The sequence below is a fragment of the Crinia signifera genome, chromosome 11 (assembly GCF_055691185.1).
Source record: "Crinia signifera chromosome 11, ASM5569118v1, whole genome shotgun sequence".
NCBI lineage: Eukaryota > Metazoa > Chordata > Amphibia > Anura > Myobatrachidae > Crinia > Crinia signifera.
In genome coordinates this window covers 58,375,293-58,519,471 of record NC_139227.1, presented here as the reverse complement: position 1 = coordinate 58,519,471, position 144,179 = coordinate 58,375,293, and the positions used below count along the sequence as shown (strand labels likewise).

Below are 144,179 nucleotides of genomic sequence, written 5' to 3'. Positions count from 1 at the left end.
AAATGCTGTATTGGTGCGTATGGTATGCTGTATTCCCTTTCTCTTGTTCGCTGCATATGCCCTCGCTACATGTGGCATGTGACAGATTTGAAATCTCCCCATTATGAATCTCTGGCACAAATCTCTGCGTATGTAGGGCCCTTAAGTAACATTAGCAACATGCTTCTATATTTGAAATGTATTTCTAAGGTTAATACATTTGTGGAGCTGCTCCAAGATTTAAAAAAAATGAAGTTCCACTGTTACATAGTTACATAGTAGGTAAGGCTGAATAAAGACTTGCGTCCATCTAGTTCAACCTGGTATAGATATCCATTGCTGATTTGGTAGGTTCTGATATTTTACAGACAAATTATATTTCTTATTTGTACCCATGGATGTTTTTCTCCAGTAAATGTTTGTCCAACTTTGCCTTGAACGCATTTAATGAGCCAGCCATTACCACCTCTCTGGGAAGAGAGTTCCAGAGTTTGACTGTTCTGACCGTAAAGAAATTCTTTCTACTAGCTGAATGAAATCTTTTTTTCTTCTAATCTATACTCATGCCCTCGTGCCCTAGATTCCTTTCTAGTAGAAAAGAGGCTGTGTGACAGTTCCTTATATTTGCCCTTGATATACTTGTACATGTTGAGCATGTCCCCCCTCAAGCGTCTCTTTTGTAATGTAAATAGTCCCAAATTGCTTAATCTCTCCCCGTAGCTTAAATTCTCCATTCTCCTAATAAGCTTTGTTGCTCGCCTTTGGACTTTTTCTAATTCTATGATGTCCTTTTTATAGTGTGGGGCCCAGAACTGCACTTCGTACTCGAGGTGAGGTCTCACCAATGCTTTATACAGTGGCATAATTACCCTTGAGTCCCTAGTTTCCATTCCCCTCTTAATACATGCCAGAATTTTGTTGGCCTTTTTTGTAGCTACATTACAATGGGCACTACATCCCAGTTTGCTGTCTATTTGGACTCCTAGATCCTTTTCAAATATGGAATTACCCAGTTCCTCTCCACTACGGTTGTAACTTGCACACTGGTTGTGTCTCCCAAGGTGCATAACCTTACATTTATCTACATTGAACCTCATCTTCCATTTTTTTGCCCACTCATCTAGAATTGCAAGATCGTTTTGAAGCATGGTGACATCTTCTGATGATTTGATGACTTTGCTAAGTTTTGTATCGTCCGCAAAGATGGATACATTGCTGAGTAACCCTATCCCAATATCGTTAATAAAAATGTTAAACAGAATGGGCCCCAAAACCGAACCCTGGGGCACTCCACTTAGTACCGGTATCATATCTGATACGGCACCATTCACAACCACTCTTTGTTCTCTATTACATAGCCAATTCCCTACCCATCTGCAGATATTTTCACCCAATCCTAGGTTCTCCATTTTATTAATCAATCTCTTGTGTGGGACAGTATCAAATGCTTTAGCGAAATCTAGGAAAATCACATCTCCAGCATTTCCATTATCGAGGTTTTTGCTAACCTCTTCATAGAACCCTAGTAGATTAGTTTGGCATGAACGATTTTTCACGAACCCATGTTGGTTAGTACTGAGTAGACGGTAATGGTCTAAATATTCGTGGATACCATCCCTTAAAAATCCTTCTAATAGTTTACCCACAATTGATGTTAAACTAACCGGTCTGTAATTAGCGGGATCTTCCTTTTTTTCCTTTTTTGAATATTGGCACTACCTCTGCTATTCTCCAATCTTTTGGTACTATACCTGACAATAGTGACTTGCTAAAGATATAATGTAGGGGGGTAGCTAGTTCATCCCTTAATTCCATTAATACCCTCGGATGAATCCCATCTGGCCCTGGTGATTTATTTGTTTTGAGTTTGCTTAGCCTCAGTATTATTTCCTTCAGCGTGAAATCCACAATGAGATCTGGCTTATTTGTCCCGTTTGTGGTAAATGTTCGTTCCACAGTCTGCTCTCCCTTAGTAAATACTGATGAGAAGAACTCATTTAACAGTTTTGCTTTTCCCTTGTCCTCAGTAACACTTTTTCCACTAGTATCAGTTAGTGGGCCTATGTTTTCCTTAATTAAACGTTTACTATTTCTGTATTTAAAAAACTTCTTTGGGTTGGTTTTGCTTTCAGTGACTATGCACTCTTCAAATAATATTTTAGCTGCTTTGATTACCCCTTTACAAGTTTTGTTTGATTCTTTGTATTTTGCGAACGCCTCCTCATTCAAGTTATTTTTATAGAATATAAAGGCTCTGGTTTTATTGTTGATGGCTGACCTTAACGGTTTCCCACCCAATTCCTGTTAGGGCTTCCCTGAATAATTCAAAGTTCGCTTTTCTGAAGTTTAGTGTTTTTGCAGATCCTTTTTGATGTAATTTACTGAAGTTGATTTCCAGTGAAACCATATTGTGATCACTGTTCCCTAATTGTTCAATTACTTTTGTGTTTGAAACTAAGTCTGTGTTATTTGTTAATACTAAGTCCAAGAGTGCCTCATCACGAGTTGAAGTTTCTACAGTTTGTGTAATAAACTGGTCTTTAAGTAAGCTTAAGAACCCATTGCTTCTTGCTGATTTACCTGTTTCGTTTTCCCAATCAATGTCGGGTAAATTAAAATCCCCCATAATTAATACCTGACCCTGATTTGATGCTTGTTTGATTTGGTTTAAAAGAAGAGACTCTTCCCTTTTGTTTGGTATACCCCTATTATAATTTTGTTTTTTGTTTTTTTATTATTGTCGGTTATCTCTGCCCACACTGTCTCCGAGTTGTCTTCTTCCAGGTCTGTGCTCATATTTTTCTCACATGATGTTAAGTTATTATTTACATATAGGCACACACCCCCGCCCCTTCTATTTTCCCTGTCTTTCCTGTAGAGCATGTGTCCTCAAACTGCGGCCCTCCAGATGTTGTGAAACTACAATTTCCAGCATGCCTTGCCACAGTTTTAACACTCCCTTATAGGAAACCTGTGACAAGGAATGCTGGATTTGTAGTTTCACCACATCTGGAGGGCCGCAGTTTGAGGACCCATGCTGTAGAGTATATATCCCTCCATGTTTAATGCTCAGTCATGCGACTCAATACACCATGTTTCTGTAATACCAATGATGTTGTAGTCGTCCCTACTGATCACCGTTTCTAGCTCCCTGATTTTACTCACGAAGCTTCTTGCATTAGCCACTGTGTCTCGCCAATTGTCATATTTAGGTTAGTCTCCCAGTTTGTGGTAAATTTCGGAAGAGTGGGGAAGTCCTTTTCAATCAAATATTTGTATTCATTCTTCGGGACAAGTCAGGGGCCACAGGGCTAACGCTGAGTAGTGGAGTGGTGAGAGAGCATTCCAGCACCAGAAAGCTTAAACTTCTTCCTGCCTCCCAGGCAGCCAGGTTTTTCCCCTCCTCTATCCCACCTCCTGCCAGGAAGATCAGTTTTTTCGGTGCTGGCAGGAGCCAACATGCACCTTACAGAGGGGCTACATTATGCAGCCTTACTACTTTTGAAATCTTTATTTTTTTTCATTCTATTTTTATGCTGACTGTGTATCAGTGAAAGAGCAGCAGCACAGGGGGGGTCTATTAGACCCTCGCGCTGCTGCTCCGTCACCCGGGCCCGGCAGTTGCAGCAACACACGTCGGTGAGTGGCACCGAGGACTCTGGAGACCACAGCCGAGACAGGGCACCGTGGACACCGATTGAGGTAATGCATTAAGTGGTTGTAGAAGCTCAGTAGGGGGGACCGCCGGGCTGAGCTAGCAAGCTGACGGCAGGTATGCCACCCGCTCCTGCTGGACTTCCAGGGATAAAATGTATGGGCGTATGGTCCCCGCCATTTTACCAGTGCTGTGTGAGGTAATCTTTCCTGGCAGCCATTTGTTAGCCCGGGGACAGTAGGAATGCATGCCCAGACAGGTTCCAGCCACTAATACTGACTGCTGCATGTGCAGAGGGAAAAGGAGAGCACTAAGCCACCAGATGACATGGGGGCTCCTGCATTGGAGTTTTGTACATCATGTAATACAGGCCTATCCCCACTTGACTATGTACACAAGGGTTTATGCGCAAGCTGCTACAATACACTGGCGCAGCCTACAGATATGGCCTCTTCTCAGGAGCCTGCTTGGGCCGCGTCCCTTATTCAGGTGATGGTTCAGCTAGTATACCTCTCACCTGCAACGTCCCTGCAGCCTGCAAGGCCATCCAGGTCTCCTGCATTTTCCTCCCCCTGTGGTGAAGCCCTGTTGGTCCATAATCTATCTGGGGGCCCAGTTGGATACTGTTCGTCATTGGATCTATCTGCCAGAAGAATGTCGCAGAACTCTTCAGTCCTGTGTCCGGCGTCTCCTCTCCCTCAGGTTGGTATGCATTCATGCCTGCATGAGGGTCTTGGGCTCGATGATATCGGCATTTAACATGGTGGAGTATGCAGCATTCCACTTGTGCTCTCTACAATGATATATCCTCACCAAGTAGTCAGGATCTTACTCCAATATTCAGTCCCACCTGATTGTCTTGTCACCGGCCACACGGATCTCCCTGTCCTGGTTTCTTCTAGACCAGAACCTCACAGCAGAGAGACCGTTTTGGGTTCACCAGTGGACTTTTCTCACCACAGATATCAGCCTCTGTGGTTGGGAAGCGGTGACTTGCCAACTATCTTTTCCAGGGATTATCGAATGCACAAGAATCCCAGCTATCATTCATCAATGTCCTTGAACTGAGGGCAGTTTTGCGGGTCCTCGGCCTGGCGCAACCTTGGCTCCAAGGTCGCCCAGTTCAGGTCCAGTGGGACAATGCTACGAGGGTTGCCTATATCAACCACCAGGGCAGCTATGGCAGAGACCTCCCGCATCTTTCAATGGTCAGAGGGGAAGATCCCTGCTCTCAGCGATCTCTATCCCAGGGGTCCTAAATTGGGAAGTGGACTTTCTGAGTCGTCACTCTGGATGCCGGCAAATGGGCCATCCATCCGGACTTGTTCCAGATGCTGGTTCACCCTTGCGGCACACCCAAGGTGGACTTGATGGCATTATGCCACAGCCACATGGTCACCCTATGCATGTCCAGGACTCGGGGGCTTGCATGGTAGACTGTGTCAGCCTTGTGCCAATTTGCTCTGATGTACACCTTTCCCCCGATCTCGCTTCTCCGTAATCCACAAGTTGAAGGTGGAAGGGGGAATTGGTGGCTCCACATTGGCCTAGACCAGGGCTGGGCAACACCGGCCCTCCAGATGTTAATGAACTACACATCCCAGGATGCTTTGCATTAGTTTTGCTATGTGGCCATGCTGAAACTGATGCAAGGCATGCTGGGATATGTAGTTCATCAACATCTGGAGGGCCAGTGTTGCCCAGCCCTGGCCTAGACGGATCTGGTTCTTGGATATGCAGGCACTATCAGTGGCCCCTCTGCCTCTATGTCCAGACCTGCTCACTTAAGGTCCGTGTCTACATCCGAAACTGCAGCACCTGGCTTTTAAAGGGGTGGCTGAGACCTCCTTCTTAAGAGCCAAAGGCTTTAACTCAAGGGTTATCTCCACTATGCTCAAGGCCCGCAAGCCTTATTCGGCTGGTGCTTACCATTGCATCTGGCAGGCTTACTTTTCCTGGTGTCACACTCGCCGTTTCAATCTCTGAATTTACCATTTGTCCAGGATTCTGTCGTTTTTGCAGAAGGGGTTGGAGGCTAGATTGTGCTGGTCTTTAAAAGTAAGTTTCAGCTCTGTCCATCCTGTTTCACAGGAAGTTGGCATTATTGCAGCATGTCCACACTTTCATGCATGTTCTGCGTATCCACCCTCTTTGTTCCCCCAGTCGCTCCCTGGGATCTTTCCCTGGTACTTGCAGCTCTTCAGGCCCCCCCGTTTGAACCATTGATGTCAGTGGACCTTTGTTGGCTTACCTGGAAATCGTTTTCCTGTTGGTGATTGCTTTGGGCCAGAGAGTGTCTAACCCATGGGTCCTCAAACTGCGGCCCTCCAGATGTTGTGAAACTACAAATCTCAGCATGCCTTGCCACAGTTTTGCTATAAGGGAGTGTTAAAACTGTGGCAAGGCATGCTGGGATTTGTAGTTTCACAACATCTGGAGGGCCGCAGTTTGAGGACCCATGGTCTAACCTATCGACCCTGTTCTGTCAGTCACCTTATCTTATCTTTCATCCTGACAGGGCAGTTCTTCGAACCGTTCCTTCACACCTCCCCAAGGTGGTGTCTAAATTTCATGTCAACCAGGAGATTGTAGTCCCTGCCTTTCAGCAACCGGATGCCTTTCCTGAATCGTGTTCCATGAATGTGATCCGTGCTTTGCGCATCTATGTGTACGCACTAAGGTTTTTCGGAAATCTGACTTTCTCTTTGTATTCTACGGTTTTCAGAAGACAGGTTGACCTGCTAATAAGCGGACAATTGCCCGATCTGTCATCAAGCGCCACTTAGGTGGCTGCTTTAGGACGTCCCAGCGTTAGCCGTATGGCCCCTGATGTTTAAAGTTAATAGTTCCTCCTTTGAGTGAACTCGCATAAGTTCAGAATATGTTTCTGTATAGTGTTTCTCTTCCTTCTCTCCTTGTCTCTTGCCTTGTTGAAAACTGAGCTTCCTGGCCTGGAGGCATGGTAGAGGAGAGGAGGAGCTTGGCTGTCTGGGAGGCAGCAAGAAGTTTAACCTTTTGGGTGCTGTAATGCTCTCCACTCCACTACCCAGCAATAGCCCTTTCGCCCCTCACGTCCTCGAAGAAAGAGATTTAACAGGTAAGACATAAATCTCGTTGTGTTTGATACCAAATGTGACTACAAACTCTGTGAAGATACCAATTGTTCAAATAGTATTAAGTCTCTAGAGTCTGCTGAACGCCCAGATCTTGACTGAAGGAAATGTTTAATTTGAAGATCCCTCCACATTTCCTTATTGTGGAGAGGCCATTTGGATTGAACATCTGGGAATGGCAACACACCAGAAGGGTTAGATAATTGACCTATTCTCAAAATACCTGCTTTGTACCATGACTTAAAAGCCAATTTAGAGTCTCTCTGGATAAAATCTGGGTAATCAAATAATGGAGTCATAAGGGATTATCTTGAGGAGATGTACTTCTTAATTCTTTTACATTTCCATACCCGAAGAGTTGAACCTATAGTTGTGTGTGAAATAATAGGGACGTAAGGTAACCTGGGCAAAATTCCTAGGGGGATAATCGTGAAAGAGTTTTCAATATGTACCCATTGTTTTATTGGAGAAGGATTTGCCCATTCATAAATTCTGCCAAGCATATTGGCTTCATAATAAATTTCAAAGTGAGGAAGTGGGAAGCCTCCTAAATCTTTCCTTCTATACAAATACTCATGTCTAAATCGAGGGGACCTGCCACTCCACACAATTTCTCACCATCCGGGGGAAGCTTCGCAAAGCAAACTTTAGGGATTGAAACAGGTAGTGCCAAAAGCATATAGAGGATGTGCAGTAAGACATTAATTTGTACTATGTTTATCTTCCCTATCTGTGATAAGCCCTTGGAGGACCATGAGGATAGGTCTTTTCAGATTTTAGTAACTACAGTACCTCTTGATCTCTCGCAACTTCAACCTGCTGGCCATTATAGAAACCTGTTACAAAAGGGGAGGTGGGGGGAAGGGACTTGCAATCGCACAGGAAATAGAGTTTTATTCAACAAATGACCCCTCAAAGGTTATAGTGTGTATAATTCACATGTATGGATGAGGGTGTGCTACCACGGGACATCAATTTTTACTAGACATGGAGGACAGAAAGATGTGTCACTGTGCGGTGCACCAAAGAGAATTGGTATTAAAATGTAACCTTTATTATGATTGGTTAAAATATAGCGAAATAAGACACAAAACATGAAAATACACATAGACGTTAGTTTAAAAAAGGGTATTAGATTACCCTTACGACGTGGGACCCCTAACTCCTTATATAATTAATTGCGGTATTGTGTTCTTATGATCAGTCTAGTGATAGAATAATTGAAACAGATAATCTGATATGCGGCGGTACAGTGAGCAGTCACTTAAATATCTTTCACATGTAGGGTGAATCTTGCGGGTGCTGGTGCGGCCCTTATTGATGGACCAGTGTACTGGGCTCACTGAGGGTGCGTTTAGGTAGCATGCGGTTAAGGAGGATAGATAAATGATTGATTTCACCACTATGGGTGGTGTTTGCACTAGAGATTGCTGTGTTGAATTGACAGCAATTCTCCGTGCAGTACTCTCACTCACGGACCGACGTGCCACTGCTGCCGCTCACCTCCAAGTGTCCCGGAGCACGGTGCGCCTGATATGACGCGCCGTCTCACAGTGTAGGGCACGGGTGCAGCGGTCTCGCACTGTCGGCTGGCAGGGTGTACAACACAGCCAACGGGCTGCGAGCTACACCGGCGTACCAAGTTGGCCGCTTGCCTCCGAGTGTCCCGGAGCACGGAGCGCCTGATAATGACGCGCCGTCTCACAGTGCCGGACACGGGTGCAGCGGTCGCACTGTCGAGTGACCAGGTGCACAGCACAGCCAACGGGCTGCGAGCTACACGCGCCGCTCGGTGCTTTTAAGTTTAAACTAGACAGATCAAAATCAATTACATTTCAATGGGGGTAGGAAGTAGGGGTAGCCCACGAAGTGTACGGTCAGCGTACACTTCGCTAATGAGCTTCGTCAGGACCAACCTGAGTGGAACCTGGAAGCTCATTAAGTACCTGTAGGTTCATGAATATGGTAATCGCCGTCACCATTCATTGGCTGTCTCAGCTGTCACTCAGACCTGGAAAAAGTCCTGAGTAATAAAATTGACATCAGCTGGAGACGCAGCAAGAACCTAAAGGACATTCTGGTCCACAGTCACATGGAAAAAGGACCCACAGTGAGAATTAAGAGAAAGAGCACCTTAAGTGTGGTACCTGTAAAGTGTGCATGTACATAACACCTCGTGACACATATACAGACAAATTTGGCAAAACTTGGCGGATCAATTAGTACATCACCTGCGACACCGCAGGGATCATATACAATCTTGAATGTCCCTGCGGGAAACATTATATCGGAAAGACCCGCAGACCATTCAAAAAGAGGCTCTCTGAACATCTGTTAAACATCAAAAACGCCACAAGGGATAAAGCTAATTTCAAGACCCTAACCCCAGTGGCGAGGCATTTCCTAAAGTTCCATCATGGTGTCCCTAATGGCCTGAAGGCATTTGGAATGACCAAAATCACCATGAATATAAGAAGAGGGGATTGGGACAGGGAACTTCTTAAACAAGAAACCCGGCTGATTTTTCCTGATGGGTTCCATGGTCCCATCAGGACTCAATGAAGAAAATAATTACACCATTTTCTTGTAACAGACCTCCCCAATTCATTTCTGCCTGAAGCGTCCACCCTTTATGAGAAAATCGTCTCCTCTCTTGTTCACAACGACACCATCCTTACTGACATCTAATGTTCAAACTGAGAAATACCTGACACATGTCATGATTGCATTGTCGGATCAATCTGGATATGCTATGACAATATAATAGGAGCATGTTATGATCTAATTGGTAAATGTACAGAACCATAACATTATACTTAGGATGAACTTACCGGTATAACTTAAGACCTCAATGAACCTAATGAGATAGTCGATTTTAGCTAATCATAACAGACATTGAGGTTTATTTATTTTCTATATTGTGAAGAAGATTATTATATTATACTATATTTTATAGTGGATATCATCATTGCCTCATATGGCTGATAATATACCAAAAGGTAGCAGACATGAAGGGACCCATCACAGACTTCTGACCACTTGCCTAAGGTGTCGATTACACCTCATTACCACCAATATAACTATGTTTCTATCTACTTTATGACAATACAAATCACATTACAAGAATCTTTATTGTCACTCCCCGAATGACTTACACTTTACACCGAATATATATTCACTTACCATAACCGTAATTTTTCCTCATTATGAGTCTTTATGACCCGCCTAATCTTTTTTTATACAACACATGAAATTTCTTTCACTACCCTCGATCCCATTTTTATTAATAATACCGAAGAACATGCCCTCTGGAGGTCGCATGCTGCTCCCGACCCCTGTACGTAGGGTGCGTGTGTCTAAATGTATCACACGTATCCCCGGACTGGGGGACAAGGGGTAGCAATACGCACCGATGGCCGGGCAGCATCCTGGGTCACAATATCACAGTTTTATTTCTACACCTCTTTATATAGAAACACGCACGGCTTTTACCCATACCATATTAACAACACTTGTGCACATTCTTGCACATACACGCACTACCCAATTATGGCATCACAATGCATATTATCCTAATAAAACTCAAAGTTTAATTTCTCCATTTTCCCCACTTCCCCCCCCCCCCCTTTTTTTGCACACCACTCTGTTATTTTGCGTTTGTTTTGAATTATCACTCGTTTTGCCCTTACTATCACTGATCCCAACAGTCATGTAACTATAATCATATCCCATACATGTTCAGACCATATCCCTAATAATCATACGCATATATGAAATCCTTTCAGATTTTTGTCCGGGAATTGATGTTCTCTTCCCCTATCACTGAATTACATCACTGCGATGTATAAACACCAATCTTCGACAACAATCAATTTTTGTATTATAAATCGAAATATATATATATATATATATATATACCGATATAGTTCATTTGTTGTTATTCATTGGGCACGTTCATGTTTACTAAATTATTAACCTCCATACTCTCATATCAAACAGAAACATAGTCACAATCCAGGCAACGGATACCTGTCACAGCAAGACAGCAAGTCTGAGTGACAGCTGAGACAGCCAATGAATGGTGACGGTGATTACCATATTCATGAACCTACAGGTACTTAATGAGCTTCCAGGTACCACTCAGGTTGGTCCTGACGAAGCTCATTAGCGAAGCGTACGCCGACCGTACACTTCGTGGGCTACCCCTACCCCCATTGAAATGTAATTGATTTTGATCTGTCTAGTTTAAACTTAAAAGCACCGAGCGGCGCGTGTAGCTCGCAGCCCGTTGGCTGTGCTGTGCACCCGGTCACTCGACAGTGCGAGACCGCTGCACCCGTGTCCGGCACTGTGAGACGGCGCGTCATTATCAGGCGCTCCGTGCTCCGGGACACTCGGAGGCAAGCGGCCAACTTGGTACGCCGGTGTAGTTGGCTGTTGTACACCCTGCCAGCCGACAGTGCGAGACCGCTGCACCCGTGCCCTACACTAAAAGAAGGCGCGTCATATCAGGCGCACCGTGCTCCGGGACACTTGGAGGTGAGCGGCAGCAGTGGCACGTCGGTCCGTGAGTGAGAGTACTGCACGGAGAATTGCTGTCAATTCAACACAGCAATCTCTAGTGCAAACACCACCCATAGGGGTGAAATCAATCATTTATCTATCCTCCTTAACCGCATGCTACCTAAACGCACCCTCAGTGAGCCCAGTACACTGGTCCATCAATAAGGGCCGCACCAGCACCCGCAAGATTCACCCTACATGTGAAAGATATTTAAGTGACTGGTGTGAGACTATCAGCTCACTGTACCGCCGCATATCAGATTATCTGTTTCAATTATTCTATCACTAGACTGATCATAAGAACACAATACCGCAATTAATTATATAAGGAGTTAGGGGTCCCACGTCGTAAGGGTAATCTAATATCCTTTTTTAAACTAACGTCTATGTGTATTTTCATGTTTTGTGTCTTATTTCGCTATATTTTAACCAATCATAATAAAGGTTACATTTTAATACCAATTCTCTTTGGTGCACCGCACAGTGACACATCTTTCTGTCCTCCATGTCCATTATAGAAACCTGGCTCACACAATCAGACACAGCCTCGCCTGCAGCACTGTCACATGGTGGTTTCCACTTCACTCACACCTCCAGGCCTGGTAACTGTAAAGGAGGTGGGGTAGGTATATTACTGTCACAAGCCTTCACATACTCAGTTCTACCACCAGTTCCTTCACTCACATTTACATAATTTGAAGTTCACTCTATTAGGGTTTTTTCCCCTTTCTCTCTGCGTGTTGCTACTATCTATCGCCCACCTGGGCTTCCCAAAACTCAATTTCTAAAAGATTTCTCTGCCTGGCTCCCCCATTTCATCTCCACTATCATCTTGGGTGACTTCAATATTGCTATTGACAGTCCACCATCTTTGCATGCTTCCAAACTCCTCTCTCTAACCTCCTCTCTCTGCCTCTCCCAGTGGTCTGACTCCTCTACTCATGAGGAAGGCCACTGCCTTGACCTTGTTTTCACCGTGCTGTGCTCAGTCTCTGATTTTACTAACACTCCCTTCCCTCTCTCTGATCACAATCTCATTACCCTCTCACTCTCCTCCATTACCCCAAGCACATTGACACTGAAATCATGCAAGCCTACCCTAACCTGCAGAAATACTAATGGTATTAATTTTCCACAATTTTCCACCTCCCTGCAACAACCGCTCTCACTAATTTCTACATTTACCTCTCCTGACTCTGCTGTTTCCCACCTCTACCAGACACTAGAAACAACCCTTGATGAAGTGGCTCCCCATTACACCCCACGTAGGCTTAGATGCCAACCGTGGCACTCCAAAACAACAAGGCAACTACGAAATCAGTCACATAAAGTAGAACCCCAATGGCGTAAATCTTGTAATATGACTGACTTCCTCACATATAAGATTAGCTACCACTCCTACAGCAATGATTTGAACACTGCCAAACAAACATACTACCAATCTCTCATCTCTTCTCATGCCACCAACCCTAATCGACTTTTTAACACATTTAAGTCCCTTCTGTACCCTCCCCCACCGGCTACCATCCGTGCACAAGAACTTGCCTCCTACTTTAAGGACAAGATTGATAATATCCGAGATGAAATGGTATGCTTTTCCTCATCCTCTAACCCCCCCCCCTGCTGAGCTCTCTGGCACTTTCTCTTCATTTGAGCCCGCAAATGAAAAGGAAGTATCCACACTCTTCTTATCCTCCTACTCTACTACCTCTCCTCTCGACCCTATACCTGCGCAAGTCATTAAAAATCTATCTCCTGTGATTATTCCAACCTTAACTAAAATCTGCAATCTCTCTTGCTACTGGTACTTTTCCTTCTCTGCTCAAACATGCAGTGATTACTCCCATTCTGAAAAAAACACAATTCTGACCCTAACGCTCTCTCTAACGATCTCTCAGATCCCATGCCTCTCCAAACTACTGGAGAGTCTGGTCTACTCTCACCTCACACACTTTTCTTAACTCTCATGCCCTATTAGACCCGCTTCAGTCAGGCTTTCGCTCTCAACACTCCACTGAGACAGCACTGACTAAAGTGGTGAATGATCTGGTAACTGCCAAGTCTAAAGGCCATTACTCACTACTTATTCTTCTAGATCTTTCTGCTGCGTTTGACACTGTGGATCACACTCTTCTCTTACAAACACTACACTCCCTAGGTCTTAATGATACTGCCCTTTCCTGGTTCTCATCTTACCTATCTGATCGCTCTTTCAGTGTTCGCTTCTCTGACTCTACCTCCTCTTCACTACCTCTGACAGTCGGAGTTCCGCAAGGCTCAGTCTTAGGTCCTCTGCTTTTCTCAATCTATACTTCCTCGCTTGGCAAACTAATCCGCTCTTTCGGATTTCGGTATCACTTATATACGGATGATACTCAAATCTATCTATCAACCCCAGAGTTGTCACCAGTGGTTTTGGGCCGAGTATCTGAATGTCTCTCTGCCATCTCATCTTGGATGTCTTCTCGCCAACTCAAACTCAATATTTCCAAAACCAGCCAAGAACAGTTACCATCCTGATATCTCCATCACTGTTGACAACTCGACAATCTACCCTACCCCACAAGCTCGTTGCCTAGGGGTCATCCTCGACTCTGAACTGTCCTTTTTTCCCCCACATTCAATCTGTCTCCAAATCATGTTACATGCATCTAAAAAACATATCCAAAATACGACCCTATCTCACACAAGACACTACTAAATTTCTTATCCATGCACTCATTACATCGGCATTGATTATTGCAATAGTCTCCTAACTGGTCTTCCCAAGAACAGTCTCTCACCACTACAATCCATTTTAAATGCTGCTGCTAGGCTGCTCTTCCTTGCTCATCGTCTGCTGTTCTGCTCTGCCAGTCCCTCCATTGGTTGCCTGTATCTTACCGTATTCAATGTAAAACACTTCTACTCGCATATAAAGCTATTAACCATACTGCACCAGCATATATCTCTGCACTTATCACAAAAGATCTCCATCTCTCTTCTGCACGGATCACTAGCTCCCATTCACTATTACAGGACTTTCATCGGGCTGCTCTCATCCTATGGAATGCCCTTCCACGCACAATAAGACTCTCCACTAGCCTCCAAACTTTCAAGCGTTCCCTGAAAACTCACCTCTTCAGGCAAGCCTATCATATTTAAGTACCACAAGCATAACCTAACCCTCTGAGGCACTTACGTATTATATAGCTTTTCTTCTGGACTTGCAACTTGGTGGGACTGCTATGCTATTACTGGTGCCTGTCCTTGTGTTTGTCCCTAAAGATTGTAAGCTTGCAGCAGGGCCCTCCTACCTCTAAGGGCGGTATTCAATGAGCCTGATTCGCCATGTTTTTATGGCGAATTTGTGCTGTTTGGCGAATTTTTGACAAAAACGGTGAATCGCCCTATTCAATGACCACATGGCGAATACATTTGAAGGTTTTTGTCGCCATGATTCACCGAGTAGCATTTGCTATCTTTTTATGGTGAAGTGGAATGTGAACTTTTAAAATAAAGTGTTTTGTTTTTTACATTTGGTGTCAAAAAATCAGGAATTTTATTCTGAGGAGGGGCATGCTATTTTTATTCATGTGCTGTAAGCACATGAATATATATTTAATTTTAAAAATATTTTTTTTTTTTTTTTTTTTTTACACAGCAGCCAGCAGGGGGCGCCGGAGCCGAGCCGCTCATTACATATTCATATATTCACTGCACGATCATTACGATTGTGTGTAGTGAATATACGCCCCCCTGCTGGCACCCCCGGGGGGGCAGCCTGTGCTGCCTGGCACCCGGGGAGCCCACCTAACCCCCCACAAAGGTCTGGGCTAGGCAGAGAGACTACCATCTCTCTGCCTGGCACCGTCCTCAGGCTCCCTGCGGCAATCGCCGCAGGAGCTCATATTCGCCAGTCAGGGGCTCGCTGCCCCTGACTCGTTGAATACCGGAGCCTGTGCTGCCTGGCATCCGGGGAGCCCACCTAACCCCCCACAAAGGTCTGAGCTAGGCAGAGAGACTACCATCTCTCTGCCTGGCACCGTCCTCAGGCTCCCTGCGGCAATCGCCGCAGGAGCTCATATTCGCCAGTCAGGGGCTCGCTGCCCCTGACTCGTTGAATACCGGAGCCCGCCGGCTCCGGAACGTGGCGAATGTGCAGCGAATCCAAAAAAGGATTCGCTGCACCTCGCAGGTATTCACATTGAATACCGCCCTTGGTCTGCCTGCTGTTACCCAGTTTGTTTTATCACTGTTTACTATTGTAAAGCGCAACGGAATCTGATGCGCTATATAAGAAACTGTAAATAAATAAAACTACCGGGGTAAAATGTAATGAGCAGATTGGAGAAATGGGTTTCAGGAGGAAAACCCCAAGATATATTATGTGTTTGGTGACATTTGTATGTCTGTTGCAAGTGAATGTGGGTATCCGGGGGAGAGGTGAGGTTAAAGCCCTGTATGCACACATCGATTTTTCCCGATTTTCAATTCGATTTTGCTTAGAAGCAAAATCAAATTCTAAACAAAATTGAATGGTTTTTGTGTCACTTTCGATCTACATTCGATTCGATGTGCGCTCCCGTTATCACAAAATCGAACAGAAAAATCTACTGTGCAGCCAAGGAAATATCGAATTCGATCTAGTAAATCAAATGTACAAAATGTACCATGAATGTATATCGAATTTGATATCGAATTCGATATCTAATGCAAAAGTACAGATCTAATGCCAAATCGAATGGAAAGATCGGTACTTATGTATTATCTGGGCTCCCATGTTAAATGCACCCCATTTTTTCATACCCCTACTATCCAACTACGCATGGAGTTGATTTTATATAGTGTGGCGAGCCACCGTGCCTCAAGCGTGGCGACCCCCGCGGTCTCATAAGAAAAACGGGAGCCCAGATATCACATAAGTACCCAAAGATCTAATGCCCGCTCTAATAGAAAATCGTATCTAACATAGAATCAAAAGCAAATCGATGTGTGTGTGTGTATAGGCCTTCAGAGCAATTGACTTGACTGGCTGTAATTTATTTTAAAATAGGATAGGCCTCCAAAGATTGGAACTCATAAAATTTGGGAGGAAAGTTTTTGGGTTAGTAATAATTGCTAAAAGATCGCCAGAAAACAGTGCTAGCTTGTATGTCGTTTCTGCAACCCGTAGTCTTAATATGTCTGAGTTGGAACGGATGGCTCTCGATAGAGCTTCAATGCATAGAACAAAAATCAAGGGGGGGGCAGTGGGCATGCTTGTCCTGTCCCATTTGAGATAATAAATAGTTCTGACAGACTTCAATTGACCTTAACTCTATAAAGCACCAAAATCCTGTGTAGGGAGTGGGCTTTAGACCTATATATTCTAGTAAACTTCTCATAAATCCCCAGTTAATCCGATCGAAAGCCCTCTTGGTGTCGCTTGATAACCACATCATATGTGCTTTAGACTTCTTTGCCTGATGGATTTAGGCCCTTATTCAGATCTGATCGCAGTACAAGTTTGTTCTCAAAATGGGCAAAACCGTGTGCACTGCAGATTTAACCTGTATGGAGAGAGTTAGATTTGGGTGAGTTATTTTGTTTCTGTGCAGGGTAAATACTGGCTGCATTATTTTTACACTGCAATTTAGATTTCAGTTTCAACACACCCCACCCAAATTTTACTCTCTGCACATGTTAAATCTGCCCCACCTGCAGTGCACATGGTTTTGCCTATTTTGAGAACAAATGTGTACTGCTATCAGATCTGAATAAGGGCCTAAGTTCAACATTTTGGTGGTATTGTCACGAGCTTCCCGGCCCAGCACAAATCCCACTTGGTCATTGTGGATTAAGTTTGGTAGCAATAGCTTTATCCTATTAGATATTCATTTTGCGTATCATTTTAAAGATACTTAAGATGTTTAAGAGTTAAATGGGTCTATAGCTCAGGCATTGGGAAATATCTTTGTTTTCCTTAGGGATAAAGGTAATGTGTGCCAACAAGGATTGAGCTGAAAAAGAAAGTCAGTTACAGCATTAAAAGCAAAGAGCTTTATAGGCGATAGAGATTCGGTAAAAGTTTTATAATAAGAGATTGGGAGACCAGACCTTTCCTGATGGAGTGAGTTTAATCGCCTCATTTAGTAGTTCTTGTGTAAAGGGTCTATCTTCGGGAAGTCCATACCCCTAAAGTGACCATCCGCCAGGTTATAAAGGCTGGAATAATAAGTCTGAAAAGCCTTTGCAATGGAATTTATGCCCGCATTACATTACTCTGAGTGGTACTCTTTACCTAGCACGGCGCCCACGATGTCCATCGCGGTCATCGGGGGTAAAAAATCGCGGCCATCGCATGCACTAAAAAAACAGGTGCGACGCGATGCCCGCGATTTCCCATAGGGATCAATGTTAAAAGTGTGATTGGATGCGATTTTACTGTTCAATGCCTCAATGCCCACGATTTTTCCATAGGAAACAATGTTAAATGGGCCACAGAGCCCTAATAGTCCCCCTGAAGTCTTAAATGGCCCCCACAATTGTTAACGACACCCCACGATCAACGTGAACCCGAAGCGTGGCGAGCGCAGCGGTACGCGTCCTCCGACCTTTTCATACCCCCACTATCCACGTCGGCGTGGAGTTGAGAATAGAATAGTGTGGCGAGCGCAGCGAGCCACCGAGCCCGAAGCGTGGCGAGAGGACGCGGATACCTGTGAAGCCTGCGAAGGGACGCGTTTACCTGTGAAGGTATCCCCACGCTTCGGGCTCGCTGCGCTCGCCACACTATTCTATTCTCAACTCCACGCCGACGTGGATAGTGGGGGTATGAAAAGGTCGGAGGACGCGTACCGCCGCCCCTCGCGGGCTCGCTGCGCTCGCCACGCTTCGGGGTTACGTTGATCGTGGGGTGGCGTTAACAATTGTGGGGGCCATTTCAGACTTCAGGGGGACTATTTGGGCTCTGTGGCCCATTTAACATTGTTTCCTATGGAAAAATCGCGGGCATTGAACACTAAAATCGCGTCCAATCACACTTTTAACATTGTTCCCTATGGGAAATCGCGGGCGTCGCACCCGTTTTTTAGTGCATTTGATGGCCGCGATGGGCGCCGTGCTAGGTAAAGAGTACCCTCTGAGTTTATATCAGAATTGTTAAACCGGTGTCTGTGAAGCCCCATCGCCCCCCCCAACTGGTGTCTGTGACGCCCCCATTCTAACCTTTCAGCACCATGTACCTGTGTTTTATGTTCTATATTTCCCTGCTACTTGTACTTAGATCCCATATTAATAAATAATACCACATAGTGCACCCTTCCTATACGCCCTTTTTTCTCTTTGTATCCCTGAATCTTCCAGACTGTTGGTGGCAGCTCCCCCTGTGCAAGTATAATAGTATATAGTGGGGCTGATTCCACAGTATGTGCCAGTCTCCAGGACTCTGCATGGACACTACAATGTGATGAGGGTGTGATTCTCTGTTTCCTGTGTTCTAGGAGGATCTCCAGCTGTGGATGTCCCATGTGGCCTTCTGTAAGAAATGGGTACGCTATTGCTTTATCACAAGCTAGGGACACACATAGCATTTTAGGGCCCGCTTAACAGGTAGGATCCTGCACATGTTATTCAATGCAACCTACACATATGCGGCAGTGCTGGATCCAACCGCAGCATGACAGGATGGCCAGATAGAATGTTTTTGTTCCCACCGTGCACCTCTCCCGCCACGTGATCTACTTATAATCCAGTTGTGACACTGGATGGATCCTGTGCTGCCGAATAACTGTGAATCCAAAAGGCTCTTTCCTGCTAAGTGGGACTCACTGAAGCACTGTGAGGCCTTATCCTAATTATATCTAACCCCTCCCAGAGCGCATGCAGTGACTTGTTACCCATCTTCTCCTTCAGAACTGCAAACTCCAGCTCAGCAAATGCTTCTCCTCGCTGCTGGCCGTCCACCCTGATAAGCCAGGTAACTGTCCTCCACCCGGATAAGTCAGGTATCTGTACCTCTCTGACGTTACTATTCACGCTGAGCCCCTCTGTCCTGTGTGACGGTACGGCATCTGTCCTGCCCCCGGATAAGCTGGGCATTTGTCCTGCCCCCGGATAAGCTGGGCATCTGTCATGCCCCCGGATAAGCCGGGCAACTGTCCCCCACCCGGATATGCCAAATGCCTGTCCTGTTCCTCCAGAATTGTGGATCGTGGCAGCAAAGTGGGAATTTGAGGATCAGCTGTCAGCAGAAAGCGCAAGACACATTTTCCTGCGATCCCTCCGCTTCCACCCAGACTGCTCCAAATTGTACCAAGAAGTAAGTCTGGGCCCCATAGTGCGTTTAGGGTTTGGGCAGATGTACTGTTGCTGCTGTAACCTGATGCATAAATCTATTTCCTTTCCTGAAGTATTTCCGGATGGAGCTGATGAATGCTGAGAAACAGAGAAAGGAGAAGGAGGAGCTGGATCAAGCGCAGATGGATATTGTAAGAAACCTCATAGAGGGGGTAGCCCTGATACCATAGGATAGTATACCTGGGGGAGGAGCCCTGATAGGACAGGCCAACCTGTGGCTCTCCAGATGTTTTGAAACTACAAATCCCAGCATGCCTTGACACAGTTTTAACACTCACTTATACCAAAACTGTGGCAAGGCATCATGGGATTTGTAGTATCACAACATCTGGAGAGCCACAGGATATTACACCTGGGGGAGGAGGCCTGATACTATAGGATATTATACCTGGGGGGGGGGCTCTGATACTGTGTATAGTCGTCTATAATGCTCCTGTGTCCGGTATGTTTTAGAACGAGGGGCCTCTGGGGGGGGGGGATGGAATGGTTGGCTCTGGAATATTACGCTGTGGGACCCAAGTTGTCCAGAACAATTTGGCTCAGACTTTTTCGTTGCATAGGGTTCACATACTGAGCCTATACACCGGGACCCTTATGTATTTCTGTGGCTGGCTGACATGCCTGCATTCCCCTGGGTTTAGTCGGTACCTGCATAACCCTGTATAAAGGAAAGCCATACATTGCGTGTTGTATTGTCTTGTCTTTCCCGCCAGGGAGAAAATGGGTACTCTGAGGACATTCTAAATGGGACACTGGCCCGGGTGGTGTATAAAGCTGCTGTACAAAAGATACAAGGTGAGAGATTGATGACTGGAGAGGAAGGTGTTTATATAGTGGAAGGTGGTTGTAGTGTAAGGTGGAAATGGGAGAGGAAGGTGGTTATAGTGTAAGGTTGAGACTGTAGAGGAAGGCGGTTATAGTGTAAGGTGGAGCCGGGAGGGAACATAATTGGTATAGACCTGGTCCAAGAGAGCTGATGGGCCTGGTAGATGTAGAAGAGGAGACGGTCGATGCCACAGAGAGGGGGGGGGGGGAGGGATTGATACAGCCACAGAGAGTGGAGGAGGTGTGACGCCAGGAGTATGGGGATGTCCCTAGCAGTGAGCCAGGCAATGGAGGACCGGTATAATGGTATTAGGCTGGCGAGCTGTGATGGGTGATGTGTAGATATACTCAATCTATAATGTCCATATTTTGCCTGTCATGCATGCCAGGATTAGCTATAGGAAGCAGCAATACCCTACACTGTGCCACTCGGTGACTGACTCTTCCCTCCTCCCTGCAGGCGCTGGCTTCCACATTTCTCTCCTCTCCATCTCTAAAAAGTTTAGTTTCACTGAGGATCTACAGAGAGAAATTTATACAGAGTAAGTGAATGTGTGAGGTGAGCGTGCTGGACAGGCTGGTGGCGAGGCCCACGTGCTCCAGCTCTAGGGTCTGCCACAGTAACGGTGATGCCCTGATGTGAGAGTAACCCGCCCCGTTCAGCTTGCAGGCTCTCCATGCAGATGATCCTCTGACTTGGGACTTTGTGGCACGTCAGGAGCTGAGCAGTAAACGATTACCATCGGCAGAGTATACGTCCAAGCAGACGAAGGCGCAGGATGTGACACAGCAGGAGAAGCGATGCAGCCAGGTTTATGAGATTGCACTGAGATCTCTGCAGACAGGTCTGACACCCTGCCTATATATATATATATATATATATATATATATATATATATATATATATATATATAATATTATATATATATATTTTCTATATCCAGGTTCTACTATGGTCCCTGCTTCCACTGATTACATGATGCTTTTTCACAGAGTCCATGTGGAGCATGTTCATCACCTTCTGCCTGGAGAGGTGCAAGCGGCAAACGAACAGCAAGGAGCTGAGGCAGGAGGTAACTGCCATCATTACTCCGTACAGCGACCGGGGAGATTTGGTGCCCATTATGTGGCTGGACAGATCATGGGTGTTATGATGAAGGAACATGCATGAGGCAATTTTTACTATAAGCAAAAATAAGTACTCGGTGCTTGTTTATATGAGAAGGGACAAAACGAAGATGAGGGACCTACAGGGTCTCCTCCCTCAGCCAATCACATTGCAGCGTTTGTGGTCCTTGTTGCACACTTGCACTTCTTTGCTGGTAGGAGACTGTAAGCTCTGTGGGTGACTACTCTGTCTTCTCCTTTCAGAGGCAGGAGCGGCTGCTGTCGGCTTTCTGTAAAGCACATGAGGCTGGTTTGTTGGCACAAGCTCTGTACAGCGATTGGGTGAGGATATTCATCTCCTAGGCCGGGGTGGATGATGCCGCAGTCAGTACTGTTCTATACTTTGCTTTTCATGATTAAATGTCTTTCAGATGTCACACCTGGTAGCGCTCGGGCAGGTGGAGAGTGCCATGGAAATATCTGGTGCAGCCACAGAGAAGTTCAGTGCATCTGTAGACATGTGGAGGAGGAGGCTGGAGCTCTTGAGAGCGTTGAAGGCTGAAGACCTGGAGCAGGTGTTTGAAAGGGCATTTAAAGCTGTAAAGCCCCAAGTAAGTGCCTTCCTCCTAGGACAATAGCATGTAGCCATAAATAGTTCACATTATTGCTTGGGAGCCCAATGTCCCTGGATTTAATTGGATAGCTTCTCCTTAGTACCGTGGAGATGTCTGGAAGCTGCCACTAGGGGGAGTATGCTCAGGAACAGGGGCTAAGATGCTCAGTAGTAATGTCCCCATATGAGCCCAAACTTATTCCCCTAAGGTGAGGCCATTGTCAGCCTGCTTAGTGACCTCTGCAGAGGTCATAGCTCAAAGAAAGAGGCACTCTCAGAGTAAAAGTAACCTAGAACTGGGCCCACATCTAAGGACTGGTTGGTGGTTGTCTTTATCTTAGGTGGCATCTAGAAGGAAGTCCTACAGCCACTGTTCCTGTGTCACCACAGCAGCTAAAGCCAGCAAGACCAGCGTTTCGACCCTTTCTATTGCTGGTGTACCAGGATCTGGTCATTGCAGGTGCTTCTATTGCCGGTGCTCTGGTGTTCCAGGCAATTCTATTGCCGGGGTTCTGGGTGCTTCGATTGCCGGTGCTCTGGGCGTTCCGGGCGCGCTCTGGGCGTTCCGGGCGCTTTTATCGCCAATGTTCTCTGATCTCAGATATTTCATCTTTCTGGTTTGGTTTGATAAATTAAATCAATGTGTACCATGACGTTGCTGTGTCCTTCTGTCTCCAGACTGTTTTCCCTTGTGGACCCTAATGGTGGAGTGGAGTGAGAACGAGAGGAGCCCAGAGAGCACAGAGTCTCTCTACCAGGTACACTTACCAATACAGTGCTGAGGCATTTTACCTCATGTCACATAGTAACATACATAGTAACATACTAATTAAGGCTGAAAAAAGACATTAGTCCATCGAGTTCAACCTATCTAACTTGTAACTACTGACTTGAGTAAGTCATATCTATAGGATTCCCTTAGTGCAGTGGTTCCCAACCCTGGTCCTTAAGTACTCCCAACAGTGCACATTTTCCAGGTCACCCAGCAGGTGCGCTCATTATTCAGACACATTTTAAAAGATCCACAGGTGGAGCTAATTATGTCACTTGTGATTCTGTGTGGAGACCTGGAAAATGTGCACTATTGGGGGTACTTGAGGATCAGGGTTGGGAACCACTGCCTTAGTGGCCAAAAATGCATCCAGTTTTGATTTAAATTCATTAACAGTAATTGCTGTAATCACCCCCACTGGCAATGAGTTCCAGAATTTTACTGCTCTAATGGTGAAGAATACTCTTAATTCAGTACGGAATTTATTTTCCTCGAGCCCCAGTACATGCCTGCGTGTCCTAAGTATAGGCCTGTTAGTGAACAAATCATCTCCCAGTTCCATATGATTCCCAATCCTGTATTTGAACATACTAATCATGTCCTTTTTAACCTGTTCCACCTATGTGGCGTAGCCAAAATAGTCTCTTTAGCTGGGGTAAGCATTAAATGTGAGACGTCTATGGATATTTCCAGTAATGTTCTAGGTGTTTCTGTAGTGTGGAGATTGCTTATACCAAACAATGGCATTGGGCAGTAATCAATGAGAAATATTCTCCGTGCATGGCGAGAGATTTTTTCTCTCGCCATGCACTCGCCCTGTTCCGGAGGGCTCGCTGCCACTCCTGCTCCCACTATTCAATGTGGTTAAGACTCGCCGCCACTCGCGGCGAGTCTTAACCCCTGCAGCGGACGAGCGTCCGCGGCAGGGAGCTGGGGACGGTGGCAGCCAGGGAGATTAAAGTCTCCCTGGCTGCCCCAGAACATATGTGGAGGCTCCCCTGGACCCAGCCCCCCCCCCCCCCCCCCCCCCCCCATAGCCAGCGGGGGACCCAGTATTCACTGCACTCGATCGTGCATATGTAATGATCGGGTGCAGTGAATATATGAATATCTAATGAGCGGCTCGAGAGCTCCGGCCCCCTGCTGGCTGCTCTGTGTAAAAAAAAATTAATAATTAAAGATATATATATATTTTTTTTTATTAAATATACATTCATGTGCTATAAGCACATGAATAAAAATAACATGCCCTTCACAGAAAAAAATCCTGATTTTTTTTTTTTTTTTTTTGACACCAAAATGAAAAAAAAAAGCCTTTTAGTTTAAAAGTTCACATTCCAGTTCTCCATGAAAAGATGGAGAATTGCTACACAGAGAGACACGGCGAAAATCACTTAAAGACGGCGAAAATATCACATTGAATAGGGTGGCTCATTTTGGATATTGAATACTGGCCATTAACCTTTATCTTCCCATAGAAACTGGTCCTAAATCCTGTGGTCGCCAAGATAATGAAGGTCCGCTACCTGGACTGGGTGTACAGGAGCCAGGGCTACAAGCAAGCCGGAAGTGTTTAGCAGGTGAATGTTGTACATTAAAATTGCGCCTTCCTAGATCTGGGCACCTTCATGCTGGTAAGGTGTAAGGTATGAAGGATAGGCTTGGAGTGGTGCCTCTCTGTGATGGATAATACAAGTGTGGGCAGCCTCAGGTCCGTACTGTGTGAGGTATGGAGCATGGGCTTGGAGTAGTGCCTCTCTGTGATTGATGATACAAGATATAGGCACCGCAGGCTGGTACTATGTGAGGTATGGAGGTTAGGTATACAATAAGAGGGTACTGCTTTCTCTCTGTGTAGAATGTATTTTGCCTCTGCCCTATGAGTGACATTTCTGAAGCAGCCATTTCATTTCATACATAAGGCTCATGGTGTGTGATTCCACTCTCTACAGGTTGCACTATAAGAGGGATCTGCCTCTGCTGATAGACGGGTATAGTCCAGTGGTTCCCAATCTATGTGCTGTGGCACCTTTGGGTTCCTCAGGACACTTGCAGGGGTGTCTTCGGTTTGTGGTCCAGGAACAAATCAAATTATTATCACTTTAACAGGCAAAACCACTAGTTGTTGCTTTTAATCCTATGTAGACAAACAGAAGCAAACCATCTCAATCACTACATATGGCATGGCATGTCAACACAATTTACTTTATTTTTTACTTGTATTTCTCAATAAAAAACTTTTGGCCTAGGGGAGCCATGAAAAAAATACTGATAATCGAGGATGCAGTGATTCAAAAAGTTTGGGAACCACCGGTATAATCTGTACTGTGTAATACTCTGTAGTTCTCACTACAATGACCATCCTTGGAACACAATTTACACCCAGTCTCTCTCTTGTAGTTTACTTGAGAATCGTCCCTTTTCTGAGGATTTCTTCCAGAAGATGATAGAAATTGAGAAAGCTCAGGTAAGTGAGTCCAGTAATCTGTGCAGCGGCGCTGACAGCTGGTGTCTGCATACGGCTTGGGTCAGCCAACACACCAGTCTGCTGCGTTTATTGTAATTATTTGCTGCATCTTCATTTTCTTCTGATGGATAAATGCACATTAATCTAATCTCCCAAATGTAACGCAGGCGCCAAGCAAGATGGACTGTCTCAGAGAGTATTACGAGCGAGCACTGCGGGAATTTGGTGCTGTGAACCCTGGTACGTTCTCCACATGCACGGTTATTGTGTGTGTCTGTGTCTTGCCATTCACATGTCTGATAAATGACATTGGGCTGTAGTCAGAAATTTAGCATCTACCCCTCTGTCCCCAAAACCTGCCAGAGACCCTCCTATGTTGTAACCAGGTCCACAGGATAAGATTGTGAATAACAAACAAGAATTAGCGGGATGCAGTTAAAATCCCGGCGGTCGGGATCCCGGCGTTCAGAATCCCGATGCCGAAATCCCGACACATTCTCCCTCCGTGGGTGTCCACGACACCCCTGGAGGGAGAATAAATTAGTGTGCAGAGCGTAGCGAGCCTGCAAGGGGGGGGCGATCCACGTGTCGTGTCCCCCCCCGTCGGCATTTCGGCTGTCGGGATTCCGGTGTCGCAATTCTGAACCCTGGGACCCTGACTGCCGGGATTCAGTACTGAATCCGAATTTGCAACTGATCCACACAAACATGTAAAGGAGAATGAGGGTGCAAAGTGCGGTTACTAAATCCCCAAATAGGGTGTAATACAAGTGCAACACCTGATCTTATACCTCCTACTGGTGCTTCTACAGGTGGGCATTTGTAGACACTAGTGAATATATGAACAGGTGCCAAGGTTCAGTGTGGTTCCCCTCCTTCTCACCCGAAGTCAGCGTGGTTACCCTTCCTTCCCACCCGTGGACAGCCTGGGGCTGCCGGTCTACCTTCCTAACGCTCATCTGGCTTGCGCGGTGGTGCCGGGGACCCTCTACAGTCACTGCATGTGAGCCCCTAGAAGGTGGTCCTGCTGTTCTCCATATTCATGCCTTGTGCAGCGCTCCAATATACTAGGTGATTTCATGCTGGCTGGCAGCACTGCCAGGACGTTTCCCATAAGCACAAGCTCATTCAGGTGTGTGATATAGAGGGGAGGAGCTTTAACCCTGACGGATTGCTATCGATTATATAATATTGGCCTTATTACCTCACAGTATGTTAGAATGACAGATGAGGTAGACATTGACCAAACATTTTGCCTTTGGACTTTTGCATACTTTAACATCCACGTGGTCTCCGATTTGGAAATTGCCTGATGCAGGATGAGTGGAGAGTTCCACTAATTGGGAGGCCATGTGTGTAGTTGTCAACCTGGACATTGTCTATTGTTTCATTCAAGCCTGTCGCCAGTCCTCTCTATGGTTCGGTTCTAGAACAGATACTGACTGTTGTCTTCCCATCCCTAGATCTCTGGCTGTGTTACATCCAGGAAGAGCTGAGCCATGCAGAGGGGAAGCCAGAGAACTGTGGCATTATCCACTGGCGAGCCATGAAAATGCTGCAGGGGGAAGATGTGGAACATTTTGTGAACAAATACACATTGTTGCAGACAGGGCACCTATAGTGTGCACCTGCCTTGTGCTGTATTGTGCCCCTGCCGTGTGCTGTACTGTTGTGGTAATAAATGTGGTTGCTTGGTGGCTGTTCCCTATAATGATTGTGTCTATGATGCTATGGCCGCTGCCAGAGCTGGGCTGGATAATAGATGAGGACTCTTCTGTCACATCCTCACCTTGGGGCATGGTAGTGATGTTCTCACCCCAATCCCACCCAGCAGAAGATAACGACAATGAATAAGGCTTCAAGGGGAGACTCCACACAACTGCTGCTAGCTATTGGCCAGAAGCTCACATGGAGCAAGGGGAGGGCAGACTCCACAGAACTGCCGTTCACTATGGGTCAGAAGCTCTCAACAAGATTCCAATCGAATCGATTTTGCTTATATAATTAAAATCGGATTGAAAAATAGAGGAAATAGAACAGTGCGTATGGGGCATTCGGTGTGAAACCCACTGTTGCTAGTTTAGTATGGCAGGTAACTTAGGAGTATTTTCTCCCAGACTCAGCTCTCCTGTCTGACATAACCGAGCCCCAGGATAATAGTAGTGCAACCCTCCCCCTTCCCAGCCTCAGCTCTCCTGTCTGACATAATTGAGCCCCAGGATAATAGCAGTGCAACCCTCCCCTCTCCTGTCTGATATAACCAAGCCCCAGGATAATTGTAGTGCAACCCTCCCCCTTCCCAGCCTCAGCTCTCCTGTATGACATAATTGAGCCCCAGGATAATAGCAGGAAGGGGGGGGGGGGGGGGGGGGGGGGGGGTTGTCATCTTACTATTATCCTGGGGCTTGATTATGTCAGACAGGAAAGCTGGGGAAGGGTCCTGTCTAATATATAATCCAAGCCCTAGGATGATAGCAGGGTGCCCCTTTCCCCCAGCCTCAGCTCTCCTGTCTGACATAACCAAACCCCAGGATATTAGTAAGATGACCCCTTCCCCCTCAGCTCTCCTGTCTGATATAACTGAGCCCAAGGAACCTGCTCCTAGACTCCGCTTTCCTGTCTGACCTAACCGAGCCCCAGGATAATATAAGGGCACTCACTCCCAGCCTCAGCTCTCCCGTTTGACATAACCGAGCCCCAGGATAATTTATTCTTTTGGACACGTCAGGGACCACAGGCTTAATGCTGGGTAGTGGAGTGGGAGAGTGCATACCAACACCCAAAAGGTTAAACTATATCTGCCTCCCAGGCGGACAGGGCTCCTCTAAACCGCCTCCAGGCAAGGAAGCTCAGTTTTTTTGGGTGCTGGCAGGAGCCAACATGCACCCTACAGAAGGGATACAAGTCAGCACCCTTACTTTTTTGAGTACGCATAGGTGAGTGACCGCAGATGTCCTCATGCACTCGGGAGACCATAGCCGGGACACAAACTCCAAGGTAACGTGCCTCTCGCTGCCCAGAGCGCACCGGATCCCTGTTATTTTACCGGTGCTGCATGAGGTCACTTCTCTGGTGGCCATTTGTTAGCAGGGGGAATGGGCTCTCCCCACACAGCCACATCCTCGGGGACAGTAGATGGCACACCCTAATGCTGATTCCTGTCACTGATCCTGCCCACAGCATATGCAGCAGGGACATGAAGAGCTCTACAGCAGCCACCCGATGCTTCACTGCCAGAGAGCCTGGGACAGTCCTCCCTGTACCTCTCCTCCAAGGACACAGGCTACAGAGTTTATGCTCCAGTCAGCCATAGCTGCTTAAGGAGCTTAGTGCCATTTTTCATTGCATTGTATACTTGCTGTGTACTACATTAACACTATATTGCCTGTCAGCAATATACTGTATTAGCTGTATCTTAATAGCTGCCTGTCTTTCTTCTTCGAGGTCCATGGTTCCCACAGGGTGAACGGGGTTGTAGGTGGATCCAGAGGACTGTGGCACCAATCAGCAAAGTTTTTAGTTTCCCAGCATACCTGGTTCCTCTCCCCCCTATAACCCCTCCTCCATGCTCTGCGCCTCAGTTTTTGTTTGGTGCCAGCAGGAAGCTGGAGCACAGTTATTAAGCAGGGATTACCTCTCTGAGGTAAACCCATAAAAAGCTTATTTTTTCTTTCTCCTTCATCCACTAGGTGTCACTGGAGTTACACTGGGGAATAGAAGGCGACCACAGGGAGCATGGGCACTTTAAATAAAAGATAAGAGTGGCTAACTCCTCCCCTTCTACTTCCCCTCCAGGTCAGTCTTCGTTTGTGCCCGAAAGGGAGCGGACACACACTAGTGTGCTCTCAGAGCACATAAGAGATTTTTAATAGCATGGGGGTTTTTTTACACTGCGCAGAGGACAGGCAGATAGTGATACACTATCTGCCTGCTACGTGGGAGCCTGCCGGAGGGAGCCGGGCGCTGCCCACCAAAGCTCGCCGCGGTCCTCCTCCAGCCTCACCACCGATGGCAGGCGAGTTGTGAGTATTCCCTGCCACCGCTGTTAGCGGCGGTGGTCTGGGTCTTGTAGGAAAATGGCGGCTAGCAGAGGGTTTGAACCTGGCGCCGGAGAAGCGAGAGCTGCCGGGCGGGGGGCCATCTTTTTTATACTGGCGCCGCTGCTACTACTGCTGGAGGCTCTCTGTACCGCTGCAGCCCCACCAAAGGCTTCAAGTACATCGCTGATCCTGGTGACCGTCCTGCTATAAGCTCTCCCGGTACTGTGAGTTACAGTGGGGGGTTGAGAGCTTAGAGAGAGATAGTTGGGCTGTGTTTAAAACTAGGGCTATAGCGCTCCCTGATTACATACCATAGTGCTGTTTAAACCCTGTGGCAGCTCCTTTCCATCACTGTCTCTCCTATCCAGTCCTTCTACCTGGACTAATCTATACCTACTCTTCCTTGGGTGTGTGGTAGTGTGTGGATTTTCTGTGACTTTTTACAATGGCAGGGGGAAGCTCCAAGAGAATTGCTTGTAAAACTTAGAAATGCTAAGTTTACCCCTTCAGCCCCTGGGGATCTTTACTGTGAAAAATGCACTGTAAATCCCTCTGTCGCAAACCCCAGTGTCCTTTGAGTTATCACAATCTCAGAGAGATAGAGAGACCTCTAGAAGCCAGCAGAGTGATTTAGCCTCTGCAGTTCAGAGCCTCACTAAAGTCCTAGCTCCAGGTAGGCTGCGCCGTGCCCTTCCTCCTCAAGACAGCCCCCACCTTTGCAGAGGCGAAGGGCTTCTCCATTACAGCACTTCCCTGACTCTGACGATATGCCAGACCTGGAGGAGGGCGAATTTGCGCCCCCTGGGGATGACATGCAGGATGTGCAAGATGTTAGCATATGACACACAGGACTCTGCTCAACCCTCTGAAGGGATTGAAGACCTTATACAAATGGTCAAGGTTGCTTGTAATGTGACAGAGGGGGTTGACACCCCTTCCCGTCCGTCCCTTTTCGGGAAAAAGCAAAAACTGTCTTCTAATTTCCCAGTAGCTGAGGAATTGGATGAGCATGTAACCGAGGCCTGGAAAAATCCAGACAAGTGGTTTCAAGCCCCAAAGAGGTTCTTTCAGAATTATCCACTACTGCCAGAAGGCCGTAAGAAAGTGGAAATTCCACCGGGGGTAAATTAATCTGTTTCACGACTGTCGAAAAAGACTGTCCTCCCAGTCCCTGGGGCTACCACCCTCAAGGATGTCTCTGACCGTAGGTTGGAGATAACCTTGAAAAGCATCTTTTCAGCAGTTGGCGTGTTACAGCATCCGGCGCAGATTGGTTGTTGGGTGAACAAGGCCATAGGCGTCACAAATTTTGGCTGAGGTGAGTGACGGATCAGACCCAGCTACTATTATGCAGTTGTCTGAACAGATCCAGGATGCTTCAACTTTCCTAATAGAGGCGTCTTCAGATGTATGTGTAGTGGCGGCTAGAATTTCTGCACTGTCCATTTCAGCCCGTAGAGGCCTCTGGCTGCGACAGTGGCAGGCTGATGCGGAATCAAAGAGGGCGGTGGAATCCATGGCCTTTAACGGCGAGCTCCTTTTCGGTCCAGAACTGGATAGATGGATATCCCAGGCCACAGGCGGGAAGTCAAACTTCCTCCCGTCGGCAGCTCCACCCCCATCTCGCAGAACCGCTCACATGCTTCCACAACCACACTGGACCCCAAGGCAACCAAGCCTACTGCATGACGGTCCACCATCCCACTTGGGGGATCCCAGGGTGGGAGCTAGTCTACGGAACTTCGGTACCGTTTGGCTCCAGTTCTGTCAGGACGCCTGGGTAAGAGAGCTTGTGACCCTAGGGTACAAGATTCGCTTCAGCATGACTCCCCCAAACAGGTTTTTCAAGATCAGGCTTCCTCTTCCTCCACAGAAAGGACAACAGCTATTGGCAGCCATCGCCAAGCTTCAGGACATGGGAGTAGTGGTTCCGGTTCCTGTAGAACAGCGAACCCAGGGCTACTACTCCAGTCTGTTCCTCGTACCAAAGCCGGACGGCTCAGAATGTCCTATTCTCAATCTAAAGGATCTGAACCCGTACTTGGTCAAATTCAAGATGGAGTCTCTCCAATCCGTGATCCAGGGTTTGAAAGAAGGAGAGTTCTTGGTATCCATCGATATCAAAGACGCCTACTTGCACATTCCCATTTGGCCCCCGCACCAAGCATATCTTGAACGACACTGGCAATTTCAGGCCCTCCCGTTTGGCCTCTTGTCCGCACCTCGGATTTTCACCAAGGTGATGGCGGTCATGATGGAGGTCCTTCGCAGGCATTGAGTTACTATCATCCCCTACTTGGACGACCTTCTACTGAAGAGTCGTTCCCGGGACACCCTGCTGGAGCAGATTCTTCTCACACAGAAGATCCTCACATCCCACGGGTGGATCCTCAACTTCGCCAAGTCGCAGCTTCACCCCACTCAAAGTCTCTTGTTTCTAGGGATGATCCTGGACACCAGTCAGATGCGGGTGTTTTTGCCAGCGGACAAGATCCAGTCCTTACAGGCCTTGGTCAGGCTTGTCCTACGCCGCAGACAGGTGTCAGTGCACCAGACTGCTGGGAAGGATGATATCCACCTTCGAGGCGATACAATACGCCCGGTTTCACTCTCGCCCCTTCCAGCTATCGCTCCTCCATCAATGGTCAGGCTCTCACCTGCATCTGCAGCAGAGGGTGACCCTGTCCCCTCGGGCTTGCTTTTCCCTGCTCTGGTTGCTCAACACCGCCAACCTACCAACAGGGAAGGAGGATTGGGATTGGACCCTCATCACCACGGACGCCAGCCTCCGTGGTTGGGGTGCTGTCTATTACGCTCTTCTCCAGGCCAGACCCCGCCTCCAGGGCAAGGCCGTTCGTGTCCAGTCCGACAACTCAACGACGGTGGCGTATATCAACAAGCAGGGAGGCACCCGCAGTTGCGCAGCCATGAAGGAGGTCCGCAGGATCCTGACTTGGGCGCAGGCCCATGCACTGGCCCTGTCAGCCGTGTTCATTCCCGGAGTGGAGAACTGGGAGGCCGACTTTCTCAGTCGGCGGGACATACATCAGGGAGAGTGGTGCTTGCACTCTCAAGTCTTTCAGAAGCTGGTCCATCGCTGGGGCTGCCCCCAAGTGGACCTGATGGCGTCCCGCCACAACTTTCAGCTTCCCCGGTTCTTCGCAAGAATGCGAGATCCTCAAGCAGAAGGGGTAGACGCGCTGGTGGCTCCTTGGCCCTTCCAGTATGTGTACCTCTTTCCACCATTTCCGTTGATACCCCGAGGGGGTCACGGCTCTGTTGGTGGCACCAGACTGGCCACGTCGGTCTTGGTATACCAATCTGACAGCTCTGCTAATAGACGAGCCATGGCCTCTGCAGGACGACTTTCTCAGCCAGGGACCCTTCATCTACCCAGATTTAGGTAGTCTTAATTTGACGGCGTGGCTGCTGAAAGGTCCATCCTGAGGAGGGCCGGCATACCTCGTGCGGTTATACCCACCATGCTGCGTGCCAGGAACGAGGTCACTTCAGCACACTACCACCGTATATGGCGTTCATATGTGGTATGGTGCGAGAGGCGTGGGGTTTCCACGTGCCTGTTCAAGAAGGCGAGGCTCCTCCTTTTTTCTGCAGGAAGGTTTGACTGCGGGCTGAGGCTGAATACCTTAAAGCATGGGTCCTCAAACTGCGGCCCTCCAGATGTTGTGAAACTACAAATCCCAGCATGCCTTGCCACAGTTTTGCTATAAGGGAGTGTTAAAACTGTGGCAAGGCATGCTGGGATTTGTAGTTTCACAACATCTGGAGGGCTGCAGTCTGAGGACCCATGCCATAAAGGTTCAGGTCTCAGCTCTCCATCTTTTTTTCAGAAGAAGTTAGCATTTCTTCCAGAGGTGCAAACCTTTTTCCAGGGGGTGCTTCGTTTGCAGCCACCCATTCGCCCTCCAACGGCTCCCTGGGACCTGGACTTGGTGCTGCAGAACCTTCAGTCCTCTGTATTTGAGCCCTTGGAGGAGGTGACCTTCGCTACCTCACGTGGAAGGTCGTACTGTTGCTGGCTCTGACATCTGCCAGACGGGTATCGGAACTGTGGGCTCTTTCTTGTCGCTCCCCTTTTCTTCAGTTCCATTCTGACAGAGCGGAGCTCCGTACTAGTCTGGCCTTCCTTCCTAAGGTAGTATCGGGCTTTCATTTGAACCAGCCCATTGTTTATTCCTGCTTTTCCAGAGGACTCGCCTGAAGCGAGATCCTTGGATGTGGTTAGGGCTCTGCGGATTTATGTAGCTCGCACAGCCTCCATCAGGAAGTCTGATTCGCTTTTTGTTACCTACGACCCTTTGCGTCGTGGATGGCCAGCTTCTAAACAAACGCTGTCCAGGTGGATTCGGTTGACTATCCGTCAGGCCTATGTCACCTCTTCTCGGACCCCTCCTGCTTGCATAACGGCGCATTCAACCAGGTCGGTGGGGTCCTCTTGGGCGGCTGCCCGAGGAGTTTTTCTCCAGCAGCTCTGCCGAGCGGCTACCTGGTCTGGCTGTAGAAGTTAAGTTCTACAGGTTTGATACCTTTGCGGCTCCTGCTTCAGTGTTTGGCCGCAGGGTGTTAAGGGGTTCTCAGCACTCACCCACCTGGGATTGAAGGCTCTGGGATGTCCCCAGTGTAACTTCAGTGACACCTAGTGGACAAAGGAGAAAGAGGGATTTTGTACTTACCGTAAATCCTTTTCTCCGAGTCCACAGGTGTCACTGGACGCCCACCTCAGCGCTGTTCTTTTATTGCCTTCGGGCTTATATCCTACAAGGACCATTACCTTGGAATTTCCCTGCTGGGTTACGTTGGTTATGTTAATATGTTACATTGTCTGTTGACTATGTATATTTGAACTTTCAGTGTTTTCTCACTTTCTTTCTTCTTTACTTCTTGTATTGAATGATGTATGTGGTATTAACCTCCTCTTCGGAAGTGTGTTTTATCTTCCTGCTCCCTTCCGGGCACAACCTTTAAGACTGACCTGGAGGGGAAGTAGAAGTGGAGGAGTTAGCCACTCTAATCTTTTATTTAAAGTGCCCATGCTCCCTGTGGTCGCCTTCTATTCCCCAGTGTAACTCCAGTGACATCTGTGGACTCTGAGAAAAGGATTTACGGTAAGTACAAAATCCCTCTATTTTTACACTGAGCCGCAGCGGCTGGGCTTTCTTTGCTGTCAGTCATGCTGACTGTGGTGCAGCAGCTCCCTCATTCCTGCCGACGCCGGACCTCCCATAATATACTTTTCATCTACGGCAGACGTCAGGGGCCACAGGGATAACAGTGGGTAGAGAGTGAGGTTACGACCTTTCCAGCACCAGAAAGTATAAAACTTCTGACTGCCTAGAGACAGCCCTGGCTCCTCCCCTCCTCTACCCCACCTCCTAGGCTAGCTACTTTCAGTTTTAATTGTGCTGGCAGGAGCCAACACGCATTTTCAAAGGGGCTGCTTTACGCAGCCTAAACTTCGTTTTTACTTTTTTTTTTTCTTATTTTCACTGACACCGGAATCAGTGACAGAGCAGCAGCGTTAGACCCCGGCACTGCGCTCCATGACCCGGAAGCCGCACATCTCCCACGTGGCTCCCACAGTGGGGGTGTCGGCTGACTCCAAAGCACTGGGAGAGGCAGCCGAGACATCAGCGGTGAGCACTGCTTAAAGGTAACGTGCTCCCCGCCTGTTATTGCGGCTGAGCAGCCCGGCGAGGGGGATTGCCGGGCTGCACTAGCAAGCGGCAGAACTGCCGCCTTCTAATAGTGTTGTGCACTCTGTCCCACTGGACCACCAGGGAGACTTTGAGTGTGGGCAGCGGCGTCGGTATGCGGGGCCGCCCCGGAAAGTGCCGGATCTCCGCCATTTTACCGGCACCGCATGAGTCATAAAATCCCAGGTGGCCATTTGCTAGTAGGGGGAGGGAGCCTCTCCTCACACAGCCCCTCCCCTGGAGACAGGAGCTAGGATATACCCACATGCGTTTCCAGCCCTGGTCTCTTCCTGCCTGCCTGCTGCATAGTGATAGAGGGACACGGAGAGCACTTTGCCAGTCCGGGGTCCACCTCTTCACAGCCAGGCCATTTGGGCAAATTCCCCCTGTACCTCTCCTACTGGAGCACAGGTTACAGCAATTTATGCTCCTGCCGGCCATAGTGCTTTGCGGAGCTCAGTGCCACTTTATTATTTGCATTATATGTGTGCTATGTCTCATACTGTGTTAACACCATCACTGCATGTCAGAAGTATAGTGTGTTAACTGTAACAGTTTAGCTGCCTCTTGTACAATGTCAGAGGATAGTGATAGTGACACAGGGGCTCCTATATTGGTGTCCTGCACACATTGCAAGGCTGCAGTGGCGTAACTACTGTAAGGCAGCCCCAGCAGCCGCTTGGGGGAGCAAGCAGCAGCAGGGTCTGTGTGGGAGCCGGCACCAGCTCGACGCACTGTCATGCTGCTGCCTGCCGCTGCCCACTGGACGCGAGTCAGCCGCAGTTAGGGTGGGGCCATGGCAGAGATGACAAATCACCCCACTGATTCAATTCACTGTACACAGAGCCGGCTATTGGCAACTGTGTACAGGATGGACAGGTGGATGGGCCTACTAGGGCGGCCTGGTATGCGTCGGAGCCAAGGGAAGCAGCAGTGTATGCTGGCCTCCGTTATGGCCATACTGGGAAAACATGCTGGAGAGGAGCCTGTGGGGGGACCACACTTCTTGGCAGGGGGGAGCAAAATTTATAATTACGCCACTGCAAGGCTGGCCCGAGTACCACCGGCCAGCCTGGGCAGTTGTGAGTATAGCCTGATGGTGGTCCGAGGCTACCCTTTCAAAAAGGGGTGCCATTGTAAGAGGACAGAGCTGGCCATGAGGGGAGCTTACCGCAGGGTTTTCTCCCAGAGGCCATGACACTTCCCCAGCTATCACGCGGCTCTAGAGGTCATTTGGTACTTATGTAATATCTGGGCTCCCGTTTTTCTTATGAGACCGCGTCCCCTCGCGGGGCTCACTGCGCTCGCCACGCTTCGGGCACGGTGGCTCGCTGCGCTCGCCACACTATATAAAATCAACTCCATGCGTAGTTGGATAGTAGGGGTATGAAAAAATGGGGTGCATTTAACATGGGAGCCCAGATAATACATAAGTACCCATTTTAACATACTTGACACCCCTGCATGCTGCTGGAGGCTCCGGACTGATGCTGCCAGGGCTGTGCTCCAACATGTCCCTGTCTCCCAGCTGCATCTATGACTGCAGCTGCTCCCCCAGGTTCTGTGATCAGACGCTGGGGTTTAGAGCATAGTGGGACAGTATTGGGCTGTATGTAAATTAGGTCATAGCACTCCTGTGTTATATACCATGGTGTTGTTGATGGCCTGTGGCAGCTCATCTCCTTATACTGTCTCTCTTATCCAGTGATTCTATCTCTGGTTACCTATACCTACTCTCTCTCTATGTGTGTGTGTAGTGTAGTATATAAGTGTATATATTGGCAGGTGGAAAGTGTATAACTCCGTTTACACTGTCATCAGCCTCCTGTGTTCCATCCCAAAGGGAAGTGCCTGGTGACTTTTTTTTTTCTCTATTACTGCTACCACAGAGTGACAGAGAGATCGTTAGATCTATGCAATAATCCAGGGCTGCCGACTCTCCCGGAATGTCCGTGAGACTCCCGGAATCCTGGGTCATCTCTTGGACTCCCGGAAGAGGGCCCCTTTCTCCCGCAGCTGCCCCTTCGCATATGCGATGTGTACTGCGCACACACGATGATGACGCGGCATCATAGAGTTGCCGGCGTCCTCGAGAATGTATCCGCGATGTGTACTGGGCGCGATGACGCGGCCAACGCGATGACGCCGCTTGCGCGGAAGCAAAGAGGTAGCTAGCTAGATGCAGAGAGAAAGGGTGCACCCGCACCGGGAACCCTTTCAACCTGTCTAAGCCTCACTCAGCCGCTTCTTGCCTGCTGTGGAACCAGCTTACATCGTACAGCAGCTGCTTCACAGACACACAAGGTAGATGGTCCTCTTTACAATCTACCTCAGGCACCAGACTGACCTGAGCTGAGGATAGTGTGCATGGAGTGTGTACTCCCAGGCTGTTGAAGGTGGCTGGTACCACTGACACAATGGTGGCTGTTACTGCGAGATATTCAGAGTGGCTGACAGGAAGTCTGGGAGGGTGGTGAGAAGGGGGGTAAAAACCATGCATTTGTGGGCTGTCACAGTGATAATGGCCATACTGCTGTAGGTAGAGGGGGTTGGCTACAGCATGTGCATTCCCTGGCTCAATGGGCTGTGTAATAAATCCCTGTAATAAACTTATATAGGATTCAAGGGCAAGGGCTCTGGAACCATTGATGGTTTTATATCATTTTGCTCAGTGTGTTGTTATCATGTATACTGTGTCATTTATGGCCTGTCAAAATATAAAAAAACTGTATGGGCCCCGTGGCGATGTAAGGCCCGCCCCCTGGCTTTACTTTTCTCCCTGAAATCATTTTTAAAAAGTAGGCAACCCTGCAATATTCTGCTTGTGCAATGTGTGTATCTGCTGGCAGGCAGGCACCCCCTTTCTATGTTACAGAGAAAGATACTGTGTTCTCAGATTACAGTTTGTGGGGGACAATTTGCAGTCAGCTAGGTCATACAGAGGACAGCAGGAAGTCTTATATCCTGCTATCAGGGTGACACAGAGGTCACTCCCTAAAGGCCCCCATACACTATGCGATTTTGGGACGATTTCATCCGATTTCGGCACTTTGTGCCGATAATCGGGTGAAATCGGCCCAAAATCGTAGGTGTGTGATATCTGATCCGATGCGCGGTCCCGTGCGCATCGGACCGGATCAGGGAGGTCGGACGGTCTGTACATACGATCACGTCCGACCTCCCTGTATGCATATGCCTGCCACCTGACAGGCATATGCATACAGACACCGGGGGAGCAGTGGGGCGGACAGCGGCGGCCAGCGGTGGTGGCGGCGGGTGCGGTGAGCGCTGCTGACCTGGCCGGGCAGTGTACTTACACATAGCAGCAGCGGGGACGGGACGCGTAGTGGCGGCTATTATATTTTTAAAATACTTGTCAAATGACCGGCCTCTCTCTGATTGGCTGAGAGCTCTCCGGCCAATCAGAGAGCGGCCGGTCATTTGACAAGTATTTTAAAAATATAATAGCCGCCACTACGCGTCCCGTCCCCGCTGCTGCTATGTGTAAGTACACTGCCCGGCCAGGTCAGCAGCGCTCACCGCACCCGCCCCCACCACCGCTGGCCGCCGCTGCTCGCCCCCACTACTGCCGCTGCCCGCCCCCACTACTCCTCACCGCCCTGCAGCTCCCCGGGTTTTTTTTGACATGGGATAAATCGCATGCGATTTATCCCATGTAAAAAATGGCACATCAAGTGCCAAATTGTATGTGAGCCTCCCGGGGAGCTGCCGGGCGGCTCGCAGGTAAATTGGGTCCGACTTGTCCCTAGGACAAGTCGGCCTAATGTATGGGGGCCTTTATTAAGGGCTTGTAACATTGCACTATCACATACAGAGCTGGTTGTGGTGTGTACTCACAATACAATCCAGTGTGGGATCTGACTATGTAGTTGGAATCAGTGGTCGAAGTGGAAATTTTGAAGTGGGGGTATGAAAAAGTAAAGAGTGAATATAGTGCGCACCTTCGGACACCCCCCTGTCCATCAACGTCCCCTGCCAGACTGCCCCGTTGTACAGGGGTATTACAAAAGCACAATATGTGCTGCTGAGTGATCAGAGAGCATCCTGAGGGGGGAAAAAAAAACTTTTTTTTTTATCTTCAGATTAAAGTGTGGGTATGCCATACCCCCGTATACCGCCCCACTTCGACCACTGGTTGGAATTACATTAGGATCACATGCAGGTAGCATGCAGATCGCACATTTGAGATCATGATGCACCCTTTTGGCAGGGCACAAATGTCTATAGGAAGTCTAATGCAGATAGCATGACTTGTATGTAACTAACTCATGAGTAAGCAAAGTTTTCTATAGCAAGTCAAATAGCAAAGGAATCTCAAAGTGTGTGCACGCCATTACAGTTCTGGTCCAGACACTTGTAAAGTATAAAAGACCACTGCAAACTTTCAAACCCTGTCGGCCATAGTCCAGGTCTGTTTAAACCTAATAAATAGCTCAACCAGCAGCGCTCCCGTCTCTTCAGCAGATGAGGCGCACAGCTATGAGGATTGAGTCCCCACAATGCCACTGTTTATTTCATGCACTGACAGGGCACAATGGTAAACGTCACCAACGGTGGACTCTGAAGTGTAATTTCTCCACAGGATAACCTTCGGTATTCCTGCTCAATGGTAGTTGGAAAATAATTTGACTTAGTATTCCTCCAGGCCTCTAGTAGCCTTGCACCCCAGCGGGGTAGCATTTTCGGGGGATGCAGCTGTGGAGGTGAAGTACGAATTGGGTAATGGTTAACATTACTACCTCACGGCACTGATGTCATGGGTTCCATTCAAACAACGCCCTTACCCTAACTCTGTGGAGTTTATGTATATTCTCCCCGTACTTGCGTGGGATTACTCCAGGTACTCCCGATTTCTCCCACAAACAATTCGGTTTGTCAATTCCTACGGTTCTACACTAAATTATGTTAGCGGAGTAATACTGGCTGCAGCTTTTATAATTAATAGTGAATATGGCCTTGACTACACATCCCTTTGGGGACGCATTCTCACTTTGGTACAAGTTTGACTGGTTACCAATGTTGACGGCCGTGTTCACTTCAGCGCCACCATAGGCTATATACCAATATGCTGCCTCTTATCTGTACAAACTATTATATGAAGGTACATGTATACATAGATTTATGTTTATATGCATTTGTGTGTGTGTATATATATGTATGTATGTATGTATGTATGTATGTATGTATGTATGTATGTATGCATGCATGCATGCATATATATATATATATATATATATATATATATATATATATATATATATATATATATATATATATATATATATTCTTCCTGACGGCGGCACTCAATAGAATAAACACACCATAGGCAATATTGGTAAGAAACCGACGTTTCAAGGCCGTCTGGCCTTTTTATCAAGGTGCAAAGAGATACAGACAACAAACAATAAAAACACTTAAACACCTTACGAGATCAGTTTGTGTCTCCTGCCAGCTCCTCCCCGGGCGTCGAACATGACGTCACCACGTCGGAGCGTCATAGGAGACGCGAAGTAAACCTGAAACATGTGATACAATACACCAATAAGAAACAAGTATGAAGTAACCATAGTGACAAAATATAAACACCAATACATATATAGTAAACACATAACCAGCGTCTTGGCAGCAAACACAAATTATCGTATATGCACAGGACTGTTATACAGCCCAATTAACTGAAGGCTTTATGATTAACTGCCCGTAATTACTTTGCTTGTACGGGACAAATGTGAAAGAACAATATACACATAATGAGATGAACAGTCGACATGACATGCATGTCGATATGTTAATACGTCGTGGTCATAAATGAGCAGATTACATGAAACACGATAGACCAAGGTATTCGTTTAGACCCCTGGGAGCCAGGGTGTCCAAACGATATATCCAGTGGCTTTCAGCTCTTAGTAACTTTAAAGACCTATCACCCCCACGTTTGAGCGGGGGGATATGGTCTATGATACGATGCCTTAGTGATGACAGCGTATGTCGAGCCTGAGCAAAATGCCGGGCTACCGGCTGTTCACTGGTACCAGAGAGAATAGCTGCCTTGATAGCCGACCTATGCGCTGCTGCCCTATCCTTAAAGGCGCAGTCAGTTTTGCCGACATAGTGTCGACCACAAGGACAGCTAATAAGGTACACCACGAATCGTGTTGAACATGTGACACGATGCTTAATAAAAAACTTTTTTCCAGAGTAAGGATGATGGAACGTGTCACCTACTGTCATAAAGCTACACGTGGTACATCCACAACACCTGTAACAACCAAGTTTGGGGGTGCCTAAAAAGGTAGTCAACACAGGAGGATAAGACACATCATTTTTGACCAAGTGATCACGTAAATTCCGACCTCTAGAGTAAGCACACATCACAGATTTGGAACGCAGGGAAGGCAAGGCAGGGTCAGAGTTCACTATGGGCCAATGTTGTCTGACCTTTCTATTGATGTCAGAACTTTTGTTGTGAAATTGATTCACCCAGATAAGTTTATCATGAGTTTTAGCATTCATGGTTGACACACTGAGATCAGGACGGGGCAAAGCCATGATTTTGTTTTTACATAATTCGAGATCTTTAAAGGGATAACCGCGTTCGCTAAATTTAGAACACATGGAATCCAATGCCTCCTCTAATTTAGCTCCATCACTAGTAATCCTGTACACACGAAGCATTTGGGAGTACGGCAACCCCTTCTTTAGTGCCACGGGATGGTTACTAGTGGCCAGCAGCATGTTGTTACGGTCGGTGGGTTTGCTATATAAAGAAGTTTGGAAACACCCGCCCACGATCTCAATTTGAACATCCAGATACTGGACCCTAGTTGGATGTATGACAAAAGTAAATTTGACCGGTGATGGAGTCATGTTGTGATTCTCTAACAGCTCTCGTAGTTTCTCCGCCCCTCCTGACCAACCAATCAGGAGGTCGTCTATATATCTTGTATATAGAAAAAGCGACCCAGTAATGAATGGATTGGAAAAAAATAATTATTTTTCAATGGTAAACATATAGGCGTTGGCCAGCGATGGGGCCACTGAGGACCCCATCGCACAGCCACGCAACTGTAAGTAATATCCACCATTAAACAAAAAGTAATTGCGTTTCAAAGTGAGTAGTAACAGACCTAGAAAAAATGACACCTCAGGACCTGTGTATAGTGGGTTACCTGAGATGAGCTTCTCAACAGCCCCTATACCTGCATCATGTGGGATGCAGGTATATAGGCTGGTAACATCTACAGTACTCAAAACTGCCTCATTAGGAATGGCTGGAATGGAAGACAACTTGGCAAGCAATGTATTAGTGTCTTTTAAATAGGTAGCTTCAGCTTGCACACAGGGCTGCAAGAAATAATCTAGATAGATAGATATATTCTGGTATAAGGACCCTCGGGCCGATATAATTGGCCGTCCTGGTGGACTAACCGGGTTTTTATGCAGCTTTGGAAGAGAGTATAACAATGGGGTTATCGGGAAAGAGGTAGTCAACGCTTCCTTAGTAGCAGTACTGATAACACCATTAGTACAAGCATTTTGAAGAACAGCATCCAATTCAACTTTATATTGACCCGTAGGGTCCTTAGAAAGCAATGCATATGTCTCATGGTCACCTAGCTGCCGATCAAGTTCGGCGACATAGTCACCCGTATTTGAATGTGTTGGCTAAGGGCCTCAATTTCGTGCCAACCAATAAACCTGACCCTTTCACCATTAAAGTTGAACAACTTAAACTTATTCGCCAATTGAAGTTAAGGGAATTTTTTCAGGACAAACAAGTTGTACCAGTGCCCACAGTGGTTCCTGCTTTTCCCAGTTGTTTAAAACCTAAATCGAAATTCGATCCGGTGTCTTTAAACCCTTCAATAAAGACTTTTGGTCGTCTTTTGGAACGTGACATTAACAATATTGTGTCCCAACCAGCATCTGGACATTCTAACTTTTCCAGAGCTGATTGGAAAGCCCTCAAATCTTTAAGTGATGACCATAGTGTGGTCATACGGCCAGCTGACAAGGGAGGCGGCATAGTCATACAAAATACGGGTGACTATGTCGCCGAACTTGATCGGCAGCTAGGTGACCATGAGACATATGCATTGCTTTCTAAGGACCCTACGGGTCAATATAAAGTTGAATTGGATGCTGTTCTTCAAAATGCTTGTACTAATGGTGTTATCAGTACTGCTACTAAGGAAGCGTTGACCACCTCTTTCCCGATAACCCCATTGTTATACTCTCTTCCAAAGCTGCATAAAAACCCGGTTAGTCCCCCAGGACGGCCAATTATATCGGCCCGAGGGTCCTTATACCAGAATATATCTATCTATCTAGATTATTTCTTGCAGCCCTGTGTGCAAGCTGAAGCTACCTATTTAAAAGACACTAATACATTGCTTGCCAAGTTGTCTTCCATTCCAGCCATTCCTAATGAGGCAGTTTTGAGTACTGTAGATGTTACCAGCCTATATACCTGCATCCCACATGATGCAGGTATAGGGGCTGTTGAGAAGCTCATCTCAGGTAACCCACTATACACAGGTCCTGAGGTGTCATTTTTTCTAGGTCTGTTACTACTCACTTTGAAACGCAATTACTTTTTGTTTAATGGTAGATATTACTTACAGTTGCGTGGCTGTGCGATGGGGTCCTCAGTGGCCCCATCGCTGGCCAACGCCTATATGTTTACCATTGAAAAAGAATTATTTTTTTCCAATCCATTCATTACTGGGTCGCTTTTTCTATATACAAGATATATAGACGACCTCCTGATTGGTTGGTCAGGAGGGGCGGAGAAACTACGAGAGCTGTTAGAGAATCACAACATGACTCCATCACCGGTCAAATTTACTTTTGTCATACATCCAACTAGGGTCCAGTATCTGGATGTTCAAATTGAGATCGTGGGCGGGTGTTTCCAAACTTCTTTATATAGCAAACCCACCGACCGTAACAACATGCTGCTGGCCACTAGTAACCATCCCGTGGCACTAAAGAAGGGGTTGCCGTACTCCCAAATGCTTCGTGTGTACAGGATTACTAGTGATGGAGCTAAATTAGAGGAGGCATTGGATTCGATGTGTTCTAAATTTAGCGAACGTGGTTATCCCTTTAAAGATCTCGAATTCTGTAAAAACAAAATCATGGCTTTGCCCCGTCCTGATCTCAGTGTGTCAACCATGAATGCTAAAACTCATGATAAACTTAATCTGGGTGAATCAATTTCACAACAAAAGTTCTGACATCAATAGAAAGGTCAGACAACATTGGCCCATAGTGAACTCTGACCCTGCCTTGCCTTCCCTGCGTTCCAAATCTGTGATGTGTGCTTACTCTAGAGGTCGGAATTTACGTGATCACTTGGTCAAAAATGATGTGTCTTATCCTCCTGTGTCGACTACCTTTTTAGGCACCCCCAAACTTGGTTGTTACAGGTGTTGTGGATGTACCACGTGTAGCTTTATGACAGTAGGTGACACGTTCCATCATCCTTACTCTGGAAAAAAGTTTTTTATTAAGCATTGTGTCACATGTTCAACACGATTCGTGGTGTACCTTATTAGCTGTCCTTGTGGTCGACACTATGTCGGCAAAACTGACTGCGCCTTTAAGGATAGGGCAGCAGCGCATAGGTCGGCTATCAAGGCAGCTATTCATGTAATCTGCTCATTTATGACCACGACGTATTAACATATCGACATGCATGTCATGTCGACTGTTCATCTCATTATGTGTATATTGTTCTTTCACATTTGTCCCGTACAAGCAAAGTAATTACGGGCAGTTAATCATAAAGCCTTCAGTTAATTGGGCTGTATAACAGTCCTGTGCATATACGATAATTTGTGTTTGCTGCCAAGACGCTGGTTATGTGTTTACTATATATGTATTGGTGTTTATATTTTGTCACTATGGTTACTTCATACTTGTTTCTTATTGGTGTATTGTATCACATGTTTCAGGTTTACTTCGCGTCTCCTATGACGCTCCGACGTGGTGACGTCATGTTCGACGCCCGGGGAGGAGCTGGCGGGAGACACGAACTGATCTCGTAAGGTATTTAAGTGTTTTTATTGTTTGTTGTCTGTATCTCTTTGCACCTTGATAAAAAGGCCAGACGGCCTTGAAACGTCGGTTTCTTACCAATATCGCCTATGGTGTGTTTATTCTATTGAGTGCCGCCGTCAGGAAGAATATATGACTGGCGTATACCAATACGCTACTATACGGAAGGCACCAGCTTTATGTGCTTACCTATTTGATTGCTGTAGCCTACAGTGAGAGTGCCTCCTCAAGGAAGGATATATATATATATATATATATATATATATATATGTGTGTGTGTGTGTGTGTGTATATATGTATATATATGTGTGTATATATGTATATATATGTGTGTATATATAGCAAGGTGTGTGTTGACCTGGCACTCCCCCAGCTGGTCAGGGACCCAGGTGCCTTCCGAAACAGTTGTGCAGGAGTAGGCAAAGAAGCAGACAGCGGCACTCTGGGAATTTTCAAAAACGTATATTAGTGCATAAATAGCATACCAACGTTTCGGGGCATAAGGTACCCCTTTGTCAAGGTGAACAGTGCAGTGTGCTTACCTAAATACAAAGTGTAACTGAAGAGGACGAATCACGCCGTTTGGCATGCTGGAGCCATGAACCTGGGAGTGAGCTCTGGCAGGAAGTGCCTGTCTGCGGATATCCTGTCCGGGAGGTGTGGGCTGGAGTGCAAGCGTCTCCATGGAGACCGGCTTTCACAGGGGTCTGGGGGTGGCTTAGAGGAACGCCCGGCGTGATTGGTCCATTTAACAATACAAACAGTAACAGACCTGTTGAATGCTGAAGTGACAAAAATGCATTACTGAAAGCATATGTGAGCAGCAGTGGTAATAATAAAGCATGAGTGTTGACAGTGATAGTGGTCAGATACTCAGTCCATATGAGAGTGACATTAAAATTACACTTCTAAAAACAAACACAGGTGACATGTAAAGAAGAATTCTGTCGGTTAAAACATCCAGTGATATCTCCAGACCGTGGGGGGGTTAATTGTATCTGTGTCATATGGGTGGACGCATAGTATCGTCTCGCTCAGTCAATACTTGTAATAGGATTCCTATTTAATTAATTTATGGTGCTGCTGACACCTGTCAACAATAAGGGTGTCGACCTTAGATTGTATGTCACTGGCTCAAGCAGGAACGTCTGTCTGTATTAAAACCCATACTTGGCAAATTACTTAGTCACTGCTAGTACATGTATAACTAAACAATAGGGTATAATAAATGCGGGACAACTGAGTATAATTGAAAAGGGGGGCAGGGATAGCGAGATAAGCAGAGAAGAAGAAAAAGCACACCAGAAAATCTCTGTGAGGGTGGTTGGTCTACCTGTCGGCACACTGTATGCGTGTGTCGACTGTCTGGCTGAGAGCCTCAAGTAAGATCCGGGCTTGCATATTAAGTTGTACGTATTAGCACAATATCAGTAGGGTCAACTAAGCATAGCTAACGTGGGACAACCAAATATACCTGGAAAGGGGAACAGGGACAGAGAGTTAAGCGGAGAGGAAGAAAAAGCACACCTGTGATGTCTACCTAGAAACTGGTCGACATGGATGTGTTGTCCTAGGTAACATGGATCTAATGAGAGCTCACTTGCTCATAGGTGTAACAATGACCATTTTGTCTGTTCCAGATGGTTGACCATCAGGGGACAACATAATATCGCTAAAGTGGGACAACTAAACTGAATTGGAAAAGGGTGCAGGGACAGTAAGTTAAGCAGAGAAGAAAGAAAAGCACTCAGTTGGTTGCATATGTCAACCCTGTCGGCTCCCAGTATTTTATGGGTTGGGAAGCCTATTGTGTCAGAAGAGGCCTAATAGCTCAGATGGCCTCATATTATAGGTTGGTTAGCCTGATTCGGGATGAACTTAATTTTAAGGTTGGGGATTAACTGAGATGCAAAGAGAATGGGTAAAGGGACAGTAAGAATAGCAGAGAGGAAGAAAAAGCACACAAGTATCGGTATATTCATAAAAATATGGAGTAACTGAATTTATCTTTAAGTCCATGCGGTTTGACAGAGTTCAATTTGTGAATCCAGGTAGCCTCTCTTCTGAGTAACGCTTTGTCCCTGTCGCCACGGCGTAGAGATTCAGGGATGTGATCGACAATGATGTGCTTGAGGTCACTCAGGGCATGGCCCATTGCTGCAAAATGTTTTGCCACAGGTTGTTCATTTTCTTTGCCACTGAGTGCCTTGCTGATGGAAGATCTATGTAGGGCCATCCTTGTACGTAGAGATCTGATCATCTTCCCTACATACAACAATTTGCAGGGGCATTGGATGACGTAGATAAGGTGTGTTGTGGTACAGGTAACCACATGCCTGATGGGGAAGGATCTACCGTCAATTGGATGGACGAACTCTGTGCCCGTCAACATATGCTGACATGTTGTACACTGGATACATTTGTAGCAGCCGTTCGGCCGTCGTAGGAAGCTACTGGCACCCTCGGAGATTGTTTTGGAGAAGCCAGTGATCCTGTCACATATGTTTTTGCCCCTTGTGTGGCATATCAGTGGAGTTTTCTCCTTTAGCCCACTAAGTGTGGTATCACTCTTAACAATCGGCCACAATGCCCTGGACGCCCTAGGTAGTACATATGATGCTGTGTTGAACCTGGACACAAACGGCAAAGCATGTTTAGAATCCTTGCGGGTGTTGGTAGAGAGCAGAGAGTCCCTGGTCATCCTAAGTACTTCTTGCTTCTGTGACTGTAACAGGTCACTTTTGTAGCCCCTTGCCTCAAATTTAAGGACCATATCATCTAGGACTTGAGGTAACTCGGTAGGGTTACTGACGATCCTGGCCGCCCTCATCATTTGGGACCTCGGGAGTGCTTTCTTCAATGAGGCAGGATGGAAGCTGTTGCCCTTCAGCACATTGTTTTTGTCCGTGGGCTTGATGTAGAGGCTTGTGGAAATGTGTCCCTCTGATATCTTAATTAAGACATCCAGATAGTTGATACTGGTGTTGGATGTCTGATATGTAAATTTGATTGGTGAATTCCTTTTATTGATGTTACTCATCAGTTGGCCAAATTCGTCACTGCTGCCCTTCCATAGCATGAAGAGGTCATCTATGTACCGGGTTAGTAGGATGATCTTTCCAGCTGCCTCGGGATTGTCAGAGAACATGGATTGTGTCTCCTTGAACATGAAGATGTTCGCGAAGGACGGGGAGACATTACTCCCCATCGAACACCCGGATACCTGTTTGAAGAACTTCCCATTAAAAAGAAAATAGTTCTTGGTAAGGGTGAGTCTGAGTAGATTCAAGAAGAACGGATGATCAAGAGAATGCATCCCGGTAGATCTCAGGAATGCCCCCATGGCAGACAGCCCGTCCTTATGGGGGATGCAGGTGTACAAACTGCTGACGTCCGTGATACACAGCAGGGTTTCTTGAGATACTGACTCAAACTTTTTTAATAGGTTAAGGAAGTCTGTGGTGTCCTTGATATAGGTTGGTTGCTCTCTGATCAAGGGCTGTAGAATACCGTCTAGGAATTGGGAGACGGGTTGGAAGATGGACCCTTGGGCGGATATAATCGGACGCCCCGGAGGGTCCTGGAGGCTCTTGTGTATTTTGGCAAGGTGAAGAAAATGGGAACTGCAGGGGTGAGGTTGTTCCAGGGCTTTCTGTAATTTGGTGGTAATCAGTCCAGAGGCGACTCACAATACAATCCAGTGTGGGATCTGACTATGTAGTTGGAATTACATTAGGATCACATGCAGGTAGCATGCAGATTGCACATTTGAGATCATGATGCACCCTTTTGGCAGGGCACAAATGTCTATATGAAGTCTAATGCAGATAGCATGACTTGTATGTAACTAACTCATGAGTTAGCAAAGTTTTCTATAGCAAGTCAAAGAGCAAAGGAATCTCAAAGTGTGTGCACGCCATTACAGTTCTGGTCCAGACACTTGTAAAGTATAAAAGACCACTGCAAACTTTCAAACCCTGTTGGCCATAGTCCAGGTCTGTTTAAACCTAATAAATAGCTCAACCAGCAGCGCTCCCGTCTCTTCAGCAGATGAGGCGCACAGCTATGAGGATTGAGTCCCCACAATGCCACTGTTTATTTCATGCACTGACAGGGCACTATGGCAAACGTCACCAACGGTGGACTCTGAAGTGTAATTTCTCCACAGGATAACCTTCGGTATTTCTGCTCAATGGAAGTTGGAAAATAATTTGACTTAGTATTCCTCCAGGCCTCTAGTAGCCTTGCACCCCAGCGGGGTAGCAATTTCGGGGGATGCAGCTGTGGAGGTGAAGTACGAATTGGGTAATGGTTAACATTACTACCTCACGGCACTGATGTCATGGGTTCCATTCAAACAACGCCATTACCCTAATTTATGTATATTCTCCCCGTACTTGCGTGGGATTACGCCAGGTACTCCCGATTTCTCCCACAAACAATTCGGTTTGTCAATTCTTACGGTTCTCCACTAAATTATGTTAGCGGAGTAATACTGGCTGCAGCTTTTATAATTAATAGTGAATATGGCCTTGACTACACATCCCTTCGGGGACGCATTCTCACTTTGGTACAAGTTTGACTGGTTACCAATGTTGACGGCCGTGTTCACTTCAGCGCCACCATAGGCTATATACCAATATGCTGCCTTTTATCTGTACAAACTATTATATGAAGGTACATGTATACATAGATTTATGTTTATATGCATTTGTGTGTGTATGTGTGCATATGTATGTATATATATGTGTATATATATATATATATATATATATACATACAGATGGATGCGGCCGGGCACTCGCCGCTGTGGGTCAGCTGCCCTGGTGCCTGTCTATACGTAAATATGCAGAATCAAAGAAAAGGCTGGCACTCCGGGGTCTTGTGGAAAACGTGCTGTATTGAGTGGCAAACAAGCGACCAACGTTTCGGGGGTAATCCCCCTTTGTCAAGGTGCGTGGTGATAACAAAAGAATACATGGAGGGTGCTTACCTTATAAAGGGTGAGTGTAGGAGACGTGTCCCGCCGTTTGCCGCGCGCCTGCCGCCGCCTGGTGTGTCTGCCGGAAGTGACTGGGTGAGAAGCCCGTCTGCTTCCGGTCTATGGAACGCTGTGAAGCGCAAGCGATGCGGTCGTCATGGTTACCGCAATGTAATTGGGTGTTCTGTTCCCGGCGGCTGGTGATTGGCTACGGCACGTCACAGCACCTATTACAAACGAACAGAATATAATGAAATATAAACAGTTCTAATCCTTGCGTGAGACATAAAAGTATAACTTGGGAAAAGTTCATGGTTAGAAGTGATAAAGATTGTTGCAAAATAGCCGAGGTCGGCGTGTGTATAAAAGTTTTAAGATGCGCTATCTCCTGTCTGCGCAATATGCGTGTCTCAGTGCCTGTGTGTTATGTGACAGGTCTGTGAGATTGTGACACTTCGCAAGGGTGGATTTAATGTGATGTGAGATCCTATTTTCTCAGGTCCATGCAGGTGGAGATGTGTGTATGTCTTTATGTCCTCCATATGTGTCTAGGTTGAATGGTGTCCTAGGAATATGATTACCGGATGATTGTATATTAAGTAGCCGGTGTCATGTGTTACCTGTGTCTCATCTGGGAACAGTATTATTTGTGTTCAGGGATATCACATCTTATATGGGTACTGGATATGCAATATACCCTCTGTACGGCTTTCTATGTCTCTTAAAGAAGTGTTTTATAGGAAGGAAGCCCATATCCAGGTTCCCTGGGGCTATATTGTTGTGCTTATCCTGTTTATAGAACGTGACTGCTAGTACATACTTGGGTATATGTACCCTCCTGTGTATGCCTTGTCAGGGACTTTCTTAAACATTTGTCAGTGGTAGCACACCCCTATAGTACATCTTCCTTATAAAGGTCTGCACACTAAGATATAAGGGGGCCGCTCAGATAAAAACTTTCTTATCACAATCCATAAGTCTTGTGCGATTGCACCCAACCTGTACGTCTCTACTGGTGCAAGGTAAGGTTAAAGATACGTGTTTGTGTACATGTTAGTAAATAAACGGATATACATAAATGCATACAGTAAATAATGCAATGCGATGCGATGGTGTAGCCGAAAGACTTTTCTCACACATACATACTGTTATTTCAAATATTGTAAATAAAGTTAATACCAAAAAAATGTTAACAACCAATCAGAGATAAGCAGTATTATAATATGTGACTGCATAGGTTTACTGCGCCATTACAGATATGTATTCCTTTAGGGCAGCACCGTTCTATAACAGGGAGCTTACTGGCCCTTGTCCAAGTTATGGAGCGGAGGCTGGGGCGGGCTGGGCCCTACATTTCCAATGCCGATAAGTGCCGGGCGTACCTTGCAGCCCGGCGCTGCATAATTAATTAAACTGGCGTACGGAGGACAGTGGCTCAGTTGGAGCGTCGCTAATCGGATTTAAGGCGACGCCAGCCCGAACTCCTGCAGCGCCTCAGGCGCAGGTTAGAACGCTGTAAGTATTTTTGCATTAAACACATGATCGCATGCGTCTGTTCTTATTTGCCAATGATAACCAGAATGAGGGTGGCATTGGTACAGTGAAAGTGTGAGTGGTTGTGACTTTTTTTTTTGATGACGTCAAATATACTTCACCTACCTATGCATGCTAGTTTAAAAAGAGAAATGTGTATTGATTAAAAACTACATTATTGAGACTAATTTTTGTTTCAAATTTTTTCCCAAAAACCATATTGAAGTTGCTTACAACTACAATACCACTTCTTCTATTGGATCTAATATACAGAGCACGTCAAAAAGCAGCAGAGGAGCAACAAGAGGCCGAGGAAGCCAGGGCCGAACATGAGGCGCACTTCCAATCCCCTACCCACTCCCAATACCAAACCCATACCCACTCCCAACCCCATACCCACTCCCAATCCCCTACATTCACCCTGCCTTCACCAGCCACCTACCCTCCCCCAAGCCAATCACCTCTAACAACACCCACCTACCCTCCCCCCAGCCCATCCACTCTGCCAACAACAAATGACCCTCCACCCATCAGCCAGCCAGCAGTAATGGGTGCTGAAGATGCTGAGAGTGGTAAGTACACATAATGCATCATGTGCTAGAAATGCTGTATTTGATCTGATTAGAAATGTAAATTATGGACAGTGGAGTATGGTGGCCATTGAACACACAATATTTGTGTGTTTAACCCATTAAACACCAGGGTTTTTGTGTAAGGCACAAATATAATGCAAGGCCATAATGTATTCACAAGACACAAGCCTAGGGCACATTTTATAACAAAGTTTATTTTTTATTTTTACTAAGACATGCAATTAATAGATTTGAAAACTGTGTTTCCCACCATCAATTCAGTTAGTTACTGTTGTTTAAAATTGTAGGTAAAGTGCAAAGTCTTATATGCAAACTATTAATACATATGTCAAGCAATACCAACATTAATGTGGAAAACCATTTGCCATCAAAACAGATTACCAGAGTCAAGTCTATGAAGCAGTGCAAGGCACGCTGGGACGTATGAGGGATCATCTATTCAACATGGCCCAATAATTGGCAAACCTGGCCGACCTTTTAAAATAATTATTTTTTTCATATGTTAAAATAATAAAGTTTGAATATAAGTTAGAAGTTGTCTGTGTTTTAATTACTTATAATTGTGTAGTGCTTTATGGTAATTTTCATTGGTACAGATGGGGCTGGCTTCATCTTTGCAGGGTTGGCGTTTCTAACACCAGCCCCGTCAGGGGGCGCACACGCACGAGACGCTCTCGCGCCCCCTGGGCAACGGAGCCTGCCTACAGTCCCCGCCGCCTCGAGCACCCCCCTAACCCTGCCCATCTCCCTGAAATGGAGACGGGCAGGGAAACGCAGCGTCCCCGCCTAGAGACTGGGACGCACGCTTGTCCCAGTTCAGTGCAGCCCCTGCCGCCGGCGCTCGCCAGCGGGGCGATTTTTGATCATCACTATTCACAGGCCCAAATATTTTTGGAAATATATTTTTAATGAAGTTACAGCATTGAATGGCACAATATTCAAGTAGTACGTTCAAATATTATTTATAGTACTATGCATATTTGTATTACACAATATTACATAATGTGTACACAAATGTAGAATTTATGATAACAATATGGGTGGTTTTGTTTGCTAAATTTGTAGTGTTTAAAATGCAAAAAATATAAAGCTATGTAAGGCACACATCAACACAGGTACAGATTTAAAGATTACATATTTTAATGCAGCGGTTCTCAAACTGTGGGTCCTGACCCCAAAGTGGGTCCCGATTACCTCATCATGGGGTCACGACTATGTTGCTGACCATCAGGCAAATGTGTCTGTTGAAGGGGGGCAGGGTATAACTCCTTAAGTAAACACCCACTGCTTCCCTCTTCTATCCCAGTCACCCTTTTCCATTACCCACTGCCTCCCTGTCACAATAGCGGTCACTTCACTTCACTGATTGCACATATGGCAGCCATCCAGGACTTGCTGGGGTCCTGTAATAACTTTTATTGTCTGATGGGGTCCCAGAGCAAAGTAGTTTGAGCACCCCTGTTTTAATGAATACACTGTAATGGTTATGGTCAATTGCTATTACTTTTCACAATCATTAAATTGCATGTAATATAAACTAATAAGATCACAATGAGTGTGAGTAATTGTTTAATTGTTTCATGTGAATGAAGCATGACTTCCGGATGGATATGTACTGTACTCTTAAAAACACCAACTATAGGCTTTACATGTCGCATGGCTGACCGTTCGCACAATGCAAGACCGAGAGAAGTACTAGAGTTCCGACCGCACACGGTCTTGTGGATGCAGTCTGAAGACACTCCCTCTTCTGTGGAAGTCCGTCCGAACATACGTGGACGACATGTAGGCGTGTGTTCTCTGCCTTTCCGATGTGCGTTGCGTTCGGTCATTTCCGAACAAATGCACATCCGAAAGAGTCAACTAGAATAAGGGCCTGAGTGCCGACTGCTCCAGCACAACTGGGGCCCCGTCCCCACTTACATTTCCTTTCAGCAGCCTGACCAGTGACTTCACACCTGCTTCCTCTCATTGGCTGGGCCCAGTGCATGTGACTGACTTCTGCTGCTGCATTCTACTGTGAAGGGGCAGGGCTGTAACTCTGCACGTGCAGTAGGAGGCAAGCAAACGAAGGTCCTGGTAAGTGTCAGTTGTCCACCTCTCCTCCCAGCCCAGACACACATGCTGCAAACTGCATTGCACCCCACACCTGACTCCATCTCTACAAGCGTGTTGTGCCTATTTCCCCCAACCCCACCTTTTGTCCATCTGCCCAACATGATTCTTACTGCCCCTCTCCTGTGTGACAGTGCACCCCTCCCTGTTTGACACTGCAGCCCCCCTCTTGTGTGACCCTGCAGCCCCCCCTCCTGTGTGACCCTGCAGGCCCCTTCTCCCATGTGACAGTGCACCCCTCTGTGTGATAGTGCGCCCCCCTCCTGTGTGACAGTACACCCCCCTTTCTCCTGTGTGACAGTGTGCCCCCCCTCTCCTGTGTGACAGTGCGCCCCCCTCTTCTGTGTGACAGTGCGCCCCCCTCTCCTGTGTGACAGTGCGCCCCCCTCTCCTGTGTGAGTCCGCCCCCCTCTCCTGTGTGACAATGTGCCCTCCCCTTCCTGTGTGGCACTGCGCCCCCCTCCTGTGTGCCAGTGCACAACCCTCTCCTGTGTGACTGTATGTGTGTCTTCACCTGTGACTGTGTGCCTCTTTCCTCTGCCCATGCCTCCAACACTTATGTGCATGTCAATTGCCTTTTCTGTGTGTGTGTGTGTCAACTGTGTGTCCCCTCCTCCTCTGTGCATATCCCATCCTGTGTGTGTGTGTCAGTGTCCCTTTCATTTATACTGTATGTGTGTCTCTTTTTGTGTCTATTTCACCTCCTGCGTGTGCGCTACCAGTGTGAGAGGAGAGCGTCACTGTACAGATCACCTGCGTATATGTTACTGGTGTGTCAGAGAGTAGCGCATCACTGTGGAAATCACAGTGGGTTAGGCTGTAAGGTGAGGCGAGTTAGGTTTAGCCAGCAGGGTCCAGGGTTAGGCACTATTGAGGAGGGTTAGGCTGTGGAGGGGGAAGATACTGTCATCCACTACAAGCCCCAGCATGGACACTGCCAACCACTACAATCTTTAATGTGCCCAATGTCACCCACTACAAGCCCCAGCATGCCAACTGCCATCAACTACAAGCCCTGCCATGCCCACTGACAAGCACTACAAGAAAAAGCATGGCCACTGCCCACCACTACAAGCCTTAATGTACCCAATGCTAACCACTGCAACCCCCAGCATGCCCCCCAGGCCCATTAACAGCTACTATAAGCTGCAGCATATTCTGACAGCCACTACAAACCCCATCATGCCCACCACACACACCCATCACCCCCCAACAACCCACACCTCCCCCACAACACCACTATCTGTCCACACCCACAGCACCCCCACAACTGCCACTCAACCACTACACCCCACCAACCTACACCACCCAGACAGGGCACCCCCGCACCTGAAACTCCCATACCACACCCAATCAAACTCCCCCACACCAACACACCCGCAACTCCACCAACCCCACATCGGTAAACAACACACCTCACGCACCCCCAGTATTTCCCCACCCGCCACTATTGCACAAACTGTATTTCACGCAATAAAGGCTGTAACAGTTAAAGGGGGTGGAGCTCCTTACGACGGTGTGAAGAGCGCCCGTAGTGCGCGATGAATCACTATTATACTGGTACTAAGTATTACAGAACAGTAATCAGACGAAAAGATACTTATCTGTCCTGCAGTCGGTCTGACTCTCCTCATTGTTCAGCCACGCACTCTAGTGCAAGACTGCGTAGCCGTCTTTATGTGAAGATTGCTATTGTGCACTGTGTGGACCCTTTAACAGGTCATGTACCTGGGCCTCTTGCAAATAGAAAAGAACAACAAACAACAAGACGCAGGGACCCATGCCTCTTGCAACCTGGTTTAACCTCTTCCTGGATTTAACTCCTTCTTGGATATCACTCCACACTCCAATGGCAGATGAATTCACAAGCTCAGTACATTCGTTCAGCACCTGCAGTAATATACTGCTCAGCCTTTCTTCAGCTTCACACCTGAACCTCCAGATGTGGTTTCTCTGCAGTGGGAGCATCCCTCTCCCTAGTGGATTTTACTGACTGTCCCAACGTAATGGACACAGACCAGGGGGTTACTGTGACAGATCCTGGAACATGCAATCATCTCCAGCACCGGTCCTGCTCTTCTGCTGGCTACTTACATGCAATACCCACCATTCTGCTTACCATGCCTCCACCTGTGGTGTTAGTGTAAATCTGCAGCAATGAGGCAAAGCCAGGACTTCCCAGGTGCTATAGGTGATGAGCATCACTGGCAGTGCCCACACTCCTCCAGGCACCAGTACACCCCAATTGCAGCAATAATCTGGCACTAAATGTAGGGGTAGTATACACAGCTGCCTCTCTGTGTTACACATTACACACCCGAACATATCTGTATGTGTACTCCAGACACCACTGAGGCAGGGTGACCTCACATGTAAACCACCATGGTTCGTAAAAATTCGCTATAGCGCATATTTTACGCTAAAACTGTCACCGGGGACTTCATTTTTCAAACTGAAGGGATACCCGAGGACGCGCTGTGCTGCACATGTTTCTGTGAGCCAATCACTGCAGCGGCCGCCGGGACCCAATCATTGTGCAGTAGCTGCCAGTCAGCCAATCACTGCAGGTTTTACAGGAAGCTGCCGCTGCGTACCCTAAAGCCTTTTGAGAGCAGGTTTCACGGTCAGTCTCAGTCACTGTGCGTCCTTCGGCCACCCCCCACCATGTAAGTTAATTCTGCTGTTGAGAGCGGGGGGACGGGATGCAATGCGGCTGTGACAGACACTCTCAGCAGAAGAGGTGAGCGGACTGGAAGAGCTGACATGCTGCTCAACTCAGAGCAGCGTGTCAGCTCTTACAGCCACAACCAGACTCTCGCCGCTCACCTACTTTGCTGAGTGGCATGTCCGCTTTCCAGCCCCTGGGCAACAAGCATAAAATGCCACCCCCCCAACCAATATTTAGAAGTGAAGGGTCCCCGGAACCCACCTTTTTTTTTTTTTCGGAGCTACTCTGTACACTGCAGCACATGGCAATGCATTACAATCCTTGTGAAATAGATTGTTCGGTACTTGTGTAGTTTCACGGCGTCAAACAATATCGCATGCGATCCAATCGCACCCGATTTTCATGGAAAAAGGGACTTTTTCATACCCCCACTATCCAACTACGCATGGAGTTGATTCTATATAGTGTGGCGAGTGCAGCGAGCCCGAAGTGTGGCAAGCCCCGCCAGGGGACGCGGATGACGTTACATGTATTGTGCGCCACAAGGGACGCGCAATACATGTAAACTAATCCGCGTCCACTCGCCATGCTTCGGGCTCGGTGGCTCGCTGCGCTCACCACACTATATACAATCAACTCCATGCGTAGTTGGATAGTGGGGATATGAAAAGGTCCCTTTTTCCATGAAAATCGGGTGCGATCGGATCGCATGCAGCGCATGCAATATTTTATCTGGCGCCGTGAAACTACACAAGTACTGTAAGTTCTTTAGGAGAGTGGTCTAATTCTTGCTACATGTAGAGTGTGAGGGAGAGAGGTCAGATAAACACACTGCGGACAGCAGGCACTATACAAATAGATTTATTACACAAAAAAGGGTGCAGGCAGAACTCGGGGGTGCCATGGCTATATTCAGCGGCGCTGGTTTAGTCCTGACAGGTTCTTCAACTGGAAAAAAGAAAACAAAGACATCAGAAACCGTGACCATTATTGCACACTAAATAAGGGGGGGATGACACTAGTCCTACACACACCAGACTTCCTGATAGTAACCCCACACTGCTCCTGTCAGCTCTGCCGTGACCCCCCTTTATTACACACTATATAATGGGGGACACACTTGTCCTACACACACCAGACTTACTGATAGTGACCCCACACTGCACCTGTCAGCTCTGCTGTAACCCCCCCCCCCTTTATTACACACTATATAAAGGGGACACACTAGTCCTAAACACACCAGACTTCCTGATTGAACCCCACACTGCACCTGTCAGCTCTGCCGTGACCACCCCATTATTACACACTATATACTGGGGGACACTAGTCCTACGCACACCGGACTTCCTGATAGTAACCCCACACTGCACCTGTCAGCTCTGCCATGACCACCCTATTATTACACACTATATAATGGAGACACACTTGTCCTACACACACCGGACTTCCTGATAGTAACCCCACACTGCACCTGTCAGCTCTGCCATGACCACCCCATTATTAGAAAAGTTTTATTGTTCCTCAGTGAGAAAAACAAAATAGCAATCTAGCAATTATGATACCTTTTAATGGCTAACAAAAATAAATGTTGTTAAAATGCAAGCTTTCGAGACTTCTTAGGTCTCTTCCTCAGGCATGGTATAACAAGGTGTGTGAAGAACCACATATATATACACAGCAGAGTAGGAACAAGATGTGATAGATGGACATTCTTAAGATCAAAACAAAACAAAATAACAGAATGAGCTTGTAAATTGAGTCCTTAATTAGTTTGTAGATAAGTAGTGTGAAAGTTTTATTGTCTCTAAGTTGATGACAGGCCAGAGTTAGAGCTCCGATGCCCTCACTCTCTCTGGGCCAGATTCCTCAGATGTTGTAGTGGGCCATAAATCCCTCAGATAGATTCAGTCCTGTGTTAAGGGTGTCAAACGTTGTCATTAATTTGTATTCCCAGACCCTCCTGTCTCTTTGTGATTTGAAATTTCCTTTTAGTATAATCACTTTCATATGATCCTGATTGTGTCCTGGGCTGCAGAAATGTTTGGCCACAGGAAAGTGTGTCTTTTTTTCCTTTATTGTGTGGCGATGGGACCTCATCCTTGCCTTAAGTTTTTGTCCTGTTTCTCCAACATACAGACCCCCAATAGGACATTTGGTGCACAGAATCAGGTACACTACATTGGTAGTAGAACATGTGAATGTAGTGTACCTGATTCTGTGCACCAAATGTCCTATTGGGGGTCTGTATGTTGGAGAAACAGGACAAAAACTTAAGGCAAGGATGAGGTCCCATCGCCACACAATAAAGGAAAAAAAGACACACTTTCCTGTGGCCAAACATTTCTGCAGCCCAGGACACAATCAGGATCATATGAAAGTGATTATACTAAAAGGAAATTTCAAATCACAAAGAGACAGGAGGGTCTGGGAATACAAATTAATGACAACGTTTGACACCCTCAACACAGGACTGAATCTATCCGAGGGATTTATGGCCCACTACAACATCTGAGGAATCTGGCCCAGAGAGAGTGAGGGCATCGGAGCTCTAACTCTGGCCTGTCATCAACTTAGAGACAATAAAACTTTCACACTACTTATCTACAAACTAATTAAGGACTCAATTTACAAGCTCATTCTGTTATTTTGTTTTGTTTTGATCTTAAGAATGTCCATCTATCACATCTTGTTCCTACTCTGCTGTGTATATATATGTGGTTCTTCACACACCTTGTTATACCATGCCTGAGGAAGAGACCTAAGAAGTCTCGAAAGCTTGCATTTTAACAACATTTATTTTTGTTAGCCATTAAAAGGTATCATAATTGCTAGATTGCTATTTTGTTTTTCTCACTGAGGAACAATAAAACTTTTCTTATCAACTGGCTAACACGGTACCAAACTTTTTTCTTTTCACCCCATTATTACACACTATATAATGGAGACACACTTGTCCTACACACACCAGACTTCCTGATAGTAACCCCACACTGCACCTGTCAGCTCTGCCGTGTTCCCCCATTATTACATACTATATAAATGGGGGACACCCTAGTCCTATACACACCAGACTTCCTGATAGTAACCCCACCACACTGCTCCTGTCAGCTCTGCCGTGTTCCCCCATTATTACACACTATACAATGGGGAGTCCTACGCAGAGCAGCTGTGAATATTGTAGTGTAATTGGTGGTGAGTACTCACAGTAACCGCAGCTCCCATCAGCCCCTGAATAACAGCTTCTCCCGTAGAGGTCACCTATAGATGGGGGGGAACAGACATGTCACATACACTTAATACACCCTACGGTGCTCCCTGTAACCACTGCCATATACCAGCCCACTTCTGGCACACAGGTTATACTCCGCACATTCACCATAGCACCAGCACGGTGACTAAATATACCGTATTTATCGGCGTATAACACGCACTTTTTTCCCCCTGAAAACAGGGGGAAAAGATGGGTGCGTGTTATACGCCGATATGCGTGCTATACGGCGGTAAATACACCCGACGGTACCTGTATTATATAATAGGTGCGCGCCAGTGGTGTCCAGGTGTGCACCACTGGCGCAGCACCTCTACCCCATACCTCCGATCAGCTCCAGCCCAGTCCCCCAGTCCCCCCCTGTCCCTGTGCTCCGGCGATCGGAGCTTCCCCGATCCCCCCGGCCCGCCTGTCACTTTACAGTGACGTCGGCGGCAGGCTCGGGTAATGTCGGCCAGGCTCGGGGGGACTCGGAAGCGCTCAGGCACCCGAGTCCTCCCGAGCCGCGAACATCCCCCAGCCTGCCGCCGACGTCACTGCTAAATGTGACAGGCGGCTAGGAAGGGGGAGAGAGGCAGCAGGTGCTGGTGCTGGCTGAAGACCACCGGGGGGCATATGGCAGTTGGCATCCACCTATGTACTGGTGTTGGGTCTTGTTGAGTTATGTCATCCTGCGATAGTCCTAGGACAGTGCAACTCACTCTGCACAGTCATAAAGCTAAGACCAAGCCAAAAGGAATCTTCAGGCTAGACATACATTATGCTCTTACAGGTAGAGAAAGATAATTGAGCAAGCTCAGTACCATGGGAGCGGAGGCGAGGGAGGGGCGGGCTGCTTCTAACCTTTGAGTTACCCTGAGTTACCCTTAATTTGCTTCAAAGTTTTTATTTAGAAATTTAACTTTTTTTCCTGAGATTTCCCTTTTAAAATGAAGGTGCGTGTTATACGCCTGTGCGTGTTATACGCCGATAAATACGGTATGTTCAATAACATTCTTGTAAGAGCCTCTACTCCTCAATATGGAAAATGCTTATGGGATTTCTGTTCCCTATGTCACTCCCAACGGAGGTGCTACCACTACTCTGAATGAGGCCTGCAACACCGACAACCCATTGGTACCATGGAAATATGCTGTGCAGTGGTCATTTATCAGACATTCTGTTAAATAACAATATAGCATCTAATTTCCTCATCACAGGGATTCCTTCCTTCAGTCATTTTCACATTTAAAATAAATTCAAATTACACTTTCACATTTAAAATAAATTCAAATTACACTTTATACATTATACGAGGCATGTTTAGCACAGGTTTAAGACACCACAGAACACTGCAGCTGCGGAACTTCAGTCCCAGCTCAGTGCTTCACATATATTAATACATTTAAAATATCTTTATTTAGAGTGAACGGCCAGTGATTAAAAAAGTAACAGACTTCTGGTTCCGGCTATGTAGGAGCAAGCCTACATAATAATTGCAGCTCCGTTAGCACCGCCGGAGATATAATATGCCATTGTCAAACATGAGAGACGCCACAGTGAGACTCCACACATACAGTACTGCTTGCCTTTACCTATAACGACCTCAAGCGCCTCCTGGCTGTGAGAGAACCTGCATATGCTGTACCCTTGTCAGTGAGTAGGCTACTGTTACCTGGCACACTGAGGGTATTAAGGAATAAGGGGGCCCAAATCTGTGTACTGGGGGTCACACAAAGAGGAGTGACAGCCTGTGCAGGCAGCTTTTCTTACGGGCCTCTCGCTCCCAGTGTGGAAATGGATTGACACAGATAAAAAACTGAGAGGGGCTCAGTATATGAGACTGTAGAGCAATAAAAATTAAGATAAAAAAATAAAGTATTTGGATGGAGAAGCACCTGCTTCCAACAATGACGGGGGAAAAATGGTAAATATAACCGGCAAGAAAAGAATAATAAGACGGCACCCACAATCACTCGATTCAGAGCCCCAATAACCGCAGAAACACAACTCAATGGCAACAACATTAATAACAAAATCCTCCCCCACATGCTAATCTAGATGGTTCAAGCACAGATATACCAACTTCCCCTTTGAGTGATTTATTTAATACCACCTCAGCATCCCCGGTAAGCTGCGAATCAAGACAAACAGGCAATGTAGAGGATTTCATTACCAATGGGGAAATTGTACAAGCTATTCGGGAAGCTGTGGGCCCTATGTTGACGGAACAAGCCAATACCTATAATCAATCTCTAGAGGGGCTTAAAGCATAACTACAACAGATCACTCACAGAATTGAATCTATGGAACATAACGTTGGTACTGTACAATCTTTTCTGATACAGTCACCTTGAAGGAAAAATATGAGAACTTACATAAATCATATATACAATTAGAGGGAAAAGTCATTGACTTACAGAATAGATCGAAGCTTAATAACTTACGTGTGGTGGGACTCCCAGAGACTTTAAAGGGACCAGATTTATAGACCTCCCTGATTAACACTTTACAGCTTATGCTAAAAATACAGGAAGAATGCAGTGGAATAGTTATCAAAAATAGCCCATCGTTGGGCCCCAGGAGAGACGAAAATGAGTGTGGTCAAATTCAGAAGTTTTAATTATGCTCACAAAGAGTTCATTTGGTCAGCATCAAAGAAAAATCATGACCTAACCTGGGAAGGCAATAAATCTTTGTTTTTCAGGACTATTCAGCCGAACTGGCAAAAGCCCGAAAATACTTTTTGTCTCCAAAAGAAGCTGAGGTCTTCTTGAAAAAGAAGAGGAGTTCTAAAGCTTCTAGCTCTGAGTCTTAAACTTAAATTGTTTTGTAGGAAACATACGAAGAGAGCTGATTGACTACCTATGTATAATGCAACCATCGGATATAGAGGGTCAGAATTCTCTCTTTCATCTTCTATTGTCTCCTTACTATGTTGCTTTTTACTAAATTAGGCTGTGGTTAGGAACTAATAAGTTAAAACATTAGATTGGTATTACATCTATACCTAGCGGAAGTGGTTTCGTTTAATAATTTAATAGTGGATTAATACCCACTAAAGAAATTGTATGTACTTGTATTTTTTTTGTGTCTTTGTGGTGTTTGTGCCTTCCCTAATGTGTTTACCTTTTTAATATGGTATCCAGTGGGACTATATATCCTCAGACATGAAGCTCCTGTCGCTAAGCGGAGATTACCTATAAAATTCATATTGGACTATTTTCTTGTTGATCTTGGGATGTGCGCTATTAATGTGCTTCTCTTTCTTATGTGTTACTCAGATGGACCATATACCCATGGAAATGAAGCCCTTCTTGGGTGGAGGAGATAATATTCCTTTTTTTTTCCTTAAAAATACTCCTGTCTTAATGAAATGCTACAATTGAAGTACGGTACATGGAATGTTTTTTTGTCTCCCACAAAACGTAAAAAAATATTGATTTATTTGAATAGATTACAATTAGATTTAATAGGTTTACAAGAGACCCGCTTATCACCTGGGGAAGCAGCAACACTTTATATACTAGGGTGGAAGGTTTTGGCAAACACCTCATATAATACTAGATCAGTGTTTACGAGGGGAGAACAGACAATGGAACTTACAGGAATCACAAATGGGACGAGCATGCCATATCTTAATATTGCTTTCACGACAGACCAGATAAAATTGCGGCTCAGCAAACTCAAAACAAAATCACCAGGCCCAGATGGGATTCATCCTAGAGTACTAATAGAATTAAGGGAGGAAGTAGCAACCCCTCTGTACTACATTTTTGATAACTCACTTACATCAGGTAAGGTACCAAATGACTGGAGATTAGCGGAGGTAGTGCCCATATTCAATAAAGGAAAAAGGTATGACCCAGCTAATTACAGACCTGTGTGCTGAACATCAATAGTGGGTAAATTATTTGAGGGATTTTTAAGGGACAGTATCCAGGAATATTTAGATCTTCATAGTTTAATTATTATCAACCAACATGGGTTTGTGAAAAATCCTTCATGCCAAACAAACTTAATAGGCTTCTATGAGGATGTCAGCGAAAATCTTGATAATGGAAATGCTGTAGACGTGGTCTTCTTAGATTTTGCCAAGGCATTTGATACAGTGCCACACAAGAGGTTGATAAACAAAATAGAGGAACTGGGACTAGGGGGTAAGAATTTGTAGATGGGTAGGTAACTGGTTGAATAATAGAGAACAGAGAGTGGTTGTGAATGGAGCAGTATCAATTATGATACCAGTACCATAAGGGTCGGTACTAGGGCCCATTTTATTTAACATATTAATTAAAGATATTGGGGTGGGAATACTCAGCAAAGTTTCCATATTTTCTGACCACACAAAATGGAGCAGAGTAATTAGATCAACTGAGGATGTATTCAGAACGATCTTAATAAATTAGATGAATGGGCGAATAAGTGGAAAATGAGGTTCAATGTGGATAAATGCAAGGTTATGCACCTTGGGAGACATAACCAATGTGCTAGGTATAACCAAAGCGGGGAGACATTGGGTAATACAGAACTTGAAAAGGATCTAGGAGTCCACATAGATAACAAATTGGGGTGCAGTGCTCAATGTCATATAGCAACAAAAAAGGCAAACAGAATACTAGCTTGTATAAAATGGGGCATGGAAACTAATGACTCAAAAGTAATTATGCCTCTGTACAAAGCATTGGTTAGACCACATCTTTATTATGGAATACAATTCTGGGCCTCGCACTATAGAAAGGACATCATAGAACTGAAAAGAGTCCAAAGAAGAGTGACAAAACTAATAAAGGGATTGTGTCACGACCACCATGGCAGCTACCCTTGCTCCCTGTACTGTCTCCGACCTGCAGTGCCCTGGCGCTATGCCCTCCACTCTGGCACTCACCTCCGCTTCTGGTTCCGGCGCCAACCTGCTGTACTCTGTCGCTCGGTCACCCACCATGGTCCGTGTCCCTTCTCCGGGTGTCAGTTCTGGTGCGAAGTGTCTTGGCGTTCTGGCTCCGGGCAGCGTGAGGCGCATCCTTCTAGGCCTCAGGTTGGGAAGCGCCGGCTGCAGCGCCTCCGGCTGCAGTATTCCCCACTGGACACGAACCAGGCCTATGCTTCTGTAGCAGGCAGAGCAGAGCGGGGAGATTCTGGATCCTTTACCCAGTACAGACAGAGCATGGGATTAGTACACAGGACCAGGTATCAGTGCACCAAGCCCACCACCTGCTGTGCAGTTGTCATTCATCAGACATTCTGTTAAATAACAATTTAGCATCTAATTTCCTCATCACAGGGATTTCTTCCTTCAGTCCTTTTCACATTTAAAATACATTTATATTACACTTTATACATCATATGGAGCCTGTGCACAGCAGAGGCTTCAGACACCACATAACACTGCAACTGTGGTCCGTCAAGTCCCAGCTCAGTGCTTCACATATAGTAATACATTTAAAATATCTTTATTTAACCCATTTTGAACAGCTCTGGGCTCCCTTGAGGGATCCTTAACATTGGGCTGGCTGCTCTTGGGAGCCGGCTTCCAACCTGCGCTCTTGGCATCGGCGTCTCCCAGCACACCGCTCGGTCACGACACATTCCCTCTCCACTGGAGGACAGTTGGATTACAGCTGGAGGGTTTCCGGAGGGAGACCAGGGCCACGGCGCCCATACACAATGTAAATAAAAAAATTTTTGAATTTGGCACCAAGTGCCCCTTGTGCAAGATGGTGCCGCCATTATCCAGATGTGCCGGAGTCTCCGGCCACAAGGATATATTTAAGGCATCATTATCATGTGGCTCCTTGCTGGCTAATCATAGACCCAATTTAGAGTAATGGTGGTGTGGGATGCAGTGCCCCTGGACTGGGTTGGCTCTAGTGTGGCATACCTTTACATTCTATTAACACTTAGCACAATTTTTTTTTTCACTAACAATATTGCTTTAATATTTTAATTACATTTCATTTTTTTCCCCTCTCTCTCACTTTCTATATATAGCTTTGGCTTCCTATTACTAATATTTATTAACACTATAGTATTTCACTGGTGTGCCGCTCTGGACTTTCTAGCTTATGCTAGTTTTTTGGGGTGTCACACCCTGCCCCTAGATATAGCACTAGGGACCCCCATAATACAGAGAAGACTTGACGGTACTTATGTATTATCTGGGCTCCCATGTTAAATGCATCCCATTTTTTCATACCCCTACTATCCAACTACGCATGGAGTTGATTTTATATAGTGTGGCGAGCGCAGCGAGCCACCGTGCCCGAAGCGTGGCGAGCGCAGCGAGCCCCGCGAGGGGACGTGGTCTCATAAGAAAAACGGGAGCCTAGATATTACATAAGTACCGACTTGACTTTGGCTTGGGGGCATATCATACATTTGCGAAAATATATGTAACCAATATCTCTGAATTCTATTATCATGTAGTGTTCTATACTGGTTACTAATCGAATACCAATCATTGAGCTGGGGGAAACAATGTCTTTTTTTACTTAGTCAGTACTATGCTGGAACCGAAGTGGGTGGCTTCCTTTGCCGAGGTACTGTCCCGTATTGCTGACAGCTTAGCGGCTCCACCGCCTCAACCTTTTTTGGGAATCCCTTCCCATGTGCATGTGCCACCCATGCTCCTGCAGACTATGCTTTAGACTTTGCGTGCAGCTTAATCTGAGGTGCCGGCGTCTGTACCCAGAGGGCATAAAATGGCAGTCCCCCTTTTCGCAAATATCGAGGCCTCTTCTGCAGAGGACAAGGAAGCCGAGGCCTCTTAGGGGGCTAATTCTGAAGATGAAGATTCTTCAGTTGAGGTGGATGCCCCGGCCTTAGTAGAAGCAGTTTGTACCATCTTGCAGATTCGACGCGCCAGCAGCACCTAAACCTAGGACACCGTTGTTTAAACGCAAAAAGTCTGTTAGGACTGAATTCCCACCGTGTAATGATTTTACGAATTCCCACCGTGTAATGATTTTACGGAGTTATGCAAAGAAGCTTGGCAAACTCCTCGCAGGAAGTTCATAGTTCCCAAGAAACTGGCCTCCTTTTATCCTCTGCTGGTCGCAGAATGCGCTAAGTGGGAGGTGCCGCCCTCAGTTGATGCTCATGTCGCGTGCTTAGTCTGTTATTCCACATTGCCTATTCCGTCCGCATCTTCCTTAAAAGACGCCACGGACAGGAAACTAGAAACTAATCTTAAGACCATTTTTTCCCCCTTCAGGAGCGGTTACTATAGCGTTAGCTATAGCATGGTTGCCTGCCTATTGACGCTTGGGCCAAAGCGTTAGAAAACGTTAATGCCTCTGAGAAACCAGAGGGAGTGTGTGGGGATAATAAATATCACCACCAGGTGGCGCTGCTCCACTCAATAATAAGTACTAGTGAGTTACTAATAAGAAAGATAAAGATTAATCTTTCTTTTAATAAAAAAGTAATATATCACAATAAAAAAATGTGCATTTACATATCAATTTACACTCAAAAATAGACACACAACATATAACATAAAAGGTATGAGCTGGCTATGAGGCTTTTATGGCTGCATTATTGCTGTAATGAGACAATAGCAAGGCTTTAAATAAGCAATATTTACCAGTCCCGTATGGATATGTATATTCTCCTACAGTGGATGTCTGTATGGGTACCGTGCCCTTTATCTGAGCTCTGTGATATTGCTTTTTTGCAGATAGTGCTGTTCACTCCCTAAAATAGGGAACAGGCTCCAGGTACAGGTGTCCACCCAAGAATGTTTCCAGGTCCACAAGAGAGATTTTTGTAATCCAATATACCGGTAACTGGCAACAGTAGGGCTATGTGGGCTCCAATCCAACTTGGATTGGAGCCCACTTAGCCCTACTGTTGCCAGTTACCGGAAGAGATGCTATTTTTCTCTGGAACCAAACTGACAACGCCGATATATGGACCTTAAGAGAGGTTAACCGTAAACCGATATTTAACCCCCTTTGAAGGAAGGATAGTATTCTGGCAATCTTAAAAACTTTAGGATCCTACTTGCGGGATGCACACCAGGAAAAATAAGTGTGCCAGTGCCGGTAATAAATCCTAGTTGATGCTGGTTTACGTGCCTGAATCATAGTCCCAATAACCTTGGCAGAAAAACCTTTGTTTTTTAGTAAGGCAGTCTCAAGCGCCATGCCGATAAAGAAAGGTGCAGAAGGTCTGGGTGCAGACAAGGACACTGTCTGAGCAAATCCGGTCATAGTGGTAATTGGAATGTTTGTTGAAATGACATCTGCTGAAGGTCCACATAAAAATGCTGATGAGGCCAGGCCAGGGCTATCAGAATGAGATCCCCGCCTTCTAGTTTGAATTTCCTGAGCACTTGAGGTATCATGGATACCGGAGGAAACACATATGGAAGATGATAATTCCAGTGTACTGACATAGCATCCATGAAGCTGGCTTGATGATCCCTGGACTGCGACACTGGACACTTTGTTGTTGTGTCGGGACGGCACTATATCCACGTCCGGAAGACCCCATCATTTCACGAGAAGACTTCGGATGAATATCCTGGCAACTTAGGAAGTCTGCCTCCCAATTTAGTACCCCCGAGATGAAGACCACCAATAGGGCCAGAAGGTGTTGTTCTGCCAGGATAAGGATTTTGGACACTTCCGGTATGGCTGCTGTGCTGCATGTGCCCCCTTTATGGTTTATGTAAGCAATAAAAAAAAAAAAAAAGAGAAAAAAAAGGGGTTGCAAGGTTCGATGCACGCTTAATAAAGATCATGCATTTTGTCTAGGTTTTATTACAAATGAACCTCTGTTATGCCGTATTGAGTATTGTATTTTTTATGAGAAAAGAAGAACCTCTGTTATGCCGTATTGAGTATTGTATTTCTTATGAGAAACAAGCACTGGTTTGATTAATTGAATATCTCTAGCTATATTGCTAGTTTGTAACTCTGTCATTTGGCACAGAGCCCAGGCTGTTCTCAATTGGAGATGTGTTACAATTCTAGTGTTAATATCTATACTGTATAACTTTGATTGTGGCACAATTTGTTGCCATTTACAGTATTACTGAGTAGAAACCTAATATAGGCAGTAGACTGTAATGCCCCTGTCCCACTGCAGCTAAAAAAACGGTAAATTGCCGATTTTCAGCGCAATTTACCGTTTTAAGGCTGCAGTGGGAAAGTGCCAGAGTTGAAATACCGTTTAAAGCTAAATGGTATTTCAACCCGTTTTTAAAGCAGAGTCCTACACGTTAAAATAACGTTTAAGAGGCAGTGGGAATGCCTCTTAAATGTTATTTAGCCTCCAGGCAGTCCCAGTGCCTGATGAGACCTAGTAGTTCTCACTTTGTGCATGTGTAATGAGTGCACGTGCATAATAAAGAGCCGCTCATTACATATGCGCATATGTAATGAGCTGCTCATTATTATGCACGTGCACTCATTACATAAGTGAGAACTACTAGTTCTCATCAGGCACTGCCTGTACCCTGCATGGACCCCCGTTGCCTCCCCACTGCCCTGCATCCCTGTGCAGGTAAGTACAAGAGGAGGGGAGGTGGGGGCACAGGGCAGGTACGGGGGCTAGGCACTCTTTACACTTGGGGGGGGGGGATAAGGCACTCTTTACACTTGGGGGGGAGGGATTAGGCACTCTTTACACTGGGGGGGGGGGGGTTAGGCACTCTACATTTTACATGGTTCACTGCAATGGGAATGGTACTTTAATGGTATTTAAAATGGTGCAGTGGGAATGCTAATACCGTTTTAAATACCATTTAAGATTACCAGTACTTTAAACTGGTCTGCAGTGGGAAAGCAGCATAACTCTTAACTCATATGCACAGTTATGGTGGGCTTAAATAATTGTAAATACCTCAAGAAGCCACCTGTACTGATTAGGTCAATTGTAGTTGAATTGTATACACGGTCAGATGTGCCTTCATATACTATCCACGATCAGATCGGATCGTGGATAGTATCTGAAGGCACATCCGATTTGCATACAAGTCTGATGGTGTGTACACACGGTACTTTTTGCCTTCCGATGTTGACGATATAGTCAACATCGGATCGGAACCGGATGCAGATCGCAAGGGTTTTAACCCTTCAGATCCCGATCCAATTCCGATGCGCGTTCATGTATCGCAAGGCAGAAAGTCTGGTCTGCCTTGACTATATAGTGCATATCTGCACTATATAGTCAGACTTGTAAGCAAATCGGATGTGCCTTCAGATACTATTCACGATCCGATCGGATCGTGGATAGTATCTGAAGGCACATCTGACCGTGTGTACACACCATCAGATCTGCACTATATAGTCAAGGCAGACAAGACTTTCTGCCTTGCGATACGTGAACGCGCATCGGAATCGGATCGGGATGGCAAGGGTTAAAACCCTTGCGATCTGCATCCGATTCCGATCCGATGTTGACTATATCGTCAACATCGGAAGGCAAAAAGTACAGTGTGTACACACCATAAGAAGTTCAAGGACAGCAATAAAGAACTAATAAGAAAGATAAAGATTAATCTTTCTTTTAATAAAAAAGTAATATATCACAATAAAAAAATGTGCATTTACATATCAATTTACACTCAAAAATAGACACACAACATATAACATAAAAGGTATGAGCTGGCTATGAGGCTTTTATGGCTGCATTATTGCTGTAATGAGACAATAGCAAGGCTTTAAATAAGCAATATTTACCAGTCCCGTATGGATATGTATATTCTCCTACAGTGGATGTCTGTATGGGTACCGTGCCCTTTATCTGAGCTCTGTGATATTGCTTTTTTGCAGATAGTGCTGTTCACTCCCTAAAATAGGGAACAGGCTCCAGGTACAGGTGTCCACCCAAGAATGTTTCCAGGTCCACAAGAGAGATTTTTGTAATCCAATATACCGGTAACTGGCAACAGTAGGGCTATGTGGGCTCCAATCCAACTTGGATTGGAGCCCACTTAGCCCTACTGTTGCCAGTTACCGGAAGAGATGATATTTTTCTCTGGAACCAAACTGACAACGCCGATATATGGACCTTAAGAGAGGTTAACCGTAAACCGATATTTAACCCCCTTTGAAGGAAGGATAGTATTCTGGCAATCTTAAAAACTTTAGGATCCTACTTGCGGGATGCACACCAGGAAAAATAAGTGTGCCAGTGCCGGTAATAAATCCTAGTTGATGCTGGTTTACGTGCCTGAATCATAGTCCCAATAACCTTGGCAGAAAAACCTTTGTTTTTTAGTAAGGCAGTCTCAAGCGCCATGCCGATAAAGAAAGGTGCAGAAGGTCTGGGTGCAGACAAGGACACTGTCTGAGCAAATCCGGTCATAGTGGTAATTGGAATGTTTGTTGAAATGACATCTGCTGAAGGTCCACATAAAAATGCTGATGAGGCCAGGCCAGGGCTATCAGAATGAGATCCCCGCCTTCTAGTTTGAATTTCCTGAGCACTTGAGGTATCATGGATACCGGAGGAAACACATATGGAAGATGATAATTCCAGTGTACTGACATAGCATCCATGAAGCTGGCTTGATGATCCCTGGACTGCGACCCGAACATTGACACTTTGTTGTTGTGTCGGGACGGCACTATATCCACGTCCGGAAGACCCCATCATTTCACGAGAAGACTTCGGATGAATATCCTGGCAACTTAGGAAGTCTGCCTCCCAATTTAGTACCCCCGAGATGAAGACCACCAATAGGGCCAGAAGGTGTTGTTCTGCCAGGATAAGGATTTTGGACACTTCCGGTATGGCTGCTGTGCTGCATGTGCCCCCTTTATGGTTTATGTAAGCAATAAAAAAAAAAAAAAGAGAAAAAAAAGGGGTTGCAAGGTTCGATGCACGCTTAATAAAGATCATGCATTTTGTCTAGGTTTTATTAAAAATGAACCTCTGTTATGCCGTATTGAGTATTGTATTTTTTATGAGAAAAGAAGAACCTCTGTTATGCCGTATTGAGTATTGTATTTCTTATGAGAAACAAGCACTGGTTTGATTAATTGAATATCTCTAGCTATATTGCTAGTTTGTAACTCTGTCATTTGGCACAGAGCCCAGGCTGTTCTCAATTGGAGATGTGTTACAATTCTAGTGTTAATATCTATACTGTATAACTTTGATTGTGGCACAATTTGTTGCCATTTACAGTATTACTGAGTAGAAACCTAATATAGGCAGTAGACTGTAATGCCCCTGTCCCACTGCAGCTAAAAAAACGGTAAATTGCCGATTTTCAGCGCAATTTACCGTTTTAAGGCTGCAGTGGGAAAGTGCCAGAGTTGAAATACCGTTTAAAGCTAAATGGTATTTCAACCCGTTTTTAAAGCAGAGTCCTACACGTTAAAATAACGTTTAAGAGGCAGTGGGAATGCCTCTTAAATGTTATTTAGCCTCCAGGCAGTCCCAGTGCCTGATGAGACCTAGTAGTTCTCACTTTGTGCATGTGTAATGAGTGCACGTGCATAATAAAGAGCCGCTCATTACATATGCGCATATGTAATGAGCTGCTCATTATTATGCACGTGCACTCATTACATAAGTGAGAACTACTAGTTCTCATCAGGCACTGCCTGTACCCTGCATGGACCCCCGTTGCCTCCCCACTGCCCTGCATCCCTGTGCAGGTAAGTACAAGAGGAGGGGAGGTGGGGGCACAGGGCAGGTACGGGGGCTAGGCACTCTTTACACTTGGGGGGGGGGGATAAGGCACTCTTTACACTTGGGGGGGAGGGATTAGGCACTCTTTACACTGGGGGGGGGGGGGGGTTAGGCACTCTACATTTTACATGGTTCACTGCAATGGGAATGGTACTTAAATGGTATTTAAAATGGTGCAGTGGGAATGCTAATACCGTTTTAAATACCATTTAAGATTACCAGTACTTTAAACTGGTCTGCAGTGGGAAAGCAGCATAACTCTTAACTCATATGCACAGTTATGGTGGGCTTAAATAATTGTAAATACCTCAAGAAGCCACCTGTACTGATTAGGTCAATTGTAGTTGAATTGTATACACGGTCAGATGTGCCTTCATATACTATCCACGATCCGATCAGATCGGATCGTGGATAGTATCTGAAGGCACATCCGATTTGCATACAAGTCTGATGGTGTGTACACACGGTACTTTTTGCCTTCCGATGTTGACGATATAGTCAACATCGGATCGGAACCGGATGCAGATCGCAAGGGTTTTAACCCTTCAGATCCCGATCCAATTCCGATGCGCGTTCATGTATCGCAAGGCAGAAAGTCTTGTCTGCCTTGACTATATAGTGCATATGTGCACTATATAGTCAGACTTGTAAGCAAATCGGATGTGCCTTCAGATACTATTCACGATCCGATCGGATCGTGGATAGTATCTGAAGGCACATCTGACCGTCTGTACACACCATCAGATCTGCACTATATAGTCAAGGCAGACAAGACTTTCTGCCTTGCGATACGTGAACGCGCATCGGAATCGGATCGGGATGGCAAGGGTTAAAACCCTTGCGATCTGCATCCGATTCCGATCCGATGTTGACTATATCGTCAACATCGGAAGGCAAAAAGTACAGTGTGTACACACCATAAGAAGTTCAAGGACAGCAAAAAAGAACTGACAGAAGAAAAGTTCTGCTGTTTACAAACGGTGAGATTCCCTTGCTATTCAACTTAAGATTCAAATGCTATACAATCTTTGCTAACGCTGTACTATTTACATACAATTCATGCTATCTACATTCGATTTGCACTATATAGTCATTGTTATCCTGTCTATCTGGGTTTTCGATTTGTGCAGTCACGGAAGTGCATTGGGATCGCAAGGTAAAAAACCTGTGCAATCTGCATGCGATCCCGATGCGATTTTGACTATATATAGTCAAAAATCTCATGCTGATTGTACCCGTGTGTACACACCATTAGATTAGCACCAAGTCACATACACAACACAACCAAGTAGTTGGCTGAGGCAAATTAATGCCACTGCACCCCAATCAACCACTGTACCCTATGGAGTAATGCTGTGTACACACGGTGAGATTCCATAATACAGAGAAGACTTGACTTTGGCCTGGGGGCATATCATACATTTGCGAAAATATATGTAACCAATATCTCTGAATTCTATTATCATGTAGTGTTCTATACTGGTTACTAATCGAATACCAATCATTGAGCTGGGGGAAACAATGTCTTTTTTTACTTAGTCAGTACTATGCTGGAACCGAAGTGGGTGGCTTCCTTTGCCGAGGTACTGTCCCGTATTGCTGACAGCTTAGCGGCTCCACCGCCTCAACCTTTTTTGGGAATCCCTTCCCATGTGCATGTGCCACCCATGCTCCTGCAGACTATGCTTTAGACTTTGCGTGCAGCTTAATCTGAGGTGCCGGCGTCTGTACCCAGAGGGCATAAAATGGCAGTCCCCCTTTTCGCAAATATCGAGGCCTCTTCTGCAGAGGACAAGGAAGCCGAGGCCTCTTAGGGGGCTAATTCTGAAGATGAAGATTCTTCAGTTGAGGTGGATGCCCCGGCCTTAGTAGAAGCAGTTTGTACCATCTTGCAGATTCGACGCGCCAGCAGCACCTAAACCTAGGACACCGTTGTTTAAACGTAAAAAGTCTGTTAGGACTGAATTCCCACCGTGTAATGATTTTACGAATTCCCACCGTGTAATGATTTTACGGAGTTATGCAAAGAAGCTTGGCAAACTCCTCGCAGGAAGTTCATAGTTCCCAAGAAACTGGCCTCCTTTTATCCTCTGCTGGTCGCAGAATGCGCTAAGTGGGAGGTGCCGCCCTCAGTTGATGCTCATGTCGCGTGCTTAGTCTGTGCTTCCACATTGCCTATTCCGTCCGCATCTTCCTTAAAAGACGCCACGGACAGGAAACTAGAAACTAATCTTAAGACCATTTTTTCCCCCTTCAGGAGCGGTTACTATAGCGTTAGCTATAGCATGGTTGCCTGCCTATTGACGCTTGGGCCAAAGCGTTAGAAAACGTTAATGCCTCTGAGAAACCAGAGGGAGTGTGTGGGGATAATAAATATCACCACCAGGTAGCGCTGCTCCACTCAATAATAAGTACTAGTGAGTTACTAATAAGAAAGATAAAGATTAATCTTTCTTTTAATAAAAAAGTAATATATCACAATAAAAAAATGTGCATTTACATATCAATTTACACTCAAAAATAGACACACAACATATAACATAAAAGGTATGAGCTGGCTATGAGGCTTTTATGGCTGCATTATTGCTGTAATGAGACAATAGCAAGGCTTTAAATAAGCAATATTTACCAGTCCCGTATGGATATGTATATTCTCCTACAGTGGATGTCTGTATGGGTACCGTGCCCTTTATCTGAGCTCTGTGATATTGCTTTTTTGCAGATAGTGCTGTTCACTCCCTAAAATAGGGAACAGGCTCCAGGTACAGGTGTCCACCCAAGAATGTTTCCAGGTCCACAAGAGAGATTTTTGTAATCCAATATACCGGTAACTGGCAACAGTAGGGCTATGTGTTATATTGTGCTATATTCTTGGATTGGAGCCCACTTAGCCCTACTGTTGCCAGTTACCGGAAGAGATGCTATTTTTCTCTGGAACCAAACTGACAACGCCGATATATGGACCTTAAGAGAGGTTAACCGTAAACCGATATTTAACCCCCTTTGAAGGAAGGATAGTATTCTGGCAATCTTAAAAACTTTAGGATCCTACTTGCGGGATGCACACCAGGAAAAATAAGTGTGACAGTGCCGGTAATAAATCCTAGTTGATGCTGGTTTACGTGCCTGAATCATAGTCCCAATAACCTTGGCAGAAAAACCTTTGTTTTTTAGTAAGGCAGTCTCAAGCGCCATGCCGATAAAGAAAGGTGCAGAAGGTCTGGGTGCAGACAAGGACACTGTCTGAGCAAATCCGGTCATAGTGGTAATTGGAATGTTTGTTGAAATGACATCTGCTGAAGGTCCACATAAAAATGCTGATGAGGCCAGGCCAGGGCTATCAGAATGAGATCCCCACCTTCTAGTTTGAATTTCCTGAGCACTTGAGTTATCATGGATACCAGAGGAAAGACATATGGAAGATGATAATTCCAGTGTACTGACATAGCATCCATGAAGCTGGCTTGATGATCCCTGGACTGCGACCCGAACATTGACACTTTGTTGTTGTGTCGGGACGGCATTATATCCACGTCCGGAAGACCCCATCATTTCACGAGAAGACTTCGGATGAATATCCTGGCAACTTAGGAAGTCTGCCTCCCAATTTAGTACCCCCGAGATGAAGACCACCAATAGGGCCAGAAGGTGTTGTTCTGCCAGGATAAGGATTTTGGACACTTCCAGTATGGCTGCTGTGCTGCATGTGCCCCCTTTATGGTTTATGTAAGCAATAAAAAAAAAAAAAAAGAGAGAGAAAAAAAAGGGGTTGCAAGGTTCGATGCACGCTTAATAAAGATCATGCATTTTGTCTAGGTTTTATTAAAAATGACCCTTTAGTTTTTCTTTTATTTAATGAAACTCAGTGACATGAAACATTAGACATGGTGAAATGAGAGGTTAAAATCACATAGATATATCACAGGCAACATACATGGTGTGTTAGGGGTAAGTTTTGGAAAATGTGCAAAAAAAAATATATATATATATATATATATATAAAAAAAGAACCTCTGTTATGCCTTATTGAGTATTGTATTTTTTATGAGAAAAAAAGAACCTCTGTTATGCCGTATTGAGTATTGTATTTCTTATGAGAAACAAGCACTGGTTTAATTAATTGAATATCTCTAGCTATATTGCTAGTTTGTAACTCTGTCATTTGGCACAGAGCCCAGGCTGTTCTCAATTGGAGATGTGTTACAATTCTAGTGTTAATATCTATACTGTATAACTTTGATTGTGGCACAATTTGTTGCCATTTACAGTATTACTGAGTAGAAACCTAATATAGGCAGGAGACTATAATGCCCCTGTCCCACTGCAGCTAAAAAAACGGTAAATTGCCGATTTTCAGCGCAATTTACCGTTTTAAGGCTGCAGTGGGAAAGTGCCAGAGTTGAAATACCGTTTAAAGCTAAATGGTATTTCAACCCGTTTTTAAAGCAGAGTCCTACACGTTAAAATAACGTTTAAGAGGCAGTGGGAATGCCTCTTAAATGTTATTTAGCCTCCAGGCAGTCCCAGTGCCTGATGAGACCTAGTAGTTCTCACTTTGTGCATGTGTAATGAGTGCACGTGCATAATAAAGAGCCGCTCATTACATATGCGCATATGTAATGAGCTGCTCATTATTATGCACGTGCACTCATTACATAAGTGAGAACTACTAGTTCTCATCAGGCACTGCCTGTACCCTGCATGGACCCCCGTTGCCTCCCCACTGCCCTGCATCCCTGTGCAGGTAAGTACAAGGGGAGGGGAGGTGGGGGCACAGGGCAGGTACGGGGGTTAGGCACTCTTTACACTTGGGGGGGGGGGGGGGGGGGGGATTAGGCACTCTTTACACTGGGGGGGGGGGTTAGGCACTCTACATTTTACTTGGTTTACTGCAATGGGAATGGTACTTAAATGGTATTTAAAATGGTGCAGTGGGAATGCTAATACCGTTTTAAATACCATTTAAGATTACCAGTACTTTAAACTGGTCTGCAGTGGGAAAGCAGCATAACTCTTAACTCATATGCACAGTTATGGTGGGCTTAAATAATTGTAAATACCTCAAGAAGCCACCTGTACTGATTAGGTCAATTGTAGTTGAATTGTATACACGGTCAGATGTGCCTTCAGATACTATCCACGATCAGATCGGATCGTGGATAGTATCTGAAGGCACATCCGATTTGCATACAAGTCTGATGGTGTGTACACACGGTACTTTTTGCCTTCCGATGTTGACGATATAGTCAACATCGGATCGGAATCGGATGCAGATCGCAAGGGTTTTAACCCTTCAGATCCCGATCCAATTCCGATGCGCGTTCACGTATCGCAAGGCAGAAAGTCTTGTCTGCCTTGACTATATAGTGCATATCTGCACTATATAGTCAGACTTGTAAGCAAATCGGATGTGCCTTCAGATACTATCCACGATCCGATCCGATCGGATCGTGGATAGTATCTGAAGGCATATCTGACCGTGTGTACACACCATCAGATCTGCACTATATAGTCAAGGCAGACAAGACTTTCTGCCTTGCGATACGTGAACGCGCATTGGAATTGGATCGGGATGGCAAGGGTTAAAACCCTTGCGATCTGCATCAGATTCCGATCCGATGTTGACTATATCGTCAACATCGGAAGGCAAAAAGTACAGTGTGTACACACCATAAGAAGTTCAAGGACAGCAATAAAGAACTGATAGAAGAAAAGTTCTGCTGTTTACAAACGGTGAGATTCCCTTGCTATTCAACTTAAGATTCAAATGCTATACAATCTTTGCTAACGCTGTACTATTTACATACAATTCATGCTATCTACATTCGATTTGCACTATATAGTCATTGTTATCCTGTCTATCTGGGTTTTCGATTTGTGCAGTCACGGAAGTGCATTGGGATCGCAAGGTAAAAAACCTGTGCAATCTGCATGCAATCCCGATGCGATTTTGACTATATAGTCAAAAATCTCATGCTGATTGTACCCGTGTGTACACACCATTAGATTAGCACCAAGTCACATACACAACACAACCAAGTAGTTGGCTGAGGCAAATTAATGCCACTGCACCCCAATCAACCACTGTACCCTATGGAGTAATGCTGTGTACACACGGTGAGATTCCCTTGCTATTAAACATAAGATTCAAATGCTATACAATCTTTGCTATCTCTGTGCTTTTGACATACAATTCTTGCGATCAGCATTAGATTTGCACTATATAGTCATTGCTGCCCTGTCTATCTGGGTTTCGATTTGTGCTGGCACGGGAGCGCACATCGGGATTGCAAGGTAAAAAACCTGTGCAATCTGCATACGATCTGCATGCGATTTTGATTATATAGTCAAAATCTCATGCTGGATTGGACCGTGTATACACAACCACAGAGGAGACTGTACCCGCACTCCAGGAGACTCTGGCCGCGATGCAGAAGATGGCTGCCGGACTCTTGAGAGAGCAGCTTCCTGGGTGGCAGATCTGCGTGAGATTGGTGGCCAAAGCTGGGGGAGGTGCTGCAGGCTAGGCGGCGCCCCCCCCAGTCTGCGCTCTGGCCCCGGTGGTCTAGTGGAATCCTTGCCGCAAGCAACAGTGTCCACCCCAGCTGCTGCGGCCTGTCTCCCCGGCACGCAGCATAACAGCGGTATGCGATCTGAGAGAGCCTTACCTGCTCCTGTGCTCTGGTCACTCTGTCAGAGGGAGAAGTGTCTGGCGGTGCTAGACGCTGGATCTCTCCCCCGCTGAGTACCCCTCTTTACCATGGTCATGGAGGCCTTTCGGCACCAGTAGGAGTGAGGGAGCTGCTGCACCGCCGTCAGTATGACTGACAGCGGAGGCAGCCCAGTCGCATCAATGTGGCTCAGTGTAAAAATAAAAGCTTCTTTGGTATTACCTCTCTGTGGTAATCCCTGCTGAGTTTAACGGTGCTCCAGCTTCCTGCTGGCACCAACAAAAACTGAGGAGCTGAGCATGGGGGTGGGGTTATAGGGGAGAGGACACAGCAATTCAAGTCAAATTCCTATTATACGCAAGTATACCTGGCCAATAAAGCGAATTCTGATTCTATAGGTGCTCTGTGAGGTGTATATAGTATCAGGCCATGTCTATAGATGCACTGTGAGGTGTATATAGTATTAGGAAGTGTCTATAGATGCTCTGTGAGGTGTATACAGTATAACGCCGTGTCTATAGATGCTCTGTGAGGTGCATACAGTATTACGCTGCGTCAGTACCTGTGTAACGGAATCCCCCATAATCACAGCCTCTGAAATGCGATTCTGTAGGAAGCTCCACGTGTCCTGGAAGTCGGAGGAGTTATCCTGCATCATGACCAGCTCAGTTGTGTTGTAGACTCCTGCTAGCACCGCCCTCCGTGAGTACCAGCTGACCTGCAGAGCAGGATGCGCAACGTTATGTACACGGCGTAGATGATCATGCCACGCTACTGATACAGATCAGGCTGTCCTCCATATTAGCAGGAACTCTAGCACTTTATAGTGAGACTGATCACAACCTATATCACACTTCTGTAGAGCCGCTGCAGCCAATCACATCCTGTATCACACTTCTGTAGAGACGCTGCAGCCAATCACAGCCTGTATCACACTTCTGTAGAGGGACTGTACCATACATTCCTGTGACCTGTACTAGACACAGGGCTGACTGATAAGCCCCATACACACACACTGGGCAATTTTGAGCTGAAAGCAGCCCAGCGTGTATGGGGCAGCAATGAGTGCTGGTACGTGGTCCTACATAATTGCCACCGGCCGCTGTTCATCTGCTGGAATTACCGGAAGATAAGCGATGGGGTGGGCGGCTTTCCATACCATCCTGGAAAGAAAATTGCTCAGTGTATATGGACCTATAATCCCTGTATTATATAAGGGGATTTTTGTAAAACCTTTCCGTTCAAACCCCTTTCTCTGAGTCCATCCTGGTGACACAGCTAACCTTGGGATGTAGGAGGGTCTGCAGTAGCCAAGGCACCTATGCTGAAATCCTTTGGAAGCAGGCTCCTCCCTTCTGCATCCCATGAAGCTTCAATTCAACTTCTAAAGCACACTAGGATACATAACTCAGTACCATGCCTGAACATCTTATATGCACAATCATATAACCATAACATGACACACATGAACGGTATAACTTAAGGGAGGGATCACTGTGTCACCAGGATGGACTCAGAGAAAGGGGTTCGAACGGTAAGTTCTTACAAAAATCCCCTTTTCTCTTTCATCCATCCTGGTGACACAGCTAACCTTGGGACGTTCACGAGCCGGTCCTTTGGGAGGGTATGCTCAGACTGACAGTTCTCATCACTGCCCGTCCAAATGAAGCGTCCTCAGACGTGAACTCATGGAACCTGTAAAATTTGGTAAAGGTATGAACAGAAGACCAAGTGGCAGCCCTGCACAACTGTTCCGCTGTAGCCCCATGATGCACAGCCCAAGAGGAAGCAACTGACCTGGTGGTATGGGAATTTATCCGAGAAGCAACAGGTCTACCTACCTTGGTGTAAGCATAGGCAATTACTGACCTTAACCACCTGTTAACAATCAGTTTTGCGGATGTTCTTTTACCCTTTCAACGTATATTCGAAAGCCGCGAACTATGTCCAATTTCTTTAAATTTGTCCCTATTCTTAGCCCCGTCAGGTGGGGAAAATGCCGGAAGCACAATCTCCTGGTTTAAATGAAAGGAAGAGACTACCTTAGGTAGAAATTTAGGAACTGTTCGAAGCACAGCCCTATCTTCATGAAAAATTTAATGTGGAGACTTGCAGGACAAGGCTCCTAGCTCCGATACACGCCTCACCAAAGCAATGGCTAACAAAAAAGTCAGTTTCCAAGAAACAAATTTAAGGTCAGCTGACCTTAATGGTTCAAAAGGAGGATTCTGTAATACTGATAGAACCAAAGACAAATCCCAAGGTGCCACAAGTTGCCTATATGGAGGCTTAAGTCTGGTTACGCCCTGTAGGTTTGAACCTCCGGCAACAGAGATATCCTTTTCTGAATGAAAATGGACAGAGACGAAAGTTGTACCTTTAAGGACTGCAACCCCAGCCCGGTTGAAAATCCATCCTGAAGGAAATCCAATAATAAAGACACCTTGAACCTAGAAGTGTGTACCTTCTGACGCTCACACCACCTGATGTAAATTTTCCAGACTCAATGATAATTTGCAGCAGGCACCAGCTTACGAGCCCTTACCATAGTCTGGATAATTTCTTCAATAAGGAGGTTTCATAAGCCAGGCCGTCAAATTGAGACGAGCTAGGTCCAGGTGTAGAAATGGTCCTTGCCTTAGAAGGTCCTGCCGAAGGGGAGAACGCCAAGATTCCGTCGACAATCTAAGTATGTCGGAATACCAGGACCTCCTGGGTCAGTCCGGTGCAATCAGAATGGCTTGCACCTCTTGAGAATTCACACTCTTCAGCACCTGTGGAATCATAGGAAACAGGGGAAATATGTAGACCAGGTTGAAGTGCCACGGAACCGCCATGGCATCCACCGCCCAAGCGGACGGGTCCTTGGTCCGAGCACAAAACCTCGGAACCTGACAGTTGTTCCGGGATGCCATTAAATCCAGTTCTGGGAGCCCCCAGCGATGCACAATCTACTGGAATACCTCCTGGTGTAATGACCATTCCCCCTCCAACAGATTCTCTCTGCTGAGGAAATCCGCCTCTACATTCTGGATCCCCGGAATGAACACAGCAAACAGAGCAGGAATGTGGATTTCTGCCCACCTGAAAATCTGCGAGACTTCCTGCATTGTCATCCTGCTGCGCTTCCCGCCCGGATGTTTCAGGTAAGCCACAGCCGTGGCAATGTCCGACTGTACCCGTATGGGCGATCCCTTCAAAAGATCCTCCACCTTCTGAAAGGTTTTCCGGTACTCTTTACTTAGAAGGGCGCCCATCATGGCCATCTCGGGCATTGAATGCACTAAAAAATCGGGTGCGATGCGACCGACGAGATGCCCGAGATTTCCCATAGGGAACAATGTTAAATGTCTCAATTGACCCGATTTTCCTGTTCAATGCCTCAATTGACCCAATTTTTCCATAGGAAACAATGTTAAATGGGCCACAGAGGCCAAATAGGCACCCTGAAGTGTATAAAAGCCACCCGAATTGTTAACGCCACCCCACGATCAACGTCAACCCGAAGCGTGGCGAGCGCAGCGAGCCCGCGAGGGGCGGCGGTACGCGTCCTACGACCTTTTCATACCCCCACTATCCACTTCAGGTGGAGTTGAGAATAGAAAGTGTGGCGAGCGCAGCGAGCCACCGAGCCTGAAGCGTGGCGAGCGCAGCGAGCCCCGCGAGGGGATGCAGATACCTTCACAGGTATCCGCGTCCCCTCGCGGGCTTCACAGCTGTCCGCGTCCGCTCGCCACACTTTCTATTCTCAACTCCACGCCGATGTGGATAGTGGGGGTATGAAAAGTTCGTAGGACGCGTACCGCCGCCCCTCGCCACGCTTCGGGTTGACGTTGATCGTGGGGTGGCGTTAACAATTCGGGTGGCCATTATACACTTCAGGGTGCCTATTTGGCCTCTGTGGCCCATTTAACATTGTTTCCTATGGAAAAATCGGGTCAATTGAGGCATTGAACAGGAAAATTGGGTCAATTGAGACATTTAACATTGTTCTCTATGGGAAATCGCGGGCATCTTGTCGGTCGCATCGCACTGGTTTTTTTAGTGCATTCAATGCCTGAGATGCCCGAGATTTTTTACTAACGATGCCCACGATCAAAATCGTGGGCGCCGTTCTAAGTAAAGAGTACCGGTTTTCTAAACCGCCCGAAGTTCCAATATATTTATCGAATTCGTGACTGGACCACAGTCCCTGCAACCGTAGGTGATGGGCCACCGCCCCCCAGCCCTTGAGACTGGCATCGGTTGTAACAACCAACCACTCCCAAGAGTGAAGGGAACACCCCAGCTGCAACGTCTCTGTGTCCATCCACCAGATCAAGGACTCCCTTGTCTCTTGAGACAGAAACAACAGCGTCCCCTGACCAACATGAAAGAATGTTCCATTGAAAAATCCTCGAATGAAACCTGGCAAACTGAAGCGTCTCGAACGTTGACACCATTTTGCCGAGAATTTTCACTCCATGCCAAACCGTAGGACCTTGTGCTTGTACGATCATCAACACCAGCTGATGGATGTCCAGTGCCTTGGACTCTGGCAGAAACACCCGGTGTAGATGGGTGTCCAAAATTACCCCCAAAAACTGTAGTCTCTGCGTGGGAAACAAGTGAGACTTGGGAAGATTTAACACCACCCCTGGTCTTGCAAAAATTGTGTCGCTATGTTCAGGTGTTCCTGAAGTCTTTCCCCTGACTCCGCCTTGAACAGTAGATCGTCTAAGTAGGGGATAATTACTATAACTCTCAGTCTGAGGGATGCTGTCATGACAGCCATCACCTTTGTAAAGACCCTCTGTGCCGTAGCCACACCAAAGGGTAGGGCTTGGGACTGAAAATGAGTCTCCCCTACTGCAAAGCGAAGTAAGGAATGATGCTCCATGCATATGGGTATATGTAGAGAAGTACCTTGGATATACACCGATGCTAGATATTCTCCCGGCTCTATGCTGCATAGCACTGAATGCAGAGATTCCATGATCTACCCAGAGATGCCGATTTAAAGACTTTAAATTTAGAATGGGTCTGAAAGACCCATCTGGTTTGGGGTCCAAGAAAACAGGGATTTTTTACTTAACTACATATTTGACTACATAGGTCAAATAACCGTATACAGTATAAACCCTGACAAGGGAAAACTCCAAAGGTTACCTGAGAGGAACCTAACCATGAACATAAAATGGTGGAGAACAGCGCTGAGGCGGGCGTCCAGTGACACCTGTGGACTCGGAGAAAAGTATTTACGGTAAGTACAAAATCCCTGTTTCTCCTTCATCCACTAGGTTACACTGAAAACGTCCCTGAGCTTCCAACCCGGGTGGGTGAGCGCTGAGAACCCCTTAAGACAGAGAGGCCAAACTGAGAAGCTGGCACCGCAAAGGTATCAAACCTATAGAAGTGAACAAAGGTTTGACAACCTGACCACGTAGCAGCTGGGCAGAGCTGTTGGAGAGAAACCCCCACGGGCAGCCGCCCATGAGGGACCCATGGATCTAGTGGAGTGCGCCCTTATGGTAGAAGGAGGCATCTGAGATCCAGCAATGTACGCCTGACGAATGGTCAGACGGATCCACCTGGCAAGTGTCTGTTTGGAAGCTGGCCACCCATGACGTACAGGGTCATAGGTGACAAACAAGACATCCGACTTGCGAAAAGAGGCCGTGTGAGAGACTTAGATGCACAGGGCCCTAACTACATCCAAGGACCTGCCCTCTGGCGAAGCGACCGAGAAGGCCAGAACCACAATGGCATGTATTCAATGCTCCTATGTCGCTGTAAATAACGGTGAGTGTGCATGTTTTTTGGAGAGTAGTGAACTTTTCTCTCCTATTTTGTGCTTCCCTGTATTCAGCTCTGTTGCTTCTCCAAAAATATTTTGCGAAGCTAACTCAGTTCACCCTGCACTTCTCCCCATGTCTGTTCAATGGGGATTTTAGTGTCTCTCTCAAAAAGTGTATTCAATGCACAAATTGCGAGTCCTGCTGGTTTCTTTTTTAGAGATGTTCTCCATTTTTCCCTCGGCATCTTTTTTAGGTGAACTGTAAGGCTATCTTTGTTAAAGTTGTTATTTTTTTATTTATTTTTTATGGCTTATAAATTAAAAAAAATGTACTCTAATGTATTTATTGCAAGTGCCATAATGCTGTACTTCTATATTAATTTATTTGGAATTTAAGAAGTTATTTTAATGGTAACCAATAAGAAATCATTTTGGAATGCTCCTAGTAATTTCCCATGCTTCCTCTCTTCTTCCTCACCTAACCCCCAAACAGGCTTTTAAACACGCTAACAATTATAAAATAAATTAAATAAAAACACAGGGCAAATAAACAATGCTAAAAGCACAACACAAGGATAAAGGCCAAACAGAACAAAATACACCCGTCTGCACAAACCCAATTAAAATAGTCACACAGCCATTTGTTGTAAAATAAATACTGAACAAAACATTTACCTTTCTAAACCTTTGTAAAAAAATACAAGTCCACAAATGTGAGGAACACGCTGCTGAGATGAACACCCTGCTCAGGAATATCCCACTCTGACCAGCTCACGTGGAGAGCAGGAGAAAACAGATGTCTCCAGTTACAGCTCTCCCATTTGAACTTGCATAATTATGCTAAGTTCGCAAAAGGGGTCAGTGAGCTGGCCACAAGTTGAATACTGAGGAAGTCAGAAATGAGGAGATAAGAAAAAGTGCCGAGCGCTTCAGCGAGATCACAGGGACACAGAACAGTGAGCGGTGAGCCAGACTCTCAAAAAACATTGAATACTCCTCAACGGGTTGGTTCACGTGAAACGCTAAAATAACCTTTGGTAGGAAAGAAAGACTGGTACGAAGCTCTGCTCTGTCCAGATGAAACTGAAGGAAAGGAGAACGACTAGAAAGTACTCCCAATTCCGAGACTCTTCTGGCCGAAGCCAGAGCTAACAGAAGAACCACCTTCCAAGTAAGGTAACGAAGCTCCACATCTTCTAAAGGCTCAAATACGGACGATTGTAAGTATATGAGAACCAAATCCAGGTCCCTGGGTGCCGTAGGCAGACGAATAGGAGGCTGTAGCCTCAGAACCCCTTGGAAGAAGGCCTGTACTTCTGGGATGAAGGCCAACCGTCTTTGGAAAAATATGGAGAGGGCCGAAACCTGAACCTTCAAGGAATTCAGCTTTAATCTGGAATTCAAACCCGCCTGTAGAAACAGGAGAAGTCTAGCCTTCTTGAACAGGGTAGTGGATACCCCTATGCCCCTCGCACCAAGCCACGTAAGATCTCAAATCTGGTGGTAATGTCTCAAAGTGACTTCCTTTCTGGCCCTCATCATGGCAGGTATAACAGCTCTTGGAATACCTGCTCGCCTTAAGATGGACCTTTCAGCAGCCTTGACTGAGGAGGTCTTCTTGAAGAGGTAGAGGCCACGGCTCGTCGACTAGAAGAGCAGTCAGGTTGGTGTACCAAGAGCGCAGAGGCCAATCCAGCGGTATCAGAAGGGCTGTTACTCCCTCCCTGCGTATGCGTTGTAATACCCGAGGTATCAACAGGAACGGAGGAAACAGTTAGACAAACTGAAATGGCCAGGGAGCGACCAAAACATCCACCCCCACGGCCTGTGGGTCTCGAGTCCGCGCAACAAACCTTGGAAGCTGGAAATTGTGACGGGATGCCATCAGACCCACCTGAGGGCGGCCCCAGCGATGCACTAATGTCTGAAACACCCCTGGGTTGAGGCACCATTCTCCTTGGTGGACATCCTGCCGACTTTGGAAGTCTGCCTCCCAATTGTGTACACCGGGTATGAAGACTGCTGACAAGGCCTGAGCATGGGCCTGAATCCACAGGATGATCCTGCTCACCTCCTTCATGGCCGCCTGGCATTGAGTACCGCCCTGTTTGTTGATATAGGCGACGGCCGTGGCGTTGTCGGACTGGACTCTGATGGCCCTGTCCCGCAGAAGATGTCCCGCCTGCAGGAGGGCATAATATACTGCTTTGAGTTCCAGCACGTTGATGGCGTTGAAGGCTCTCTTGTCTTGTCCATAATCCCTGGAACTGATGATCCAGAGTGACAGCTCCCGAGCCACGAAGGCTGTCCATAATCCCTGGAACTGATGATCCAGAGTGACAGCTCCCGAGCCACGAAGGCTGGTGTCTGTGGTGAGGAGTGTCCACTCCCATATTCCGAATCTCCTGCTTCTTTGTAGGTTTTCGGAGTTGAGCCACCACAGCAGAGACTGACGAGCTCGAGGTGATATGGTCACCTGCTGCTAAAGATGCAGGTGAGATCCTGACCACTGATGGAGGAGACAACTGGAAAGGTCGCGAGTGGAAGAGACCCTATTGGACTGCCTCGAAAGAGGCCACAATTTTTCCTAGGAGACTGGTACAGAGATGTACTGATACCTGTCGACGTCGTAGAACCGACCGGATCAGGGCCTGCAAGGACTGAATTTTGTTGGATGGAAGGAAAACCCTCATCTGGTGGGTGTCCGACTGCAGGGACTCCATCTTGAATTTGACCGTATGTAAATACGGGTTCAAATCCTTTAGGTTTAGTATAGGTCGTAACGAGCCGTCCAGATTTGGTACGAGAAAAAAGACTGGAGTAGTATCCCGAGGACTTCAGTCGGGCCCCGACCCTGGGATCCCCCAGATGGGACCGGAGACCGTCATGCAGATGGTTTGGTGGACTTGGGTTCCTGGGTGGTTGCAGAGGCACCTCTGCCGCATCCTCTGGAACCTTTTGACGGCGCACCGCCTCTGGAACAGCCGCTGAATCTGCTAGTGGGACAAAAGGACCGAAAGGAAGGCCTTTGTGGTATCCTGCGAGTCATTGGAGGGGCCAGAGCTTTTGTTAAGCCTGTACAGCAGAAGCCAAAGAGGCCTGCTGGCTTCTGTCAGTCTCTCTATCTCTTTGAGCTGCTGAGACCTCAGTAGACAACTGAGACAGCAAGCTGTGATGCCCAGACAGGGGTCTGCACAGGAGACTGTGGTAAAGGGGGGCTAACAGTGCATTTATCACACAGTGAGGCTCCCTCTTTAGAAGATGTAAATTTAGCATTACACTTCTTGCAAGTAACCCTCTTGGAGTTACCCCCTGCCACTGTAACAAGTACCCAACCAAATCACCACACACTACCACACTAACAAGGAGTAGGTATAGGATAGCCAGTCAGATGTACTGGAAGGGAGAGACAGTAAAAGAAAAGGAGCTGTCACAGAGCCTATGGTACTGTATGTAATACAGGAACGCTATAGCCCTATTTGAAAAACAGCCCAACTGTCTTCACCCCGCTCTAAACCCCATTGTAACTCACAACCGGGTAGCGCTTTCAGCAGGACAGTCACCAGGAGACAAGGAATCGCCAGCTGTAGTCTTAGGCAGGGATCTACAGCGCAATAAAGGAGCCTCCAGCAGCATGTTCAGCGGTGCCATTGTACAGAAAATGGCCGCCGTGACATGCAGGAAATGCCGGGGTATGCCAGGGCTTGCTGGGAGCACGGCGCGGTAACTCCACCACCTGCCCGGCAGCTCCGACTCCTATAATGGCGCCAGGTTTAAATAAACCCTCTGCTGCACCGCCGTTTGTGTCCCTGACCTCCCTCTAACATGGAGGCACTGCCGTCGGCGGTGGGGCTAGGGGAAGAACGGGCGCACGCCTCGTATGAGCGGCACCCGTTACATCTCCAGAGACGGTGGTCTCTGTCAGCCAGAGAGCCAGGCGCAAACCGTGGCAGCAGCCGGCTCCCTCCGGCAGGCTCCCGCATCGCAGGCATATAGGAGCAGCAACTATCTGCCTGTCCTCAATGGCAATTCTTGCTGCTTTATGCCCTAATTACAAAAAAGCCCAGGAGATGCCCCACCTGACCTGCTCCCTTTCGGGCACAATCTAAGACTGCCTTGGAGGGGAAGTAAAAGGGGAGGAAGTGGGTCACAATAATTTTATTTTTAAAGTGCCCATGCTCCCTGTGGTCGCCTTCTATTCCCCAGTGTAACTTCAGTGACACCTAGTGGATGAAGGAGAAAGAATTGAATAAAATCCTTTCTTTCGTTCCTCCTGAGGAACCGGGACCACTACCCCTTTCTCTTTGAGAGACAATGCTGCCAGCAGTCCGCATGCAGGCTTCCCGTGGTAAAGGAGTAGGGAGAAATCTTCTTGGGGGAAGGCCCCTGAGATTTATCTGATAAGCCCTGGAGACAATGGAATATACCCAAGGGTCCGTGGTGGGATTTCTCCACCTGTCCCGAAACTGCAGGAGGCCAGAACGGGGAGTCTCCTCCCCGTCATGCAGAAGATTTATCCTCTCCTTTAGACACCTGTTTCTTGTTAAAGGCTCCAAACCTAGATTTGGAAGACCTTCCTCTACTGGCTGGGAACCTACTTCTGCCCTACCTACCCACCTGTCCTCTGTTGGACGCTCCACCCTGAATACTATAACATCTTATTGTTTTTATAGATGGCATCAAAAAAGTTGTACTTATATTCAAAACAATTATACATATAATTGTTTTGAATATAAGTACAGCTTTTTTGATGCCATCTATAAAAACAACAAGATGTTATAGTATTCAGGGTGGAGCGTCCAACAGAGGACAGGTGGGTAGGTAGGGCAGATTTGCAAGACTTATGTATAAACTAATGCTAGTACACTGTCACTTTTAGGGAACCCTGGTAGGGACATGTAAGGGAAGGAACATGAATTTGGTATAAGGAGTACTATAAGGGTGACCACCTCCACCTGAGCCTTGACAAAGATCTCGAAGCAGTTCTTAACAGTGTCGGCGGCAGCAGGTGGACATGGTCACCTACCTACTTTTATCATTTGGATGTACCAGTTGGAACTGTTTTATAAACCCAAGCTCAGTATTTGCTTGCCCACCCTCCCCCCTCACACTAAGAAGGACAGTGGAGAAGCGGACGGTCTCTGTGCTGGAAGCCAGTTCCATGGCTGCAGCAGTGAAAAGACGGCTCCTGCCTGATCCCTAATCAAGACTGACAGTCTTGCTGCGTGTAGCGGTGAAGTTGGACACGGGAGTAGAGGTACTTTCTTTGAAAATCTAATATACCTACCCCGTTCTCCTAAAAACCCAGCTATATGCACACACTCCCAGAATACTCACATATATTCCCCCCCCCCCAGCTGCACTGCACCCCTCCTTTGTGCTCAGCTGCTTGCAACTCCTGGCATGGTGACATTTCCTCCCCTCCTCCCCCGTCCCTGCACGGCAGCATTAGTTTAGAGCTCGAGGAGCTACTTAGATTAACATAAAACTAAACTACAGCTCCCAGCAGCCCTTTCTGCCCGAAGCAGTAGCTTACTTTCAGTTTCATCCAGCGTGTTTTGCAGTAAGAGTGAGGCACAGGGGACAAGTTACCCCAGCCTCCCCCACTACCTATAATAAATAAATCATGGCAGCTGAACTGCACAAGAGGCAGCCGGAGGTCCGAAAAGGGGGCGGGGCTACATACAGTGCCATGCCAGCCAGGAGCTTCAGAGACAGCAGCACAGCCTAAAAGTGAGTGTGACACAGGGAAGGGGCTGTGTGTGTCTCACTGCTACATATGTGTGTATGAATCTGGGGGCCAGGATGGAGCTCTGCTGCAGGCACACCTGTGTATGAGGCGTTGAGGTGTCACCATTTCTGCAGATGGTCAAATCCACTATGTTTCCACCCCTCCACTGCTTTCAGAAAATGTTGCAAGCACAGCTCTGTAAGATGTACAAGGATCTCACTCCCTGTGTCTCCCTGTCCCCTCCCTACCGTCCTGCCTCACTGTCCCCTCCGAACTGCCCTGTGCCTCCCTGTCCCCTCCGAACCGCCCTGTGCCTCCCTACCATCCTGCCTCACTGTGTCCTCCCAACCACCCTGTGCCTCCCTGTCCCCTCCCTACCATCCTGCCTCACTGTTCCCTCCCAACCACCCTGCGCCTCCCTGTCCCCTCCCTACCGTCCTGCCTCACTCTCCCCTCTGAACCGCCCTGTGCCTCCCTACCGTCCTGCCTCACTGTCCCCTCCGAACCGCCCTGTGCCTCCCTGTCCCCTCTCAACTGCCCTGTGCCTCCCTACCATCCTGCCTCACTGTTCCCTCCCAACCACCCTGTGCCTCCCTGTCCCCTCCCTACCATCCTGCCTCACTGTTCCCTCCCAATCACCCTGTGCCTCCCTGTCCCCTTCCTACCGTCCTGCCTCACTCTCCCCTCTGAACCACCCTGTGCCTCCCTGTCCTCTCCCTACCGTCCTGACTCACTGTCCCCTCCGAACCACCCTGTGCCTCCCTGTCCCCTCTCAACTGCCCTGTGCCTCCCTACCATCCTGCCTCACTGTTCCCTCCCAACCACCCTGTGCCTCCCTGTCCCCTCCCTACCATCCTGCCTCACTGTTCCCTCCCAACTAACCTGTGCCTCCCTACCGTCCTGCCTCACTGTCCGCTCCCAACCACCCTGTGCCTCCCTGTCCGCTATACCACACACCTACAATCACACCACCAACATATGCCACACGTAGACAACTATATATGAGAACACCCTGCCAGGCACCTGCGCTCCCGGAAGTATCGCGGGAACACGCGCAGGCCAGACAGGTTCAAGGCAGCAGACTCCCACTCTCGCGGGACCTGCCGCCCCAGCACGCTACGCACAGTGCTGACAAGTGTGGCGGTTGCCTGCTAGCTCCTCCCGCCACCACCGCGACCCGCTCGCACAGGCGCCTAATAATTGCAACTGCGCCCGATGCCTCCCACCCCCTCCTGCCGTGCCAGCAAACCTCCCACTACCCTCACACCTGCCTCTCTGCTGACGCCAGCCCCGGACCTACGAGGAGAACAGACTTTGCACTATACCACCAACAGATCACAGGTAACCTTGGTTTCCTATTCGACCAACGCCTACAATGTGTTTATATGCACCACACTAAATAAATATCCAATACCACAATCCACCCCCCACCCCAAACTAATAACACACACTTTCTTTCCACCACTATACCACCAAAGCATGCACTTTACACCTACCTATACTTTCCTACACCACTCCAACAAAATCCCTAACCCAACATACCCCTACCCCACAACACCACACCCCCTACCCACCCCCACACACAAGTACACCACACACTATCTTTGCACCACTATAGCAACAACCCCTGCACTCTATACCTAGCCAAACTAGCCTACACCACCCCACCCCCACCACTCACACACCCACACCACCCCCAAGCACCTCCCACCCACCCATATCACCCAACCCTCACTCACGCAATAACTGTGTTCACAGGTTAAAGGGGGCGCAGCCCCTTACGACGGTGTGAAGAGCACCCGTAGGGCGCGATGAATCACCTAAATATATATATATATATATATATATACACACACACACATATATATATATATATATATATATACACACATACACACACACACACACACACACACACACATATATATATATATATATATATATATATATATACATACATACATATATATATTTTTTTAAATGGATGCATATTGCCTAAGAGGTTTTACATTTCATACTGTCTGCCTACCATTTTTTATTGTTAGAACGGACATACTGTATATTGCCTTTTTGTGCATGAAAAATAAATACCTGTAACCATCCACCTGAGCACCTGGTATTTAGATCATCGATCTTTTATTTCTATAGTTATTTTCCTGTCTCAAACTTTCCATGCTTCTCCCAACAAGGAAAAGTCACAGAATCTCTACGAATCCTCTTAAAGACACAATGGGCCATATTCTAGTTCACTCTGACAAAATCCTTCTTAAATGGACAAAACCATGTGCACTGCAGGGGGGGGGGGGGGGGCAGATGTTACTTGTGCAGAGAGAATTAGATTTGGGTGGGGTTTTACTTCAAAGTGAGATCTATATTGCAGTGTAAAAATAAAGCAGTCAGTATTTTCCGTGCACAGAAACAAAATAACTCACCCAAATCTAATTCTCTCTGCACATTTTACATCTGCCCCCCCTGCAGTGCACATGGTTTTGTCCATCTAAGAAGGATTTTGTCAGAAAGAGTGAACTAGAATAAGGCCCAATGTGCCTGGACTCTGTCCTCCTCAGAAAGATCTAATGCCTGTTTTACTGCAAGGATCAAATCCTCAATACCAGGGACAGAAGCATCAGCCTCTTCCCTCTGGTCCAAATCCAAATTAAAAAATGGGGATGTAACCAAAGGACGTCTGAAAGAAACACGCTCAGAAGGCTTAGCAAACTGCTCCATAAGGGAGTTCATACTTTGAACACCCTGTGCAGTGTCCTACAATAACCCCGGGTCCCCCTGCGATAGAGTAATGGCACCCATAGACGTTTGGGAGGAAGAAATATGGCCAGGAGACTTCACTAAGTTATCTCTCTGCCTGTTTAAAGCCTATACCAAGGCATTCATAGACCTCCCCAATGCAGAAGCCCACGCAGGTTCAGATTGCTCAGACCTCTGGGCTTGCGCTCCACTGGGCACAGACTCACATGAAGGGCACAAATCCCCTTGATCCATCTGTTCACATGTAAATTTAACCCCGCAAAATCTGCAGTCAAGTAACATGCCCCGCGCTCCCTCCCCTACAGCAGCAGCATCACAACCTTCATTCATGTTTAACACACGGTGCATACTGTCAGGCAAAGCACAGAGTCATGTAACAGTGTACTTATCTGTCTGCTTTCTGCTGCCAGTGACCTCATCGATCAGCAGGGGAAGCTGCACTGTCTGCACTTTGTATGAGACCTTGTTTGAGCTCCACAGCGTGGAGAGAAATGGCGCCAGCACACAGAGCAGGAAGAGACCAAGTCTCTGCTTCAGCGGGGTCAGGTAGCCTTTTTGGCGCCTTTAGCCGCTCCCACAAGTGTTTCTCCTCACCTCCAGTGCCTCCCCTTCTCTCCAGGACCACTTGGAGTCATCCAGCAGCTCTGGACACCTGTAATTGAAATCCCAATAGGGAGGTGAAGTCTGTCTATAAGCCCATCAAAGATGGCGGCTGCTATCATTGGAGGTCTGTCCCCCACGATCCCCTTCTATGTAAGGAGCCTGTTCAGGACACTCCCAGGGCCCAGACAAACCTCTTGTCTGCATAGTGGTTAAGCACTGTGTAAAGGGAGCAGACAGCGTCCCTCTGCACACAGAGAGCTGACAGGACGCACTTCTGTCAGCCCCTGCTGTGCTCTCAGCGTGTGTGTAAACTTCTGTAAGAAGTAACACATTGGAAAAAAACCTGCACTAACTAATTAAGTTAATAAAATAAAAACAACCTAACTATTCTGGTCAATCCAAAGAAAAAAAAGGCGGCTGCAGCAGCAGCCGATCAGCATAGCACCCACTCCTGTGGGCACCTTAAACGAACTGAAGCTTCATGGGATGCAGAAGGGAGGAGCCTGCTTCCAAAGGATTTCAGCATAGGTGCCTTGGCTCCTGCGGACCCTCCTACATCCCAACGTTAGCGGTGTCACCAGGATGGACGAAAGAGAAATGTTGTATGGGTCCCGCACACCTATACTCCATTGCTCCATGCACACTGTGCTATTAGCTGCGCCACGACACTAATTCTAAAGTATATAGTGCACACCAACTAAGAGGCACAATGGAGGAAAAAGTAGCGCAATAACGGAACCGTGCCAGACGCCTCAGGCAGAGATGGACAAGGACAGTGGACACATGGCCGGCTCCTATATAAAATATTCTGCAGTCACTTACAGGTCACAGGATGAAACTCACATCAGTAGACTGATCTCCCGCATAATGCCAGATATCATCCACCATGGCGGTCAGCAGCTTCAGATTGGCGGGAATATTGTGTGGCAGGAGGAGTATCCCCAGCGCCTAGAGGGAATCACATGCACATTAATTATCATACCACACCCACTAAATAAATAAATATATTTTTATTATACCACCCACACTAAATATTCCCCATGCCCACTAATTATTATAGCACTATGCCACAACCACTAATTATAAACAACTCCCACTATTGTATCATACCTGTGCACAGCCAATAATTAGACCACTGCAACATTTCCTTGGCAGGTGCACAGGTTACTCAATAATAACTCACTGACATTTCCCAGGTCACCCAGCAGGTGCACAGATGTACTGTACTCATTACTCACTGACACATTTCCCAGGTCACCTACCTGTGGCCAATGTCCCACGTAGGGAATCAGCATCTTCAGCCGAGCTTCCAGTGCATCTCTCAAGAACTGCACCATTGGTTTCTTCCTGCCACAAGGCACATAATACATAAAAAAAACACAAAATATTCACTAGGAATAATCAGGCGCTTAGCAGAGACTGTGTCCCCAAGAAAGCTGCTGCTCAAATGTGGGGGCAATCACTCCCCACTCAAAAACAGGAAAAAGAAGGACACAAGGCGAGTCGAGCAGCGCTTGTAATGATTGAAAATACCAGATGATTGGAAAGGTATAACAATTTTACTTAATAAAATCACATGAAATTACAATAATACATTAAAACAATATAACATGATAGGGTGGGAAAATAAAAGTAAACTGGAATTAATAGTTAAAACAATAGCCACGCCTGAATGGATATATCTGGAATAAATCCATGGAAAGTGATCACTTTTGGGGACAGTTAAGTGCACGTTACCAATTGATGAGTTCAGATTCTTTCTGAGTGTAACAGGACTGGTGTCCTCACGATGTCTGCGGCTGCATGGATTGCCGCTGGAGGTATTGTCGCTCACTTGGATTTTTTCAGTCCTCTTATTGTGGTGAGGTATAGATGTTTAGCTTGAATCACCGGAGGAATCCTTGGAGCGATGCACCCAGTTGGTGTTACAGCAGAAGAGTGGAAATAGGCTTCCGTGCACAACTGTGGTTCTCACTGGTGTTGATGATATTCACCTGGAGATACTGTGCACGGTGCCTGCCAATGTTTTTAAACCAGGTAAAAGGGGTTTGAAGATGGGCAATGTCCGCAACAAGTGGAGACTTTACAGCAATATCCAGAGGCTGGGTTCTGTCATCTAACACGTTTCACTGCGTCCTGCAGCTTTATCAAAGGTTTTTTTTTTTTATAAAGCTGCAGGACACAGTGAAACACGTTAGGGACAGAACCCAGCCTCTGGATATTGCTATAAAGTCTCCACTTGTTGTGGACATTGCCCATCTTCAAACCCCTTTTACCTGGTTTAAACACATTGGCGGACACCGTGCACAGTATTTCCAGGTGAATATCATCAACACCAGTGAGAACCACAGTTGTGCACGGAAGCCTATTTCCACTCTTTTGCTGTAACACCAACTGGGTGCATCGCTCCAAGGATTCCTCCGGTGATTCAAGCTAAACATCTATACCTCACCACAATAAGAGGACTGAAAAAATCCAAGTGAGCGGCAATCCATGCAGCCGCAGACATCGTGAGGACACCAGTCCTGTTACACTCAGAAAGAATCTGAACTCATCAATTGGTAACGTGCACTTACTTGTCCCCAAAAGTGATCACTTTCAATCATTTATTCCAGATATATCCATTGAGGCGTGGCTATTGTTTTAACTCTTCATTCCAGTTTACTTTTATTTTCCCACCCTATCATGTTATATTGTTTTAATGTATTATTGTAATTTCATGTGATTTTATTAAGTAAAATTGTTATACCTTTCCAATCATCTGGTATTGTCAATCAATACAAGCGCTGCTCGACTCGCCTTGTGCGTGTCCTTCTTTTTCACATAATACATCAACTATCATCACGTAACAGCCGCAGCCTAAAGGCCCCCTTACACTTGTTCAACTTATTGCTCAACAAATTGAACCGGATTGACTCGAGATTTATCCTATGTGCAGGAGGATCAATCTCTTACAATCTCTTGGTTATACCCAATGGCACAGGATTGTGGATTGTGTCCTACACATCAGGCACATAAGATTTTGTCAGACAGGCGCATCAGATCTTGTCAGATAAATTGACTCAATCCACCTGAATTGGATCAAATCTCACAAAATCTCACAAGTGTAAGGGGCCCTTAAAGGTGCCCATACACGTTACAATTATTGTATACAATATTGTATACAATATCGCATCTCATAGCATATCGGTTTAGCGATGAGTACAAAAAGTATGTGCAGCACATACTTTTTGTACTAGATCTCATCTAATCTGATCTCATCGCAAAACCGATATGCTATGAGATGCAATATTGTATACAATAATTGTAACGTGTATGGCCACCTTAACACTGCATAACTCGTAAGTCACAGCATAACACATAACAGCCTAACACGTAACATCTACATAACATTTAACAGCCTAACATGTAACACTACATAACAAGTAACAGTCACAGCATAAAATTTAACAGCCATAGCCTAACACTACCTAAAACATTACAGCCACAGCATAACATGTAACGGCCACAGCCTAACACTACATAACATGCAACGGCCATAGCCTAACACTACATAACACGTAACGACTACAGCCTAACACTACATAACACGTAACGACCACAGCACACGTAACGACCACAGCACAACACGTAACAGCCACAGTCTAACCCTACCTAAAACATAACAGCCACAGTCTAACACATAATGGCCACAGCCTAACACTACCTAAAACGTAACGGCCAAAGCCTAACGGGATACGGTCATTGGGTCTACAGCAAGTTGGTCGACATGGGTCAAGGTCGACACAAGCATTAGGGCGACAGTCAAAAGGTCGACATTGGGGTTTTTCACTGTTTTTGGAGCAAACATGTGCCGACAGGCAGTATTTCATGCCCTACCATCCTCTAGGGCAGAGGTGGCCAAACCGGTCCTCGAGATCTACCAACGGTCCATGTTTTCCAGGTTACCTAGCTGGTGCACAGCTGTAGTCCTTATTAACTGTCACATTTTAAAACATGCTGCATTCATTCCTACTATAGATCCACAGGTTGCCTGGAAAACATGCACCGTTGGTAGATCTTGAGTCACCGTGCCCAAAGCATTGCGAGTCCATGTCCATGACTGTGTCGACATTCGGGTAAAAAAAACAGTGAAAAACCCCATGTCGACCTTTTGACTGTCGACCTATTGCTTGTGTCGACCTATTTACCAGTCAACCTAGACCCATGTCGACCAACTTGCTGTAGACCAAACTATCCCAACCCAGCCTAACACTACCGAATACGTAACAGCCACAGCATAACACACAACGGCCACAGTCTAACACGTAATGACCACAGCCTAACACTACCTAACGGCCACAGCACAACACGTAACGGCCACAGCCTAACACTACCTAACACGTAACGGCCAAAGCCCAACACTACCTAACACGTAACGGCCAAAGCCCAACACTACCTAACACGTAACGGCCAAAGCCCAACACTACCTAACACTGAACGCCCACAGCCTAACACTACCAAATACGTAACGGCCACAGCCGAACACGTAACGGCCACAGCCTAACACGTAACGGCCACAGCCTAACACGTAACGGCCACAGCCTAACACGTAACGGCCACAGCCTAACACGTAACGGCCACAGCCTAACACGTAACGGCCACAGCCTAACACGTAACGGCCACAGCCTAACACGTAACGGCCACAGCCTAACACGTAACGGCCACAGCCTAACACGTAACGGCCACAGCCTAACACGTAACGGCCACAGCCTAACACGTAACGGCCACAGCCTAACACGTAACGGCCACAGCCTAACACGTAACGGCCACAGCCTAACACGTAACGGCCACAGCCTAACACGTAACGGCCACAGCCTAACACGTAACGGCCACAGCCTAACACGTAACGGCCACAGCCTAACACGTAACGGCCACAGCCTAACACGTAACGGCCACAGCCTAACACGTAACGGCCACAGCCTAACAATACCTAAAACATAACAGCCACAGCATAACATGTAACCTAGCGATAGGTACAATGTCAACCTGCTGGAAAATCTGCCTATATGTACAGTTCGCGCCATCATACAATCTGCATATATTTATATTTATCAGAACCGTGTGTAGTGTATGTGGCGCTGTGCAGGGACTACTGTACTTACTCAGTGCTGCCCAGTTGCACCAGTTTCTGCTCTGCCTCCAACATTTCCACCAGCTTCCTGTTACTCTGGGAGACAAAGTGCAGAACCAACTCAGCGCCCTCATTCCCGAACATCCCCGCTGCAGCCGCAGAAAGATCCAGGGCCTGGGGAGGGGGTAACAAGTTATATACAGCTCGGCCCCGTGCCACGGCACATGCCTCTCGGCCTCGTGCCACACCAACATATTTACCTTTGCTCCTTTGGCAATGGCCTCCGAAGTCCAGCCATACTCAGGCACAAACGTCAGGGCTGCAGTCAGAATACGCTCTTGGAGCTGCTCCACACTCTCATAGCCCTCCGACTCCTCACCACCCTGGTCAGTGTACCTGGGGGCAACAAAGCAAAGCGCTCATCCTATGTGCCGGTCATTATACTCACTCATACCCCTTATACCCATGGGTCACGCTGCGCAGGCTGCAGCGCTACACCTCCGGTGTCACAACTCGCTCGCAGCCCGACCTCTCCCGGCCACACACAGTCACAGCGGCAGGGAGTCTCTGGTCACAGGCAGCGGCGAAGAGCCTCCGGTAGTAGGGAGCGGCGGTGCGGGGGCCTGTTCTGGCTGCACAGTGTGACGCAAAGCGTGACCTCTGACCACATCACGCTGCACATCTGAGCTGTGCATCGGGGACAGAACGAAGCAGCCGGGCAGCGTCTGAGCGAGTGCTCAGACGCTGCCCAGCATTAGACTAAACTAATCTCGAAATCCCGGGATTGGAAGCTCCAATCCCGGGATTCAAATCCTGGCAATTTTGGAGCCAAATCCCGGGATCCCGATCCCAGGATTGGCCACCCTAGGTAGTACCTCAGAGAAGGAGAACCGATGACATTACATGGGGCAGGACCGTGGAGAAGGGCCAGTGACAAAAGAAGTGGGGTAGTACCTCGGAGGAGAATGGTCGCTGACAATACATGGTGCAGTACTTCGGAGAAGAAGGGCCGGTGACAATACATGGGGCATTACCTCAGAGAATGTCCGGTGATGTTGATGGGACAGTACCTCAGAGGGGGATGCAGTTAGAATTCCGGCGTTCAAAATCCCGACGTCGGAATCCTGACCGCCGAAATACAGACACTTTCTCCCTCTATGGGTGTCCACGACACCCATAGAGGGAGAATAAATTAGTGTGCCGAGCGTAGTGAGGCACCGGGCCCGCTGCGTGGCAAGCGCAGTGACCCCGCAAGGGGGACGATCCACGTCCACCCCTTGTCGGGATTTTTGAATGCCGGGATTCCGACCGCCGGGATTTAGTACCAATCACCTCAGAGGTAAAGGGCCGGTGACAATAGACAGGCATTACCTCAGAGAATGGCTGGTTACAATAGACAGGGCAGTACCTCGGAGGAGCAGGACCGGAGACATTACATAGGGCAATACCTCGGAGAATGACTGGTGACAATATATGGGGCAGTACCTTGGAGAAGAAGGACTGGGCTCCTCAGCTTTCCCCGCTGGGTCAATGTGTGTAAATGGAGGTGTTTTCTGGTCTCCCATAGACTTCAGCGGTGGTGATACACACACGGTCCGGGTAGAACACAATGGTGGCGATGGTAGGGCTGGGAAGAAAGGTCCATTTCAGAGTGAGACTTGTCTCTGCCATCTTTATATTATAGAGAAGACATTGATTCTGACACAGACTATACCCTAAATTCTCTATGATCGCTACAATACAACAGGAGAAAGTGTCATGTACTTGTAATAACTTGTCCCCAGGTGGGGATATTGGTACTACCACTCATGCCCGGATGCAGCTTTCCACCCAAACCAATCAATCATAGCTTTGGATTGGGTCTTACTGGCCCGAGGCCAATATTGGAAACCCTCTTACCGCCTTTTACTGACTCCACCCACTATGCAGTCGGCAGATATTTTGCTGCCACCACAAGGTACTAATACTGTTCCTGGAACCGCTTACTGCTGGTAATGCATGGATATACTTGCTTCCTAATCGGTGTCGACTGATTCTGTATGTTGTTACACTCCTGTTGGTTCCAGAAAATCAATTGTAGAATTACTGACGACATAGTAATTTTTATTTTAGAGATACAGATAGCTAGATAGATATATATGGTAAGCCGCTTGAAGCAAAAGCTAGTCTGCTACCTTGTGATTGCCACTGTGTTTCTGTATGTGTGAAAGACATGTAGTTTCACTCGCTGCCAGCAGATGCCAGTGTTTTAGTTACACACGGACACTAGAGATAGAGATACAGACATATATATATATCCAATCCTGCCGGCACTCAACTGGCTCTGGTGCCAGAAAACAATTATGTACAACATCCAAATCCCCAAAGGAGGGGATAAAAATGGCACTCGGAGACTTGAAGTGAACAAATAAACTTTTAGTGGTGGGTAACGTTTCGGGGTATCAGCCCCGTCCTCAGACCCGTAACCTACAGCTGTATATATATATATATATATATATATACATACACACACACACACACACACACACACACATATATATATATAAAAAAGAACGTGAGGAGGCACTCCAACGAAACTCCAATGTTAGACGTGTAGGAGATAATAAATGGTCCGGTGCCCTCCTGGCTGTGCCTTGGCTGGATGCCAAAAATGTAGAGGGGGGTTGGCGGCACTCGGAAATAATATGCAGACCACACGGGTATTACCAACGTTTCTGTGCCAATCTGGATAATCTGATAAAAGTGCCAGAGTGGCACAGAAACGTTGGTAATACCCGTGTGGTCTGCATATTATTTCCGAGTGCCGTATATATATACACATACACACACACACACATACATACATACATACACTGTATGTGTGGTCCGGCACTGCCCTTCTCTTTGTTAAGCAATCAACTGGCCCGGGTGCCCATCGGAGGTGGAAGCATTATGATTATGTCCTGAAGACGGGCTAGGCCCGAAACGCCGTAGGCATCAGTAAACCTGTTTGTATTTGGAAAGACCTGTAGAGACATCGCCTTTTTTATGGTATATATATATATATATATATAAATATCTACATATATATACATATATATACATACACACACATATACATACTTGCGCTGTGTGGGCAGCACTCAAAAAAACTCTGCTCCAGAAGTAAGGTTAAAAAGCCTTTAATGCCCAACGGGCGTTTCCCAGAAACGCCGTTGGGCATTAAAGGCTTTTTAACCTTACCTCTGGAGCAGAGTCTGTTTTGAGTGCCGCCCACACACTGCAAGTATACAGGTCACGCTGATCTTGGAAGGCACCGCAGCATAATATATTGAATCAAGGGAGTGCCGGTCCCCACAGCACTAATAAATAAATATATATATATATATATATATATATATATATATATATATATATATATATATATATATATATATATATATATATATATATATATATATATATATATATATATATATATATATATATATATATATATATTTGTTCATTCTAGCACCCACTGGCGAGTTTAGACAAAATATATCACTTACACAACGTGTTAATGTATAATTCTTTAGAGTCTCTATGATCTAAAAGAAACTCAGAAAAAGAAAGACCATAGTGCAATGACGTCTGAAATAGAGACTGATTGATGTTTATTCAATACACTCACATTCAGTAGGATATTATGCGCATATCAATAGGTCTTTTCAATCCAATCTTCCACATGAATAATCCCTGTGGACTCGATGAGAAGTATATAGTGCAGAGACGTTTTACAATAATAAAAATTGACATTTATTAGATACACTCACATGTGGACGATAAAAACAAGCAACAAACCCCGCAGGGTAATAGGATCCCAGAACTGTGCTCCCGGAACATGCAGGTCCTCCAAATAGCCGACCAGCGGTAGATGTCAGAATGTGCAGTCCCTCTGCGGCCTCAGGACAGGATCCGTTTGGTAGTATTCACACGGCTTAAGCGCGCTTTCGGGCACGGATGCCCTTCCTCAGAAGCGTAGTGAATGCTATCAGACGGGGCCTTTTTATCCCCCTCCCACAATTATCAATGCATAACAGCTGCACGATTCCGGTCTCCCGGACGTAACGCTCCGATTTCAGTAACCGGAAGTGACGTTACGGGCGTCACATACATATCCCTCCGTCCATTTCCTGGTTGTGGAACGCAATTCCTTTCTTCCGGAACGCACCTCCATTTTTACGATATGGTTCACATTCAGTCCCATCTTTTCTAAAGTCCAGTTTATATGGAATAGTATGGATAATGAAGGAAACCTTCTGTCAAACCAGCTCACAATGTGCAGTCCATTTTTTAGGAGGTGTATACATACAAAAGAATTAAAAAACATAGTATCAGTTTTTTAATTCTTTTGTATGTATACACCTCCTAAAAAATGGACTGCACATTGTGAGCTGGTTTGACAGAAGGTTTCCTTCATTATCCATACTATTCCATATAAACTGGACTTTAGAAAAGATGGGACTGAATGTGAACCATATCATAAAAATAGAGGTGCGTTCCGGAAGAAAGGAATTGCGTTCCATAACCAGGAAATGGACGGAGGGATATGTATGTGACGCCCGTAACGTCACTTCCGGTTACTGAAATCGGAGCGTTACGTCCGGGAGACCGGAATCGTGCAGCTGTTATGCATTGATAATTGTGGGAGGGGGATAAAAAGGCCCCGTCTGATAGCATTCACTACGCTTCTGAGGAAGGGCATCCGTGCCCGAAAGCGCGCTTAAGCCGTGTGAATACTACCAAAACGGATCCTGTCCTGAGGCCGCAGAGGGACTGCACATTCTGACATCTACCGCTGGTCGGCTATTTGGAGGACCTGCATGTTCCGGGAGCACAGTTCTGGGATCCTATTACCCTGCGGGGTTTGTTGCTTGTTTTTATCGTCCACATGTGAGTGTATCTAATAAATGTCAATTTTTATTATTGTAAAACGTCTCTGCACTATATACTTCTCATCGAGTCCACAGGGATTATTCATGTGGAAGATTGGATTGAAAAGACCTATTGATATGCGCATAATATCCTACTGAATGTGAGTGTATTGAATAAACATCAATCAGTCTCTATTTCAGACGTCATTGCACTATGGTCTTTCTTTTTCTGAGTTTCTTTTAGATCATAGAGACTCTAAAGAATTATACATTAACACGTTGTGTAAGTGATATATTTTGTCTAAACTCGCCAGTGGATGTACACAAATATTGTTGTATTGTCTATGTCTTTAAGCCACGGTGAAGGCTTTTGTTGTATTTCCTGGGCTGAGTTTGTTTGCGCTGTGGGATATTTAGTAATTTCTCTCTTGTCATTCTAGCACCCGCTATCTTTGAAAACTCATGCAGTTCCTCTTCCCTGCCTTGGGTGTCACTGTCTGCTGTAGTGCTTCAAACACAGTGTGGTCTGTATATCAGCACTGATATGCAAACCAGACCTGTGCTAGTAACACCACAGCAGACAGCGACACCCCAGGCAGGGAAGAGGAACTGCATGGGTTTTTAAAGATAGCGGGTGCTAGAATGAACACTATATATTATTACGTTTCTTATATTGCGCACACATATTCTGCAGCGCTGTACAGAGAATTTTCACATCAGTCCCTGCCCCAGTGGAGCTTACACTCTATATTCCCTACCACATGTACAGTACATACACACACAGTCATTCTAGGATTAATTTTGTTGGGAGCCAATTAACCTACCAGTATATTTTTGGATTGTGGAAGGAAACCTACGCAAGTATGGGAAGAATATACAAACTCTGCACAGTTAGGGCCATGGTGGGAATCGAACCCCTGACCTCAGCACTGTGAGTCAGTAATGCTAACCATTACACCATCCGTACTGACATATATCAGGTACAGCATATTTTAGAGCAGCTGCAGGAAAATGAGATTTGTCATACCTGTAAAATCTCTTTCTTCGAAGACGTCAAGGGCCACAGGGCTCATGCTGGGTATTTGGAGTGGTGAGCGATCAATCCAGCAACAGAAAGGTTAAACTTCTTGCTGCCTCCCAGACAGTCAGGCTCCTCCCCTCCTCTACCATGCCTCCAGGCCAGGAAGCTCAGTTTGACAGAGAAAGCATTCTTGCTAAAGAGACATTAAAATCCACAGCGGGAGAAGAAACTGCTGAGGAGCTGTATAATCTACTTTATAAAATGAAGAAAAAGGAAATTGACTACCTGCTGCACAGGATAAACCTTTCTGATTACCACCATGAGCACAAAATCCCTAGGGGATTTAGAATTCAAAATATTCCAACAATAGGCAGAAATAATACAGACTTCTGTAGGCGCTGGGTCGCTATTTTAAACAAATGCTCAAGTGACCTCTCTTGGTAGTGGAGGAATCCACACGCATTATGGAAGAAACTAAAGCCAAGATACAGAAGCTAGAGCAAACTGCCATTCCCATCCTTACTCTTGACACCGAGACTGATTGGCTCACTAAACTCAAAACCAGTGTGGATAACTACAAGAAAGAACTAATAAAGTATAAGAATAATAAAATTATCAACTGTAGATAGGGACTATCAAGAACAACTTGTTTATCCATGGGCTTCAGGGCGACAATTGCCTCAAAGAAAATTCCAACAATCACGTAGATCACGTTGATTCAGAAATGCAGACTCTGAAGTCAACTCTGAAAATAACTCTACGCAGAGCGAAAGCGAGGGTACCAGCAGCAGATCTACTGCAAGACCCCCTTTAGGAGTAACAACCCGTACAGGCACCAGAGGTACCGCACCCACAGGGGCGGGCAGAGCCAGAGGGAGACAAAGTCGCAAATACAAAAAGTAAATCTCATAGTCAATCTTTCCAATCATGTCTTATCTGATGCTGAGGAGAAAGTTTTAAATCGTGGCCTGTCCTTTGTCACGACCAATCACTTTAAGGAAACAGATTGGAAAATCGACACAAGTCGACATCTCCGAAATTTAAAACTCAAAGAGTTCTTCATGCATTATCCAAGTGGCTGTGATACATCTACCACACCCCCGTTCAGGCTTAAATCATCATTCGAACCGCAAACATTCAATCCTTCACTTAAATGCTACAGTCGACTTTTGGAGTCGACAGTTTTAAAAGAAGCCAAAGATGCAATTCCTGCAATGAATAATCTCAATAAAGAGGAGTTTCAAGACCTTAAATCACTTAGTGAAAATAAAGCAGTCACTATAAGTGCAGCAGATAAGGGCGGAGCAATCGTCCTTCAAAATACGGACGATTACATTGCAGAGATCTACAGGCAATTAAACAATGCTGAAGTATATGAGAAGATGATTGGTGATCCATCTACTACTTTTAAGGCTGAAATAGATGGCATTCTTGAGCAAGCACACCTGGATAAAATCATAGACAAAACCACCAGAGACGCATTGGTACAAAAATTTCCAAAAGTACCTTTAATTTACAGCTTGCCTAAAATACATAAAAGTATGACTTGCCCACCAGGGCGTCCTATAATTTCAGCCAGAGACTCCTTGTACAGTGTCATCGCTAAATACATAGATCATTGGCTGCAACCGGCCATACAGGCGGAAAGCACTTATCTAAAGGACACCACAGATCTGTTAATCAATTTACAACAGTTGGGACCAATTCCTTCCGATGTGTTGATGTGCTGTGTAGATGTTACAAGCCTCTACACTAATATACAGCATAAGGAGGGGTTGGAATCTGTCAAGACCTTGCTGAACAACAACAGCAATTATAAAGGCCCTACGATTGACTTCCTCATTTTGCTGCTTGAAAAAACATTGACAAGAAACTTCTTTTACTTTAATGGTGAATTTTTTATTCAAAAAATGGGGTGTGCGATGGGTAGCAACGCCGCTCCGGCGTTTGCAAATGCCCACATGTTCGTGGTAGAAAAGCATTTATTTCTTCATAATCCGCATGTCCAACATCGATTGTTATTCTTCAAACGCTTCATCGATGACATTATTATATTCTGGCGAGGGACACAATGTGAATTTGAAGAATGGACAAAATCAATCAAATGGATCCAACGATCAAGTTCACTTACGAATGTGATAAACATCAAATTCACTTTCTAGATGTCCTCATAACCAAAGTAGATGACCAACTGAGAACTGGCATCTATGTTAAACAGACGGACATGAACACCCAGTTACATTACAACAGTCACCATCCAAATGCCATGAAAAGAGGACTGCTGTTTTCTCAATTTCTAAGAATAAGACAGATTACCAGCAACAATGAGGAAGTAGAAAATCAGATGGATCAATTATTAATAAAATTCTTACAAAGGGGATACTCTAATAAAGATTTATTAATTGCTAAAAACAAAGCTTTAAACATCTCCAGAGAAGAGTGTCTTAAAACTAAACCAAAGAAGACACAAGAGATAGTACCCTTTGTCAACAACTACACCACAGCAAGTGAGGTGGTGTCTAAAACTATCAAAAAAATGTGGCCAATTGTCGCAACGGATCCCAACCTCCCAATCTTTAAGTCAAAAAGAGTATTGAATTGCCAACGGTGGGGAAGAAACATGAAAGATTGGCTTGTCCGAAATGACGTCACAACAGAACCTGTTATCAATCCACACTTTATGACCAAAAAGAATGGCTGCTATAAATATGTTGGATGTACAACATGCGGCCATATGGAAACAGGGCAATTCATCACACATCCTCACTCGGGCCAAAAAGTGGCCTTTAAATATGTCCTTAACTGCTTGAGCAAGTTTGTTATTTACATTATCAAATGTCCCTGCGGACTAGCCTATATAGGCAAAACTGTCTGCACCTTCAGGGAGAGGCCAATCAGCACCGACATGCCATTCGCCAGATCCTTGATGGAAAGGACGTGGACCAGCCCGTCGCAAATCATTTTAAATCAGCGAGACATTCACTTGCCCAATTGAGATACAAGATCATTGATCATGTGGAGATGCCCAGAAGAGGCGGAGATCGAGCAAAATTACTTCTACAAAAAGAAGCACTTTGGATATCACGCTTTGACACAGTGTCGCCAAGGGGCCTCAACGAGCATCTTTCGTGGAGTTCCTTTTATTAGGACACTTAATATTTTCTTAAGAGTAATCACTAGAAATCTTTTCTGGACATAACATTTTTTTTGAGTAGTATTAAGAGAACAGTATTTTTCTGCAAAAATTTTTATTTTGCAGTGGTTTTTCTCGTTTTTTCATATTTCTCTTTCTTCTGACATTGTTGATGTGCTAGATATAGTTCTCATTTAACCATCAACATTTTTTTTGCTTTTCTTATTTATTGCATATATCATGTCCTTATTAGCATAGTGATATAATGGATTTATTGCGATCCTTTTGATGTCTTATATATGTAAATGTCTGCTTCATTTGTCAGTCTTTTTATGTTGCACATAAAGTTATTCACCAAAACCTCTATTTCCATATAGACCCACGTGCAGTGCAGTGTATAATCCACCCAGATGACCACTTTAACTCCGGTGATGGCTACACAGATCTCTTTGCGGAATGAGCGGCTCCAGGTGGAGCGCACAATTCCGCACTCCTGCGTTCCAGTGAGTCACACTGTAGAGACGGTGATGACGTCGTCAATAGGGGACTACACGCTGACGGCGGCGGGCACAATGGAGAGCTTCACTGTCTGTACTTGGTATAAAGGTAAGCACCTCTGTATGTACTTGTGTCCCTGACGAAAAATCTTTCAATAAGATTTGAAACGTTGGCAATACAAACCAAAGCTTGGTGTATTATTACATTTGAAAGTCCTTGTGAGTGCCGTCTTCTCCTCTCTCTCTCTCTCTCTCTCTCTCTCTCTCTCTATATATATATTTTTTTATTTGCTAGAATGAACACTATATATTATATTAATAATATATATTATATATTATTAAGTTTCTTATATAGCGCACACATATTCTGCAGCGCTGTACAGAGAATATTCACATCAGTCCCTGCCCCAGTGGAGCTTACACTCTATATTCCCTACCACATGTACAGTACATGCACACACAGACATTCTAGGATTAATTTTGTTGGGAGCCAATTAACCTACCAGTATATTTTTGGATTGTGGAAGGAAACCTATGCAAGTATGGGAAGAATATACAAACTCAGCACAGTTAGGGCCATGGTAGGAATCGAACCCCTCAGCACTGTGAGTCAGTAATGCTAACCATTACACCATCCGTACTGACATATATCAGGTACAGCATATTTTAGAGCAGCTGCAGGAAAACGAGATTTAGGTCATACCTGTAAAATCTCTTTTTTCGAAGACGTCAGGGGCCGCAGGGCTCACGCTGGGTATTTGGAGTGGTGAGCGAACAATCCAGCAACAGAAAGGTTAAACTTCTTGCTGCCTCCCAGACAGTCAGGCTCCTCCCCTCCTCTACCCCGCCTCCAGGCCATGAAGCTCAGTTTTTAACAACAAGCCAAGGCAGGAGACGAGAGAAGGAAGAGAAACACCATACAGAAACACATTCTGAACACATGCAAGTTCACTCAACAGAGGAACCAATGCATGCGTACACTCAACAAAGGAACTACTACTTTTAACACAACTGAAGCAGGCGTGGCAGGGAGGGATCCCTGTGGCCTCTGTCTGACGTCATCGAAGAAAAATGTAAATCTCATTTTATTCTTCAGGACACATCAGGGGCAACAGGGCTAACGCTGGGACGTCCTAAAACAGGCAACTAAGGGTGGGGACGTGCCTGTCTTGCAACCAGTACACTCTGGCCAAACGCAGAGTCCTGGGAGGGAAAAGTTTTAAACGGGTACAATCGCAGAAAGGTATTGGCGGACGACCAAGTCGCTGCCTTGCAAAGTTGCTCTGCTATTGCACTGCCCCTAACAGCCCAAGACACACCCACAGACCTCGGGGAAAGAGCCTGGACCCCCTCAGGAACCAGGAGGTAGGTGCCCAAGTATGCCTGCTTAATGAAAGATCAAAGCCAGCAGGCAATTGTCTGCTTTGTAGCAGGCCAACCTCTCTTTTGAAATCCGTAGAGGACAAAGAGAGAGTCTGATTTCCAGAGCGCCTTAGTGCGGCGCACATAGATGCGCAAAGCACGGACCACATCGAGGGAATGCTGCTCTTGAGAGGCATCATGTCGCTGAAAGGCAGGGACCACAATCTACTGATTGAGATGAAATTTGGACACCACCTTGGGGAGGTGAGAATGTCAGGATGGAAGATAAGGAAAGGTGAGTGACAGGACAGAGCCGACAGGTCAGACACCTTGCGGGCCGAAGCAATTGCCAACAGGAAAACGGTTTTCCAGATAAGCCAAAAAAGGTCCACCGACCTTAATGGTTGAAACGAGGGGCCCCGAAGACCAGTGAAAGATCCCACGGAGCAACCGGCGGAACAATGGGAGGTTGGATACGCAGGACACGTGCAGGAAAGTGCAGACATCCTGCAATAATGCCAACTTCCTGCGGAACAGGATGGATAGAGCTGAAACTTGTACTTTTAAAGAAGACAAGCGTAATCCAGCCTCTTAACCCTTCTGAAAGAACGATAGAATCCTGGCCAAATGGTAAATCCTGGGATTGAATAGCGAGACACTAGGAAAAGTAAGCACTCCAGATGCGATGGTAAGCACCAGCCGAAGAAGGCTTGCTTTCCCTGAGCTTAGCTGATATGACCCTTGAGTTAAAGCCTTTGGCTCTTAACAAGGAGGTCTCAACAGCCACCCCATCAAAGCCAGACGCTGCAGGTTCGGATGTAGACACGGACCTTGAGTGAGCAGGTCTGGACATAGAGGCAGACGAATCAGAGGGGCTATAGATAGCGCAGATCCATCTGGGCCAATGTAGAGCCACCAGGATAAATGTGCCCCCTTCCACCTTCAACTTGCAGATAACTCTGAGGAGCGAGATCGGGGGAAAGGCGTATATCAGAGCAAACGGCCACTGGGCTGACAGGGCGACTACCATGCAAGCCCTGTGTCTAAGGATCTAATATAAGGACACTGTGCAGCATCATTTGATCCATTTGGACCTTTACTTCAATCCACAACCACTGATTGTACTGCCGGATAATTCTTCTTCACCTGTTCATCAGCTGCTGGGAGCGCAGTCCATCGCATGTAGTCTGGAGCAGCGAGGGAAGTTGTGAAGCTGTCGGTGAGAGAGACACAACGTCACCTGTTTTACCATCATCATGTGCTCTCCACCTAGCTGTACCATCTGCGGCACGGTGAGATGCAACATTATCCCTCGGTGTTCCATCAGCCAGCTCCAGACCGTGTGGACCCCTGCTGCATGTGTCGAGTCCCGGCACTGCAGCGGATACCAGCAGCACAACACTCCTTGAAAAAGCTGCAGATAGCAGCGAAATGCGTTGGTTACTGGCACCCCATTTCATCAACGCTGCATATCCAGACATCAGGTATCAGTCACCCACAGTGCCCTGCACAATATACTGGAAATCCGAGCTGTCCCCACATTTCGTGTTCCCCACAAGGCATCAAACATCATTTGGAGGAAAGCAACCTCTTCAATTCTGCCTCACTGGGACCACTAACAACCTTTCTGCTTCAGATATTCCAACATATGGAGTAACGCCACCCCACTATGCAATTGGAGGAAGCACCATAGAGGGTCATTGTATATCACTCGGACCAACTCTTTTGGGCCCAAAAAGAGGGACATTGCACTTAATGAGGTGATGTTACCAATATTCCTAACTGTTGGATGCAGTTGTTTTCTTGCCACATTCAGTTTTTTTGAGCTTTTACACAATTATTATTGCGTAATTTTTTATTTTTAATATGTACTAATAAATGCACTCTTTTTAAATATTTACTATTATTACAGGGTTTTTTATACTGTTCTTGATCCAGCGCAACCACTACCTCTTTTAAAAATGTTTTCCAAAGAGTTTGACACACCCTTTTTTCCGGTTGCAGCTTGACAAAGCTACTCAGTTACAGGTGCCCCTACAGATACAAAAGTATCTGTTCTCCAGTAGCACAACACAGACATCTTTTTCATTTCATCCACGGCAAGTACTTTCTAAATCATCAATTTATAATACATCAGACATTTGGTGGACTAATTACATCGTGCAAAAAGTGCACCCTACAATAAACATTGGAATCTATTTACCATCTAGATAAGCCAAATTGACGTCATCTATATTACAATATTTAGAATTTATTTTTATTCATCCATATATACTGCACTATATAAAAGTTTTTTAGATATATGATTAATGTCAAGAAGTTTCCTTTTTTTAAACCATTAGGTGGCCACCTCAGAAAAATAGATTTTTATGCTTAGGGCGGTATTCAATGTGAATACCGGCGAGGTGCAGCGAATCCTGTTTAGGATTTGCTGCACATTCGCCACTGCTTGCTGCGTTCCGGAGCCTCGCCGGCTCCGGTATTCAACGAGTCAGGAGCTCGCTGCCCCTGACTGGCGAATTTGAGCTACTGCGGCGGACGCTGCAGGGAGCCTGAGGACGGTGGCAGGCAGGGAGATGGAAGTCTCCCTGCCTGCCCCAGAACGTATGTGGGGGGGAGGTGGGCTCCCCGGGTGCCAAGCAGCACAGGCTGCCCCCCGGGGGTGCCAGCAGGGGACCGGGTATATTCACTACACCCGATCATGCATATGTAATGATCGGGTGAAGTGAATATATGAATATGTAATGAGCGGCTCGGCTCCGGCCTCCTGCTGGCTGGTCTGTGTAAAAAAAAAATATATATATATATTTTTTTAAATTAAATATGAAATATATATATATGAATAAAAATAGCATGCCCCTCCTCAGAATAAAATTCCTGATTTTTTGACACCAATTGTAAAAAACAAAACACTTTATTTTAAAAGTTCACCTTCCACTTCACCATAAAAAGATAGCGATTGCTACTCGGTGAATCATGGCAAAAAAAAACCTTGAAATGTATTCGCCATCTGGTCACTAAATAGGGTGATTCACCGTTTTAGTCAGAAATTCGCCTTACAGCACAAAATCGCCATAAAAACCTGGCGAATCAGCCTCATTGAATATCGCCCTATGTGTTCATTATATACAAAATAAATAATTGTTTTTTATTCTCATATTGTTGCATGTCCTTCAGCCTAAGGTATGCAAATTAAATTGGCGCAGTGCTTCCAGAGTGTTTCAAGCCCCTGAGTCTGGAGTGCACATTCACTGGCATCCAGAATCTGATGACTCAGAAAATCCGCTTCCCAATTAAGGACCACTGGGATAAAGATCGCTGAGAGAGCCAGAATCTTCCCCTTTGACCATTGAGAGATGCAGGAGGTTTCTGCCGCCTGACTCTGAGTGCCCCCCTGGTGGTTGCTAAAAGCCACCGTCGGAGCATTGTCTGACTGTACCTGCAAAGTGCGACCTCAGAGCCAAGGTTCCGCAGGCCAAGGGCCCGCAAGAATGCCCTCAGTTCGAGGATATTGTTCGACAGCCGGAATTCTGGTAAGATACTTCGGAAGTCACCACTCGACAACCGCACTGGCTGGCGACTGTGGCGAGAAGAGTCCACTGGTGAACCCAAAACCGTCTCCACGCAGTGAGGTTCTGGTCTAGCCACCAGAACAGGGAGATCCATGCGGCTGATGACAAGATAATCAGGTGGGACCGGATATTAGAGTAGGATCCTGACCATTTGGTGAGGATCTCCCATTGTAGAGGGAGCGAGTGGAACTGCGCATACTCCGCCATGTCGAAGGTCGATACCATTGAGCCCACGACCCTCATGCAGGCATGAATGGATACCCGCCTGAGGCAGAGGATAGGCCGGACCCGGGACTGCAGAGTCCCACGACGGTCCTCTGGCAGATATATCCGCTGATGAACTGTATCCAAGTGGGCACCCAGATGGATCATGGATTGTGCTGGAAGCATAGAGGATTTGGGCCAATTTATCATCCAGCAGTGACGTTCCAGGACTGTCACCACCATGGCCAAATGAGCATGGAGAACCTCCGTCGACTGAGTCAGGATCAACAGATCATCGAGATATGGCAGTATCCAGATCCCCTGATTGCGCAGTCTGCTGCCCATCACTGCCATGACCTTCGTTAACACCCGAGGTGCTGTGGACAGGCCGAAGGGCAGAGCCTGAAACTGGGAATGACAGTCCTGCAGTGCAAAACGCAGAAACCGACGAAGTTCCAGTCTGATGGGGATATGTATGTACGCGTCCTGGATGTCCAGGTATGCCATGTAGTCCCCTGGTTGTAAGGCAAGAACCATGGAACGTAAGGTCTCCATCCTGAATTTTTTAGGGCGGATTTGTTGAGCAGTTTTAAATGGAGGATTGATCGGAATGACCCATTGGGCTTCCAGACCAAGAAGAGGCTGGCGTAGAAACCTGTGCCTCTCTGAGACTCAGGGACTGGAACTATGACCCCAGACCACAGGAGCTTCTGGATGGCCTGTTTCAGAGCTCTGCACTTTTCCGAGTCCCATGGAGAATTTATGGAAAAGAACAAGCTTGGTGGACGCCGCCGAACGGTTATGGATTAGCCTTGGCAGACCACATCAAACCCATGCATCTGTTGTGGATTCCCGCCAGACATCTGAGAACCACAGCAGGCGACCCCCCCCCACCCTAAGATCCCCAGGTGGAGTGCTGCCCTGTCATGCTGAAGGCTTATCCTCTGGCTTAGAGTCAAGTTACCTGGAGGCCCAGGGATGTTTGCCCTTGGAGGACTTGGCAGGCTGGGATTGGGTTCCTGCTAAGGAATATCCCCTGCCCTGGAAACAAATGGACTGGAAAGCCACACAGGGACGTGGAGTAGGGGTGGAAGGTAGTAAAGCTGCCTTGGAAGCAGCCACCGTAGCCATCATTTTCTATAGTTGCGACCCAAATAAGAAGAAACCCTCAAAAGGGAATTGCTTCTAGAGTTTTCGTAGAGTCAGAGTCCGCCTTCAAGGAGCGTAGCCACAAAGATACCTGCATCAAGTGCAACCTCCCCCGAATAGAGTGCGGCCTGATATCAATAGTAGGCAACAGGTCATCTGCACTACCCCCTTCTGCAACAGTAGCTGCAAGGGTGGTAGTCCATTCCACCATGGCCTTGGCTGCACAAGCTGAAGCCAGGGTTGGAATAGGAGAGTGGAAACAATAGTTAATTAACACTTGGTTAAAAAAACCACAGAGCCCTTAACTCACGAGTTGCTGCCTCAAAAAGCAGCTGCTGGATATCAGTCCCCTGATAACAATAAGAAAAAACAAAAAGAAAAGCAGCGCTCCAATGATAGAAATAGGTGAATCAATACGATTAAAATATGATTTTAATTTGGCAAAATGTAATTAAAAATTACCTAATTCATTGGTACAAATGAGAATAATGATAAAATAAATAAAAAACAAACAGCAAGGTTATCCAGATCATGAAAGTAGATAAATTGACCCAAGGTTGGGTAATTATATAACCTGCACTGTACACAATAGCAGCAGTCCTGATTATTTAATGGAGTCTACACGGCATATTATCCTAGAAGCTGTCCGAGGGAGTGGCTGATGTTGACTGAAGCCCACCTACAACCTTGCAGTAAATTGTATCCATTAGTACCAGGTGGATTGAGCCAAAGACCAAGTGGTCAGAAGAATCAGCAGGTGAGTCCAACAATACTGGTCAAAGATCTGGAGTAAACAAAGACGCATTTCACTGCACTAAACACCAACTTTATCAAGGTGCGCTAAATCAATGTATCATAACGACTTCATCAGGGGTAAAAACAAATCATGGATCAAGTGATTGGGATCCAGGCATTGAGAAATGCTTTCTATAATGATTTTGTTTAAAAAAAAAATATCAGACTTAAAGGTGCCCATACACGGTCCGTCCGTTTTGTACTTTGAGATGCGCCCTCCAGCGGCATCTCATCGTACAGTACAAAAAGTGGTACTTATGTAGTATCTGGGCGTCCGATTTAGAAATCGGATCGCATCGCATGCGACCAAATCGTATGCGATGCGATGGTCAAGATTTTTCCATAGGATTCAATGTTAAAATGGTCTGAGTCCATTTTAACATAGAATTCAATGGGAAAAAGGGGTCCTTTTCCTTTCCCCACTATCCAAGTGGGCATGGAGTTGGATATAAACCTGTGGCGAGCGTAGCGAGCCACCGAGCCCGAAGCGTGGCCAGCGTAGCGAGCCCCGCGAGGGGACACAGAATACTTTTTAAGAAATATGTGTTCGCTCGCCACGCTTCGGGCTCGGTGGCTCGCTGCGCTCGCCACGCTATATAAAATCAACTCTATGCCCACTTGGATAGTGGGGAAATGAACAGGACCTTCTTAACATTGAATCCTATGCAAAATCGCATCGAATCGCATCGCATCTGATTGTATGCCTTAAGGTAAGGCATACAATCACAAAATCGGCAGCCCAGATACTACATAAGTACCCAAAAAGTATGTGCTGCACATACTTTTTGTACTTGCTTTTAATCGCATCGCATTGCATGCGCAATGCATGCACAAGGCATGTGATGCGACGTGTGCTATATAAGTACAGAACGGATCCGATAAACGGAACGTGTATGAGGACCTTTAGACTAAAATAGTGGATGAGCCCAATATGCATCTATGCTGGATAATAAACAGCAAGTAATATAACTTTTCTATGGTGAGAATTCTCCCAAAGGGACCACAATGTAGTATATAGCAGCCTTCTCATTTCTGGCTGAACTCATTCTGACGAAACATGTCAGGTATCTTTGTGGTACTTGTGTACTAGCACGGCGCCCACGATATTTGGTAGCACAACATATAATCGCATGGCATACACCCGATGCACTGCAATGCGATTTAAAATTGTATAAGCCCCCTATACGATGTTTAATTGTATAAGCACCCTTATGGGGGCTTACAATGTTAAATGCACCCCCACTATGAACGTGAACCCGAAGCGTGGCAAGGGGAGGCGGTACGCGTCCTCCGACTATTTCATACCCCCACTATCCACATCGGCGTGGAGATTATTTTATATAGTGTGGCGAGCGCAGCTTTACATGTATTACAGCTTTACATGTATTACAGCTTTACATGTATTACATGTATTTACATACTTTACATGTATTCCACGTCCGCTCGACATGCTTCGGGCTCGGTGGCTCGCCACACTATATAAAATCAACTCCACGCTGACGTGGATAGTGGGGGTATGAAAAGGTCGTAGGACGCGTACCGCTGCGCTGACCACGCTTCGGGTTCACGTTCATAGTGGGGGTGGCTTGGGGGTGCATTTAACATTGTAAGCCCCCATTAGGGTGCTTATACAATTTAAAATTACATTGCATCGTATGCCATATACAATTTTAAATTGTAAACCATCGGGTGCCAATTGCGTCGCATAGCATCGCATACCTTCGCATGGTCTGCGATGCGATGGGCGCCGTGCTAGTACACAAGTACCATCTTTTTAAATAAAAGATCATTCTTTACAACAGACTGTGCATCTCATTGTAAATACATGCCTGTGCTGGACACAAGAAGAACGATATATGAATTGTTTTAATCATTACTAATGTTGGGTGTTGGTATGATGATACATTGATTTAGCGCAATCCAATAACATTGTGGTTGGAATAGGGAGAGTAAAGGATTGCACAATCCTAGCGACATGTTTGTCCACCCTGGGGGCGGTTTCCCAGCAAACCCTATCCTCCTGAGGGAGGGGGTACAGGGTGGCAAAAGGTTTAGGAAGCGGAAATTTCCTATTGGGCATCTCACAGGCCTCCAAAAGGTTATCCTCTAAGGATTAGGACGTTTAGGATGTTAAAAAGTCGGTGCTGAGGACCTGGGCAGCTCAGCAGTGTCCTGTAAATTCAAGACATCTTTTAACGCAGTTATCAAGGCCACCACATCAATGCGTGACAAGGTTTCCCCCCTGGAGGGGTCATCCGTCATCATCATCCTTGTTGTGAACCAGTTGCCCATCCTCATTCTCCGAATCAGTATCCTGCTGGATGAGGGGCAGGAGGGAAGAGGCACCCCTGACTGGAGCCTTGCGGCTATCAGTCTTACCCTATAAGATTTTTGGGGGGATGCCCTAGACAGATGCAGATAAAGCGAGGGGGAGGGGGATAATGCTGGAGAAGTGGATGGCCTCGCAGCATGCAGGGACGATGCAGATGAGAGCTTATCTACTAGCTGCGCCATCACTTGAGTAAGGGACTTGGCCCAAGCAGGCACTTAGAGGAGGCTGTAGATGTGGGCTGCGCATTGTGACAGATTTGGCATAAAACCTTGTTTATGTAGTCAAGTGGGGATAGGCCAGCATTACATGATGTACAAGACATCAATGCAGGGGCCCCAGTGTCACAGATGCTGCTTTCCCTGGAAGACATTTAAGTCTTCTCACTAAAACAGGCAGTTTAAATAGACACACTGTATCCCTAGTGGTCCAGCGGGAGGGGGTGGCGAACCATCTGTCCGCTTGTCAGCGGTCCCCCACGCCGGGCTGCTACAGCCGCTATGCAACGGTCACGCACCCAGGAGTGGTGTGCGGCTGCTGGGCATGGGTGATGGAGCAGCAGCACAGGTGTCTGACAGACCCCAGCACTGCTACCCTGTCACTGACTTCATTGTTAGTGTAAAAAATAAAATAAAATAAAAAATTAAAGATTTAAAAAGTAAGGCTGTATAATGCAGACCCTCTCTAAGGTGCATGTTGGTTCCTGCCAGCACTGAAAAAACTGAGCTTCCTGGCCTGGAGGCGAGGAGCCTAACTGACTGGGAGCAGCAGCAAGAAGTTTACCTTTCTGCTGCAGGATTGCTCACTCTCCCACTCACTACCCAGCGTTAGACGGCTGTATTGCACTCATACCTCGCTACTCCAGAGACGGCTGTATCGCACCCGTACCTTGCTACTACTGAGAAGGCTGTATCGCACCCGTACGTCGCTACTACTGAGAAGGCTGTATTGCACCCGTACCTCTCTACTCCAGAGACGGCTATACCGCACCCGTACGTCACTACGCCAGAGACAGCTGCACCCTTACCTCGCTACGCCAGAGATAGCTGTACCGCATCCGCAAATATTGCCCCTCACCACATAACCGACCCCGAAGATGAAGTATATAAACACAATTTAATATTTTTTTTAATAATAAACATTTGGCCTAGGGGGTGCCGTGAAAATCTTTTGATGCTCTTCTAGGGTGCTGTGATTCAAAAAGTTTGGGAACCACTGGCCTATATCCATATAGGTAGGGTGACCTACTCATCACTTTAATCTGGGACACATATTAATTACACAGGTTCTGTGGCAGTTTAAAACCAGGTGAAATGGAGTCTTGAGGTGTGGCAGTTAAAACCAGCCACAGAACCTGTGTAATTAATGTGTCGCGGATTAAAGGGATGAGTTGGTCACCCTACATATAGGTCTGGGGTAGCCAACCCTAGTCCTCGAGAGCTACCACCAGTGCATGTTTTGCAGGTCTCACAGAATCAAAAGTGAGCTAATTAGCTCCATCTGTGTATCTTTTAAAACGTGTCAGTGATTAATGAGTGCAGCTGTGCAGCAGCTAGGTTGTCTGGAAAATGTGAACTGTTGGTAGCTCTCGAGGGCTAGGGTTGGCTACCACTGATATAGGTGATATTAAGAAAGTGCAGGAGCAGAGCAATGTGTCCCTCCTGGAGAGGGTAAAGTTGGGAGGTTTGTACTGGGGTGTCAGGGATAAGATATGGGGGATATTAGGAATTGGGAGGAGGGGAAATGTCCTGGGGTGTCAGGGATAAGATAGGGGGACATTATGAATTGGGGGGAGGGGACATGTCCTGAGGGTGTCAGGGGTAAGATAAGGTGACATTAGGAATTGGGGGGGGGGAAGGGACATGTCCTGGGGTGTCAGGGGTAAGACAGGGGGAGCTTAGAAATCGGAGAAGGGGACATGTCCTGGTGTGTCAGTGGTAAGATAGGGAAACATTATGAATTGGGGGAAGGGACATGTCCTGGGGTGTCAGTACATACAGTGAAGTAGAGATTTGGGGAGGTTTGACCTCTCTGGAAGCAGTGAGTAGATACTGGCTGGCAGCTACATCCGGGGCATTGCCCCCCTCATGTTGCCCCCTGTGCCCGCCCCTCCGTGCAGAGCCCCTCCTCACCTAACCGCTTCCGCCCCCACAACAGTCGAGGCCATCTCCCACCCGCTGCTCTCAGCGCCCTTGCTGCAGACGCCGCCATCTTAGAAACCGGCAGCACGGGGCGTGGTTACATCTGCCAAAAGCTGGGCGTCATCATAGCGTCATTTCCGGTACCGGGTAGCGTGATACCGGATAAGTTCAGTTGCCGAAGCTGCGGTGAGTTCAAGAAATCATCTCCCTGGTACCCGGCTCACAGGAGGTGTGTCATGCATGTGAGGCCGTGTCATGCCTGTGAGGTGTCATGCCTGTGAGGTGTCATGAATGTGAGGCCGTATCATGCAGTGTGGCATGTATGTGAGGCAGTGTCATGTAACATAGTAATTAAGGGGGAGATTCTCTAAGCTAAAAGGGGCAGATGTATTAAGCCTGGAGAAGAGATAAACTGGAGATAAAGTGGAGATAACATGGAAGAGATAAAGCACCAGCCAATCAGCTGTGTTTGAAATATGACAGTTGGGATCTGATTGGCTGGTGCGTTGATTGGCTGGTGCGTTATCTCCTTCCACTTTATCTCCAATTTATCTCTTCACCAGGCTTAATACATCTGCCCCATTATGCGGTAAAAACCCCGTTATCGGCGTTTTTACCGCATTTTGGGCCAGATGTATCAAGCTTCAAAAGTGAAGAGTGATAAACAAACAGCCAATCAACTGCTACCTATCATTTTTCAAACTCAGCATGCAGCATGGCAGGTAGGAGCTAATTGGTTGGCTGTTTATTCTCTATTTTATCACTTTTTGAAGCTTGATACATCTGGCCCTTTGGGATGCTCTAAGCATCTCCCGCTGGGTTACCGCGGGGGAGGGGGGGGATTGCCAGATTTTTCATTGAAGCCTATGGGCTTCTAACATGACCCCTTGACCCCGCAACATGTCCAGGATTTTGTTCCCACCAGATAGATTGAGCCGATAAATCTGTAGGTGTGTACACCTTATGTTGTATCTATAGGATTCCCTTAGTGGGCAAAAATGTATCCGATTTTGATTTAAATCATTAACAGTAGTAGCTGTAACCACCCCCACCGGCAATGAGTTCCAGAATTTTACTGCTCTAAAGGTGAACAATCCTCTTAATTCAGTACGGAATTTATTTTCTTCGAGCCTCAGTACATGCTTGCGTGTCCTAAGTATAGGCCTGTGAGTTAACAAATCATCTCCCAGTTCCATATGATTTCCAATCCTGTATTTGAACATACTACCGGTAATCATATCACCTCTCAACCTCCATTTCTCCAGTGAAAACATATTCAGCCTGGTTAACCTATCTTTGTATTCTAGTGATTCAAGACCTTTTACTAGATTAGTTGCCCTTCTCCAATTCTTTTATGTCCTTTTTAAGGTGAGGTGCCCAGAACTGAACACAGTATTCCAAGTGTGGTCTCACACACTTACAATGCCTTGTAAAGAGGCATTATCACATTGGCATCCCTTGAATCCATACCCCTATTAATGCATGCCAATGTCCGGTTTGCTTTTGCTGCTGCACTTGAGCAGTGTGCACTATTACCCATTTTTTTAATCTATGATGACCCCCAAGTCCTCCTTTTCTACAGCAGAATTCCCTATAATAACTCCATTTATCCTATAAGTAGCTTGTTCATGTATGTGAGGCCATGTCTGCCCTCATGGTACCCTGTCCTCTGGGTAGAGTAATTACCTCTTTGGTGCCAGGGTAATATGCTGTGCTGTTACCCCATAGGTCAGATCCGGTGCCCCCTTCCAGCCTGGGTTGGGTATGACCTCCTGTGATCTGTATACATGATGCATCTTCTCTGTTCCTCTGTAGGATGGCCGCGCTGGGATATTTCCTGTCCCCTGGACATCACGTAGCTGTGACCTGGGACCACACATCCACCCCGGAGCTCCTGCAGGAGTTGGTGTCACAGGTTCAGACTGCCGTGGCCCCAGACGGAAAAGTTTCTGTGGAGAACGTGGAAAGATTGTTGCTGTGTGAGTGTGTTTCAAGTGATCGCGCAGTTATGCGCGCAGTGGTCTCGCCAGAATTTTTTTACAGCTGTGTGGCATCAAGAAGTAACCAGTTGGGGGGTCTTCACAATAAAAAAAAAGTGAGGGGCTGCGCTGTCATAGGGGAGTATTTAGGCGCGCGCCGAAAATGTACAATGTAATGCCTACCTATTGCATAATATGCCACATAAGTTCAGCTTAGCTACATGCTCGTTGCCATGAGGGTTACCGGGCTGTCTGCCATGGGGGTAACCTGACCTCTGGCTCTTGGTCTTGGCAGCCCCAGCGCTGGTATCTACTAATAATCACTGCACTGAAGCAGCAGAACAGGAGCAATCCGTGTTCCCAAGCTGCTGCTGCTGCTTCAGTGCGTTGATTCTTAAGGCCCCCATACACTATGAGATTTATCTGACCTGTAAAATTGCATCTGACTTCCCTTGAATTTCCCTGGCAGCTTCCCAGGAGGCCTACATACAATTTGACACTTGATGTGCCATGTTTTACATCAACTTTGTGTCAGATAAATCACATATGATTTATCTGGCGCAAATTGGATGTGCCATCAGATTTATCTGATGGGATGGCTGTAGGGAGTGGCCTGAACAGTGCTATACCTTGCAGGTATTATGCTGTGTACACACAGTGCAATATGATTGCTAGCAATATATTGCCAGGAATCATATTGCTCAGTGTCTCCTTTTCATCAGCGATGAAAAGGAGACACTGCTACTGTCAGGGGGCGGGGGGAGCAGCAGCGAAGAAGGGGTGCGAAGGGAGGAGGGAGCAGCAGCAGAAGGGAATCCTTCTGCCGCTGACCTCCTGCTCAGCACCGGGGGAAGCCACTGGTCGCAGGAGCATGCTCCTGCGACCATTAGGGAGTGCACACGGGAGCGCGCAGCTGGCGATTTATCGCCAGCAGCACTCCAAATCACTGGGAATATGGTCGCTCCCAGCTCCTCATGAGCTGCCGCTGTCCCTTCTGCGCTGAAGCCGCTGCTGACGTACACTGGCCCAGGCACCCGCTGTCAGGCGCTGCCTGTCCAATTCCACAGATGCTACTTCTGGGTAAAATGCGCGCTATAGCAAACCCTGCTCCTTAATTAGGTTAGAGTGCCGGGTGTCAGAGGACTCTGCGTCTGCAAGTGCCGTGTGGCTCTTGCTGGGCATACCGGCCGAAAATTAAAGCATGGTGAGAACACTGGTGCGCATTGTGCAGATGATTGTGCAGTGAGTGTTCCGCTGTGTGCGCGGTGTGCAGTGAGCATTGCGCTGTGCACGCAATTGTGTATCTTATTGTGCATTGAGCGCACAGCTGTGCGCGAGTGTTGTGCAGTGAGCATGCAGATAGGTATAAGCAGATGTATATAGTGACGTCCGTGTTAATGTTACTCTGTTTGTCCCCCAGCCGCCCACGCCATCTCCAGCTATGACACTGTCCTGCTCGGCGCAGTCCCAGGAAGCTCTGCCGTCCATAGCGCCAACATTTTGGCTGAAGTCGCTCGTATTGTAAAACCTGGGGGAGTGGTGATTATACAGGAACCAGTGGACCTCAATGCTGGTGAGACTGGGACACCCATCGGGCAGGCTATGCCCACTCTCATACTATTTATTCTCAGTTTAACTGTTCTGTGTCCTCCCATACGTTCATATTTACTAAGGTGGGAGTTCTACTAAATATGGGATGTTCAGATTCTACACTGCTTCTTATTCATTTAAACAAATCAAAGAGAGCGCACTGTTTTGATCTATTAAATTTAATATATTAAAAATGAATTACACATATAACCATACAGTGTTCACTGTAGAAATTTTTTAGGGCAGGGTGCTGACCACGGTGAGGGCACATTTTTATTTAAAAGGGCAAGTATCCTGAATGCTGGCATTTACATTATACCACACACCGTAATGCCCATTTTACACTATACCACACACCATAATGCTGATCACATATTCCACGTAAGTGCCACTTTGCTAAAGTACATGCTCCTTGCCAGAGGTTACACAGGGCCGGATTTAAATGTCATACCGCCCCTAGGCAGCACATTTTTGGGGGGGCACATGACACCCTGCCCAGCCCGCCACCGAACAGACCTATGGTCTGTATGCAGGAGGAAGTTGGAATTAGACGCTTTCAGTCACCGCGCCAGAGCTGAGGTGGGGACTGTCACCACGGCTATGGAGACTGCAGGGCTGAGGGGGTTTCTGCCGCACTCACTGTGAGTGCCGCAGTGGGTGGAGACTAGAAGCGAGGTGGACACTGAGGGCTGAGGGGGTTTCTGTGCTCAGCTGCGTACTGTACACAGCGCTCCAGTTACCAGGGACATCATTTTTTGGAGGCTGCAAAGAAAACTGCATTTTAATGTGCAGGGAAAAACACTGATTTTACAGTTTACGTGGAACGATCAGTCAGTATCTAGGTGAATATGCCCCATTTGGGATAGTAGTGAATAGAAAGTGCAAGGTGATGTAATACGTAAGTGACGCAGTTGTGTAGAGGGCAGTAGGTGCACGGTGCAGTGACAAGGGGTAGTAGTAGTGGTGGTGAAGCGGAGCTGGGATAGAGCACAGGGGAGAAGGTGTTATTGTCCTGGCCCCCTCCCCTCCTGACACTACACTGGAGGAGTTGCATCCATTTGCAGAGTAGCCTGGCGTTGGCTATCACCAGGGAAAGCTCTCATACACGGGGCTGTATATCACCTTCATTAGCCGCCGCCAGATCACAGCTGAGACCGAGCAGCAGATCACACTGTCCCACCGGTCTCCCCACTGTCCCTCCTCCGCCCCGTGTTTATGTACAAGTGACTTCATCACAGTGTGAGCTGCGGCTGCTGTGCTTCTGGTCCTGGGCACTGGGCGGCTCAGCGGGGAACTGGACGCGCAACTTGCCCTTGAGTTACATGATCTACAGTAGTAGTGGGGATTAGCTGGTGATCTGCGAGCAGCTGTGCCCCTGTGTGTGTGTGTGTGTGTGTGTGTGTGCGTGCGTGAGAGCGGGAGGAGGCGGCACAGACAGTAGCATCACACACCTGCCTTATCTATGGCAGCGATCATCTGAGCGTACGGGCAGCCCGGACACACGGACCAGCGCCTGATGCCGCTCTCGCAACGGCCGGGGAGGGATAGTAATGTCAGCGGCAGCTATTAACTGTGCAGGGTGCAGGGCGGCCAGAAACGGGCAGGGCGGAACTCGGTGGCTTTAAAAAGGGGCAGGGCACAGCATTCTGTGAAATAAGCCTAGCGGTAACACTAACCATACACATAAAATAATAATTATAAAAACAATTGATATCCAGCCTTGCATACACAATCCATCAATTTTATTGGCTCTTAACCATAAGGTTGAATATCGCAATCTCCTTTAAGATGGATAGCTTTTTATCAATTTAATTATTGAACTGGTTCAGATGCCTCCAGCAAGAAAAATACTTTTGAGCAGCTTCAATTATAAATAATATTTCCTGTGCCTTTAAGAATTTCATGAATTTCCAAGTGGCATAAAAGAGTTCCAATATGTTATAGTTACCATGGCCCGCATACGCAAGTGGGGTGACGTCAGCGAGGAATGATGTTTACTTGAATGGGGGCTATATCTTTGTCCGCTACAACCGGCTGGAGCAGACTGTCAATCTCCCATCTCGGAGGCGTACGGAGGCTCCAAGTCCAACAGAGCATCGCCGGTTGTTTATAATTATTATTTTATGTGTATGGCTATATGTGTAATTTTTTATATATTAAATTTAATAGATCAACACAGTGCGCGCTTTGATTTGTTTAGTTTGTTTTGGTTGTATTTATTACTTCTGGGAGCAGCACAATTGTTTAACTGGAGCTGTGATTATCCATTTATGTATTGGTTAACATATAATTTTAATTTAATTCATTTGCCACTTTTGCGCCCGATATACCTTGTGTGTATATTGATCCATCTAATGCCCCTTTCAGACCGCACATATTAACCGGTATATTGCTGTTTTTTTACCATTTGAAAACGGTAATATGTGCGGACTGGAAGGTGCAGAGTGATTTTACCGTTTCCAAAAAAAACTGTTTCAGACCCGTCCTACCCGTTTCAGACCCGTTTTTTTTTAGGTCTGAACAGGTCTGAAACGGTATTTAGGACCCAACACTGCCAAGGTACCAGGGGAGGGGGGTCCCCTGGCAGCTCGGTCCAGGGGTGGGGCGGCAGGTGGCCCCCGCTGCCACACAGCGCAGGGTCCCTTTGGAGAATGTGAAATGAGCGGCCGGGTCTCCGCAGGGACACTGCCACTCATTTCACATTCCCCAAAGGGACCCTGCACTGTGTGGCAGCGTTTTACACTTAACACCCCCCCCCCCCCCCCCCCCGTAGGGCTAACACCCCCCCCCCCCCCCGTAGGGCTAACACCCCCCCCCCCCCCCCCCACGTGCGGCCGGTACCTCCTGCGTTGCGGTTCCCGGCTCCTGCTGCTTATAAAAAAAAGTGACTTTCGGAAAATGGCTACCCCATAGGAAAAGTGACGAAGTGAAGACCACACTGGCTTTGACCCTGTATTTGGAAAGTTTCAAAAACGGGTCTGCCAGTGTAAAAAATGGCACTTAAACAGTAATATACCGTTTAAGAGATGCGGTGTGAAAATAGGATTTTAATACCTACCGGTAAATCCTTTTCTCAGAGTTCATATGGGATACAGGGAGTCTTTCAAGACGATGGGGAAAAGAGGGATATCTGCAGGAGACAGGCACATACAAAACTTTACACTGGGTGTACTGGCTCCTCCCCTCCCATCTAGCCAGTTAATAGGAAACTGTGCCGAAGGAGAAGAATCAATATGAGAGGAATATGTGTAATATTTAATGTGGTGAGATTCATCCAGCACACCCAAACCATAGCATTGAACATTTGACAGAGGCAACTGCAGCGACCACATAACAAGTGGAGGCCTCAGTGCCCTAAACAGAATATGTCAACTAAGTGACAACTTTTGAAATATTTAGGTCCCCAAAAGGAACCACTAATAAAGAAACGTCACCAAAGTGACAACACACACCCGTGAGCAACTGAGAGACACAAGGTGATAAAAGGTCACCTAAGTAGCCTCTACACTTGCAAACACCGAAGAAACACAAGGCAATATAAGGGCACGTTGGTCCCCCACAGCTCACCTTAGTGAGACATGCAGAACTCCGCACAGAGGCGGGCGCCCTGTATCCCATATGAACTCCGAGAAAAATTTTACAATTTACAATTCAGAGACCCGTCTAGCCGAGGCTAGGGCTAATAATACCACCGTCTTCCACGTAAGGAATTTCAAATCTACCTCCTCCAACGGTTCGAACCAAGGAGGAGTAGGGGCCACAAATGGAGGTTGTATATGCAAGACGCCTTGAAGGAACGTTTGCACTTCAGGGATATTAGCCAGCTTCTTTTGGAAAAAGACAGACAAGGCTGATACTTGTACAGTACCTTTAAGGAGCCTAAACGTAGGCCCAGATCCAAACCAGACTGTAAAAATCTGAGGAACCTTTCCAGTCTAAATTCAGCCAGAGCAAATTTCCATTGTTCACACCATCCCACATATTTCCGTCAAATATGGTGGTAATGTGATGCTGTAACTGGCTTTCTAGCACATGGTTTTAATGACAGATGTGTGAACCCCCTTCTCCGTTGGGAGTTGCCGCTCAACCTCCAGGCCGTCAAACGAAGCTGCTCTAAGGCCTGGAAGAAGCACGGACCTTGCATGAGCAGGTCTCTTCGCAGAGGGAGACGCCACAAGTCCCTTAGCAGGTTTAGAAGGTCGGGATACCAAGTTCTTCTTGGCCAGTCCGAAGCCACCAGATTGGCCTCGGCTCTGTCTCTTCTTATCTTCCTTAGCACTCGACCCACCAAGGGGATCAGCGGGAAGATGTACACCAGGCTGAACACCACGGTATCGAGAAGGTGTCCACCCCCTCCGCCTGTGGGTCTCTCGCACTGGAGAAGTATCTGGACACCTTCCAATTGTGTCTCGATGCCATCAGGTCTACCAGTGGGATCCCCCACCGAGCCACCAGAGCATTGAACACCTGGTGGTGCAGACTCCATTCCCCGGGGTGGAGCTTGTGGCGACTGAGGAAGTCCGACTCCCAATTGTCCACCACGGGTATGAAAATGGCAGAGAGGGCCTGAATGGGACCCTCTGCCCAAGACAAAATCTTTGTCGCCTCTCGCATGCAGGACCTGCTCTTGGTCCCGCCCTGCCGGTTTAGAAATGCCACAGTAGTGGCATTGTCCGAATTGGATGCGGACCGCTTGCCCGATCAGAAGAGGGGCTGCCTCCAGTAGTGCATTATAAACCGCACACAACTCCAGGTTGTTGATGTGGAGCTTTGATTCCCAGAAGGTCCACTTGCCTTGGAAGGATTGTCCCATCGTTACAGCACCCCATCCCAGGAGGCTTGCATCTGTGGTAACCAGAACCCAATTCTGGATGCCAATCCTCCGCCCTGCAAGCAGGTTGGGCATGTGGAGCCACCACTGGAGCGACAGTCTTGTCCGAGAAGATAACACAATCTTCCGATGCATCTGAAGATGTGAGCCGGACCATTTGCTCAGGAGGTCAAGTTGGAAGATCCTGCTGTGAAACCTCCCAAATTGGAGTGCCTCGAAGGAGGACACCATTTTCCCGAGCAGCACAATGCACTAATGCACCAAGACCTGGGGACTCCCCAGCAGGGCCGTGACAAGCTGCTGAATGGCCGCAATCTTTTCTTCTGGAAGGAACACTTTCATGAGAACCGTGTCCAACACCATCCCCAGGAACAGGAGTCTCTGTGAAGGGATCAGAGAAGACTTTGACAAATGCAGGAGCCATCCGTAATCCGAGAGGGTCCGCATGGTAATCTGCAAAGCCACCTGTAAGTCCTCTGACGACCGAGCTTTCACCAGCAGGTCGTCCAAGTATGGTATGACACAGATCCCTAGTTTCCTGAGAACAATCATCATCTCCGCCATCACCTTGGTGAATATGCGCTGGGCTGACGACAGTCCGAACGGTAGAGCTCAGAACTGATAGTGATCGTTCTTCAACGCAAACCTCAGGAACTTCTGATGAGGCGGCCAAATTGGGATGTGAAGGTAGGCGTCTTTCACATCCAAGGATGCCAAGAACTCCCCTTCCTCCAGCGCCGCTATGACGGCCCGCAAGGACGCTATCTTGAATTTGGTTACAGTCAAGAATGGGTTCAGGGATTTTAGGTTCAGAATAGGGCCGACTGAACCGTCCGGCTTTGGGACTACAAACAGATTTGAGTAATAACCCCTTTCCATGGAAGGGACTGGGGTTATTACCTTGGCCAACACCAGCTTTTGGATTGCTTGCTGCAATACCAGTTGATCCACTAGTGACGCTGGAAGGCCCGATTTAGAAAAATCTGTGAGGTGGTTGTTTTGCAAACTCCAGCTTGTAGCCGTGCAAGACCCCGTACCCAAGAATTTAGGCACGAGACTTCCCAAACATGGCCGAAGAAAGCCAGTCGGGCCCCCACCTCAACTGGAGCTAGTGGTGGAGCCCCACCGCCATGCTGCGGGTTTACCTGCAGCTGCCCCGGATGGCCGCTCTGTAGTGGCCGAAAAAGATGGCTTCCTGAACTTACCCCGGGAGCCTCTATTTGCATTTGAACCACCCCTGGCTTTTGGGTGGAATTTACCGGTCCGAAAGGACTGCTGGGTGTGACTAGGAAATGGACGCTTGGGCGCCTGTGCAGTCGAGGGAAGGAAGGTAGACTTCCCTGCAGGGCTTTAGAAATTAAATCATCCAAATCGCTGCCAAACAACCATTCACCAGTGAAGGGAAGGTTTTCTACACTGCGTTTGGAGTCAGCGTCAGCCACCTACTACCGGAGCCAGAGAGACCTGCGACCCGATACCGCCTCATCGGAGTTACGGCTGTTAATGGCCCCTAACTCCTCCTGCGCCTCACACAAAACTTTAGCTGTGTCCTGAATGTGGTGTCATTTTTCAGACACCTGCGCCACTGTCATATCACCCAATAGGCCTTCCTGAATTTGGGAGGCTCACGTGAATATAGACTTTGCCATATAACAACTCGCTAACACTGGACGTGGCACGCCCCACTAGCAGTGAAAATGGACTTAAGGGTGTTTTCGACCTTCCTGTCTGTAGCATCTTTCAGAGAGGAAGACCCCGGCACCGGGAGCACCATCTTTTTTGCTAACCGGGACACTGAGGAATCCACCGCAGGTGGTTCTTCTCACACTCTCCTCCCCGTAGGTCTAAACGGAAAAGTGGTTTTAAATCTCTTAGAGACCTTAAACCTCATCTCTGGGTTTTTCCACGCTGACTTAAATGTATTCTCCAAGTCAGTGTGCTCAGAGAAAACAACCTGCTGTTTTTTCTGAGTGGCAAAGAAAGAATCCCCCTCAGAGGATTCAGCTAAAGGAAGGTCCAGCACCCCCCTGATTGCCATGATTAATGGCTCAGTGCCCTGGAGTAATGACTGGGACGTATTCTCCTCACCATCTCTGCACCCTCTGGGTCTGCGCTGTAGTGGTAGCTAACTGGGTAGTCAGAGGTGAATTTATGAAGCTTGGAGAAGTGTTATCTATCCCCATAAAGAACGTTATGAGCAAGGTGATAATGGTTCAGCCAATCAGCTCTTACCTGTCAATTTACATATTGTAGCTGATTGGCTGAACCATTATCACCTTGCTCATAACGTTCTTTATGGGGATAGATAACACTTCTCCAAGCTTCATAAATTCACCCCTCAGTCTCCAGCATGGATTTAATCCCTGCTGCCCAGGCTGGCTCTTGTGAGCTGTCCTGTGTGCTTGTTTGCTGCCCTGCAAGCTGTGGGGGAACCCCACTGCTCTGAGGGGACATGCATGGCCCACAAGTAACTTGTGAGGAAGAAGTGGGTACAAACTTATCACTGCACACCATACAAGTAAGTTTTCTCACCATTGTGACCAAACAACTTCCCACGCACACACAATCAATCAATCACAGTGGATATAGACAGTGTGAATAATACCCCTTTTACACCGCCGAAAAATCCGGGTCAGCGGCGGGTCAGACCCGGATCCGCGGCGGTGTAAATGGGGGGTATCCGTTTCCATTTACACGGGTCCTCTACCCAGGTCCTGACCTGGGTAGAACACGGATAGGACCCGTGTAAATGTCGGTGTAAATGGTCCCGCTGCGGGTGCAGGCACCCGCAGCGGGTCCACAGCGTGCAGCGCTGGGGAAGATGTTCCCAGCTGCTGCGGGAGGAGGGGGGTCCCTGCGGCTGCTGAGGAGAGGGGGGTACCTGTCAGCCTGCTGTGCTGGGGGTACGGGGGTGCTAGGGGTGCTGGGGGTACCTGTCCTGCCTGCGGTCGGATCTCAGCGGAGAAGATGATGTGCGCCGCTGCTGTATCACACCCCCCCCCTCCCGCATCCGGCAGCCGGTCCCTGCGGCGTATGGAGTGTCAGTATCGGCGGTCCCTCCAGCGCATAGGAACTAGTACTAGTTCCCATGCGCCAGAGGGACCCCCGCCACTGACACTCCATACGCCGCACGCCGCAGGGACCGTCTGCCGGGGAGGGGGGGGGTGGTACAGCAACGGCGCACATCATCTTCTCCGCTGAGATCCGACCGCAGACAGGACAGGTACCTTCAGCACCCCTTGCACCCCCCAGCACCCCGGTACCCCCAGGTACACCAAGCACAGCAGGCAGGACAGGTACCCTCCGGCACCCCCAGCACCTTAAAAAAAAAAAAAAAAAAACACTTAACCTGGGTCAGCCCTGATATATATATATATATATATATATATATATTATATTTCTATATATATATATATATATATATATATATATATATATTTCTATATATATATATATTTTTCTATAAATATATATATAAAATATTATTTAAGGCAGGGCTGACCCAGGTTCAGTGTAAATGGTGCAGACCCAGGTCCGACCCAGGTCAAAGTGCTGTGTAAATGGGGTATAAAGCAGGGTCAGACCCTGGATACTCCAGCATTCAAAGACCAGGGTCCGACCAGGGTTTTTGGTGTAAAAGGGGTATAAGACACAGATAATCACTATGTGCAGTACTATCTGTCTATAGCTTAACAAGCCAGTGGGGTAGCGTACAGAGAGAAATGGAGGGGACCAATACACCAAAACCTTAGCTCTCTAATTGTAAGAGCTGGTAACACAGGTCAGTTAAAACGGTACTTTAAGATGTATACAGGCAAGTGCACAAGGTACACAAGCGCTGAAACCTGATGCTGTCGCTGCTGCAGATTCCCTCTGTCCCACACCGCTGAGGACTGTCTGGAGCAGTATAATGGCGTTTTTCCAGCAGCCAGGGAAGAAGCAGGAAGCAGGTTTTGGCACCCTGGCAGAGCTCTGGTCCCGCTCTGGGTAAGCTCTGCCCACCGTAATGGCGCCGGAGCTTACCTGTATATTTATACTGGGACTGACATTGAATAATGTCCATAACGTTGGTATACTGCCCTGGCAAGTACAGAGGCAGTACCCTGTCCCAGTGTGGGCAGGGGGCTGCGCGGTCCCTGTGCAGGGCACACCGCCGTTGCCATCTTGCCGCACAGTAACCTGGGGGACCCTGGGGTTGTACTCACCACTCGATGTCTTCAGACTGGACTAGGGGTGTGCGGCATGCCAGGGGTGTGCGTGCTGCAGCACAATGCCCGCGGTAACATCACCCACGCAGGATGGTGGTCCTGTGGCAGGGACAGCTCGGTACCATGAATGGCCTGCAGCTGAACCCTTCCCCTAGACTCCCACGACGCAGGACTGCTGTTAAGTCCAAAGCAGCAGTCCCAAAATAATAAAGAAAATAAACTGTAGAAAAACTCTCTGGAGCTCTTCCTGCTGCGTGCTTCTCCTGAGGCACATTTTCTTAAACATGCTAGATGGGAGGGGAGCAGAGGGGAGGAGCCAGTACACCTAGCGTAATGTTTTGTATGTGCCGGTCTCCTGCGGATACCCTCTTTTCACCATAGTCTTGAACGACTCCGTGTATCTCATATGAATGTAAGAGAAAGGGGTTTTACCTGGCAGACCCGTGTTTGGAAACGTTTTCAAATACAGGGTCAAAGTCAGTTATGCGGTCTGAAAGCAGCATTATTCATTTAGCACCTTCTAGAACAAGCCTGGCCAACCTGTGGCTCTCCAGATGTTGTGAAACTACAAATCCCATCATGCCTTGCCACAGTTTTGCTATAAGGGAGTGTTAAAACTGTGGCAAGGCATGCTTGGATTTGTAGTTTCACAACATCTGCAGAGCCACAGGTTGGCCTGTCTTGTTCTAGAAGATAATAGAATCTGGTTGGTTGCTATGGGCAACATCTTATCTTCAATCTTCGTAAATTTACCACCAATAATCTGCAAATAGGCGATTCATCAGTACATATGTGCCTGGTCCTCCCCTGTCCTGCAGCTGCCCCTGTGCCCCGCTCCTTCACCTGCATCGGTATTCCGTGTGTGTGTGTGTGTGTGTGCTCCTTCACCAGTATTCCGTGTTCGTGCACTCCATCACCTGCATCGGTATTCCGTGTTGGTGCGCTCCTTCACCTGCATCGGTATTCCGTGTGTGTGTGTGTGTGTGCGCAGAGCAGGGAAGAGCACCGTATTTACCCCCTATGTTATGTATAGTACCTGTGTGTGTGCTCCTGGTGCAGTATATGTAATATAATAGCCAGTGCTGGTATGGTATAGCCCTGTGTATACCCCCTATGTTATGTGTAGTAGCTGTGTGTGTGTGCCTGGTGCAGTATATGTAATATAATAGCCAGTTCTGGTATAGTATAGCCCTGTATATACCCCTTATGTTATTTATAGTACCTGTGTGTGTGCTCTTGGTGCAGTATATATAATATAATAGCCAGTGCTGGTATGGTATAGCCCCATATATACCCCCTATGTTATGTATAGTACCTGTGTGTGCTCCTGGTGTAGTGTATGTTATATAATAGCCAGTGTTGGTATGGTATAGCCCCGTATATACCCCCTATATTATGTATAGTACCTGTGTGTTCTCCTGGTGTAGTATGTAATATGACATGATTGCTTCCCAGCTCCTGGTGATCCTCTCAGATCCCCTGCTCAGCTTTCCTCAGCTCTCACGCTCTCTGGACTTACAGGTGTACAGCAGGTAAGTGCTTAGTGATGGCTCCATCTCTCATAATGCACTGCTCACAGAAGCTGCTGCTATGTGTCGGGAACAAAGTGATGACACCCACTTTGGCGTGGCGCATTTATAGAGTGTGAACAACACAATATGCAAAAGGTAATATGCCCCTGATTAATCAATATTCTCTGTTCAAGAAGAGATGCACTTTCCAGGAGGGATCAATGTGGCAGTACTAGGGAACAAAAGCAGAAGATACAATATGGTGTAATACCGTTTTCATATATCATAACATAGATTCAAAATATTATAAATGTAGGGAAATAAACACAAAAAATGCACTCCACATAAATTTTGCTACAGGCTGAAAGAGGCAAATTACCAGCCAATATGGAGAACCAGGACGTCGCTAGTTCAGTCAGATGTAATAGACACCCACACAGTTATTGGTGGAAACGCATGTCGATCTGACTCCGCTGAGACTCTTACTCCACATTCTAAACTGAACTTTTGGCACAGACTACCAACCGCTGGACTCCGGTGTGTGCTGCTTGTGAGACTCTGGAGGTGTCTACTACATCTGACTTCTTGTTTTTATTTTCCTACATTTATAATAATTTTATTGTATATATGATATATGAAAACTGTAGGGGCGCCATGCCACAGTGGGTGTCATCACTTTGTTCCTGATTGTTTATTGTTGGAGGTATCGGGGATTACCTCACTTTGATATGCAGCCACTGATTTGTGAGCACCTTGTGATTTCAGTATTATCCTTGTATACTTGCTAGGGGTCTGTCTGTTTTGTTGGTGACATAACTAAGACATAAGGTGCTTATATTGGAGCAATATGTATACAATATGCCTCACTGATCTCTGGCTGACATATTAGGCTACATTGGAGACACCAGCAGTACTGTGAGAGCCTAATTAATACATCTGGTGAGCCCGGGGAACATTTATCAAACACTCATTTTTGGGTGTAGTCACAAAGTTTAATTGTCCCCCAATTGTATGAAGGAGAGATCCCACCAATATCTCTGATCCCTCCATTGGCAAATGCTGCCACCTCTGACGTAGATTTCATCCAGATTTGCCAAAGCATTCTGTTACTGGCCCGAGCTATCGCCATCTTTGAATGTAGGCTGTGGTAGCTGTGTATGTGTGGTCATAGGGGACTGCACCTGCAGGGGAAGTTGGGCACTACATTGGGCACGTAGCAGGGACTGCACCTGCGGGGCAGCCGAGCACTACACATACCAGGGACAGATGATACCTGCAAGGCAGCCAGGCACTACACTGGGCACATAGCAGGGACTGCACATGCGAGACAGCCGGGCACTACACTGGGCACATAGCAGGGACGGATGATACCTGCGAGGCAGCCGGGTACTACACTGGGCACATAGCAGGGACTGCACCTGCGAGATAGCCAGGCACTACACTGGGTACATAGTGGGGACAGATGATACCTGTGAGGCATCTGGGCGCTACATTGGGCACATAGCAGGGACGGATGATACCTGCAAGGCAGCCGGGCATTACACTGGGCACATAGAGACGGATGATACATGGTGCCGATATCATCGCAAATTGCAAAATGTGAGCAATGATGATGGGCCCCTGGGTCCCTACCAGAATTATACAGTGTCTGTGTGTTGTCTGTAAGCTCCCTCTCTTTCTCTAGTTGCTACAAGAGCCTCTTACATCACAGCAGATGGGGAGACTCCGGGAACAGCTGGGCTACTCCAGCGGTGAGATGGCCACTGTCAGATTATCAGCCAACAAACCCAACTATGAAGTAGGATCTACAAGGCAGTTGTCACTCTCCAAACGCCCCGTGCCAGGTAATGACCGTCCTCCATGAGCTGCTTATCGGGCAGCATGAGGGGGATCATAGGGGAGCACATGGAGGAGGAGGGGGGCTGAAAGGGGATCATAGGGGAGCACAGGAAGGAGGGGGCTGAGGGGATCATAAGGGAGCACAGGGAGGAGGAGGGGGGGGTGAGGGGGATCATAGGGGAGCACAGGGAGGAGGATAAAGGGGTATCATATGGATGCACAGGGAGGAGGGGGACTAAGGGTTATCATAGGGGAGCAAAGGGAGGAGGAGGGGGCTGAGAGGGTTCATAGGGGAGCACAGGGAGGTGGGGTGCTGAGGGGGATCATAGGGGAGCACAGGGAGGAGGAGAGGGGCTGCGGGTCATTACAGGGGGGCACAGGGAGGAGTAGGGGGCCTGAGGTACAGTACAGGGGAGCACAGGGAGGAGGAGGGGTCCTGAGGTACATTACAGGGGAGGTGGAGGGGGCCTGAGGTCGATTACAGGGTGGTGAGGGGGGGGGAAGGGGGCCTGAGGTACATTACAGGGGAGCACACGGAGGAGGGGGCCTGAGGTACATTACAGGGGAGCACACCGAGGAGGAGGGGACTTAAGGTGCCCATACACTAGTAAGATTTATCTTCAGATCTGGCTGGTTGGAACAAACACATGGATATGGATGAATGACTGTCAGTTTTCCAGCATTTCCAAGTAGATGGTCAACTGTCATTTGCTCTCATCCAGAACCATGTTTTTGTTCCAACCAGCCAGATCTGAAGATAAATCTGCGTGTGTATGGCACCTTAAGGTACATTACAGTGGAGCACAGGGAGGAGGAGGGGGCTGAGGTACATTACAGGGAGGAGTGGGGCTGAGGTACATTATAGGGGAGCACAGGGAGGAGGAGGAAGAGAGGGGTCCCTGAGGTACATTACAGGGGAGCACAGGGAGGAGGAGGGGGGCTGAGGTATATTATAGGGGAGCACAGGGAGGAGGAGGAAGAGAGGGGTCCCTGAGGTACATTACAGGGAGGAGAGGGGGCCCTGAGGTACATTACAGTGGAGCACAGGGAAGAGGATGGGGACTGAGGTACATTTCAGGGGAGCACAGGGAGGAGGGGAGCTGATGTACTTCACAGGGAAGAGGGGGCCGGGTTGCTTACAGATTTTTTACTTTGTTTAATGATCTTCTCTCTCTTAGCTAAACCCTCTGTGGATCCAGCTGCTGTGATGCTCTGGACATTGTCTGCCAGTGATATGAATGACGATGATAGGGTCAGTTGAAGAAAATCGGCTGCTTATTCCTTTGGCTCTGTCATTGTCCAATTTAAGGATTCCCCCTAGTGGCAGAATACAGATTGCATACAGTAATCACATCCCCTCATAGACCACTCTTCTCCAGTGTAGCCATACCTAACCTACTGTAGCTAGCCTTTTCTCATAGCCCAATGTAACCACACCTAACCTGGCTAGCCTTTCCTCATAGCCCAATGTAACCATACCGAAGAGAGATGCGGTCATTTGGTCTACAGCATGATGGTCGACAGTTATTATGTCGACATGGGAAAAGGTCGACGTGATTCTAGGTCGAAAGGTCATCAGTTCGACAGGTCATTATTTCGACAATGTCTATGTCGACATGGGGTTTTTCACACTGTTTTTTGAGCCGATATGTGCCGACATGCGATATTTCATGCCCTGCCATCCACTAGGGAGTGGTGGGAGAATAAAATAGTGTGCCGAGCGCAGCGGGGCACCATGCCCGACGCATAACGAGCGATGTGAGGGGATGCGGTGCACTTGAAACTGTGTCCATGTTGACTGTGTTGACAATCAGGTAAAAAAACCTGTGAAAACCCCATGTCGACCTTTTCACTGTCGACATAGACCTTGTCGAACTAATGACCCTTTGACCTAGAACCATGTTGACCTACACCCATGCCGACCTTTTACCATGTCAACCTAATGGTGTCGACCTAATGACTGTCTACCATCATGCTGTAGACCCAATGATCCCAACCCACCTAAACTGGCTAGCCTTTCCTCATAGCTCAATGTAACCATACCTTACCTGGCTAGCCTTTTCTCATACCCCAATGTAACAGTACTTATCCTAGCTAGCCTTTCCTCATAGCCCAATGTAGCCACTCCTAACCTGGCTAGCCTTTCCTCATATCCCAATGTAACCATTCCTAACCTGGCTAGCCTTTCCTCACCACTCAATGTAACCACTCCTAACCTGGCTAGCCTTTCCTCCTGTCCCAATGTAACCATCCCTAAACTGGCCAGCCTTTCCTCATAGTACAATGTAACCATCCCTAACCTGGCTAGCCTTTCCTCATAGCCTGTGTGAGTTGCAGGGAGCGTGAAGGATATAACTGCTACACATGGATCTTTTTTTCTGATTTCAGGATCTCTTAGACTCTGATAATCTCCTGGATCCGGAAGATCTGAAGAAGCCCCTTTCTTCCTCCCTGCAACAGAGCGGGTGTGGAGAAGGGAGTGACAAGAGACGCAAAGCTTGTAAGAACTGGTGAGACCCTTCATTTATTTATTAACAGTTTCTTAAATAGCGCATACATATTCTGCAGCGCTTTACAGAGTATAGTTGAACATTCACATCCGTCCCTGCCCCAGTGGAACTTCTAATCTATGTTAATCCAAGACTTTCTTACCAGAGGCATCCCTTGCTCTACCGGGGTCTCCGTATGTGTATCGGGGGCATCCCCGGGCTCTACCGTGGTCTCCGTACGTGTACCAGGGATCTCTGTACTTGTCCGAGGGGCATCCTGTGCTCTACCAGGGTCTCTGTAGTTGCAGCAGGGATGGTGCATGCTTTTTCGAACGTGTGTGAGGAACTCTACCCTTTTGTAATGAATTTTTATTGATTACATTAGGGTTTTCTGCCGTGATCCTTAGGAACTCCCAGTACACCATCCATGCGGTTGGCCGCGGTTTCCGGCGCGCAATACATGCGTTCGGCCACAGTTTCCGGCGCACCATCCAGGCGTTTGGCCGTGAGCCCCGGCGCACCATACAGGTGTTGGCAGTTCACCAGAGAGATCCAGTCAGGCCTGGAAACAGCCATTGACAATGCTGTGATTATACCTATACCCAGCTGCATGTTGTAGTTTATAAGGTGTTTCTCTGTCATAGCACATGTGGATTAGCAGAGGAGTTGTTGGAGGAAGAGATTAAGATTGTGACCCCAAAGTCCACCCCTTCAGCCTGTGGCAATGTGAGTATTGTATGCACTAAGCCTGTTAGCAAAATATTCTGGGTGAAGCTAACTGATGAAATGAAAGACAGATCAGAGGCTGAGAGGTCTGATACAAGCGCAGCGAAGGAGGGAGGGGAGGGGTGGAGGCGACTGCGGGGGGGATGGAGGGGTGGCGGCGACTGCAGGGGAGGGAGGGGTGGAGGCGGCTGCAGGGGGGTGAAGGAGGTGGAGGCGACTGCAGGGGGAGGAGTGGTGACTGAGCTTTGTGTTTCTCTTCCAGTGTTACTTAGGAGATGCATTTCGCTGTGCCAGTTGCCCGTATCTCGGAATGCCAGCATTTAAGCCAGGAGAAAAGGTTGTGCTGAATCCCAGCCAACTGCAGGACTCCTAGTGTGGGAGGAGCTGTCTGTATATGAAGATTCTTGACAATAAAAGTGAGCGTGTAACTTGCGCTTAGGAAGACTCATCAGTGTTCTCCAGTTGTGATTAGATTGTAATGTGTAGGTGATACTATAGGAAGTGTTACACTAGTGATGAGAGGAAGCCTCATACTGCAATAGCTGTCCCAAGGTACTGCTCCACCTGGGACAGTGCATGGTCTCTTTAGCATATGTTCTCACCAGTCTGGAGAATAATCTGTCTTATTACATAGCCGAGAGTGTGACATTGCCTGCGTGCATCTGCACTTTGTCAATATTGGAAATGAACTTGTAAATTGTCTGTATTAAAATATACTATATAATAGAATAAGAATTGTAACACATTTAATTTTTCTGTACTTTAATAATTACATATGTCAAATTTTATGATAAAAGATAAATTCTAATTTTTTTATTTTTTTTTCTAAAGATTTAGCTGGATATGTGGGACTACTACTTGGGGCAGGGCTGTCTATCTGATGAACACTGATAGAATGTGGTGTAAGAGGGAAGGCTGGGGAGTAGGGACTACATCCTAGTACAGTAGTTACTATCAAGATGAACATATCCGATGGAGTTCCCACCCTCATAAGTGACAACAGAGAATGTCCTTATCCTAATTGTCTAGAAATAGATAGAAGATGGCCAAAATGTCTGGAACATACCTCTGCACTCTCTAATACAAGTGGTCTCCAACATGGCTTGATAACTCCTGGCTCCTCTGTACTTATTGATACACCACAACCACGGCATTGTCCAATTGATACACCACAACCACGGCATTGTCCAACTGGATACGAAGTGGCCTAACTCACAGGAAACTTGGTGCCTCTTTCAGAACGGGTGCCGGACGGTTTCCCGACAGTCATTACCCCGACGTCGGGATCCACCGGCTATTCTCCCTCGTGGGGGTCCATGACCCCCATTGAAGGAGAATAGAATAGGTGGCGAGTGTAGCGAGCCACAGTGCCCGCAAGGGGCTTTGTTGCGCTTGCCCCGCTATCTGAGTCCGGCTAGTCGGGATCCTGAAGTCGGGCTAATGACTGTCTGGATCATATACCACACCCTTTCACAACAATGAAAACTTCACTCAGTTCTAGCACATTGATGGCGAGGGTAAATTCCGCCCTGGAACTGGAGTGTCAGAGTATCTGCTCCAGAGTCTGATAGGCAGGTTTCATTGTGACATGAACCAATCGTACACAAGTAGGGCCTGTGAAGCCACCAAAGTAAGTAAGTTAGTTTCTGCCTTGAGCAGGATCCCCAGAGAGATCATAAGTAGGGACAGCACCAGGATTGATATCAGGAAATTGATGATTGAACCATGGACCATTAAGGTTTTCAAAATTGCCTGTAGTTGGAGAATGAGACTGGAACTGGAATTTTGTAAGGTATATTCTGTGCTTTATTTTCAATATATGTAGGTGTAATGTTGAAATACGTTAGCTTCAGTTTAGTTTCAGCAACCCAGAAGGTTATGTAGGGATAATTTTCCTGATAAGTTATACTGTTCACCTTTTTATTATATTAAACATGTTAACACTGCTCCTCACCTCTATCTAGTGGCAACGAGATGGTGAATGTCAAGTGATGTGCCAGCCGCGGGGCTGACATTACACTTGTGTTCTGACATTTTCACGGGCTGGTAACTAGTTGGTTAGAAATTATATAAGCTTACCATTAACCTTTCCTCTACCGCCCCATGGCAGAAAAACATATGGGTTATTCCCCACTGGGTAGAAGATTGGAAAGGAAAAAGACACAGGCCTCTATAAAAGGCACCACCCCTTCTGGTCTCCATGTCTTTTTGTCCTTTCTGGGTGAGAAAAATGTATCTGTTTGGCCAGTACCAGGTACTAATCTGGGAGGAGCCAGGTGGATGCGGCCATAGCCCGGATTTCTAAAAAAAAAACTACTCTGCCTCTTGAAGATGTTAACATCATTAAAGATCCTATCGAAGAAGCAGCATATAACAGGGGCAGCATTGGAACCGGCTGCTGCCATGGCAGTTACCTTTAGAGTAGAGGGTGGTGCCAGGATTTGGAATTGGATATGCTGGATGGCATGGAGTTCCGAGTTATTTAAAAAAAGTGCAGAATATTCAGTTGGCTGTGGAGTTCTTATGTGCTGCTTCAATGGACTCTGTCAGTCTGGCAGCCAGGGCTAATGCAACCTCCTCAGTTATAAGACAGGCACTTTGGCTAAAACCGTGGGTGGCAGATGTCCAGTCAAAGAACAAGTTGCTCTTGCCGTTTCAAGGCGGGTACCTGTTTGATCAACAGTTAGACAAACTTATTACAAAATTATCGGGGGGTGAGTCCGTTTGGTTACCCTGGATAAAACAGTGAAGAAGAGTTCTTCCAACAGGGCATTCAGATACCAGCCTCAAGATTACAGGGATGTAAGAGCCAAGAGCCTATAGACCAAGAAGAGTATATAAAATAAATCTCTGGACAAGTTCTAGGGCAAATTTTCGTGGTCAAAGGGGAAGATATGGCAAATTCTCCTATTGTCAAAGCTCCCAATGATGCCAGGACAAACAAAGTGGCATCGGGATACAAAATAATATTCATAAAGCACCCAGTGAACTTTTCTCTGGAATCCCCGGTTCCACAGGTCGCTGCAGAGAGAGAGAAGCCTTGTTGGCAAGTCTCAAGACTATGATAGACCCGAAAGTGGTGGTAAGAGTTCCTAGGTCTCAGGAGCATCTGGGGTGGTATTCCAGATTCTTCGTGGTGAGGAAAACATCCAGAGGCTTCAGCAAGGGTCTTTTATGACTTATGACAGATCTCAAGGACGCATACCTGCATGTACCAGTGTTCAAAGGTCATCAGAAGTATTTAAAAAAGAACAAGGACATACCTCAAATGGTGGTCAGACAAAAGGAGGTTAGAGCACAGAAGGTCGTTCGAGGGAAAACCTCAAATTGTTACCACAGACGCCAGACATATAGGTTGAGGAGCGGTTCGTGGCCAGGCATTAGTAAAAGGAGACTGGTCCAAAGCATTCAAGCGGCGCATTCGAAGATAAGAGAAATGAGGTCGGTGACATTGGCTTACTGGCATTTCAAGAGTTTCTAAGGGGCAAGGATCTGATAGTGAGATAAGACAACCAAACCGGCAGGGCATTACAGGGAGCGCTCCTATGATGCTGGAAGTAACAAAGTTATTACTATGGGCAGAATGGAATGTCTCGAACATTTCGGCTGTCTTCATAGCAGGAAGGGAAAATCAACTAGCAGATGGTCTGAGTAGGCAAAGGTTTCTGCTGGGAGAATGGGAGCTTCTCCTGGAGAAATGGGGTCTACCTCAAGTGGACCACGTTGCTGAGGAAAATTCAAAGAGAGAGGGTAAAGGGAATAACAATCTTGCCCTATTGGCCAAGAAGAGCCTGGTTTCTCAAGGTCCTTAAGTTGGCCCTTTGCAAGCCATGGAGATAGTCAGCAGATCTGGATCTCCTGGTACGAGGACAGTTCCATCAGCCTCAGCGTGCTGCTTGGAACCTGACGGCATGGCTTCTTGGTAGAAAAACCTTTTGTCTTTTAGGGTTTTGAACTAAGGTAATAAAGACATTGCTCAGGGCAAGGAAGGTATGCTGTCAAAATCCTGGCGGTTGGAATCCAGGTGGTTGAAATCCCGACAATTTCTCCCTCTATGGGTGTCCACCAGGGACGTGCAGTCAGGGGAGGCAGAGCCTCACCTGTCATAACTGATTTAAAAAAAAAATACAAAGATGAAATTTATAACACATATGCTGTGTTATAAAAATCTTATTTGATTTTTTTTTTAAATAGTTATAAGGTGGGACAC

At 46.7% G+C, this 144,179-nt stretch overlaps 3 protein-coding genes across 7 annotated transcripts in view; 2 read left to right on the top strand and 1 right to left on the bottom strand.

The window, feature by feature from the left end:
* The window catches only part of UTP6 (UTP6 small subunit processome component), an 89,278-nt gene extending 62,154 nt beyond the window's left edge, over positions 1-27,124 (top strand). Inside the window, exons 5-19 of the mRNA XM_083164609.1 lie at positions 18,774-18,821; positions 19,186-19,249; positions 19,473-19,591; positions 19,683-19,760; positions 20,343-20,424; positions 20,915-20,996; positions 21,118-21,299; positions 21,448-21,527; positions 21,826-21,903; positions 21,993-22,173; positions 22,853-22,932; positions 24,425-24,517; positions 25,333-25,413; positions 25,581-25,653; positions 26,877-27,124. Coding sequence (XP_083020735.1) covers positions 18,774-18,821; positions 19,186-19,249; positions 19,473-19,591; positions 19,683-19,760; positions 20,343-20,424; positions 20,915-20,996; positions 21,118-21,299; positions 21,448-21,527; positions 21,826-21,903; positions 21,993-22,173; positions 22,853-22,932; positions 24,425-24,517; positions 25,333-25,413; positions 25,581-25,653; positions 26,877-27,034 — 1,479 coding nt within the window. The 3' untranslated portion in view covers positions 27,035-27,124. The remainder of the gene's footprint in view (positions 1-18,773; positions 18,822-19,185; positions 19,250-19,472; positions 19,592-19,682; positions 19,761-20,342; positions 20,425-20,914; positions 20,997-21,117; positions 21,300-21,447; positions 21,528-21,825; positions 21,904-21,992; positions 22,174-22,852; positions 22,933-24,424; positions 24,518-25,332; positions 25,414-25,580; positions 25,654-26,876) is intronic.
* Positions 27,125-57,985: 30,861 nt separating this feature from the next.
* On the bottom strand, positions 57,986-120,947 carry COQ9 (coenzyme Q9). Of its 3 annotated transcripts, none has more exons than XM_083163885.1 (9): positions 120,788-120,947; positions 101,184-101,325; positions 99,959-100,094; positions 99,730-99,872; positions 95,848-95,932; positions 95,429-95,533; positions 80,272-80,427; positions 60,345-60,398; positions 57,986-58,088 (listed from the first exon to the last, which is right to left on the bottom strand). In XM_083163885.1, exons 1-9 carry the CDS (start codon positions 120,864-120,866, stop codon positions 58,053-58,055), a joined length of 936 nt encoding a protein of 311 aa, XP_083020011.1. In that variant the 5' UTR covers positions 120,867-120,947; the 3' UTR covers positions 57,986-58,052. The 3 variants fall into 3 exon arrangements, with proteins under 3 accessions (XP_083020011.1, XP_083020013.1, XP_083020012.1); XM_083163887.1 differs by lacking the exon at positions 120,788-120,947 and adding an exon at positions 120,654-120,747; XM_083163886.1 differs by lacking the exon at positions 120,788-120,947 and adding an exon at positions 105,621-105,757.
* On the top strand, positions 120,801-140,417 carry CIAPIN1 (cytokine induced apoptosis inhibitor 1). Of its 3 annotated transcripts, none has more exons than XM_083163883.1 (9): positions 120,801-120,982; positions 122,612-122,775; positions 124,196-124,348; positions 134,860-134,936; positions 136,600-136,759; positions 137,933-138,006; positions 139,143-139,264; positions 139,888-139,969; positions 140,232-140,417. In XM_083163883.1, exons 2-9 carry the CDS (start codon positions 122,613-122,615, stop codon positions 140,340-140,342), a joined length of 942 nt encoding a protein of 313 aa, XP_083020009.1. In that variant the 5' UTR covers positions 120,801-120,982; position 122,612; the 3' UTR covers positions 140,343-140,417. The 3 variants fall into 3 exon arrangements, with proteins under 3 accessions (XP_083020009.1, XP_083020010.1, XP_083020008.1); XM_083163884.1 differs by having other exon boundaries at positions 120,801-121,025; XM_083163882.1 differs by lacking the exon at positions 120,801-120,982 and adding an exon at positions 121,017-121,116.
* Positions 140,418-144,179: the final 3,762 nt, after the last annotated feature.

Excerpts from the sequence above, each read along its gene's own strand:
- COQ9 (XM_083163885.1), bottom strand. The coding sequence starts at position 120,866 with ATGGCGGCGTCTGCAGCAAGGGCGCTGAGAGCAGCGGGTGGGAGATGG. Across the intron at positions 99,873-99,958 it reads CCATTGCCAAAGGAGCAAAG|GCCCTGGATCTTTCTGCGGC; the intron begins GTAAATATGTTG and ends CCCCCTCCCCAG. Across the intron at positions 60,399-80,271 it reads TGGGGGATTCCGTTACACAG|GTGACCTCTACGGGAGAAGC; the intron begins GTACTGACGCAG and ends CCCCATCTATAG.
- CIAPIN1 (XM_083163882.1), top strand. Across the intron at positions 124,349-134,859 it reads ACCAGTGGACCTCAATGCTG|CTCCTGGTGATCCTCTCAGA; the intron begins GTGAGACTGGGA and ends ATTGCTTCCCAG. Across the intron at positions 139,265-139,887 it reads CGCAAAGCTTGTAAGAACTG|CACATGTGGATTAGCAGAGG; the intron begins GTGAGACCCTTC and ends TCTCTGTCATAG.